The sequence below is a fragment of the Sturnira hondurensis genome, unplaced genomic scaffold (assembly GCF_014824575.4).
Source record: "Sturnira hondurensis isolate 20B ecotype Veracruz unplaced genomic scaffold, ASM1482457v3 Scaffold0018728, whole genome shotgun sequence".
Classification (NCBI taxonomy): domain Eukaryota; kingdom Metazoa; phylum Chordata; class Mammalia; order Chiroptera; family Phyllostomidae; genus Sturnira; species Sturnira hondurensis.
The window spans coordinates 1,846,561-1,977,938 of NW_028091359.1; the positions used below are offsets into that span (position 1 = coordinate 1,846,561).

General features: G+C 47.6%; 6 protein-coding genes, 1 long non-coding RNA gene and 1 pseudogene across 20 annotated transcripts; 2 read left to right on the plus strand and 6 right to left on the minus strand.

Annotated features, from left to right (window-relative positions):
* Positions 1-17,179: 17,179 nt before the first annotated feature.
* On the minus strand, positions 17,180-22,168 carry MRM1 (mitochondrial rRNA methyltransferase 1). The gene is made up of 5 exons (XM_037070152.1): positions 21,305-22,168; positions 21,005-21,098; positions 18,298-18,430; positions 18,078-18,197; positions 17,180-17,869 (listed from the first exon to the last, which is right to left on the minus strand). The coding sequence occupies exons 1-5, from the start codon at positions 21,883-21,885 to the stop codon at positions 17,697-17,699; spliced, it is 1,101 nt and encodes a 366-aa protein (XP_036926047.1). The 5' UTR covers positions 21,886-22,168; the 3' UTR covers positions 17,180-17,696.
* A 736-nt stretch (positions 22,169-22,904) lies between these two features.
* Positions 22,905-30,876, minus strand: DHRS11 (dehydrogenase/reductase 11). Of its 2 annotated transcripts, XM_037070041.1 has the most exons (7): positions 30,573-30,872; positions 27,565-27,774; positions 25,715-25,809; positions 24,920-25,049; positions 23,978-24,070; positions 23,702-23,767; positions 22,905-23,576 (listed from the first exon to the last, which is right to left on the minus strand). In XM_037070041.1, exons 1-7 carry the CDS (start codon positions 30,717-30,719, stop codon positions 23,535-23,537), a joined length of 783 nt encoding a protein of 260 aa, XP_036925936.1. In that variant the 5' UTR covers positions 30,720-30,872; the 3' UTR covers positions 22,905-23,534. The 2 variants fall into 2 exon arrangements, with proteins under 2 accessions (XP_036925936.1, XP_036925935.1); XM_037070040.1 differs by lacking the exon at positions 22,905-23,576 and having other exon boundaries at positions 23,596-23,767; positions 30,573-30,876.
* Positions 30,877-33,073: 2,197 nt separating this feature from the next.
* On the minus strand, positions 33,074-68,849 carry GGNBP2 (gametogenetin binding protein 2). Of its 4 annotated transcripts, none has more exons than XM_037069801.1 (14): positions 68,656-68,849; positions 67,953-68,154; positions 61,006-61,086; positions 59,242-59,495; positions 55,621-55,719; positions 49,391-49,504; positions 41,554-41,757; positions 40,360-40,534; positions 38,897-39,091; positions 36,650-36,797; positions 36,167-36,292; positions 35,936-36,084; positions 35,185-35,433; positions 33,074-33,717 (listed from the first exon to the last, which is right to left on the minus strand). In XM_037069801.1, the coding sequence occupies exons 2-14, from the start codon at positions 68,043-68,045 to the stop codon at positions 33,514-33,516; spliced, it is 2,091 nt and encodes a 696-aa protein (XP_036925696.1). In that variant the 5' UTR covers positions 68,046-68,154; positions 68,656-68,849; the 3' UTR covers positions 33,074-33,513. The 4 variants fall into 4 exon arrangements, with proteins under 4 accessions (XP_036925696.1, XP_036925697.1, XP_036925694.1 ...); XM_037069802.1 differs by having other exon boundaries at positions 38,912-39,091; positions 41,548-41,757; XM_037069799.1 differs by having other exon boundaries at positions 41,548-41,757.
* On the plus strand, positions 38,411-48,478 carry LOC119003451 (uncharacterized). Its single transcript, XR_005069966.1, has 2 exons — positions 38,411-38,443; positions 48,283-48,478. It is a non-coding gene; the product is annotated as an uncharacterized LOC119003451 (long non-coding RNA).
* LOC119003450 (GTP-binding nuclear protein Ran-like) lies at positions 46,955-48,030 on the minus strand (annotated as a pseudogene).
* A 5,597-nt stretch (positions 68,850-74,446) lies between the features above and the next one.
* Positions 74,447-78,899, minus strand: PIGW (phosphatidylinositol glycan anchor biosynthesis class W). 7 transcript variants are annotated; one of them, XM_037070432.1, is made up of 3 exons: positions 78,269-78,361; positions 77,541-77,626; positions 74,447-76,925 (listed from the first exon to the last, which is right to left on the minus strand). In XM_037070432.1, the coding sequence occupies exon 3, from the start codon at positions 76,911-76,913 to the stop codon at positions 75,405-75,407; it is 1,509 nt and encodes a 502-aa protein (XP_036926327.1). In that variant the 5' UTR covers positions 76,914-76,925; positions 77,541-77,626; positions 78,269-78,361; the 3' UTR covers positions 74,447-75,404. The 7 variants fall into 7 exon arrangements, with proteins under 7 accessions (XP_036926327.1, XP_036926329.1, XP_036926324.1 ...); XM_037070434.1 differs by lacking the exons at positions 77,541-77,626; positions 78,269-78,361 and adding an exon at positions 78,808-78,899; XM_037070429.1 differs by lacking the exon at positions 78,269-78,361 and adding an exon at positions 78,808-78,854 and having other exon boundaries at positions 74,447-77,626.
* Positions 78,428-111,041, plus strand: MYO19 (myosin XIX). 4 transcript variants are annotated; one of them, XM_037070425.1, is made up of 26 exons: positions 78,429-78,580; positions 79,276-79,449; positions 83,006-83,157; positions 86,802-86,928; positions 87,270-87,418; positions 89,203-89,316; positions 93,962-94,094; positions 94,482-94,551; positions 95,102-95,204; positions 95,720-95,816; positions 95,937-96,013; positions 97,485-97,575; positions 98,017-98,188; positions 99,627-99,700; positions 100,418-100,539; positions 100,713-100,826; positions 101,091-101,267; positions 101,616-101,768; positions 102,912-103,019; positions 103,878-103,948; positions 105,600-105,703; positions 107,262-107,428; positions 107,553-107,682; positions 108,517-108,602; positions 109,054-109,356; positions 110,476-111,041. In XM_037070425.1, exons 3-26 carry the CDS (start codon positions 83,146-83,148, stop codon positions 110,602-110,604), a joined length of 2,883 nt encoding a protein of 960 aa, XP_036926320.1. In that variant the 5' UTR covers positions 78,429-78,580; positions 79,276-79,449; positions 83,006-83,145; the 3' UTR covers positions 110,605-111,041. The 4 variants fall into 4 exon arrangements, with proteins under 4 accessions (XP_036926322.1, XP_036926320.1, XP_036926321.1 ...); XM_037070426.1 differs by having other exon boundaries at positions 79,293-79,449; XM_037070424.1 differs by having other exon boundaries at positions 79,311-79,449.
* A 26-nt stretch (positions 111,042-111,067) lies between these two features.
* On the minus strand, positions 111,068-118,717 carry ZNHIT3 (zinc finger HIT-type containing 3). The gene is made up of 5 exons (XM_037070435.1): positions 118,566-118,717; positions 118,402-118,433; positions 114,407-114,493; positions 113,326-113,409; positions 111,068-111,632 (listed from the first exon to the last, which is right to left on the minus strand). Exons 1-5 carry the CDS (start codon positions 118,649-118,651, stop codon positions 111,451-111,453), a joined length of 471 nt encoding a protein of 156 aa, XP_036926330.1. The 5' UTR covers positions 118,652-118,717; the 3' UTR covers positions 111,068-111,450.
* Between the last annotated feature and the right edge of the window lie 12,661 nt (positions 118,718-131,378).

The window sequence follows — 131,378 nt, forward strand, 5'->3', positions numbered from 1 at the left end:
GCAGATATAAGGGCTGTAGGCAAGCAGACTACTGGAAAAGAGGTCTGCCCTCTGCCTCCTTCTTCCCCAAGAGGATGCTTCAGTCCTTCCTTCTCTCTAGATCCAGTAGAGCCCAGACATACACAGAGGGCCTGCAGTGGGTAAGACACAGAGAGGTGTGCAGTGTGCTCAGGCCTGGCTCCCAGGTGTGTTTTTCCAAACAGGAAAACCGCTGAAGTCTGAGGGCGGGGCTGTCTCCTGGGCACCGTCCCCTGTAGGGTAAGGTTTTGAAGGCCCCTTTGGAACACTGCCAACAAGAGCTGCCTCCACCCCCACCCCCAGTCAATCAGCCAACTGCACTAAGAAGTTACAGGGCCTGCATGCAGGAAAGAGATACAGGTGCCACTTCCACAAACAGAACAAGAGACACGCCTCATGCCAGGCACACTGACTGCCTCTGTGTGCCTGATCTCATTTAAGCTTCCAGGCAACTCTGAGAATTATCACCATTTCACAGAGAGCAAAGCAGAGGCCTGAGTGACTTACCCAGAGTCACATGGCTAAGACATAGTTAAACAGAGACAAGAATCCATGGCCTTGGGTCCTGTGCCCGCCTCTTGCCTTTAGAGCAAAGCTGTTCCCACACTGATGCATTACACATACTTCCCCTTCCCCGGCCTCTTGCCTGCCCCAGAGTACAAGGACAGGTAAGTGGGCAAGCCCCACCTCCCGGTGGTGCCTGGGTTTAGAACCCTGAGCTTTAATGGTCAAGGAGAAGACAGCCTTCCCAAGCCCGCACCTGGCTCAGCGTCAGCCACACACCGCTGGGCTACCCTGCCCTTGCTGCCGCACCTCCACCCAACACAGCAACACAGCTCTTCTGGTGGCTCTGCCCTTCAGACCGCTACAGTGTCAGCCCCCACTGCTTGGGGCCCCATGGATGACCAGGAGTCATGAGTGGGAGGCACAGTGCTCCTGACCCTCAGCCTGACTCCTGACCTCTCCAGTGCCCCACCGGCTTAGCCCTAGCCCCAGGTGTCATGTCCACTGAGACCAGCTTCCCCTCAAAGTCACTTACACCCAACCCTCCAGCCAATGCACAACCTGGTGCTCAGAGGATTGAGCAATATCAGAGCGCCACCTAGTGTGCCTGGCGGGCATGCCAACCCCTGCCTGCCCCTGCTGGGTCCAGTCACTTTGTCTGGGCAGAGCCTCTCTCGTGGGGGGATGAGTGGAAGACAAGCTAGGGTCTCTAGCCTGGGACTCCTATCTACAAAGGGCCTCAAATCCAGACTGCTGATGTTATGTCCCAATCACACTGTTCCTCCAGGCACAGGGTGACCCCAGAATCCAGTGAGGACCATCCTTCACAATTTGAAAGATTTGTCCTGTCGCAAAATAGTACCACCCACAGAACCCAACCTAATAATTATTTGCAAAGCTTAAAATGGACTTTCAGCCCTGGCTCGTGCAGCTCAGTGGATTGAGTGCTGGCCTGAGAACCAAAGAGTCACCAGTTCAATTCCCAGTTAGGGTACATGCCTGGGCTGTAGGCCAGGTCCCCATTTGGGGGCACGTGAGAGGCAACTACACATTGATGTTTCTTTTCCAATTTCTCTCTCCCTCCCCCTCTCCAAAAATAAAGACAATGTTTTACAAATAAAAATAATAAAATGGGCTTTCAAAAAGCCTATTCACATTGCATTATTTTGTGTTCATTGGTAAAAATTAAATTTCTCAAATTAGCCACAATTTTGGTAACCTCTCTTTGGCAAGGTTGCTTTTAACAAGAGCCTCAAATGATGAAACGTGGCTAAGGTGTAGTTAGAGCTTCCAGAGGCCCCACCCTGTGACGGAGCCTGCACTCCTGTTTTGTGGTTCTCTCTCTCTCTCTCTTCCTCTCCATCCATGACCCGGGAGGCAGCCTGATAAAGTCAAACACACACTGAGCCTGGGCAGGGATGTCAGATTCAAATCTGGTTTGAATCCTTGCTTTGTACCAGTTGCATGACCTAGGAAAATTCACCTCAGCTTTCCGAGCCTTACTCTTCTCGTCTGTAAAATGGGGTTGTGATGAGCATCTCAAGGTAGCACATGAGGCACTCCACAAAGCGTCAGTCTCATCCTCCTTGTCCGCCTTATGGTGGGGTCTGCTTCCACAGAACCTCCAGCTGGGTCTCCATCGTTTTCTTGGTCTCAGAGCACTGATTCCACCGCATCTTCCATGTCTGTTGCCTGAGGACATGTCCATCATCTCCCCCCAACCTGGGGCCCAGCCTGGTGCCAAGCCAACGGCCAGAGTACTGCTGCACTAAACTGGAGATCTCGGGTGCAGCGGCCACACCCTGTGGGGAGAGCCCGTTCTCCAGGCCAGGGGCTGGGCCGCCCCAGGCTTCCAGCCCCATCAAAACTCATTCTCAGCCCTGGCTGGTGTAGCTCAGTGGATTGAGCACAGGCCTGCGAACCAAAGGATCGCGCTTCAATTCCCAGTCAGGACACATGCCTGGGTCGCAGGCCGGTTCCCAGCAGGGGACTCATGAGAGGCAACCATACATTGATATTTCCCTCCCTCTCTGTTTCCCTTCCCCTCTAAAGATAAATAAATAAAATCTTAAAAAACAACAACTCATTCTCTCTCAGAGCCTCAGTCTCCTACTCTGTAGAGAGACAACGCTCCTAACTTGCACAGTTGTCTTAGGGATTAAAGAGAGGACATTTTTGAAGACCCTTTGTGAAGGGTGCAACACACAGCAGGCCCTCAATGAATAGAATTTATTAGTATGGAAGCTTAGGAAGCCTGGTGGATGCTCAAAGCCATGTCAAAAGAAGACAGGAAGAGCAGTATTATCGCAATTGTGCACCTTTGACATTGGGGCAGGGGGACAGCGGGGGTGGGGGAGGGGGGTTAAAACAGGAAAAAATTAAAACCCATTCAGGGTCTCAGTCAACAACTTGTTTAAGAGTAAGGCGTCCCAGGGGCCAGGGGTATCTGGGGGCGGGGAACATCTCTTTTCTCAGAGGCAGGGATGGAGAACAGGCCAAGCGAGTGGGGGATGAGGGACCCATGGGCAGCCTCTTTATTAACACAATTATTTTATTTGCCGAAAGGTAATCATCCTAAGTGAGGTCAACGGCACTGGCACGAAAGGCCCTGCAGGTGGCCTGCCCGCGTTGCCATGGAGACGGAGGATCACTTCCAGCAGCAGCAAGGGCTGGAGGCTCCAGAGGAAGGAGACCCCCAGATGCTCTTCATCACCCAGTGGTGTTTGTGCTCCCCCTCCCGGCTCTAGGTAACAGACCAAGAGCCCAAGGGACCCCAGCCCAAGTTCACAGGGGGTCCATTGTAGGCGAGAGGACTAAGCATCTGCTGACTGTTTACAGGGAGCTGTGGCTCAGAGAGGCTGGTGATCTGTCAGCAGACACACTGCCCTGGAGCACTTGAGGGCTGCAGTCTGGGGCCTCAGGCACCGTTTGCAGCCACCTCAGAGCCAGGGGCTGTGGCAATGACAGGGAGGGACTAGACCCGCATATTGGTGTGGAGGGAAAAATGGCTAACCTAGAAGTCAGAGAGGCCGGGGTGTGAGGCCCAGCTTCCCTCAGCAAGTCTCACCACCCTCAGCTAATTTGCTCCAAACCTCGGAATGGCCAGTGCATTCTGCACCAGTGGCTTCCCAGTCTCTGCAAGATTAGGCAGTGACCAAGACAGCTTCTCCACTTGTAAAAGGAGCCAACCAAGCCTCACCCCAAAACCCAAGACACCGATGGCGACTGGTCAACTTGCTGCACTTTACAGATGAAAGAAGCTAGCTCTGTAATTTTTACCCAAATCTCAAAAGGTGTTAGTTCTGCAGAAAGGGGAACAAAGCACCCCTTGACCCCAAACCCTCCAACCCCGAAGTCCAGAACACTGTATAGTAGAGGAGGGCCCAAGGAGGGGTACAGCCCATGCTTGAGGGGGTGGGGGAGGCCCTTCAGCTTGTGCCCACAGCATCTATTGCCCTCTGGTGGGGGAGTGTGGCATAGCCACAAGGGACAACTACGCAACAGGCGGGAATTCAGGTGGGGCTGGGGAGGGAGGACAGAGGCAGCTAGAAGCACGGAGGGAGGCTGTGGGAGGCAATGAGATCTAAACTAAGCTGGGTCTCCCAGAAGGAGGATTTGGGGATGGAAGCAGAGAGAAGGCATTTTAAATGATGGGAACTGCCTCAGGAAAAGCCTTCAGACGGCCCCAGGGGTGAGGGAGGGGTAGGGGACTGGTAGCAAAAGGACTTCAAGAGGCCCAGGAGGAAGCAGGAACCAGACTGGGGAAAACCGCAGATAACTTTGACCAGAGGCTGAAAAGTGTGCGCTTTATCCTGGAGGTGAGGGGAGCCACTTCACTGAGGGCTTCCCAGCAGGGGCAGGACATGATCTGATTTGCACGTTGGGCATGTTGTCTGTAGAGAAGGTGGAGGTGTGAAGGCTGTTGGAGCCACCTCCGCCCTGCACACTGTTTCTTAACAATAGCGACACCTCGAGGCCTGATTAGAGACCTCACAGGCCCTTCTAGCCACTGCACACCAGGCCTGGATTCCTGGGGTGATTCCCTGAGGCCGGGGGTGGGGAGGGAGAACCTCCCAACTCTGCTTCTCACCCCAACCCCCTTCCAGTCAGGGCCCTGGCACTGACTGAAAAGGTATGCAAGTGCCCCGAAAGGGGATGGGGGCCTAGAAAGGAGGGGAAGAGGGAGAGAGAGGAAGCTCCCTACACTGAGGGCCTGCTCAGCCCCTGGCCCTTCAGGAGGTCCTGGGGACACTGCCGGCAGGCCACCTTGAAGTAATTCTCCCTGTTCCACGAGAAGGAAACCAGCCCAGGAGATTCTGGCCCCTAAGAAGCTCAGGCCACAAGCAGGAAGAGAAACTGAGGCCTCGAGGAAGTAAAGCCACCTTCTCCAGCAGGTGAACCACTCTGGTTCAGTCTCCACCTGAGGCCTTCTGGAGGCCCCGCCCCCTCCTGCAGCCCCTCCCAGCTGTCCTCTGGACCAGCTGCATCCCGGGCCCAGCCTCCTGCCACACACACACACACACACACACACACACACACACACACACACACACATATATACCTGTGCTTCAAGAGCTCCACTGTCTCTAAGACATTCACAATAAAGCAGGCCATCTGACTTACCATTTTAGACCTCCCAACCTCCTGTGAGGCTGCCAATCAGTCTCTGTGTCTGTTCCAGGTGACACTGAGCAAAGGCAAGAGATAGCAGGGGGCGGCTCAGGATGCGGTCCATGCCCCACTGCCCTAGGCAACCCCAGGTGGGGGGCTGGTCAGTCAGGAGAACTTCTGAGGAGAGCTGCGCTGGAGGGGAGAATGCTTAAGGGGTCACTCGCCCTTCTTGGTTAGTTACACAGTGGCCCCTCCCAGGGCGGACTCCTCAAGGATGCCAAGGGCAGCAGGTCTGAGGAAGGCTCCCAGGGCAGAGACAGAGAGAGGACGGGATGGTTGTAGTTGTGCAGCTGGGCCTGGCAAGCAACGCCCAGGGTGCTGGCCACACACCATCCAGGTAACAGCACCAACTAAGGCCTAAACTTCAGTCAGTGGAGCTAAGGCTTGGCCACAGTCAGCAGCAAGGAAGATTAGCAGAGGCCTGGGAGGGAAGGAGGAGGGGTGCCTGGCCAAGGACAGGAGTGCATGGGACCCACCCCGGGTCAGAACAGGGGCTGTCAGAGCCCCTTCCCTCGAGGCGTGGAGGTGGGAGTCAGACTGAACCGCATCGCAGCCGAGGAACCCATCTGACCCACTGAGACCCAGCAAGACCCTAAGACTCAGCCCCCAGTCTCCTCTCCCCCAATCCCAACAAGCCTCAAGTGAGACACCAAGAAGAACTTACCAACCAGTGAGACCCCAGGATGCCTGAGCAGGGGCAGCTCAAGGTGTGTGCCTCATCTTGAGCTGGGGAGAGTCTCAGCATAGCAGCTGTGGTGCCCCCACCCCTCTTCAGACCAGGCTGCACAGAGGGAGGGACCCAGTGGGTCCTATCCTCACCCCCAAGTACTCTGGAGGAGGGTGGAGGAGGAGGGGACAAATACTATCAGCTGCCCAGCATAACTTATTAGCATCCAGGCGAGATTAATCAAGCCCAGAAACCTCGAGCAGACCCCTAATTAGCTGCTGCTGATAACTATATTTGTCATGCTCTCCAATTATTCCACTGTAAATTTCAGAGTTTAATTGCACCTTGTTCTTCATTGAAGTGTCACTGTTTGCACACGCTCCCCTAATTCTTTAGCAAATTTGACAAAATTCAGCATTAAATATAGATTATCTTTAGATTTCCATAATTAACACAACCAAACTGTCTCAGGCCTAAATATTTCTCCCAGTGCCATAAATCTGGCCCGTCCCTGGAACCCAGAGAGCTGCTCCTACCTCCCCAGCAGGGGCTGCAGGGAGAACATGTATGCACATCCATGAACTTACATGACACGCCTGTGTAGGGCTGGGGCGGGGGTAGCAGGAGAGGCTCCATCGAGGCCACATACCCAGAGCCCATCCCCCCCCATGTACAGAGAAGGCTCCACCAAGACTGCTCCCTGCGCACCAGAGCCTCAGCAGCCAGTGCAGCACCCAGGCTGCCCTCCAGTCCTGGAAGGTGGGCTAGAGGCAAGTGGTCTGACCTACAGCCAGGCCACAAGCCACTTCACCCCACAAAGGACAGAGGGCCCCTGTCCGTGACTTTTCTCCCCACTAAGGCTCATCTTCATGTATGACATTAGGCCAAGGGCAGGCTCAGGCAGAGGGGAATGTCCTCCCCCCAGGCCACAGCCCCCCAACCCCCACCCTCACTGCTCAGTCTTCCCTCCCAACCTGCTCTCTGCAGACTCAGGTGACAGTACGTCCTCTCAACCCTAAGCACAGTCACCTGGGGATGTCCGTTCAGACTGCAGGCAGGGGAGGAGTTCATGCCCTCTCACCCCAACATCAGGTTGCAAATTTTTCTGCCAGTCCCCCAAACCCCAAATCTAACAGCCCCCAAAAGTCAGCAAGATGTCCTTCTTCACGATAACAAAGGGGCAGCAGGTGGGGATGGGAGAGGGCAGAGGACCTGGGCTCCTCCAGTGCCAGGCCTGACCCTCAGCCCTTTGGAAGAGAACCACGTCTTGGGTTTATCCCAAATCAAACCCTTCCAGAGTTCACCTGCAAGCCAAGCGCCACCCCCTGCATTCATGCAAACGCACACACACACACACACACTCACTCACTCACACACATACACACAGAGGCAATAGACAGAGATGCACAGAGACAGACCACTGACACCCCCGACGCACAGACACTCGCAATCAAATGCTGACACGCAAAGATGGGAGCAACGGGGCAGGGACGTGCTCGTTCCCCAGAAACCAGAAACCCAGAAACCTAGAAACCCTGAAATGTCAAGACTCTGGTGGCGCAACCAGAGTCTTGCCACCGGGAAGGGCCAGAGCAGGATGGGGGCTCCGGCAGACAGCTCCCGTGCCCATCCCACCCCACCCCACCCCCGCCGCTGATGGCCAGCCTCATGCCCCTGTGTTTCCCTGGCGAAGTTATGACAGTGGCTGAGGGACTGAAGTTTGGAACAGGCAGCGGCACCGTGGAGTCTCAAACTATGCTTGCAGCAAATGTGGAGGAAAATGGACTGACATTTAATGACATCTGTTTTTTCTTCGTGATGAGCTGGACTGGGGGTTATATTGGGAGCCTTTGTGTTAAACGGGTTGCAGTGCTGGGAGCTACTGGGCGACCAGGAGTGGGGAAGCTCCAGCGCCAGCAGGGCCAGGCAGAGACAAAGAACAGACAGGCAGGCAGGGTATCAGGCCCACCTGCCAGGCCCAGAGAGGGCCACTGGGCTGGCTTGGGTGTCGGCCGTGGTCCAGCTGAGATTTTGATTCAGGAGCCTGGATCCCCAGCCCACAGAAGGAATAGGGGCTGAGGTCCAGCCAGGTCAGAGGGGCTGGCTGGGGTCAAGCACAGTGGGAAGTAGTCATTGGAGGGAGGGGCTGTGCGGCCCACTCAGGGTCATGGCCTTCAGAGGATGATGAGAGGTGGTGAGTTAACCCTGATCACTGCAATTCAGTGAGCACCCGGGATTGTCCTTCTGCAGAAAACTCTGCAAGAAAGGAGCCAGTCCCTCATTCTGATGAGGAAAATGAGGATCAGAGAAGTTAAGCAATTGCCCAAAGCCGGCCGGCCGGCTGATGAGGGCCCCAGACGGTACCTGAGCCAAGGCCTGCCAGGCTCCGAGTCTGCATTTCCTCCATTCTCCTCATAAATCATTATGATACAGGGTTACTGTCCAGGATATAAAAGAGCTCCTACAACTCAACACCAACCACCAACAAACAACAAGTCGCCAGAGTAAGAACTGGGTGGAGGACTTGAACAGACTTCTCCACAAGGGTGACACGTGACGGCCCAGGAGCACACAAACAGGCGAAACATGACGGGTCACAAGGGAAATGCCCATCAAAGCCACAGCGAGGCAACACCTCACCCCCAGCAAGACAGCTACCGTTAAACAACAAAACAAAACAAAACAGAAACCCACACATGTTGGTGAGAATGTGGACAAATTAGAATGCTTATGTACTGCTGCTGGGATTGCACAGTGCAATCACACTGTGGCAAACAGGATGGCAGTCCCTCCAAAAAATTAAAATACGGTGCCGCAATCACACGTCTAGCACATACCCAACATAATCGAGAAGAGGACCCTGGAGACATCTGCACGCCCGTGGTCGGTGCAGCACCGTTTACACTAGCCAAGGGAAGGAGGCGACCCAAGTGCCCACTGGCCCGCAAGTGGTTAAACAGAATGTGTGCACGGCATTGCTCTGTCTTAGGAAGAGGAAGCGGAGCCTACAATGGGGGTGGGCCTTGAAGAGACCGGGCTAAATGAAACAAGGCCGTTGTAAAAGCACAAACACCACAGGATTCCACCTGTAGGAGCAGCTAAAGTGGTCGACTTCCTAGACACAGAGCACAGAACGGGGGCTGTCTGGGCCTGGGAGGGAGAGACGGAGCTGGCGCTCTGTGCGCACACAGTTTCAGTTTTGTGAGGTGGCAGAGGTCTGTGGGTCTGCTGCACGGCAAGGCGACTGTACTCAACTACTGGACTGCACTTAAAAACGGTCAAGAGGGCGAAGCAAAAGGCAGAAGCAATGGTTTTGGAGTCAGACAGAACCAGGTCTGAGTCCTGGGGGCCAGCACCTCTGGGACTCGGGCTCCCCACCTCTGTAGCAGGGTGAGGACAGGCGCGGACTCACAGGGTTGCTGTGAGCAGGCGCTCCCTGACTTCTGCTGCCTTGTTCACTGCTGTAGCCCCAGCCGGCACAGACTGGGGCTCGATTACTACTTGTTAGACGACACCACGAGCTAAGTCTTGACTTCAGTCCTCAGAGGCCCTCTGGCCCACCCCGACCTGCATCCCTGGCAGGGTCCACTCTCAGGTCCTGACAGCGGGGGGAGCCCCACTTCCCTGTTAGCCCCAGGCTCCCCAGCTGCCACTCCATCCGGTCTGGGCACCAATTCTGTCCATCGATACCGGCCTCTGGCAGCCACACTTGAATGCCCACCCCGATCGATAACCAGCGGCTGCCATCGATCGGCCCCTGGGGTATCAGGAGCCAGGGGAGAGGCAAGGAGAGAGACAGACAGGGTGTAGAGACATAGCCTCAGAAAGGGAGCAGCCACCAAGAGCCCCCAGTGACCCAGCCACAGCAGGCAGGCAGGACAGAGAAAATCAGAAAACGGAGGTGGGATGGAGAGGGAGAGGAGGCACCAGCCCGGAGCTGGGAAGGGCCAAGAGGCAGCAGACACAGAAGAGGCAGGCACTTGAGAAACAGAGAAGGAAGAGGCAGACACAACTCTGGGAGAAAGAGGTTTCTGGCACCATTTTACAGGAAGAAACTCAGCTCAGAGGTTAAGAAACTTGATCAAGGCCTGAGAACTCTGACATGGGAGCAGAGCCAGGGTTTAAACCCGAGTCTCATGTCTGAGAGGCGAGACTTTTCGCTGGGTCTCGCAGCCCCAAGCTGTTGTCCCTCTGGCCTCCCCACTCGGGCCTTCCACCCACAGCTGAGTGGGGAGTGGGTGCCAGTGCCCCCCACGCTGGGATGCCCCACCGAGAGCTTGTCAAGACGCTTTAGGAGAACAGTGGGGAGATGGAGGTGGGAGGCAGTGCCTGGGGAGGGCGTCTGCGTGCAGAGCTGGCTTGGCCGGCTCAGCAGCAGGCCTCCCAGCTGATGCTTGGACCAGAGGTTCCCTCCTTCCCAACCCCACTCCCCACCCTCTCTTCCACACCTGCCCCCCACCCCAAACCCTTCTGGTTGCCACAGCAAGACCTTGGGCAAGTTACTGCACCCTTCAGAGCCCAGGTTCCTATTCCTAAACCAAAGGTAATAACAGTGCCTACCCCAAAGCATCACGGGAATTAGACCAGTCGAGGCACGTACCACTGTTAGCACATGGTAAGTACGTAGTCAATGGCAGTGCCATCATCATCATCGCCGTCATCACCCTGTTCTAAGCACACAGCTCCTGGGTCCCCCACCCTCCACAGAAAGACTGCTGGTGTGGGTGTCGGTTCCGGGGCTCTGCTTTCAACCAGATCCAGTGCCTTGCAGTGCCCTGCCTGGCCCGTCCCCCCATCGCTGGGAGAGGCATCTGCGCGTGGCCTGGATGCAGATGGGCCTCAGCAGGGTGAGGGCTGCGGGTTCCACGGAGCAGCCCCTCAGCCCTCCATCAGCTCCTTTGTTTCAGAGATTCGAGAGCAGCTGTGGCTGGGGCAGCATTTGCGTCCTGCCTCCTCAGAAAGCTGAAGGTCAGGGCCAGCTGGAAATGTGCTGAGACTCGCCCCTCCAACCGCCCCCCCCCCCGAGGGAAGAGGAGGGGGAGGCGACTGGTCTCCAACCTCAGGACCCATCTCTCTGCGCTGTTCATTCACCCTGTTTAAACACTCAGGATGAGCCTGGTGCTGCGCTGGGTCCTGGGATGTAAACCGAGGGGAGCCGGTCCCGTCCTGATAGGGATGGGGCTTAGGTGCCCGCAGAGGCCTGTGGGGGTCACGGGGAAGCTGTAGGAGGCCGGGGCGGGGGGGGGGGCGGCAGTAAAGCTACTGGCAGGAAGGGACCCAACCCCCGACCACCCCGTCCGACCTCCTCCCTCATCTGTTCATTTCTGCCTTGGTTTCTTCTTTCTAAAGAAAACTGTTTAGCCCACTGGTATTTTTTTGAGTTGCATGTAAACCACAGAAGGTGCTGCTTTTCACAAGAGTGTCCCCTTCTTATGCCCACAAACTTCAGCCAAAAAGCTGGGAGCCTGAGACAGAGAGGGGTGCAGAGGTGGTGGGAGGGAGCAGAGGGGGCCAAGTCTAGGCGGCTGAACCAGTTGGGGTGGGAGGGGCCTGGGCCCAGCGCCTCCTCCCCACCCCGCCACAGCTGGTGAAGGGTGTCCTCTGAAATAGAATATTTTGACCGAGCGAGCGTGGGGAGGAGGCGTGAAGAGCAGGCACTTCCATGAGGATCCTTCTCGAAGTGTCGTGCACCCTCTGCCAAGCCCCAAGTACAAATCTCCCAGTCCTGATTCAACACCCAGCCCCACTCCTCTCCCCAGACTGGGGAGTAAGCCGGGACAATTAATGGAGACAGAGCTCTCACCCTTTCCTGCTCTTTCTGAACATGCGCCTGGTGCTGGGCTCTGGCCCTGGACACCACCCCCCACCCGCCCCAGACCAGTTGGTGAAACAAGGTTCTTTCTGAGATTTAAAAAGGTAATTCTGAGAGCACTTGTCTCTATACAACAAGAGCAAGGGCCGCCCTGATGGAGTTTACAGTTCACCAGGCATTGTGCTATGCTGCTTAGGTGCAGTGCCGCCATTCATGGAAGAGGCAGCTGAATGTCCTAGAGGATAAGTGACTTGCCTTAGGTCACCAGGTAGGAGGTGGTGGGTCAGATTAGAGCCCTCTGATTTGAAAGGAAGGATGAAGTGGCCTGGTTGGGAAGCAGTGGGGATAGGGACCAGAACCTCTGGATGAGAGGTCGATGCGGGATGGGAGGCCAGGAGTAGCCCCAGGTGCAATGCCTCCTGACCAGGCCTCCAGGACCCTGGGGAAGGGGACAGTGACATCCTCCTGGCCATAGCTCCCCCCATAAAACCCTCTGTGGGCATTCTGAGCACAAACCCAGGAGACGCACTGAGCTCTGGGCTGGTAAGGTGGTGGTTAGAACTCTCTGGAGCACCTCCCCCAGCAGGAAGAGCTGAAGACCACCAGGGAGGTGTTAATGAAACAGGGAAGCTGCAAACAGACCCAGGAGTGATTCCAATCTGACACCTCTACCCCTGCCCGCCAGTAATGAGCTGGGACCTGCCTTCCTCCCCAGAGAGGGGAGCGTGGGAGGAGGGGAGAGCCCTGGGCGTCTTTGTAGCTCCAATGGCTCTTTTCCTCAACATCATCACAATCATCGTTTTCACAGCGATAAAAAACTCACGTTTATGGAGTGCCTACTCTGTCCCCAGCACTGTGCTAAGTCCTCTTATTTCCATTTTACAGATGAAGAAACTGAGGCTCAGTCAGGTTAGGTGACCGGCCTGAAGTAGAACCAACATTTGGACTCGGACTGTCCAGCTCAGAAGTCTGTGTTCTTCGTGCTTTTGCTTCTGTGCCTCTGACAGGGACCCACGGAAATCCTCAGCAGGGAATTGGGTTGGGTGGAAATGTCCGCACCTGGAGGCACCAGGCAGGCGTGTCTATGTGTCTACGCGTGTGTGTGTGTATGTGTGTGTGTGTGTGTGAGAGAGAGAGAGAGAGAGAGAGACCCAGGCTGCCCCCGGCGTGGTGAATAAAGGAAGCACGCCCAGCCTACGGTGGAAAGAACAGCAGGGTCCTAACACTGGCACCAGACTCGCTGTGTGTACTTTCCACGCAGGAGCAGTGAGTGGGGCGGGGGCCTCCAGGGAGGAGCTCCCACTGCCTGGGAGGGGGATGGAGGGGTACTGGCTGGGGCAGACTGGAGTAGTGTGTGTGTGGGGAGGGGAAGACCCCAGCCTGAGCAGCTCTGTGAGTGCAGCCCCGTGTTTGTAAACATCATTAATCAGGGATTAGCAGATGGGCATGCTAATTGCACCTGTGGAAGACCGAGACCTCAGGGTTGATTACATTTACAAACTGGGAGGCCCCCCTGGTGCCTGAGCCTGCAGGAGTGTGTGTGTGTAGTGGGGGAGGGAGGGGGTGTCTGGTTTAGAACCCCAGCCTGGGGCTGGAAGCTGGCAATGTGGCCTCTTCCCCAAAATGATTCCAGCCCTGGAAGAAAGCAGGGGCACTGGCCACAATTCAGCTGCTCTGGAAATACCAAGGCAGCCACTGACCCTTCTGAGACCCTTCCACTCCTGGCTGTGGAGGCCCCACAAAAGAGGGCGCTGCACATGTTATTTCCACCCCCTTCCCTCCCCAGCTCCCTCCAGCGGCTCTCCCAGGTGAATCATTCATTGCATGTGGCCGCTGAAAGGGGCCCTAGAGACCCCGGAGGAGTTGAGGCCGGGTTGGCAGGAGAGCGGAGCCCAGTGCCCTGACCCCTCAGTCAGTCCCGGGTGCAGTGAGAATGAACAGCTGCCACCCTCCGGCACCAGCTGAGGCCTTCACATGCGCAATCTCACTTAATCTGCACCATGATCCCGGGAAGTGGACACTATGGTCATCCCATTTTATTTATTTATTTATCTATTTATTGACTGATTTCCTCACCTGAGGACTTGTTTTTTCCCCACTGCTTTTCCGAGAGAGGAAAGGAGAAACATCAATGGGAAAGAGAAGCACTGACTGGTTGCCTCCCATACATACCCAGACCGGGGACCATGCCGGAATCCTAGCTATACTCCCTGACCGGGAATCGAACCCACCACCCTTCATCTACGAGTTGTGCTCCATCTACACCGGCCAGTACGGTTATCCCCACTTTGTAGATGAGGAAAATAAGACTTGGGAAAGTTAGGGGACGTGTTCCCATTTACACCAACAGCAGGCACAGAGCCGCAACTCAAAGCAAATTGCCTGCCAGCCAAGGCCACGCTCTTCACTGTGCTCTTCACCACCACTGCTCCTGCCTTTTGGCTTTGCCCCGACCCTGCCCCACAGGGCAAGGAGCCCCACTCAGCATCCTCACACCCTCAGTCACAGCCACCGGAGCTCCATGTGTTCAACCACAGCAGCGAACAGTGTCTGTGCGTCAGGCACCAGAGGCCACTCCAAGGAGAGTCAGGCCTCATCCTGGGCACCAGGTGCTGTCTGTCTTGGGAATGCCTGGTTTGCATGGTGTAGCCGCATGCCGGTGAGTGCACGGCAGGTCATCGCAGCCTCGGTTCCCTGTGGTTCAGGCGGACCGGTCTTCCCAGAGGCCAGCGGCTGCCCAGGGGGTGAAGCAGGGAGGGGCCGCCTGTGCCTGGCTCTTAGCCCAGGAGAGTGACCCCTGCACATGGCCCAGACCACAGGGGCCCATGAGGCTGATGAATAGCGTGCCCACAGCAGGTCAGACAGGGCTCCAGATACTGCAGAGGAGTCCCTGGGCAGCAGAGGGGTTCTGGACCCTGAGACCCTCAACCCCAATTTCTAGTTTCCATGCTGGGTTTGATACTAGAGAGCCAAGCTCGATTCCCTGCTCCTATGTGGAAGGGGCTCCAGGACACTGGAGTTTATTTTCATCAAGTCTGTTCATCTGGGTTCTCCAGAGAAACAGAACCAATAGGAGAGAGACACACACACACATATAAACCCAGATACTTACCTACTTGCTTATGTATCTGTTATGGAGAACTGGCCCGTGTGATTATGGAGGCTGGCGCCCCAAGGGCCACAGGCTGCGTGTGCATGCGGGCGGCTGATGATATCATTCCCATCTGAAACCCAGCAGGCTCAAGCCCCACAAAAGCCCACGTTTCCATTCCAAAAGACGGGAAGAATTCTCTCGTACTTGCGAGAGGGTCAGGCTTGTTGTTCTATATAGACCTTCAACTGATTGAATGAGGCCCACCCGCATTAGGGAGGGCCATCTACTTTGCTCACTCTACCAATTTAAATGTTCACCTCACCCCAAATCACCCTCACAGACACAGCCAGAATGTGTCACCAAATATCGGGGCTCCAGCGCCCAGTCCCCCTGACACAGAAGTTGGACAGTCACAACAGGTTTGTCACTGCATGCTGGTCCTGGGTGCACCGTTTTTCAGTTTACAGAACACTGTGCACTGACACTCTGTCACCTCACTTTCCAACATCTCTCTTGGGGAGGGGGTAGCTGGAGCAGGTACCGATGGCACTGTCCCCGTTTTAGAGGGGTGGAGACTGGGAAGTCATCTAGCAGGAAGCCCATGGAGCCAGGGCTGGAGCCAGCACCTGCTAAAGGGACAGGTGAACGGTTGCTTGGCAAGTGCTTTCAGACATGCAGTCGAAGTGTGGGTGTGACTTGGAAGGTTTCTTGGACGTGAGTGGGTGGCTGGAAGGCCAGTGATTCTCAAATGAGGCCGCGCACGGCATCGATGGGAGCTGTGAGAAATGCTCCTGCCTCAGAGATTCTGATTCCACCAGCCGGGGGCTTCCAGGCATCTGGGATATTAAAAGCTATCCCCACTCCCTGACCATGACTCTAGGGTGCAGCCAGGGTTCAAACCCACATTGGGCTCTTGGCCAAGAATGCAGCACGGATGGGGAAAGAGGGGTGGTATGCCCAAGGCTGACACAGGCCAGCCGGGGTCAGACCCTGTGTACCAGGTGGGGACAGACAGTGCAAGGGGAGGTGCGCAATGAGTGGCGGCCTAGAGTCAGTGAAGGGGTTTCTTCCTCTCCTGAGAGGATGAACTCTGACTTTAAAGCAATCCTGGGACCTTTCTAAGCAAATTCAAATGTCTTTCTAAATTGGCATTGGCATTAGGATTCCCAGTCTGGTCTGCAGAGAGAGAGAGAGAGCAGTGCTACTCACTGGGCACCTGCCATAGGTGCGGCACAGAGCTCTCAGCATCCTCTGTACCCCCACCCCCACCCCGCGCTCCCGAAAGGTAGGATTTCCCCCTTCATGGAGGAGGGGCCTGAGGCTCAGGCATGTAAGGATCTTGCCCAAGGCCACACAGCAATCGGGATTTGAACTTGGGGTTGCTATTCTCCAGATCCACACTCCAGAGCAGTGGGGTTCACCTAGGGGTGATTTTGTCGCCCCCTGGGGACATCTGGCAATGTCTAGAGAGATTTTTGGTTGTCACAATGAGGGGAAGAGGGTGCTACCAGCTTCCAGGGGTAGAGGCCAGGGATGCTGATAAACATCCTACAATGCACAGGATGGCCCCCATGACAGAGAATGATCTGGCCCACAATGTTAATACCACCAAGACCAACAGACCCTGCTCCAGTGGTTCTCAGCCTGGGCTGCACATGGGAACCACGGGGGCCTTGGCCAGAGTTACAAATCCTGATGCGCAGGCTGCACCCAGGCCAATTACCTCAGACTCTGGGGGTGGGTCCCAGTGTGGGCTGCTTCCTAAAGCCTGCTGGAGGGTTCCCGTGTGCAGCCCAGCCTGCTCTAAACTACTGCACTGGTGGCCTCCACTCCATTGTGGGACCCTGGGGAGCATCACCTTGGTCTGGATGATACAATAACCAGCAACCCTGGCTTGCCCCTCCTGGGGCGAAAGGCCAGGTTTCACTGGTTCCTTGCAAGTAGGTCACCTGACTGACGACTCACCAGCCAGGGGGACTGGAGGGCCAGTGGGGGGGGGAGTGTTTGCTAATCTTTCCCTTGCCTCTTGGGGGCCACAGCCTGGAAGGTGGACAGCTGGCTGCCAGAGCATCCCGAAGAGGCTGTGGACCAGAGAGTGAGGCTGCCACCTCTTGGAGGAATCGAAGAGAACAGCCCGCTGGTTGAGTGCCTGCCGGATACCAGGTGATGCTTTTTTGTTTTGCTTTGTTTTTCAGATTTTATTTATTTATTTTTAGAGAGAGGGGAAGGGAGGGAGAAAGAGAGAATGAGAAACATTGATGTGCGAGGCAAACGTCCATCAATGGGTTGCCTCTCCTTGTGCCCCTACTGGGGACGGGACCTGCGACCCAGGAAATGTGCCCTGACAACAGGGAATTGGACCAGTGACCTTTCACTTTGTGGGACAGCGCTCCAACGAACTGAGCCACACCAGTCTGGGCACCAGATGTTTTATTTGAGCCTCACAACAGCCTGGAGAGGGAGGTGCCAGCAAAGGCCCCAAGGCACACGGAAATGAAGCCACGTGCCCGAGGCCCCACTGTGGGGCAGGGTCTGGGCCTGGATCTGCACCTGTCTGGCCCATGAGAGGCCCCGGCCCCCCTCTCCATTCTCACACTGGCTCAAGGGGAATAGATAGGGTCCCTGGACAGAGCTGCCCGATTCCCTTCTGATGCTTCAACTTCCCTTGATGCCCAGGCAGGACCTGGGTGGAAACAGACCCTCTGAACTAGCACATCCTAGAAATTACTGGGCTACCATCTCCAACTGCAAGTCCAAACTCAAAACAGGAAACTGAACTTCCTCTGGTCTCCACCACAAAAACCCCTGCTTCACAAGGTGGAGATTAATAAACAGAGCCTGGCTGCGCACCAGGCAAGAGATTCGGCACCTTTGAAGGCACGGCAGTGCACCCCCGCCCTCCAGGACACACACATTCCCATCGTTCCAAGTCAGCCCCCATCTTGCCTCACTTTTTCTGAACCTGAGGACTGTCCTGGATCCTGAGCTACTCTGGGCCCTTCGGCCATAGCTGAGGACTCTCGGGGGCCTTGGAGAAGTTGCCCTCTCTTCCTTTCTTCAGGAATACCCTTCCTCTGGCTGCAAATGGAGTGAAGAAGAATTCCTGCAAAGACAGAATGACATGGGGAAGAGAACTGAGGAGACAAAGGATCCTGTGCCAGTCACTCCCTCACTTAGTCCTCAAAAGGATGCATTTTCTGCATTTGGCAAAGAAAGCAACAGAGACACAGAATGACCGAGAAACTTGTTTAGGATGAAATAGCTACACAAGTGTGATCGGAAGGAGGGAAGTACGGGGAGAGTAGACCCACCTGCAGCCACGGAGACATTCAAGGACTCCAGTCCGGGAGGCAGCTGCCGGCCGGGCAGGATGGTGAGGAGGAGCTGGCAGGAGGCCTGCACCTCCGGGGACAGGCCAGAGCCCTCATTCCCTGCAGGACACGGGCCAGAGGATTAGGGACACCATGGCTGGACATGTAGGCGCTCAGGAAGTGCACATCTGAACACAGAAAAGCAGGGACATCTACCTACCCAGCACTAGCAGAGTAGGCCGGTCCCAGAGGAACTCCAGGCAGCTGGTGATGGGGACCTCAGAGGACGGGGAAATCTGGGGCCCAGGGCAGCCCACCGTGCCAGCCACGAGCCAGCCCTGCCGGGCTTTGGCCTGAGAGGGGAAAAGAAGAACTCATACTCCAGCTCACCAAACCTTCACCAGAGCCCTGGCTGAGACAGGCCCACTGTTGCCCATATGCATGTGGGGCAAAAGCAGGTTTACAGTTGTGAGACCACAAAACACAGAGTTTATTCTTGTGTTATTATTCATTATTATTATTACTTCCTATATGAATAACTGTAAGCCTACTTTTGCTGGACCCTGTGTTCATTCCCTCCCTGAGCCATTGGATTCAGTCAAGTTATTAAGCACCTAGAATGGACGGGTTCTGTTCTAGGCACTAAAGACAAGGCAGTGAACAAAAGAGGCCCAAATTGCAGCCTGGTGGAAGGGTGGCCATGAGTGCAGCCCAGAAGGAGGTGAGGACGTATTGTGTGGACAGCTGCGGGAAGAATATTCTAGGCTGGGATCAGTAAGTGCAAAGGCTAAGAGGTGGCTGCTTACCTGGTACTGTGAGGAACAGAAGGACACGTGACCAGTGGCAAGGGGGCCACTGAGACAGGAGAGGGAACAGAGGGTTACTGAAGGGAGAAGCTCAAAGGGCACTGGGAGGACTTTGGCTTATACTCTGAGATAAATGCAAAGGCTTTGAGAGGTTCTGAGCAAAGAAGTAATAGGGTCTCCGTCTGCCTGCTGTGTTGAGAACAAATCACAGAAGCAAGACCAGTTAGCAGGTTTCCACAATAATACAGGCAAGAGATGATGGTGGCTTGGACCACAGTGGTAGCAGGAGAGACAGTAAGAAATGGTGACAGCCCTGGCTGGTGTGGCTCAGTGGATTGAGCCACACCAGCTGGTTACAGGTTCAATTCCCAGTCAGGGCACACGCAGATGGGTTGCAGATTGGGTCCCCAGTAGGGGGCGCATGAGAAGCAGCCAATATTGATGCTCTTTCCTTTTCTCCCCCCTCCCTTTCCCTCTGTCTCAAAATAAATAAATAAAATCTTTAAAAATACGAAACAGTGAGAATATGGAAACAACTTTATGGTAAAACCGAAAGGATGTACTGACAGCTGGGAGTGGGTGTGAGAGCAGGAAGAATCAAGGAAGAACCAAGGTTTCTGGCCTAACCAACTGAAAGGACAGAACTGCCACAGATTGAGCTGGGTCTGCAGAAGGAACAGGTGCTTGGCTATGCAAATGTTCAGTTCAGTTTGAAATGTCCAGCCAAAGAGAGCTTTTAAAAAAAACAAAAACCATTTGAGATGCTTTTATTTTTTCATACTGGCATAACTCTGGGTTGAGGACATTTAGCATCTTTGTAAAATCCCATCAACTATAATTGACCTTACTTTTTTTGACAACAGTGTTGCTAGGTTTGGGGTTTTTTAAAAAGATTTTATTTATTTACTTTAGAGAGAGGAGAAGAGAGGGAGAAAGAGAGAGAAACATCAGTGTCTGAGAGATACATGATTGGTTGCCTCTCGCACACCCCCAACTAGGGACCTGGCCTGCAACCCAGGCATATGCTCTGACTGGGAATCGAACCAGCAGCGTTTATGGTGGCAGGCCAGAGCTCAATCCACCGACCCACACCAGGAAGGGCCAATGTTGCTAGTTGTTTTAAAAGAAAACTGTTGAAAAGGGAACTAGATGTGTAAATCTGGGGTTTAGGAACAAGATCTAGGCTAGAATATACATCTGGGAGGTATTCAAATATAGATGCTACTTAAAACCATGAGAGTGGATGAGATCCCCCACCTCCCCCTCAAAAAAAAAAAATATATATATATATTCAGAAAAGAGATCCAAGGACTGAAACTTGGGAGACAGGCAGGGGAGCTGCCAAATGCAGGGCAGTACTGCCCTCTTGTGTCCAGCAAGAGAAGCACAGCGGAGGGGGTTTTCTACTAAGGTTTGACCCCCAAATTTGTTTTTCTTTTTGGGGGGGGGCGGGGCGTTGTTTTGTGTGTATAAGAGAGAAGAAGGGAAAGGCACAGACTAGTCCTTATTCAAAGAGCCTTTCAAGCTGAGCCCCTACTGGAGGAACCCAGAACACCTGTCCAGCAGCTCCTCCCANAGGGGAGCTGCCAAATGCAGGGCAGTACTGCCCTCTTGTGTCCCGCAAGAGAAGCACAGCGGAGGCGGTTTTCTACTAAGGTTTGACCCCCAAATTTGTTTTTCTTTTTGGGGGGGGGCGGGGCGTTGTTTTGTGTGTATAAGAGAGAAGAAGGGAAAGGCACAGACTAGTCCTTATTCAAAGAGCCTTTCAAGCTGAGCCCCTACTGGAGGAACCCAGAACACCTGTCCAGCAGCTCCTCCCAGCTAAGCATTTACTGAAGACCTACTTGGTGGGCAACGAGGCACCGTGGTAGACTTGCAGCAGGGGCAACGAGGTATGCTTGGGGGAGGAGTACGGTAAGGGGGTGGTGCTAGGAGTCTCTGACTTCAGATTCCGCTCCACTTGTGCCTTCTCTCTTCCCAAAGGGATTTAGAGAGACAGAAAGTGATGTCAACATGCTCTCTTCCCTTCCCTCCCTCAGATGCAGTCTAAGTGCCCTGAAAGGATGAGCTTGGCTCATTTCTGCTCCTTTAAGCACCCCGCACCGGCACCCCAGATCTTACCTGTAAAAAGCCGTCCAGGTCATCAGTGAAGAAGATGTCCATCACTTCCATAGCCCCCGCGCTGGCCTTGCTGACTACCGGAGTGAGCGGGCAGCTGCAAAATTACCCCATGCCCCATACAAAGCTGTGTAATCTCAAACCCAGTGCCCTCCCCTCCGCTGGCCCCTCAGGGTTAGGGATGAGAATTCTGGTGATAGGGAGGCCTGACTGAGGGATCACCAAAGGGTCAAGGAACTCGACCCTTAGGAACACGGTTGCGTCTCGAAATGGGGGCACATGGGAAATAAGGAATGTCCGTGCCTGTTTCTCCGGCTGGTGATGACCTTATCCACGCCAAGGAAATGAGCAGAGCGCAGCACCGCCCCAAGGTTCCGAGGATCCTGGAGCTCCTGGAGCACGAGCCACAGCTGCTGGGGGTCATCTCCTGGCCTGGCCTCCCCAGCCTCCGTCCAGGGCCGGGGCCACAGCGGGCTCACCTCCATGCAGACGCCCTGGTGGACCTGGTGGCGGCATAGGGCATCCAGCTTCTGCCGTCTGGGCCGCAGAACTGGAATGTCCCGTGCTTCAGCCACGCGGAGCAGCTCGGCACGCTCTCCTTGCAGCCCGGACCTTCCGGCCTGGAGCAAGAGCCGGGACACCCGGCGGCGGGCGGCCCGCAGAGCCAGAAGACACGGGGACACGCCAAACAGAAGTTCCAGGCCGCTGGCGGACCTCGGAGTAGGCGCCAGATCATCCAGCAGCAGACGCCTTAGTTCCTCTCCACCTGGCCGCTCCCCACGCCAAGCCGTTTGGGAGAAATGACGTGCGAGGTGACTGGAGCAACGCCAGGTCGCGCCCCCGAGCGCTGACAGCAGCGCCGTGGTCCACGACCCCTGCCGCATTCTCAGGAGCTGTCTGTCACTCCAGACCAGGCCTGCTGCCAGACCCCGAACAAGGTTAAGGGACCTCCATGGCTGCACCTACGCCGCCTCCTCAGACAGAGAAACGAACAACCCAGCCTCCTAGCTCGAAAATTGTCCAAAACCAGGTAGCCCAACCATGACAGCTCCCTTCCCTATCCCCACGTGGGGTACTCCGCTTCCGGGTTCGTGAGACACCGCCCCCTGCCCAGTGACGCACTGCGCATGCTCGGCCACCCGGCCGTCCCAACAGCACCGCCCTCAGGGCGGGTTAAGCAGCTACCGGTGGAAGGCAATGATCAACACGAAGCTGACCACGCTACAGGCTTCATTCTGCGCCCTTGGAGGTCCTGGGAGGCTGAAGCGTGGCATTTATCCAGGCACCGGCAAAGAACATTGGAAGGGGATGTGTTCCACCAGGTCAGTCGTGCTTTCCTCCCCAATGGATGCCGGTGGTTTTCCTCAGAAGCTTCTCCTGCATCCAGGCCCTCCTCTGCACTTCCACTGCCTTCTCAAATCCTCAACACCAGTTATCAGAACCCAGCAATAACTTCCTATCCTGTGGTGGCTAGTTCTCTAAGTGACAGCTCTGTGCCTGTCCTTCGCCCGCTGCAGCTCTGTGCCTGTCCTGCGCCCAGGATGCCCTTGGCCCACAGGTAATGGCCAGACTCCCTGTTCAGCACTCAGACTCCTAGGGATCCAGGCTTCCCAGCTCCACCTCGCTCCTGCACCAAGTTCTGTTCCCACAGAACTGTTCCCACAACACTGCATGCTCTTTCAGGCCTCTGGGCCTTGCACATCTCGTCTCCTTTTCTAGCTGGCAAACTCCTACCCATTTTTAAGACTCAACCCAAAACCACACCTGTTACCTAAGGTAATCCACACTCCAGGAGTGAGTGTCTAAATTCACCCACTTTCCACTCACTTGGAAGAAATTGAGACACAACCACCCCTGATCACAGAGAAAGAGGAAGAACTGAAAGACACCCATGAAGCCAAGGTCGGTTGTTGCAGTTTTTCTTTTTTAATTATCATACTGAAATCCACTTGGGAGGCAGGTCCTGGTATTGTGCTGCAGCAGAGTAGAGTGATGACACCCTCACCCCCAGGGGCCAAGAAGCCACAGTTGGGCTGGAGAACTGGGACAGGGAAGGGAAGGAATGGAGGAGGGCAGTGGGGTAGGGAGGGGAGGAAGCTGGAGCCTCAATAACCGCTCAGATAAAAGGAGAGGGGTTTTCTCTGCCACCTCATCCCTGAGAGACAGAAGGTGGAGTGCAAGAAGAGAGGGGGAAGCCACCCTTTTGGCCCAAGTCCCTTGCCCAGGTCAAAGAGAAAAAAGACCATGGACAGCAAACAAAGGCCAAGGAGCCCAGGAAGGGGACCAAGAATCAGTGAACAGGTAAAACAGTTAGGGACACCACCTCCTCTCCCCAGCCCACTTTTCATATTTGTGGTGGGAACAATTTGACAAGATAAAAAGACCTCAAATTTTCAAATCCCTGGTCAGGATGGAGAGAGAAAGTTGAATCCAGGAATCCAGGAATCCAGGAATCCAGAAATGAACACCTATAATCCAGAGGCCGGAACCAAGGGCGAGGGTCGGGAGGGAAGGAGGAGATCTCCACAGGAAACTAGGTCAACTGCTCTGTGGGCCTCATCTGGATGTCTCCGATCTGCAGAAGGCACAAAGGCTTGAGGCAGCCAGGACACGCTGCCCGGCCCCTTAAGGATTCCCTGCTCCCCTCCTCTGGGGATGGCTGGGCTTCTCCATGGGGTAGACAGCCAAGGCCAGACTTACCTGGACATGTGGGGGGGTGCTAAGGACATAGAGGACAGCCTCGGCCACATCTTCGGGTTTGAGACACTGAGAGCACCAGGGGAAGGGGAGTTGAGATGAGGACAGAATGGATGCAAGCTCCCTCCCACCACTGAGGTCCTCTCCAGCATCCACATCCCCCCCCAACCCCCCAGGAAGGGCGATGGGCTAGAGAGAAGGATGGGGTCTGAAGGCCAGGGTTCCCTTCCTTCTGCCTTCACTTAGAGTGCCTCCGCCGAGCCCAGAGGGAAGCCCCACCTTTATGTGTTCATAGGTGGCAGCTGCCTTCTCAGGGTCCTTGTCATGGAGTCTGAAGGCGAACTGAGTCTCCACCAATCCTGGAGAGATGCACTGGGCCGACAGAGAGGGCTTAGGAGCTGAGCTTTGCCTCCCGCCCCCCTAATCAGATGTCAGGCCTTGGGGAGGTTGGAGGGAAAGGATGGAAGCCACTGGGACCCAGCTTCACAGGGATGGCCGCCCCATGTCCAGCAGCTGCCTCCTCTCTCCAAAGCTGCCACTGGCGATGATCACAATGATATTTACCATCTACAGAGCCCTTACTAGGAGCCAGATAAATGTTTTACAAAATGTTGTCTCTTAAAAAACCTTATGCCCTGGCTGGTGTAGCTCAGTGGATTGAGCGCAGGCCTACGAACCACACGATCGCGGTTCGATTCCCAGTCAGGGCGCATGCCTGGGTTGCAGGCCAGTTCCCAGCAGGGGACTCACAAGAGGCAACCATACATTGATATTTCTCTCCTTCTCTCCTTCCCTTCCCCTCTAAAGATAAATAAATAAAATCTTTAAAAAACTCATAACCTGATAGATTATCATGATCTCTGTTTTACAAATGAGAAGACTGAGGCTTGGAGTGGTTGAGTAAGCTGCCCAAGGTCATTTGGCCTTTAATGGAAGAGCCCAGAGTTCTGGTTTCCAGCCACTGTGCACCCAGTTTCCCACAATCCCTTGCTTTCCCTCAGGCCCATCCTCCTGAATTCCATTCAAATCAGTGAAAGGGGGAAACTCAAGCACAGAGTGGGGCTATGCAAGTAGCAGCAGAGCTCAGAAGCTCTGTGCCCAGCATTCTTGCAGGGGTTCTAAGCTGCACACCCTGGATATATGCCCCCTGGCCATTATGTGTGGGGGGTGGAGAGGGCCTGTGCCTATCCCATCCCCACCAGGGCCAGGCCACACCCTCACCGTGGCGCGGATGTGGGTCTGGGCCTCCCGAAGCTCTTGCCTTAGTCCCTCTGTCAGTGCAGTGACGGCATACTTGGTGGCACTATAGAAATGGGTCACAGACTGGGGTACCACTCGGTGGCCAGACATGCTGGGTAGAGGGAGGGAAGGGGAAAGAAGAGAGTGACGCTCCTGAGAGACCAGCAGTGCCCCCTGGTGTCCCAGTCAACCCCACCACCTGGATGCTGCAGGGAAGCCTTCTAAAGGGGGCCTCTGGGGCCATCCTTGTGGCTCACTAATCTAGCTTCGATTATTCAAGCGGCTCCTGAGACCCCACTCTTCTAGAAGTCTTCCCCACGCTGACCCCAGAATCCACTCTCTTGGTCATGCAACTGTCAAAAATCTCTCCATTTCATCTGCGCATTCACTGATGCGGTTCTACTGGAAGATCTCTGGGGGCAGAGGCCAGGTCTCCCCGCTCAGAGTGGGGCTCCCCATTGATGCTGTGTAGTCTTTGCACCATGAGGTGGGATTCACTCCAGGGCCCGAGGAATGGTGAACTTCAGTACTGGAAGCGCCCCCAGGCTTCAGCTGGAAGACAAGGGGCTGAGCTACCCATTCCAGCCAAGTAGGACCTGGTACTTGATGTACACAACTTCTTCCCTCGCTATAACCATACTAATGAGTGTTAACTGAATATTAAATCCCCGTGTTATCCAAAAAACAGGTCCAAGGAGGTCAAATGAGCTGTAGCAGATCGCCCAGTTTGGAGGGCGAGCGGTGATCTTCACTCTAGCCCTCAGCCACCGGTCTCACCTGTTAATGTTAATGATGTGCCCATCGTCCACCTTCCGTTCCTGCATGGACTGGTAGGCTTCCCGCGTGCAGATGCTGAGGGCCAGCACGTTCACCTGCAAGCCAGGGAGGGCAATGGGGTGTCTCCAGCTTGGGCCCCCCTGAGCAGGTGATGGAGCCAGAGAACACCTGGGGGATTCCAAAACTGGGTCTAGGTCCTACCAGAAACCAAGAGTGGGCCCAGGGTACCTTGCCTTAGGTATCTCTCCCCTAAAGCCACCAGCCCCAGCTGAAAGCAGAGGTAGTAGCTTCTCTCCCTGGGTGACTCCCAAGTTCCTGCAAACTGGAAAGGAAATCCCAAGCCCCACCCACGACCCAGGAACCCTCTGGCTGGCTCCTCTCGACACAGCAGAACCTCTACCTTAGGGAACCACCTCCTTTTCTTCCCCTAATACCCTACTCTTCTCTGGGATGTGCCCCTGGTCCAGCTTTCTCCTAAACGGCCTAAAACGGCTTTTAAAATCTCCCTCCTCAAGCAGATGGTAGCCCCTCCCCACCTCATCCAGCTATTCTCCTCTCCTTTTTTGCGCCCCCCCCCTTGAGACTACCAGTGAAGAAGGCCTGACCCCCTTCCCTTTAACCTCAGTTCCATCTATAGGACTAGGCACAGAGACTCTTAAGAGGGTGGGGTAACTTGTCACAGGAAGGCAGGGGACCTCCCAAGGGCACAGGGGCCTCCTGCCTTCCTTGGTCCCTTCCTGCCCCCTCCAGCGGAGGTGACCGCAAGTACCCACCCTTCATGGAACAGAGGCCTGAAGAAGTATCTCCGCTCAAGAGCTCCTGCCCAGCCCCACCCCTTGGCTTTATGCAGGGGGAAAAGCAGAGATAAAGCCTTCAGCAGGTCCTCCTGTCTCGCCTCTCCAGAAGAGAGGGACCCAGCTGGGAGATTAGATGCTTCTTTATCAGGTGTCAGAGCCAGGCACCAGGACAGAACACTCTCGGCGTGAGCCTGCCTCGGCCGTCACAGCAGGAGGACACGGGAGGCTTTCAGCCCTGTTTCTGGCCCTCTTAGCAGAGTGGGTTGGCGGGGCAGAGAGCTCCGCTGCGGAGGACAGGAGGAGTCGGAGGGACAGATCCCTGGGGTCAGGGGAGTCCGTCTCCTATTGCTGGGTGGTTAGGGGGAGTGGAGAAGGTGCCTCAAGGATGATCCTAATGGAATTACCAGCTGAAAGGGGCCTTAGGGTTTAATACAAGTCCCTCGCTTTATAGATAGGCAAGTTGAGAGCCTACTGCAGGTGAGGATCACAACTCCCATCTCCCAGAAGGCTGTGTGAGGGCAGGAAGAGGGCTTCACTTCCGCTTTCATTGTTTCAATGTTCACTGTTCATTTTCGGCCCCAAGCGCCTTGTAGGTACTAAGGCTACCGTGAGCAGATATGAAAAGAATTGTAAGGGGGGAAGACACATCCCATTTACGCACTGCTGACAACTTCTCAGAATACTTCCATACCCCAACATGCCCCCTAATTAAGAGTACAGAAGTTGAAAACCCATGTCCTGCAGGCTGTGTTTGGGTCACATGTAGTTTTAAAGCATTTTAAATTCATTTCCAACATGTATTGAAACATGTAAAGCCAAGGCTTTCAGAACTACACCCAGGGGCTCCAAGGAAAGAAGAATGGAAAAGATATGGCCATTCACCCACTCACTATCCCTCCAGTAGGGAAAGAGGCAAGGATTCAGTCACAGTGCCCCAGGTAGGAACCCAAAGCTCCCTCTTGCCAGATGTCCTATCCAGAGCAGTGCTCTGGTCCATGAACCCCTGGCCCCCTGCTGTCCTCCCAACCTCCACGCCAGGTCCTCAGCCCTTACATTGAACATGTCCTTCCAACCACTGGTGCTGCCTGAGAGCAGGGGGTCAGGCCGGGCCAGGCCAGCGTTGTTGATGCAGATGTCCACACCGTTGTGCTGAGAGCGGACAGCCGAGAACATGGAGAGGATGTCCTCTTCATTTGACAGGTCACATCTGTAGGGGATCAAAGTCCCGGGGTAGCCTGCACTCTTACATTCAGCAGCCAGCTCCTATGAAACCCAACAGGGATCTAACTGGGGTGAGCTGCTCACTCCCACACACCCCCAGCCAGAGACAACCTCCCTCTGCTGTCACCGCTTATGGAGCTCCCTCCTTTGGGGGTCACCTTTTGATCACACTGATGTTGGGACTGCCCCATCCCCGAAGCTTGTTTTCTTTGGTCAAAGTCCAGGGGATGAGAGCACCCGCTGAGTGAGGGAGGGGAAAGCCGAGGTTATCAATGGAGGAACCTCACTGATGAACAATAAAGGGGAGTCTTCAGTTCTAAGGAGAAAGAAGGGCTGGAGCTCTGAGGGGGCCAAAGAAGGGGGTCGGGGATCCTGGGAATGGAGTAAGATTTCTTGTCTGCCTCTCCCTCCACAGGAAAACCTCCTCTGCTCATAGGTCAGATACACCTTTCATCCCACCCCATCCTTCTGACAGTGCCTAGAGCCACTGAGCTGGTGACGCCAGGGCTTCGGTCTCTTCTCTCCCATCACCTCAACCAGAAGGGCTTATATCTGAACCGTCACCTCCCCTCCACAAATTGCAGCCAGTGGCTCAGAGTTCTCACACACACACTTTTCAGTCGAGCCCAATTGCCAATTTCCCTTTGCCCTACCTACAGGAAGGGTCAGGAAGTCAGGACAGATTCTTTCTCTGTCCCATGGGGCATCACCCTCCACCCCAAAGTGTCTCTGGAGACTATGAGGCAGGTGGCAGGTGACATTAGCACCCCTGTGCACTGCCAGGCCCCTCAACACACTGAGAAGCCGTGAGAGAGAGGAAGATGTGAGAAAGCAGAGCCGCTGAGAGATGGCTATGAGGAAAGCTGACATTCAGAAGCAGGAAGAAACAAGCCAGGTGGCCTTGGAGGCCAGTGACTGAGCACCTGAGTCTCGTGAAGGTGATTATGTACAAGTGTGAGAGGGAGGGGGAGTACCCTAGAGGGAAGCCAGCTTGGCCAGCTGCCCTGGCCTGCAGTGTCCCTCCCCTCGAACCAAGCTGGGAATAAATGGCTAGATCGGGTGAGCTAGGAAGTTCTTTTCTGCTTTAACTTTCCAAGTCTAAAACGTATAGTCCTCTGGGACTCAGAAGCTCCCCTTTCAACCAGTTTTACCTACTCACGACCACCTTAGGAAACAGGGCTTCTCTCTACAGGAGGCCAGAACTCAGAGCTGTTTTACTATCAACTAGTCCATCAATAAAAGCACACTGTGGGCAAGGAAACCTGGAATTCGCCCCACATGGCCGACAACTTTTCCCTTCCCCCTCCAGATTCAGAGCCCCCATAGGAAAGCCAGAACAGAGGGCCTGAGAGTATATTTCTCCCTGTCACTGCCTTCTCATTGCCTCACCCATCCTCCTCATCTGTCCTCAAAAATGCCCTCACATCATGTCAGTCCCCTCATAGCGAAGGCATTCTCCCCTCATTAAAGGAGTTATCAGGTGGCTAAGTGATCAGCTTGGAAATTCTCCTTGGAGCTCAGGGACCCCCTTTCCTGGCTAGTTTGGGGCCGGGGAGTAGGAAGAGAAGGTGAGAGTAGCTTTAGAATTAGGGAACCCAACCTTCTCATCCCTGACCTAATCCTCTAGGCACCAAGGCTCCTGAACTTCAGGAGAAAGGGAGGGGCAGAGTGGGGCAGGTGACCTTGAGACTCTCTAGGAGGCAATAAAGTACACCTTCGGTCAGCAGCAGGGGAGGGGACAGCCTCCTTCCTGTACACCTTCTCCCTCTGCCCCTACACAAGGCCTCTTTACCCCTTCCCTGACAGGGGTATTGAGCAAGTGGAGATAACGCTGGGCAGCTAGGCACTGGCTCAACCAATCTTGCTCAGGGATTTGCTGAGCAAGATCCCTCATCCCAAGAGAGGGATCTTGCTCAGCAAATCCAATGAACCATGAGTGAAATTTCTCCTCTCCTTCATCCATGCTCCAACATGGCCAGTTTCGTTTCATTGGCCTCCTAGCTCCTGCTGTTTACAACTCTGCTCCCAACCCCACCTCCTTTAACAGAAAAACCAGGAGTTCCAATTGCTCTGTCCCCTCAAGGGTTCACAAGATCAGTGCCTACTTCACCTACTCAGCCCCACTCGGGACAGTGCAGCTGGAGAAAGGACTACCTGTGAATATCCCACTGTCAGTCCTTTATGTCCATTCGGTAGAGAGTGAAATCTCAGGTTTGGGGGAGGAAGGTGGCCACCCCCCCCCCCCCCCCCCCCCCCCCCCCCCCCNCCCCCCCCCCCCCCCGCAGAAAGCTCTACTCCCGCCTCAACCCCAACCTCAGACCAGGGTGAAAAATGATCATCAAAACCTCTAGCTCCTGCTCATCTCGCTGGCCAGCAACTTTGCTCGACTTTGTTGACTGTCTGGAGTCCAGAGGAAGCAATCCAGTAGCTAACAGCCACTGAGATCAGAAAGCTTTCTTTCCCTCTCCCTGGCTGCCTAGCCAGCTCCCGATCTCTGGTTCCCCTTTCCTCAGCCTATCTGAGCAAGCAGGTAGGAGAGAGGGAGAAAGAGGCCAGAGACTTGGTACAATGAGGTAGGGGTTGTCAAGAGAAAAGGCTCCTTAAAAGACGAGACTTAAAAAAGCGAAGGTAGTGGCCTGCCCTTAGGGATCCAAGAAGCCTCCCTACTAATGCATTCACACCTCCGGTCTCTAATCCCTTTGTAAATGGCCCTGGGGTGGCCAGTTAGGGAGGGCTGCGTCGCAGCGAGACTCAGGCCACTCCCCCTTCCTCACCTGGCCCCTACCCCGGTGTGAACGCCTCCCGCCTCTCAGAGCGGCTGGCTCCCGGCCAGGCCTTACCTCGATGTTGTCCACGGTGCGGGCACAACCCACCACCTTCAGTCCCTGCTGGACTAGGGCCCGAGCCACAGCCGCACCGATGCCCCCCGAGGCTCCAGTCACGAGAGCCAGCCGATCACGCCACCGCTCCATGCCGGCTCTGGCCATGGTCCCGAGCCGCCCGACCGCCTCGCTCCGCGAGCTGGGCACTAGGATAGCGGAGCTCCGCCCCAGGTCGCAGGGGCTTGGCCGCTCTCTCACGGCCCCGGCAGCCTCCGCCGCTCGGCCCCCTTCGGTGCCGCGCCTGGGCCCACCTCCAATCTGGCCGGCCTGCGGCCGAGACTCCACCCTCCTATCCTCGGTGACCCGCCACATCCTGCCGGAGGGCGGTGGCAGCCAGGCGTCCCGCCCACTGCGTGTAGATGCCCCGCCCCTTCCGGCTCCGCCTCACCCCTGGCGCGGGGAAGCTGTTACTTCAGTGCTGTAGGACAGTGCGGGAGGGTCTTAGGAACTTGGGGTTTTTCCGTGGTAAGCTGGTCTCCTTGGGGCAGGGAACTCGATGTTTAGCAGGGGTTTGTTCCACGGCCGCGGTTGTACGTACCTTCGCCTCTTGCCCAGTAGCCCTTTCCTGTTCCTGACCCAAGGCCAAGAAGGGAAATTAAGGGCACTTAAGGTGACTCCAATGCCCTACTAAACCTACCGGTGGCTGACGGGAATGATTCAGCCCAAAGACGGGTGACCTTGGGACCAAAGGTAGAGATCTGCCCTACTAGGCATCCACAACTTCCTGCCCTTACCAAGAAGTAGTGGTTAAAAATTGAGACACCTCCAAGTACACGTGTAGTGGGAGGGTTCTATTCCAATGTACCGCCTCCAACTGCACTAGAGCCTCTGGCTCTCATTGCAGCACATATATCACGATGTATATACCAAAGATGAAAGCAATAGCTAACATTTATTGAGCACTTACAGCGTGACAGGCACTTTTAAGCACTTTAAGTATATTAATATGTAGAACAGTTCTGTGAAACAGTACCCATTAATACTTCATTTTATAGATAACTAAGAAAGGGTTTGTAAAGCATGGTTTGGACCACAGGGAATTCAGTCTCAGGTCAGGGGATGTGCTCCTAAAATGCCTTCACTCCATTCTCCCTTTTGTCTCTGCATGGGTTGTTGGTTTTGCTCACTTTTCTCTGACCACTTAGGATATATTTCATCGAAGCACTGAAACCTCGCCCTAACTGGTGTAGTTCAGTGGATTGAGCACAGGCCTGCGAACCACATGATCGCGGTTCGATTCCCAGTCAGGGCACATGCCTGGGGTGCAGGCCAGTTCCCAGCAAGGGACTCACAAGAGGCAACCGTACATTGATATTTCTCTCCTTCTCTCCTTCCCTTCCCCCCTAAAAATAAATAAATTAAATATTTTTTTAAAAAGCACTGAAATCTTCCTTCCTTCGGCATTCTTAGTGTAGCCATCTTTCCAAAGAAACAGTATCTCTGTATAACTACTGGAATCCTTCCAATGCAAGAAACAGAATAAGCAGTAAATGTGGCTGGCTTATTCATTCGACAAACACTCAAGTTTGGCCCTAAAGGCAAAGATAAAAACAAAACCAGCCCTTGCTTTCAGGGATTTCAAGAGAAAACTTGACTGCAACAGGTGGTGGAGAGGGGCCTGAACTCCAACAAGGCCCTTGGTCAATTTTTATGGATTCCAAGATGAAAGCAACAACAGTAGAGAGGAATCCCTATACAACACTTAAGATTTAAAAAGACAACTTAAGAAATGGATCAAAGAAATGCCACCAACTACATAAATTAAATCTCACTAAGCTTCAGATGTTGTCCACTTAAAGTCTGGTTAGGCCCATAAAATTCACATCTTCACTTGTACCGAGGTACTGACAGCTCCACCACATGTCTGCTGCCCACCAAGTATTATCAACATGCAGACACAAAGCTCTAAGCATATGTTTATCGAACTGTTGACTCAACCACTTAAATGGCAGCCCAATGCTACCCCTAGAGGATTCTCTCGTTCAGTCTTCACACACAGTAAACTGGAATGCCATAGTGACTTTATTGTTGGAAAGCAGGTAAGAACATGCCCTTCCCCAGACCCGTGTGGTAAGCTCTCAGTGCAGCCTTCTGATTCCAGTTCTACCCGCTAATTACTTATCAGGCAACCCTTGAAACTCTGCCAACTTCTGTTTTCACTCTTCTAGTTCAACACGAACCTCTCAGTTTAAAGAACTTTCAATAATAGCAATTAAATGAGAAAGATGCTAACCAGTATTTAATGGTATTGCAGCAAATTTATTCTATCAAACCAAAAGACCAGAAACTTTTCTTGATTGTCAATTATGATCAAGGTAAGATTTTTGTCTTCAACAATCTGTATCTGCATCCTTATTTGCTCTTCATCCTCTTGAACATCAACACTGACCAAGTACCAAGCCCACAAGTGCCATATATTAAAATACTGCCATACATGAAGTAGAAACATGTACACCAAATTTTACTGTGCGTATTAATAAATATTCTTTATTTAAATTTTGCACATTGCGCTTTTAACATTACATCCAAACATTTCGCAAGTGGATGTCTACTTCGTAAAACCATATATTCAGCTCATTGTCATTTCTGTACAGAAGTATAAGTACAACATTACTTTTTGCCACTAAGTTGCTTTAGTAAGTCTCACAGGAAGAGAAACATTTACTGAAAAGAGATGGCTTAAATCATATGGCAGGCCTGCGTAGCCACGCAACTAAAGACACAAGCCTGAAGAACGAACAAACTAATGAGGTTACCTCCACCATCTCCCAAAACAAGAAAGAATCACATTGATTTAAGATAAAAATTTGCCGTAAGTCACTAAATTAAGAGGTTTTTTGAAATAGAAGGCGCAGTAGTCATCTCGAGTGTTTCATTGAAAGACAGCTATTTTATTTACTTAATTTGCTCCAGCTGTTGTCAACCAGCCACTACAAATGGGCCTCTTGTGATCATTTAAGCGGCAGTATTTATTAAATTTCTCCTTCAGATGCTGTCGGTATTGTTCTCTATTGCTGTAGAAAGACTGGTTATTAGCCATAAATGACTGTATTTCATCTTGTGAGATAAAGATTTCCTCATCTGAAGTACATTCAGACTCATCCTGCAAATTAAAGCAGAAGTTAAGACTACGACTTAAATTAAGAATGGAAAATGCTATGCTGATTGAGGACAGCTAAATATTAAGGCAGTCTAGCTTTTTAATTTCAATTCAGTAAAATAAAGCCTTTAATTGAAACGTTTACAGAGAACGCATAATATCATCCTGTATTAGAAAGTACTAAATGAGAATAAAATCCAGCTCAACTCGGAATGAAACTATGGATCTATCATTTGTCCCAGAAGCTTTTGAGCCTAGCTGATGCTAACATACCTTCTTTCTGCCTTAAAAGATGAAGAACTGGAGATGGTTACAACTAATTACTAAATTTTAGATAACCAGACTTATCTCTGGCTGATCCCCAGTTGAAACTTTTATTTCTACAAGTAAAATATAACCTTTTTTAACTTATAAGTTACACAACATCATTTATAACCATATAAAAAAGACTAGTATTCTAAAGAATGTGGTTCTAGTAGGATCTTCATTACTATAAAAGAGATACCATCCTTCTTCCTTCCCCCTTCTCCAAACCTCACACCAACAATGCACTGGGTCACTTAGAATCGGGTATATACACTTCATCTCCAGGATCAACAACTGGAATCAGCTATGAAAGGTTTTCCGAGTTCAGTTACACTTTTATCCTACATGACACCTAAAGGAAGTAACCTAGAAAGTGGGCTCCAGTTCAGATTCTGTATTTTTGCCTTCTCTGGAAGGGTGGCTACTGTGAACTGCCACTCAGAGAGGCAATTTGTGCTGGCCTTGTGGCTCAGTTCTTTGGGGCATCGTCCTGATATGCCAAGGTTGTGGGTTCAATCTCCGGTTGGGGCACACATAAGAAGCAACCAATGAATGTATAAATAAGTAGAACAACAAACTGATGTTTCTCTCTCTCTCTCAAATCAATACATTTTTTAAAAAAGATTTTATTTATTTACTCTTAGAGAGAGAGGAAGGGAGGGAGAAAGAGAAGGAAAGAAACAGCAATGTGTGAGAAATACACTGATCAGTTGCCTCTCGCATGTCCCCATCCAGAGACCTGGCTCACAACCTAGGCATGTGCCCTGACTAGGAATCAAACTGAGGACCTTTGGGTTTGCAGGCTGGCACTCGGTCCACTGAGCCACACCAGCCAGGGCTAAAATCTATAAATAAATATTAAAAAAGAAAGGTGGTTTACTTACAATAACCTCCTCTTTAAGGAGGCAGATTCCTAGACATAATGCTAATTCTACCCCATCTCCTAACTAATTTCTTCTATCTTTGAGACAAAAGAGGACAAAATGTACCCTAGAGTAGCTGCAAAAACAGAATGGAGTCACCAAAAAAATAATAAAACAATGCCCTTAATTTCTTAAGAGCCTTCTCCTACTCCTAACTTAAAACCCTCAAAATTACTGTCCCCTTCCACATCTAGCCCATGAGCAATCAGTTATCCACAATAAGACATCATGGCTTACTTACAAGAAGTTCAACTAAGCTCTTGGCACCTTTTCCAGAATCAGGACCAAATGATATTTCTGTAGGTTCTGCAAACTGTGGTACATTTTTCCTATGCTCAAACCAAGGCAGTGGCTGCCCACTCTTTTCAGAGCTACAACAGCTTTCAGGATGTGCATCTTTGGTCTTATCGCGGTGAAACACTGTGTGCACGGTATTTCCTGAGGTCTCTCGAGTACCTGGATCTGTAATACAGCTTCCCAGCTTTTGGATCTGAAACCATAGCAAAGGATTTTCCAGGTAAAAAGGCAGGAATTAAAAAATGCTGACAGTATATTAATTTTTTTAAAAGAATGCTAAATTGTTTTTATTCAGCTACTGTTTTTGTAGCTGAAATGTATTAGACACTACATACCAGATGCTATGCTAACCCATCAAGATAATCTCATTTCATCTTCACAGAACCTAATCTGTAGGGACATTTATCTTCATTTTACAGATGGGAAAACTAAGACCAAGCTAACTGCTTAATACATATCAAAGAATTACAAAAAGAATGAATTGATTTATGATTCTCATGGACTGTGGACAAATGACCACATCAGACACACAGACAAATCACAAGATGAGCAACCAATGGAACTGCATAAGGTGCTCATTCTTCAAAAAAATAAATAAACCCTAGCAGCTAAACTGCACACTTGCCATTCTAAGTAAAATGGGTTCTTCTTCCCTCTACAGCAAAGGCTTAAGAATTGCAAATTATGACACTTACATGTTCATCACATTTCAACATCTTGCTTTTCTTTTTCTTCTTTTTATTTTTTCCTTTGGTGGTGTTCTCTTCAGAATTTGCCCAACATTCAACACAACTATCACCATCATCCTCTTTGTCTTCACAATGATGAACACAGGAGTCATCACCTGCAGGAATCAATAATCTCTTATTTATGTGCTCAAACCAGCCAAGTAGCAGAAACGATCAGGAAGCTTAATCTGAACCTACCGTGTTCGTCATGATTACAAATGCCTTCAGTGCAGGCGACATCTGAACCCTCCCGAGAGCCTGTTTCACTGCCTTCCATGCTAGATGAATATCCACAGTCACTGCCGTTACAGTGTGGAGATAAGCCTGAGAATAAATTAGGTGACAGTTACAATTAACGTACCAATAAATATGTTAAGACAAGAGTGAACCAACTAAAAACCACAGAAAAAATTTCAAATTAAAAAAAAAATTTTAATTGATGTTTATGAAGCATAGAAAATAAATAATGCAAATATGATTAGGGATTTACAGTTTCTTTGTTTTTATCAAATACTAACAAATCAAACATCATTAAAAAAGGAAATATTAAGTGTCTGACTAAATGATATCCTAGGTGCTATAAAGTAATTCCTAAATTCTAGATTACAGCATCTTTAAAGTTCCACATTTAAAGAAAAAAAGCTTAAGAGTTCATTTTAAAAAGAAACAGTATTTACTTACCTTTCTTTATTTTAGGGGACCCCAAAAGACTGCCACTGGTGGGACAGGTACACGATGTATTCTCATTGGTAACAATTACTTCTACACAATTATTACCATCTTCAGTGCCGCCACAGGCTTTGCAGCTGTTTTCTATGAAGTCTGTTTCCTTTAAGCATCAATGTTAAGAGACAGTTTTTAGAAAGCTTTATCTCCATAATGGCTTCACTCTAATTTCTTTAACATTAACCAATTAAATATGAGTTATGAGGTTAACAATCAAAAAAACTATTCTCATGAAAAATTATTAATTCACTTCAGGACTATGAACCAACTAAAAGTAAGTTAAGAGTTAATTGTATCAGGTAAGTCTAGGATAGCAATTCTCCAAGTGTGGTCTGTTGACCCTGGGGGTTCCTTAAATCCAAACTATTTTTAATCATAATACTAACATGTGACTTGCGCCTTTTTCACTGTACTGACACTTACACTAATGGTACAAAAGCAACAGTGGAAAAAGTTCCATGTGCTTTAGCACAAATCAAGGTAGTGGCAATCAAAGTGTACTAATAATCACTACAGTGTTCACTTGTCAAGCACTCTCAGGAGATAGATGGATGATAGATATTTCACTAATATGAATTTACTTTGTAAATTAGTAACTTACTAATACTTTTTACTTTGTAAAAAGTAATTTACTAATACTTTTACTTTGAAAAAGTAAAAGTATTAATTTTATTAAAAGTCAACCCATGAGCAGATGCCTTTTTAACAGCCTATGTGACAAACAGGAAGTATGCTTAAAGCACTTTTGCTGAATACCAAAGAACAATCATGGTCTTAAGGAAAAGTACTGGTGCAACTGTGAGTTGCAAGCTGAACTACCTGCTATTTTCCCTGGAACATCAATTTCACTTAAAAGAAAGAATAAGAGACTGGATATTTAAAAGACATTTTCTCAAAAATGAATGAAGCCAGCCTATCAACTCAAAGAAAGCAATGGACGGTATTGGTTGTCAATGATAAAATTCAATCTCTCAAACTATAATCACAATTTTGAAAACTTGTCTATGTACCACGACGAGTTTGAAGCTTCCCAATATTTAAAAACCTTCCTGATGAGATCAATAGTTGTTTTAACCTGATTATCTGATATTATATAATAAAATGTCAATACCTAGGAAGATACTCAGTGAACCAAAATCTTTCAAATAACCTATGCATTATGTTACCAAATCATACTTGAATGAAAGATCTATTCAAGTGCAAGGCAGACCGATGGATTTTAAATAACAGAGTATGAAAAGGTCACTAATGAGGTGTCAGGGTCCACACTGCAAATAATCTTTAAGAAACTACCATTTGTTGAGTTATAATCCCAGAGAAGAATACCCGACAACTATCTGAAAAAGTTTGTATTAGAATACTCATCCCTCATCCTACCACTTATATTTGTGAGGCTTTCTTCATGCTTCAACCAAGCAAAAGCAACATCGGAAAACAGACTGAATGCAGAGGCAGATATGAGAATCCACCTGATTCCTTTTAAGCCAAATATTAAAGAGATTAACAAAAATATAAAATAATACCACCCATCTCACCTTTTCTTCTGAAAATACCTTTTTAACCCTGGCTGGTGTGACTCAGTGGACTGAGTGCCTGCCTGTGAACCACAGGGTAGCCAGTTTGATTCCCAGTCATGGCCCATGACTGGTTTGCGTGCCAGGTCCCAGCAGGGGACGTACAAGAGGCAACCACACACTGATATTTCTCTACCTCTCTCCTTCCCTTCCCATCTCTCTAAAAATAAATAAAGTCTAAAAAAAAGAAAACAGCTTTTAAAAAAAGTTAGACATGTTAATATATATAACAAGACTATTATTTTTAAAAGAATACTTGCACACTTGCAAGTATTAATTTCTAATACATTTTAATTTCTAATACACTAAATGTTGACAAGTATTAATCTACATAAACAAAAGCTCATGGGCACCTTAATTTTTAAGAACACAAAGGGGTCCTGAGACCAAAATGTTGAGAACTTCCCACATTTAGATTTTGGTCTAACAGCATATTGAGGTCAGGGAAAAGGTAACTATCCAACATTGTCTTTATAAAACAAACACATGACAATAAAACTTTTAGCTTATACAGATTATAGTAGGAAAAAAGGCAGGAGCCCACATTCTGGAAAAGGCACAGTAAAAATGACAAAATCTAGCAAACAACAGTACTATCTATCCATGAGTCAGTATTAAAGAAAACTACCTTCTCCTGGCTTACTTCCTTCTCATCTGCTGTTTGCAGGGGAGTAGGAATGTCACATACACATTTATTTTTTCGTCTATTCTTCCGTTTTTGGCGTTTCTTTTCTTGCTTGAGTTCTCGTACTCGTTCTTCCTCTGAAAATTCTTCACATAGTTGTTCCAATCGGCTAATACCTTGTACTTTTTCCACAGTCATCTATTACAGAAACAAAGTTGAGAGTGAATTAGTCAAAACTTCCTTTACTTTCCATAAAAATTCTCATTTTTAATTTTAATTAAACCACAAACACAGAAACAGGTATTTCATGCTGCAATTCTAATAGTCCCCACAAAGAATCTCAAATTTTCATACCTTAAGTGATTAACAGTCTTAAAATCTACTCAGAAAGTGAATATACAACTAATCCACGTGGAAAAGCAGACTTATATACACTCCTCCAGCATACTCTAATTTGAAAATTTCAGAATTTCAGCAGAGCAAAGTAAACATTCATTTCTTCACACAAAGAAACTATTTAACCTGACTAAATGATGTAGTTTCTGAAAAGAGAAACATACAAGGAGAAAAGGGATAGGAAATCTGTTCAGCAAGAACTAGTACAAATCTCAGACTCCCCAGAACAGTGTTTTAAGTTCATGATAGGCTTCTGGGGGGGAAAAAAGGTTTGTAGCTTTCACACCATTCTCAGAAAGGACTGGCGAACAAGGTAAAGGATTACAACCATGTCCTAGAATATAACAAAATATTCACTGGCCAAGAATTTATGTTGTACAGGGTGTAACTGAAAAAAAAAAAGGTTACCAAATCACAAACATTGAACCCAGCACCAACATTATTATAGAAAGCCTTCAGTGTCCTTGTAAGTTCTTTTTTAAAAAACTGTATTTATTGATTTGAGGAGAAGAGGGAGAAAAGGAGGGAAAGAGAGAAAGAAACATCAATTTGTTGTTCCATTTGTTTATGCATTCATTGGTTGATTCTTGTATGTGCCCTGACAGGAAATTGAACCCGCAACCTTGGCATATTGGGATGATGTTCTAACCAACTGAGTTACCTGGCCAGGGCAAGAGTAGTTCTAACATTGTGGCATTTTGACAGCATTTACTTTGCATTATTGGACATCAGCAAGCAAACTGGGGCTGATTACCAGTTCCTAATTTTGTTGCTTATTTTTAACTTTTCATTAGTTATGTTTCATCGCAGCATCGTGTTAAATAATCACCAACTTCAATTTTCTGAAAGTCTAAAAAGCCAAGACTCTACTCTATAGAGTAATATGACAAAAAAAAAATCCACAAACTACTTCTAAGTTCTAGTTCTCCACAAAACTCTTCCCCAATCTCCCCAAAAGTCATGACACTGTATCCGTGGATTGCAGCCCTTGAGACTGGTAGTTTATATAAAGATTCAGTCCAGTAATTTGACTAGCAATCTTGGACACCAAAGGAGCCCACTGTCCTTACCTCGAAACTCTTACGTAAAGCATCAACACCAAGATAGAAAAGCATCTGCCACGTCTGCTCCTCTGCTCGTAGTTTTTGCCAGATCCGATGCAGTCTTTCATAAAGATGAATTCCCAAGCAGGTCAGAACCTCTTCTTGAGCTATATCTATTGTCTTAGCATGCCGTTCTCTTCGCCTATAAAGAAGAATAAATCACACAAAATTCCTAATAACCTTAAATGGAACAGTAAAAAATGGATAACACAATCTTCATACTTATTAACAACCTAATAACAAGACAGTTACACATTCAAACTCAATTAATGTATAGATAAATACATAAGCACACATGTTTATAACCAATGAGAAATACACATGCAAGTAGAACTCAGTTCTAATATTGTTAAAAATAAGGTAATTCAGGAACTGGCCCTAAACAGATGTTTTTTGAGTACAGAAGTCACCCACAAATGTCCAGCTCACAGTTAGCACAACAGTTCCTTTAACCTTCCAATTACAGCAAATGCCTACTTGGTTTTTGTTTCTTTTTTTTTAGGGTAAATGGAGAAAGGCAACACCAAACTGACTCAATCATGGGCAAAAGCCCTCTAGGCCACTCTTTAGACCTGTTCACAGAACTTCAGGAATAAAATAAATCTTAGTATTCTGAATGCCCAAAGTAGGCACTCAAATGAGAGCTGGTATACAAAACACAAAGGGAAGTGGGTTCGATTTATTCTATAAACAACTTTTTCTTGCATTTTCACAACAAAGCCAGAGATAAAATTTTAGGTTCCTAATTTAATAATATATGCAGTTCATGAATTACATTAATAAAGTATATAACCCACTTCCTATGCAGAAACCATCATTATGAACAAAATTTGAATATGGAAATGGATGAATGGAGGAGGAAAAAAATTCTTTCTAATCATTTTCAAATGAAAATGATAATCTGTAATAATGAAAACCAAAAAAGCCTTCCTACTTCAAGCAACAAGGAGCAGAGGACTGAACCAAACACCACAGAACACTTTCTCCCTGTTTTTATTTAGTCAATTAAGAAATGCAAATTTTAAAGAAAGCAAAAATTTTACAGGCACACTTTGATTTGTACATATCATATGAACTGATGCAGGTGATGGAAATAAACTTTTAGTAATAAAATGAAGCAAAGCGCTAGATAGCCCATTCTAGCAAATTACATACTCATACCCTCCTGCGAACTCTGGCTCAGCACGACCCAAAAGATGTGCAATGAAGTCTGTTTCACAGCAAACATGTATGTGTCGTTCGTGTGGGCAGCACCGTAAGCCTTCATAAAGTGCAGCACAGTAGCCCTTCTCTTTGCTGCAATCGAGTTCACCAATAAGGATGTTGTATGCTCGAAGGACTTTATTTTTGCAGTCAGTGCAAAACCTGTTGAAAAGAAAAACCACAAAATTAAAAACTGGCTGCGTAATTATTTCATGACGGATATAAGGGTGTACTAGACAATGAGACTGGCCTCCCATATACAGCCTTAAAAAAAAGCCTCCATACACAATGGAAAGCATAAACAAGGTAAAGTAAATACAAATTTAGAGACTATGTGACTATAGATAAATCTCCACTTGCAAATTTTAAACTTGAGAAGCACAGGGGTCAAAAGAATGAGGCAGTTATATACTTGTTAGTTCACAGAATGCATGCCCAGAAAATATTAGTTGCCAAAGACTAGTGTGCCTCCACTTCAAAGGCTATTTGCACAGGTCAGAAATGAAACAACAGAGGCTCCAAGCCAATGACTTGTAGGACCCTTTTCTTTTCGCCCTCTGAAAACAATTAATATCTTCAACAGTAAACCCTGATTCAGGTTTTTACTACATTTTATTTTAGTTCATCACTAGTTAAGCATTTGGGGATGGGAGCAACAATACAGTTATAGACAACATTTACATAGAAATGTGCTTTAAACTTAAGTGTATATAATGTAGCGAAAGTGCAGAAGAGCATGTGAATGTAGAGGATGACAAAATCTTAATAAACCAAACATTACTCAACCAGTAAGATACACCACCTGGCTGGTGTGGCTCAGTGGACTGAGTGACAGCCTATGAACCAAGAGGTCGCTGGTTCAATTCCCAGTCCGGGCACACGCCTGGGTTGTGGGTCCAGTTGGGGCATTCAAGAGGCAACCAACAATGTTTCTCTCTCACAATGATGTTTCTATCCCTCTCTTTCTCCCTCCCTTCTCCAATCAATCAACCAAAATATACTTTAAAAGTCTTTAAAAAAAAAGAAAAAGAAAAGAATAGAAGCCTGGCTCATAATATAAATAACTGCTTTTCTTCAGCTGTGGTAAAACCAGGAAATTTTTTTAAATCCTCACCCAAGGATATGTTCATTGATTTTAGAAAAGGAGGAAGGGAAAGAGCATAAAAGAAAAAAAAAATGTGAAAGAAACATTGATCAGTTGCCATCCATATATGCCCAGAACAGTGATTGAACCTGCAACCTAGATATGTGTCCTGACCAGGCATCAAACCCACAATCTTTTGGTGCACAGGACGATGCTCCAACCAACTGACCCACCCCACCCAACCAGGGCTGGAACAAGGGCTGGAAATTTTGATCTCTTTGATTTAAATTCATTACTAGATGAGCTCATCTGTTCTCGAGAACCAGACAACATGTCTGTTTCTCAACTCTACAGCTCTGTTCAAGTCCCTGCCTGCCCTTGCCTAGGGGCCACACCCATACTGAAAAACGAGAAACATCACAGACATCCAATAGCCAACGTGTTAAACTTACTGTCCAAAACCAAAAGGTAACACTGTTCCCTCCCTATGCCCCCTTCCATTCCTGTAAAGAACACCACACACCAATCACCCAGGATGAAAACCTCAGTTAATTCCAGTTTCTCCTTAGGTCCCCCACTGAGGGGTAGAGCCAATTGGTATCAATTCTTTCTTACTTCTGTGTAGTTCCCTTCTTTCAACTCTCTCTTTTATTTTAAATTGCCTAAAACAATTTTTTAAAAAGGTTCTTAACTGCTTTCTGTTACCACTTTTCTAGCCCTAATGCATCTCTAATACCAAAATGATTTTTAAATATAAATCTTATTATCTCACTCTCAGCTTAACCTCCTGTCTACAAATAAAACTCAAACTTTTTTAAAAAAGATTTTATTTATTTATCCTTAGAGGGGAAGGGAAGGAGAGAAAGAGAGAAACATCAATGTATGGTTGCCTCTCTGAGTCCCCTGCTGGGAACTAGCCTGCAACCCAGGCATGTGTCCTGATTGGGAATCGAATCGTGATTGTGTGGTTCGGACGGAGGCCCGTGCGTGCTCAATCCACTGAGCTACACCAGCCAGGGCGCAAAATTCAAACTTTTTAAGACATTCAGTGACTACTTCTTTTACCCAATCCACTATTTCTAGCCATACTTCCCAAGGCTCACCTCCCCCTTCATGATCCCACCCACTCTACCCTGTCTTGCACACATGCCATATATATAATGGACTACTCTGCATAAAATTCAGGGGTCTCTACCCCCAAGTCTTTTTTCTTCTGCTTCCTTCCCACACCTCTCCACATCCTTTATCATTTGCTTAAAATCATGTCCATCCTTAAAGAAGCCTTCTGCAATTTCCATAACTAAAATTCAACCTTTTTCTGTATTCCACTTACTAGCTTACAGTTCTTACTATGTTATTTACCCTTATGCTGCCACATATTAGTTTGATACATCATCTTTCTGGCCCAACAATAGATAACTGTGTTTCTTGAAATAAATGTATACTAAATTAGAGGCTCCAAGCCCACTTGGTAAACAGGGGCAATAATGTTGACAAATAAAATTTTAAAACTAACTCAAAATGGGTTAAAGACTTAAACATGAAGACATGAAACTCTAGAACTCCTAGAAAAAAGGAAAACACAGGGCAGAAAAACTTCACGACCCTGGAAGAGGTGATAATTTCTTAGCTATAACATCAGAAGCACAGGGAACTGCCCTGGCTTGTGTGGCTCAGTGGTTGAGTGCCAACCTGCGAACCAAAGGGTTGCCAGTTCGATTCCTGGTCTAGGGGGCATGTGAGAGGCAACCACACATTGATGTTTCTCTCCCTTTCTCTGTCCCTCCCTTCCCTTTTCTCTAAAAATAAATATCTTTTTTAAAAAGGAACGAAAGAATAAACAAACAAAACAACATCAATCTTAAAAACTTCTGTATGGCAAAGGAAACAATCAACACAATGAAAAGCCACCTAAGGAAGACTTGCAAATGGGTAAGAGGTTAATATACAGAATATATAAAGAACTACAACTCACTAACAAAAACATCCAATTAAAAGGTAGGCAAAGGACATAAACAGATATTTCTCCAAAGATATACAAATGGCTAACAAGCACATGAAAAGATGCTTAATATCACCAGTCATCAAAGAAACACAAATCGAAACCATACAGTATCAGCTCACACATGTCAGTTCGGCCACTACGAAAACAAACAAACAAAAAAAAAGTGTTGGCAAGAATGTGAAGAAATTAAAACCTTTGTGGGATTGTAAAATGGTATGGCAAATGTGGGATTTCCTAAAAAAATTAAAAACAGAACTACCGTTATGATCCAGCAATCCACTTCTGGGTACATATCCTAAAGAACTGAAAATAGGATCTCAAAGAGATATTTGCACACTCATGTTCACTGCTGGATTTTTCACAACAGTTAAGGATGTGGGAACAACCTTAATGTCCACTGATAGGTGAACGTAGTCTATACACACAATGGAATACTATTCAGCTGTAAAAATTAAGGAAATTCTGCCATGTTACAACATGGATAAACCTTGAGGACATTATGCTAAGGAAAATAAGCCAGTCACAAAAAAGACCAATATAGTACTGCATGATTTCACCTATATTAAATTACCTAATCAAACTCATAGTAATGGAAAAGAGAATGGTAGCTGCCAGGGAATGCGGGCAAGGGTAAAAAGGGGAGGTATTCATTGGGTATAATTTCAGCCATGCAAGATGAAAAAAAATTCTAGCATTCTGTTGTATAACAATATGCATTGCATATAGTTAACAACACTGTAATATATACTTGAAAACTGTTAAGAGGATTAATTTATATTACGTGGTTTTCTTTTACCACAATTTTTTTTAAAAGTCCTTCCCTTACAGGGAGACATGAACATGGACACAGAATTAACAAGTCCTACCATGTTTTCAGGTTATAAATAGTTAAGTTTTTATTTTCCAATAAATGGTTAAATATCATATAGTACCAATGATAAAACTTGAAATATTTCCCCAATATTGTACTGCTTTAAATCCTCAGAGTAGTTTAATATGTTTGATTGTACATAATCATAAGTAACATAAGCGTAAGTAAACAGTGATTTAAAAATGCAACAGCCATACAAATGAAAGTGATTTTTTTTCAGAAATAACCTCGCACATAAACTTTAAAAACATTTTAAGATTTCATTTATTTATTTTTTTAGAGGGGGAAGGGAGAAAGAGAGGGAGAGAAACATCAATTTGTGGTTGCTTCTTGCGTGTGCCCCCTAGCAGGGACCTGGCATGTGCCCTAGACCAGGAATCAAACAGGCAACCTTTTGGTTCACAGGCGGCACTGAGCCACACCAGCCAGGGCTAAAGACATATTTATAGGCAGAGATTTCAGACTCCTAAGACCTCAGTTTTAATACAGTAATGTACTACCTTACTACTTAACTGGCTAAATAGTGTCACCAAATTTTTATTATAAAGTGCTCAAAAAAGTCCACTAACAAAAGAAGTGACAAAAAGGTACATTACTTAGACATTTAAAAATCACTTTCAACTGACTGCACTTCAAAAACTCAAACCTACCTAAAACAAGAACTAGATACACAGGAATAACAAAGACTTGCAGATCTGACATACAAACGTTGAGTAATGTGCTTACTATGTGCCAGATATGTTCTAAGTAAGCTTTACTATGTATTACCAGTCTACGACAAATTCATCCCACAGTAAGTCCTGTAAGATCACTACCATCATTATTTTTGTCTTGGAAAGAGGCACAGAAAAGTCAAATAAGTATCAAAATATAATCAGCAAAACATAAATTCAAGGCAATCTTTTTTTTAGATATTTGAAATACTTTATTCTAATTCGAAACAAAAGGGAATGAGGATTAACAAGCAAGGTTTCATCACTGAATACTGTGATATAATTGTAGCAGTCTGTATTTGAAACTCAGTAAGGAAACAACTGTATTCCAAAATAGCTAAAATATGCAGGTCTAGCAAATAAATGCATTTTTTAACTGCTACATTCACTCCAAAGCCCATTCTTCTTCTCCTTCAGCACCCCAAAGATCAAGCACATGTTCTGCTCAGCTTTACAATAAAGTGGGAAACACACTGTACCACTGACATCACAGGACAGTTGCCTGTAAAATAAGACTTCTGCCCTGCTGCTGTGGCTCAGTGGATTGAATGCCAGAACGAGAACCAAAGGGTCACCAGTTTGATTCCCAGTCAGGGCACATGCCTTGGTTGCAGGCCAGGTCAAATCCCAGGTAGGAGGCACACCAGAGGCAACTACACACTGATATTTCTCTCCCTCTCTTTCTCTCTCCCTTCCCCTCTGTCTAAAATAGATAAATAAAATCTTTTAAAAAAATTTTTAAAATAGACTTCTAACACTGGGCTCCAGGCACCCTTTCTCACAGGTTGTCAATCCTCATCCGAGAGAACAGTGGTCTGAGCAACCTTTTTTTAGACCACGCTCATATTGTTCTGCCGAAGCTAGGTTGTGACAACCTCTGGTGGAGTAAGAGCAGACAGGGCCACAAACTCCAAGTTAGGGTCTCCATTTAGTTTTCTAGCCAGCCTGAGGAAGGGCATTTCAAGTTGTAGATACTTCTGGCAGAAATGTCATAGTACTGAAGATTCTTCTTCTGGTGGAAGACAACTGATTTTGCCTTAACTTTCCTGTCCTTAATCTCCACTCGTTACCACATATCACAATGGGAATGTCTTCACATACTCCTACCAGATCTCTATGCCAGTTAGGCACACTCTTGTAAGTAACTCTCAAAGTTACATCAAACATTGTAATGGCACACCAGACTTGGATATAATGGCTGTCTCTGAATCCCCTGAACTTCTCTTGGCCAGCTGTACCCCACATATCGAACTTAATAGGTTCTCTGTTGGTGTGGAACATGAGGGGATGGATCTCAGCATCCAAGATGGCTAAATACTTCTCAAATTCACCAGTCAGATGATATTTCATGAAGGTACTCTTCCCAGTCCCACCATCACCAACCAATATAAGCTTGAACTGAACGTGGGGTTCTCCTTGGGCAGCCATGACATTAGTTCCAGAAGCGTCCCTTGAGCCCAGCTGATTCCAGTGAAATTTCTCTTACTCCCTTCTCTTAATCACACTGCTTCCTACCCTTAAGATATTTACAAAATAGACGCCACCTTCTTATAAATAAAAAATACTGTCCCCCAAATACATAAAATATTTACAATTATTATAGAAAACTCCAAAATACTAGCTCTAGTAACTGGTAATTTTGGGGATGATCACCCAAAAAAGCTATCTTTTGATGGACCAATTCATACTGAATATAAACATCAATTAACACTGAAAGAGGAAGAAATCTATAAGTGGATTCCAAATAATCAATACATTTTGTACTGTCGTAGGTATAATAAACCAAGTTTGTAATTGAAAAAAAGAAAAACACAGCCCTGGATGGTGTGGCCCAGTAGACTGAGTGCTGGCCTGTGAACTGAAAGGTCGCCAGTTCAATTCCTAGTCAGAACAAATGCCTGGGTTACAGGCCAGGTCCCCAGATGGGGTGTGCAAGAGGAAACTGATAAATATTTGTCTCTCACATCAACATTTCTTTTCCTCTCTTTTCCCTTCCTTCCCATCTCTCTAAAAGTAAAATCTTTATATATATTAGAAAACACCTAATAAACACCTAATGAAAAACACCTAATAAACTTAGTATGGAGGGTGCAGGGTTAGGTCATTCAGGTCATTGCCATATACACACCAATCTTGATAATGCCAGTTTTTATCATTAACATGTGTTTTCTAGAAGCGTCTCCAAAGTAATTGTACATATTTATCCCAAAATCAAAGAACACGCAACCAAAAATCCAACATGCGACAAATTCGTATTAAAACAGTACAACTCCTGGCCCTGGCTGGTGTAGCTCAGTGGATTGAGCGCGGGCCTGCAAACCACACGATCGAGGTTCGATTCCCAGTCAGGGCACGTGCCTGGGTTGCAGGCCAGTTCCCGACAGGGGACACACAATACATTGTGTGTCCTCGGCAGAGGCAACCGTACCTTGATATTTCTCTCCCTCCCTCCTTCCCTTCCCCTCCAAAGATAAATAAATAAAATATTAAAAAAAACCAGTACAACTCCCCACAAGAACGGCATCCCTAGATGGCTCCCTCACCAGTTTCCTAACCTACTGCACTCTTCCTTCCCTATGCATTTCCAAATGTAAGTGACACTTAGGAAATTCCTTTGTAAAGTAGTATTCTAAAAATCTGAAGTTACTTTTATAGTACATAAAACATACAAATCCCAACTCTATTTTAGGTTTTGACCCCAAAAATTAGAGAAGACATGTTATTACTATATGGAAGAAAAAATTCAAAATATTACTAAGTGAAAGCTGCTAATTTAACTTCAATTTTGAAAATAACACCATGAAATGCTTCTATCATAATAACAAAGAGCACTAGAGTTTCCAAAATTAAGTACACTTTACTCAATTTAGTCATTCTGTTTCTTGAAAGGCTAATATACAAACCAACAGATAAAGATTTTGAGAAAGAGAGAGAGATGCTGGCTCAACACAAAGGCTCCCACTGAGAGTCATCCCATACAGGAACTACCTACCTAACATTACACTCGGCTTAGTGTCAAGTATTAACGGAAAGCCTGTCGCTGAAGGTCGTCAGTATGGGTTATTCTGGATAACCTATAGCTAAGTACCTTTCTATTACACTGTGACAACCTTTACACTTACCTGTGTTTTCGCAGATATGTTTCTAGTGTTTCTAAAAGACAACTAGAGTCAATTAAAACGACTTCATCCCTGCATTCTTGGGACATTAATTCCCATACATCCATCCAACAACCTCTGCAGAAAGAAGAAAGATTAGTAAGGAGGAGGAATACATAAGGGTAAAAACATTTAAAAAGTGGAGTAAAGGATTGCTTGATTTTACCTGGCTGGTCCCTGGAAAGGTCCATAATGCAAAATGATCCTACACTTGCTGTCCTTCCTGCGGTCTTCACTACTTCTCTTATCTGTACTTAACTTCTCTGAACTGACACTGCTACTGCTCCCTTCACTGTAGTACAGTACAGTACAAAGCTTAGTGACACGGAGGTTAGCTGAAGAAATAATTTCTATAATCTATATTAAATTCATGAACTTTAATAAATTAAAATATTAGCAGGATAAGTTAGCAAATTTGTATGCATATAATTACACATTCACTTCAAGCATATTAAAATGTTATTTAAACGTGCTCATCTATTTATATAAAAACTTCTGCTCAATTATTAATTTTACCTCATACAACTGAACAGCATTTATATTTATCAAGATAGCAACTGGTTAATATAAGCTCATAAGCATTTTATGAGCAAATGTACTTGGAATGTTCTAAAGTCAAAAGGGCTGAAAAAATTTATTTTCACCCACAAATGTGACTCAATATTCCAAAAATTGAAAATTATAACAACTTTGATCTACTCAATGTGACCTTATAGCTAGTCCATGGCCACAAAATTCATCTATGCCTTTATATTCACAAGCAGCTGGGAAAGTCACAGGTTAATCTTATAATAAATAAATTTTCATATATACTAAAATAGAAATAGCATACTAAGATGAATACTTTACATAGCCTAAATTAGTAGTAAGTACTATACAAATAATTTTTTAAAAACTTACTAAAAACTTCCCAGGCCCTCCCCTGCCCTCAAGTTTCAATGTGGCACCTGTCATGCATTTTGTTTTATTGAAGTGTGCACTCCAAGAGAAATCAGTGACAGTCTTCTTAATTTTGCACAATTCTGAACAACTGGCTACTGCCTGTTCTTCTGCAGGTCTCATTACAGTACTAGAAATTCACTACCTCGATGTGTGAAATGGAAAAAACCTCTGAATCTTTACTTAATCTACTCTATATAGTTATGTATTTCTCAACTTCCTGCCCACCATATAAGGTCATTCATACACACACACACACACACACACACACACATTTATTTATTTCAGTTCCCTATTCCCTCTAATAAGGGCTCAGGTCAAGAATCAGCACTCTTTATTTTTTGAAACAAAACCTCAACTCCTGCTCTGCCTTCCATGTTATATCCTTCTTTCAACTCTCATATTTCTTTTGCTAATTATGTTTGAGTGATCTATAATCCCCTAAAACTCAAATTCAAATCTCTCAAACTCAAATTCTCATAACTGAGACAAAGGTTTATGAAATCGGAGCTGGGGAATGATTATTCCACATCAAGATGTAAAAGCACTATCCTAAAAAAAGGTTTTAAAAATATATTCTACAATTCAAATCAAGATCTTATCCATAATCTCTCTACATCAAATGTTTTTATATTACTCCTTCAAGATGAGACTTTTTGAAAAAGAAATCTCTCCACTTCCTTGTTCTACTCCCATACTTTCCACTCACAGCTTAATCCATTACAACATTACACTGCATTCACCTATCCATTCTGATCTGGATTCAGCTTCCACTCAACCCGCAGAGCTGTTCATCAAGATCACCAGCTGTGTCTTTGCTAAGGGACACTTTAGGTCATTGCTAACCCAAGCAGTAGTCAACACTGCTGACCAGACCCTCCTAAAAATACTCTTTTCCCTTGAACTCTCTGGCCACTCTTTCTCAAGTTTCTTTACTGAGTTCTACTCTTATGCCATTAAACTGAATCCCTTGGCATTCTCTCTTACTCTACTCTTCCTCTTGGTGATCTTATGTATCATTCTCTAAGGTAATCTTGAACCATCAGCTACTGGTCTAGACTTTCTTTCAAATCTCAAACTTACTCCCAGACCAAAACAAAACTTGGGTTTAGTTGCATGGACATAAGAATACTCTCAGGAATTGCTGCAATTGGTTAGGCTGAAACCTAATCAATTGGATTATACTTTCCCTGGATAAAGTCTAAACAGAAAAAGGGGGAGCATAGGAAACATATCAAGTAGAGAATCACAGTAGCATACAATGACAGTGACTATCCAAAGTGGGAGAGGGAGCCTTGGCTACCCAATTGTACTCCCTGGTCTGTTCTCCATACAGCATATGGGAATAACCAGAGCTACCTTAGGAGACACTGCTTAAAATTAACTAACTCCATTCATACTATTTCATAACTCAGCAACAACCTTCTAAAACCTTTACACTCCATGTGGTAGCGCTGTAGCTGCAGAAAGATATGAAGTCTGTGAAGGTTTGTCTAGTTTTAAGCTGAGACATATAAAAACAGAACTGTATGTCGATTTAATGAAAGTAGAAAACTAACGGTGCAAAGTCATTGAGAATGAGGGGGACACAGAATCCAGAGCAAAATTGGAAGAACTGTTGTTTGAGCAAGGGGGGCAATGAACACATATGTGTAAAATGCCTGTTGCTTTTTAGTTCCTCGATGAAGAATATACACAACAGAAACACAGAAGGCAGGCTTTTTATTGTACCATACTATTCTTTTTTAAAAATATTTTATTGATTATGCTATTACAGTTGTCCCATTTCCCCCCCTTCACTCCCCTCCACCCTGCACACCCCCTCCCACCCACATTCCCACCCTTTAGTTCATGTCCATGTGTCCCAAGTTCTTTAGCTTCTACATTTCCCATATCATTCTTACCATCCCCTATTTTCTACCTACCATCTATGCTACTTATTCTCTGTACCTTTCCCCCTCTCCCCCTGCCACTCTGATGACCCTCTATATGATCTCCATTTCTATGGTTCTGTTCCTGTTCTAGTTGTTTGCTTAGTTTTTGTTATTTTAGGTGTGGCTGTTAATAACTGAGTTTGCTGTCATTTTACTGTTCTTATTTTTATCTTCTTTTTCTTAAATAAACCCCTCTAACATTTCATATAAGGGCTGGGTAATGATGAACTCCTTTAACTTGATCTTATCTGGGAAGCACCTTATCTGCCCTTTCATTCTAAATTAAAGCTTTGCTGGATAGAGCAATCTTGGATATAGGTCCTTGCCTTTCATGACTTGGAATACTTCTTTCCAGCCCCTTGTTGCCTGTAAGGTCTCTTTTGAGAAATCAGCTGACAGTCTGATGGGAACTCCATTGTAGGTAACTGTCTCCTTTTCTCTTGCTGCTTTTAAGAGTCTTTCCTTAGCTTTAATCTTGGCTAATGTAATTATGATGTGCCTCGGTATGTTCCTTCTCAGGTCCAACTTGTTTGGGACTCTCTGAGCTTCCTAGACTTCCTGGAAGTCTATTTCCTTTGCCAGACTGGGGAAGTTCTCCTTTGTTATTTGTTCAAATAACTTTTCCACTTATTACTCTTCCTCTTCTCCTTCTGGCACTCCTATAATTTGAACGTTGGAACGTTTAAAGATGTCCTGGAGGTTCCTAAGCCTCTCGTTTTTTGAATTGTTTCTTCATTCTTTTCTGCTTGGTGGTTTCTTTCTTCCTTCTGGTCCACTCCACTGATTTGAGTTCCAGTTTCCTTCTCATCACTATTGGTTCCCTGCACATTTTCCTTCATTTCACTTAGCGTAGCCTTCATTTTTTCATCTAATTTGCAACCAATTTCAACCAATTCTGTGAGCATCCTGATTATGTGTTTTGAACTATGTATCTGATAGGCTGGTTATCTCTTCTTCGCTTAGTTGTATTTTTTCTGGTGTTTTGATCTGCTCGTTTGGACCTTTTTTTTTTTTTGTCTTGTAGCGCCTGTTACGTAGTAAGGGGTGGGGCTTAGGTGTTCACCTGGGCAGGGCAACCCAGTTGCTGTGTTGTGATGCTGTATGTGGGGGTAGAGTCCGAGAGGGAATAGTGACACTAGCTCCATCCTCTGCCAGATTTCAGTCGTTTCCGCTGCTTCTCCCAAGCAAATTGAGCCCTTCTGGTGCTGATTCCTGGGTGGGTAGGTTTGTATATGTTCCAGGACCCTGTGGTTCTTTCCAATGAACTCTCCTGTGAGGCTGTGAGTCTCTCACGGCACCTCATCCCCCACAAGTATTTTCAGTTAGTGTTTTGAGGCTTTATTTCCCCATGCTAAGACCCTGGCTTGTACGGTCTGTCTTGCTCCCCAGTTTTGCCTGGTTTATCTGCATACAAATGTGGGATTGCCCAGTTCCGCAAGCCAAGCCGTTCCACGATCCACCGCCTCGCTGGGTCTGCCCGCTGCCATCCCGTAAGTCTGGGGTCCACCAGCCACTGCTCTTTATTTTGCCTCAACCACCCTCTGCCTGTCCACTCCACTCTGCCCCTCTTATCCATCGGGATGAATGTGTCTACTTTAACTCCTTCCTTGGTTATCAGACTTCCATATAGTTCAATTTTCTGTAAGTACTCATTGCTATTTTGTTTCTAAATTGTTGTTGTCCTTATTTTGGTTGTGCGAGGAGGCACAGGGTGTCTACCTATGCCTCCATCTTGGCCAGAAGTTGTACCATACTATTCTGTAGGTTTAGCTAATAGGTTAGTAAAGGTTACTGTCTTATGAGAAAATCAGGCTAGACTTTCAATTCACAAAGTCAGGAATTCTCTAAAGATGCTTAATACTAAATCAAGTAGTATGTGAAATAATCATTATCCTTAGATAACCACTTTGGGTTATGTAGAGCTTTTACTGGGTTCAGAGTGCTCTCACATTTAGAAACCATGTAATGGGTGATTTTTTTTGGATTCTAATTCTAACAAATCAATGTAAAAAGACACTTTATGAGACAGTTGAAAAAATTTGACTACAAACTGGGTACTGGATTATTATAGTTAATTCTGTGAGATGTTATAATGGCACTGTTGTTATGAAAGAAAATGTCCATATATTTAGAGATACATGTGGAAACATGCAAGAATAAAGCATGATGCCCAAGACTTGCTGGAAAATGCTGCAGCAAACAAAGAGTGGATAAGCAAAACAAACATGCCAAATCTCAGTAACTACTACTGAATCTGGGCAAAGGTATCTGGGGGAGAGGGATCCTTGTATATTCTACTTTTCTATGTGCTTAACAGTTTTTATAATAATACTTTTAAAAAATGTTTGCTTCCGGTTACAGAAAAAAATAAACCTTGTTAATAGATTACTAACACACAACCACCCGGTCGTCAAGGTCTTTTTATCAGGGAGGAAAATGTCTTTACATACAACAATGGTGTCAACATTTTCAAGGAGATAAGGAAAACTGACTTTTGAAACTAATTCGTAAGTATAATTTTTCATGATCCAATTCTCTCCAAAATGAGTTACTTCTTAGAAACTCCCTTCAAATTCCATGGCTTCTCCTTACCACCCACAACCCCAAGCAACTCTGAGGGGCAACTGATATATTGTGCTGGGAGATGAGGGCAGAAGCAACCTTGGGCACTGTAGCACCTAACCAAGAAGAAAACTTCGAATTAGTTACATAAACAAACACTGCTATAACTGATTCAAGCCTTTTCTTAATCTTTGATAAATTATTAGGAAGACCTACAGATAAGACAAGAAATATAAGCTATATATTAATATGATTAGTAATATGTAAATAGCTATATTAACATATCATTTAATGTATGTTAATATATTTAACATATTAATATAGTTTGATGAGTTATTAGCTATAGATATTCAAATATTCAACAATGAAGTGTGAATATTTACTCATAATTGTCTGTAATTATTATATTAATATATTGTATATATTAATACATTGTTAATATATAAATATTAAGTAAATCAAAAATGATATTACTACGAAAACCTTATATTGGCTACATAAATTTTCACAAACATCTCTACTTCTTTCCTCTGAAATACATTTCATATAAGAAACCTTTTTTAAAAACTTAAACCTATATGGAGAATTGGTGTAGTATCAGAAAAGCTTACATAAGTAGGACACATTTATTTTGACCTTTGTTATAATGTAACCAATTAAAGAAATAATACTACCAGTGTTTTTATTCTTTTTACTAAACATAATCAACATTTGTAATTTTAACAATGACAAAGTATCTTGGTAGTCAATTCTACTTACCCCAAAGGTTTTGGTTTGTGGGTATCTAAGGAGTGCAACTGACATCTCTTGTTCTTTTTACTTTTTGGAATAGCATCTATCATGTCATTTAATTTGGACCTAATTAAAAATAAACCATTAAAGATTTGATTAATATTTATTTTTCTTTAAAATTTTCAAAATATTTACTGCCTTTTAGTGAGAAGTATATTTTAAGTATTAGAGACACTGCACTTACTTTGAAAATTTCTCAGCAAATTCTAACCCAAAAGAGACTATACATTAGTCTTCCCATTCCATTCGCACTCTGTCAAACTGTTAAGAGACCTGCTCTATTCAATATACTCTTTCCCCCAGACTGCATCTGTTTCATTCATCGCTGCATCTGCACTTAATCTAGCACTGTGCCTAGTACTATATGACTGATTACTACCTGCTCTTAGCCACCTTACCTTCTCCAAATATTATCGAAACACACTATATCCTTGATGAGGAGTCATCAACAGAAATTTTATGCAAATACAGAAATATGTACAGCTAATATCCACAACCTATATCCAACTAATCAAGAAAGCCTATAAACTCTTTTATGTATATCCAGAAACAAATCACTTCTCATCACACCCACCACAACCACCTTTGCTCTATTCTCTTCAGCTTAGTAAACTGCAACAGCTGGCTTCCCAAATGGTCTCCTTGCTTCCACCCTTTGTCTTATTCCAAGGTTTCACTTAGCAGCTGGAGTGGTCTTTTCAAAATAAAAATCCCATTATGTTTTTCTCTGTTAAAAACCCTCTAAAGCTTCTTTTCTCAGGCAGAATAAAAATCCAAAGTCTCTACCATCACATCTAAGTAGGAAAGCCCCAGGATTTGGTCTTCAGACCTCTTCTCTTTTCCTGTATACACACTCTTTGATGACTATATCTCACCTCATGCGCTTAAATGTTACATGTGTGTGTATATATATAGTATTCTATATGTATTTACGTATAATATGTGTAGTTTAAAGACTATATACAAGAGGGGAACCAAAACAACAAAATTTACTTATAAAAACTGTGCATTCTTACACGTTTAAACTTCAGTCACCTTCAAAGTACTCTCCATTTGATACAATACACCTATCAAGACATTTTTTTTCCACTGCTCAAAACAGTTTTTGAACTCGCCAATTCTGATACCTTTTAGTGCTTCTGTTTCGCCTCTTCCACACTAGAAAAATTTTGCCCTTTGAAAATTTTTTCATCCGGCGAAGCAAAAAAAAAAGGTTGCTTGGGGCAAGATTAGGTGAATAGGAAGGGTGGGGATCGTGCTGTTTCGGTCAAAAACTGCTGAACACTCAGCGTGGTGTGGGCAGGTGCATTCATAAACCACCCATTATGAAGTGGGCAAACGTGCTCAAAGAGTGTTTGAAAAAAGGTCACTGAGGCCGAATGCAGCCTCTCATAACAAAGCCAGCTGGCACACTGATATAGATGAGTTGCTCCAATACTCACCTTGAGGTGGAAGCCTGTATTACCAAAGGACCACGCTCCAGAAGATAACTAGAGTTTTTCTGGGGGGGTCCCCTCATATATGTGTGTGTCTGTATATGTAGTATGTATATACACAGGGGCCACATCCACATAACATATGGAATATTATACACCCAAATACATACACATTTAAACCCATGAGGTGAGAGAAAAAAACGTCTTGATAGGTGTACTGCATCAAATGGAGAGTACTTTGAAGGTGACTGAAGTTTAAACATGTAAGAATACATAATTTTTATAAATGAATTGTTTTTTGGTTCCCTCCTCATATATATAAACCATAAATGTAATATTTAAACTACATATAGTGTGTGTATATATATATATATATATATATACACACACACACACACACACACAAAACTTAAACCCATTAGGTGAGATATAGTCATCAAAGAGTGTGTATACAGGAAAAGAGAAGAGGTCTGAAGACCAAATCCTGGGGCTTTCTTACTTAGAGGTGATGGTAGGGTCTGGCACAAATAACACCCCTTGTTTATTATAAACTCTTTTATGACAAAATCAAAAGCATGTAGCCCTGGCTAGTGTAGCTCAGTGGATTGAGCGCGGGCCTGCGAACCACACCATCGCGGTTTCGATTCCCAGTCAAAGCACATGCCTGGGTTGCAGGCCAGTTCCCAGCAGGGGACTCATGAGAGGCAACCATACATTGATACTTCTCTCCTTCCCTTCCCCTCTAAAGATAAATAAATAAAATCTTAAAAAAAAAAAAAGCATGTAATTCTGTAACATAATAGTATCCCACTTGAACACACCATTTGACATTTTAGGTAAAATGTTCAAACTTCTGTCCATCTCATGCGAGACATTCACGTACCCTGCCAGCCACACTCAAGCAAGCCTTACTTCTGCCAGACCCTGTATATTGAAGTGTGTATGTGTGCACGCGTGCACACGCATGTATGCATGCTGACAAACACTTTACATCTCTAGGCCAAAGCTGTCTGAACTCTACTTGGATGTCCAATTACTATTGCAAACTTAACATGTCTAAAAGGGAACTCTGCAAAATTATTCTTCCCACTCTTTTCCATCTCAGTAAAAGAAAACCATTTGTCCTACTCTTTAGACCCCAAATCTGAAAACCATCCTTGATGTCTTCCTCCATATCCAATCTATCCAAAAGTCCTGTTGGCTCATTCCTCAAATTATATCCAGGACCTTCTTCTTTTTTTTAAAGATTTTATTTACTTTTAGAGAGAAGGGAAGGAAGGGAGAAAGGGAAACACTGATGTAGGAGAGATACATCAGTGGGTTGCCTCTCTCACACCCCCAACTGGGGACCTGGCCTGCAACCCAGGCCCATGTGCCCTGAGAAACTGGCGACCCTTCGTTTCACAGGCCAGCCGGCACTCAATATACTGGGCCACACCACGCAAGGCAATCTATTTCTCATTATTTCTGTGGCCACCATACTGTTATATCTCACATGGATTATTAAACAGCCTGTTTCTCTGATCTTCCTCCATCCTTTAATTTATTCCCAACAGAGGTCAAAGTAAACCAAACTTCAAGTCAGACCATGTCACTATGGTCAAAACCCTCCCAAATCTTCCCATGTCACTCAGAGTTTTAAAAAAAAAAACCCTCAGGATGGCACTCCATAATTGGGCTTTTCATTATTCCTCTGACCTTATTTTTTTATTACTCTTCCCTTCATCCACCTGACTCCAGCCACAGTGGCTTCCTTGCTGTTCTTCAAATGTGTCAGGAAAACTCCAACACCTGAAGCCTTACATTGCTGCTCCTTCTCTGCCTTCCCTCAGCTATCCATATGGTTCACTCCGTTCAAGTCCATACTCAATCTTATTTTATCAGAGGCCTTCCCTAACCATCCTTCATATTAATTCTACCTACTCATTCTCTATCTTCCTTACTGATTTTCTCTGTAATATCATACCTGACAAATTACTTATGTGCTTATATCCTGCTTCTCCCCATAGGAAAACAGAAATTTTTAGTCATGGACACATACAAAATTACTGAACGTGAAATCAAGCTTTGTCCCAACCAAATTTAGAATAAAATCTCTGTCACCAAGTTTAAAAATTTAACAAACCATTTTCTCCTCTTTGATTATACTTACCCATGTACATAAAATAATGTATAAAGCTTCTTGGCATCAGTCATACAGCTTCGAGTTACAGATAAGACTCCCTTGGGCCCTATTGTCAAGGGTTCAAGGGCAGGATTTCCAGATTCTACAAGCTGGGAAAAGAGGCGCTCCACACTGCGACGACAACCAACACATGGGACAAGCTGAGAAAGTGCACTCAAGACTTCACGTGATGTCACCACCATGGCAATACTTAGATCTTGTTGCTTAAGCATACTATGTCGCTGAGAGAAAGAGAGAAAGAAAAATAAAGAAGAGTCCTTAAGGAATACATAAAATTATTCTTCCACTACTACTTCTGGTTCCTATCCTTGTGCATTTACTACAACCTAGAAAAGGCTTGCCATCACTATCTGCAACTGAGTCAGAAAGGCAATGGAGATGGCCTTGTCCACGCTGTACTGAGTTTGCTGCAGAAATCCCATTCTACACTTTAGGGTATAAAAAGCTCTATTTAGGATGTGCCTCAGCACAGAATAAAGAAGCCCTGCATCTGGAAATTTAGTGCTTATTCAGTGCATATGAAACTTAGTACTCCTGCTTAAAATTAAAAAAAATAAAAATTAATAAAGACACAACACAGATTTGCCATGTCTTCTGAACTTTTAACAACACACTATGTTTAACTACAGGAGTCAACTTAGGATGGTGATCAAGTAGAGCAGCAAATTCTCAACCTGGAGGTATGGACAGGCGTGCTATGGATTAGTAGGCAGGAACAATGTCTATCTTACCTATGTAGGAAAAGCCTGCAATGAGTAACTATCTCTAATATGCTGGTGCACATGAATGCTATCTGTTGGTTATGACAAGGTAGAAAAATGACTGAGAACCACAGCTGTAGAGACATGGGCAAAACTCTAGTAAATAATTTCTACCTGGATGGTGTTATAGTTACATTACAAATAATGCCCCCAGCTTTACTAAAAACAGATATCACCCAAAATAGATTTTTCTCGTATTTATTATTAACCATCCATTGAAAGTTTTCTCCAAAAGTAAAAACAGAATTCTGAAATAACAATTTATCCTCCATTATCTTAATTATATATAGTATATTATAAAGTACCATATACAAAAATCAAAAAGATCCCAATGCAGGATTAGTGTTTTTTTTTTACTTGAATAAAACAATTATTACAGAAGAAAACCAACAAGTTCTCAATGAAAAGTTGTATACCTTATCTTTGAAAAATAGAAAAGAGCCCTGGCTAGTGTGGCTCAGTGGATTAAGCACCAGCCTGTGAACCAAAGGGTTGCTGGCCAGGTCCCCAGTACGAGGAGCAAGAGGAAACCACACATGACATTTCTCTCCTCCTCTCTCTCTACCTTCCCCTCTCTAAAAATAAATAAATAAAATCTTTTAAAATAATAGGAAAGATGACTTGGTGAAATTAAAAATCCTACAGACATACAAAATGATAACACGTAACAACCAAATCTCTTTCACATAACAGATAAATAAATATATTCACAGTAGCAACAATAAAAGAAAGCAACTTCAGTGTAATCTTAAGACCTAGAGAGGGGGTGTGCAGGGTGAAGGGGAATGAAGGGGGAATAGAACAACTGTAATGGTATAATCAATAAAATATATTTAAAAAAAGAAAAAAAAGACCTAGAGAGCCCTAGGCAAAACAAAATGAATACTAACGGCTAAAATTTTCAATGACCCTTTCAAACACACACACATGAACACACACAATTTAAAATACTGCGTTTTAAAACTATTACCTGAATGAACTGCTTCAGTTGTGTACCATTATTTTGATGCCCATCGAGATTTAACACATTGTCAGGAAATTCCATCACCATCTTAATATGCAAAAGAATAAAAATCAATTATTTTATCTTATTTGAACACACACTACAGACTATGTTACAAATACTTAGGACAGAAATAGACCCCCAAAGCCAGATTCTCCCACTTGCCAAAAAAAATTAAAAAAAAAAAAAATCCAAGCCACACAAGTTTCTAAAGCCAGAAGCAGTATAGACATAAGGGACAAGAAAACTGAAGGTAGGCAGACATGAGTTCAAGTCCCAGCTCTGTCACTTACAATCTGTCATCTGATTCTCAGCTTCTTCATTTATAAAATGAGATCACACCCTGTCCAGGTGGCTCACTTGGTTAGAGCATTGTCTTAGTAAAATGAGATCACATAATAATTTTTGGTATTACTCACAAGGTAGGTTGTGAGGATTAAATGATATTTAAAAGTATTTGTTGCAGTGGCCAATAGTAGCATTTACTAAACAAAATAACCTGATACTTTACAGTAAATACGATGGCATTTTAAATTATTCTTCCTGACTATGGAATACAGTATATCTTAAAGTGCAAATCACTATATATATGATATACATCACATACAAATGAGAAGTACTCAGATCAGTACTTGGCACATAGTAAATGTCTGCTGTAATTATAAACTAAAAGGATACACTGAGATATTTATTCAGTTACCAAAATTCACTACCAGAAGAAGAGAAATATAAAAAAACTTAAGGATGTTTCAGGATGTCAGATAATGGGGAACTAGTAATTAACACATTTCACAGCACTGGTATTAAGAAGTACCATAGTTATGCACCACTAGGAAAGACCTATTATAACTAGGATATCACCAAATGAAAGCAGCAACTTCGGAGATGTTAAAAATAAGAAAAAAGTTTCCCTTCAAAACAATGAAATAAAGTAACACATTTGTATCTCAACTAACACACTGTTAAAGGTCTCAAACACACTGTGCTAGAACAAACTTCTACTTCCCGATAACAAGGTCCACAAACTTCTACACATCCAAAGAGTGCTGTCAGGTTTAAAGAGACCCATTTGAGGCAAAAACAAAACACTAAAAAGCCCACTTGAATGTGATCTTAAAAAGATTCCTTCCTTCACCAACCAGCACCACAAAGAACTGATTCTTTAATGGAGCTGACCATTCTTTTCCCTCCACATTAGAAAAGAGCCTTAAAAATTGCTTGTTCTAACAATAAACTGAGTGCTGAACAACTAAGACAAGTATAAGCAATACACATAATATCTTTTCTTGATTTGATAAGGTGGAAATACTGGATAGTGAAGTAGAGAAACAAAGCTGATGCTAAGGATGGACAATGACGCAGATAATCCAGAGGACTCTGTTCTAATTTCAAAGAGCCAGAATGCATGTATAATATGATCCAAATGTTTATATATGTTTATTTTCTTACAGGAAAAAAGCAAATAAGTAATATATTAAATGTGACTATCTCTAGGCAGTGAGAAGGTAGATGATTTTTTTATGTGTTCACATCTTTCTGAAACTTAATACAATGCACATATACTGCAATACTCACTATCCAAGGGGAAAGTTAAGTGTTCCTTGCTCCCAATTCTATATACATTATACCACGTTGAAAGACATGCTTTCATCTCAATAGCTTTTACTATTCTGGAAGTCTCCTCTTCCATACATACAAGCTATCCGTTCAAATCTCAATTTAAAATCAATTTCCAATTTTCAGGTTTATCAACTTCTCTGTAGTTTTCCCTCTCATAGTTTTCTTATAAATATTTTCAAAGAGTGATGATAATAATAAAGATACTTAATGTAGCTTCATATATACAAGGCATTGTTCTAAGTATTTTCATGTATTAACTTTATCGGCAGTACAAAGTAAAACTGGTCACTAGTCCACTTTAATAATGTAGCTCTAACCCTGCCCGGTGTAGTTCAGTGGATTGAGAGCGGGCCTGCGAACCACACACACGATCGTGGTTCAATTCCCAGTCAGGGCACATGCCTGGGTTACAGGCCAGTTCCCAGCAGGGGACTCACGAGAGGCAACCATACACTGATATTTCTCTCCTTCTCTTTCCCTCTAAAGATAAATAAATAAAATCTTTAAAAAAAAATAATGTAGCTCTAGGTGAATTGGTGAGGATGACTGAAATAAATGGGCAAAGTGTCTAATGATCCATACTGCCCATGGTGATTACCATACTTAACTCGAATTTTAAAAAAACAACAGAGTAATTCTGGTAAAACCTGATTTGGGTGAAATCCTAAATTCTGACTCTATATAAGTGAACAACTATGTTTCACTTTTTCAACAATTAAAGCCAAAGTCAAAGAACATACCTATCACATCGAGACCTGCTAGTTGACCTTTAAAATATGTATTTATATTTTAGCTCTTTGGTTTCGGCAGCGGCCAAAGAGAGATGTCAAAGGGGACACAGACATCACTGTTCAGCAAGCACCACATACACTGTGCCACCTTTGTGGTTTGAAGGCCTACCACCTTCAGAAGTCCACCTGCAGCAAGTGGAGATACCCTGTCAAGCAGAAGAGGAAGTCTAACAGGAGTGCCAAGGCTAACCAATGAAACACCCCCAAGACCGGTGGTACGAGGCACCTAAAAACTGTACACCACAGATTCAGGCATGATTACGTGAAGGACCACCACCTAAACCCAAGAGGGTAGCTGTTGCAGTGTCTCATTCATCTTGAGGATTTCAATGATTAAGTCATTCAATAAAATAAAATAAAATACAAAATGTATTTATATGTGTACACACACACACACAACATAGTGAATAATGCCTGCTTTAGGAATCCTTGTTAAATAATCAACAAGGGTTAAAATTTTTAAAAAAGAAAACCCTCATTTCAGACCATTTCATTTTCACCTAACTAATATTGACAGATGTCAAAATCAAGTCTCTTACTGTGTCTTTCCCCAGTTTTCACTGGCATAAATAATATTAAATTTTCTCTTGTACTTACTCTGCATTCACAATAAATACTCTGTCCCTGCTTTTCAAACATTTAGGACGATAGATTTTTTTACCTTGCAGTTTGCTGGCCAATCACTATATGCGCAACACTGAGAGATGACAATAAGGAAAAGGAACTAAAGGGAAACAAAGAAAATAGGTATACTACTTTTTTCACCATTCTTTAAAACCACTTCCTTGACTTAACCTTCATGTACAAAAAACAGTCATGCACAGTATTTCAGGGATGGTTTCCCAGAGGATCCCTTAGTGTCAGGCTTCATGATGAGGCTGCCTATCCTCACCTAGCCAAAAATACATGGAACGAGTCACTGTCCTGCAATTATTGCTTTATAAACTTAACTGAATCCATTACCCACTTTCACTCTGAAGTATCTGTCCTGGTTTCTCCTGACCACAGATAATCTGTTTTTTTAGAGCACTCTCATAAGTTGTAACCAACAATATCAAGTTTGTATTTATTAAAAATCATTGCCACTTTAGTTTTTACTTCTTTGTCCTCACAGCTATTTGTAATATCACCTTTAGTAAATTTTACAATCAAGAGTTGAAAGAGAACACTAAATACTAAACTTAAATGCTAAACACCTAATCCCCAGGTGGACATGCTACTATTTATCACTTTTTACAGTCTCGGTTAAAAATGCTTATGAGAGTTTCTAGTTCATTCATATCGATGTGAGTAAGGAGGGTAATCTACATTCCACGAGTATTGTAGCAATTTGACAGCATGTGTTGAGAACGTTTAAAAAGGTTCTCATTCTTTGATTCAATAGTTGTACTTATAGAAACCCGAGAAAAATAACACAAAGGTTTACACATTATTTATATTCTTATATTATTTACAGAATAAACTAGAGCTACCCCTATGTCCAACAAGGAATGATTAAATTATGGCACCTGACAACAAAGTATTACATGGCCATTAAAGTTGTTTAACAAGAGAAAAACGTTTTCAATGTTACATTTAGTGAAAAAAAGCAAGATACAAAGTGTTGAGAACAGATCTCAACCTTGAATCTCTGTTGTGTGTCTATGACTGGAATTACATCAAATGCTGCTGCTATATCCTTAGTTATCTGATTAAAAAATTTTTTTCTTTGTTGTTTCTTAATCTTTAAAGATTATCATATAAAGAATATTTTTTACTTTATTATTTTTTAAAGAACCTAAAATTGTCATTAAAGGTATCTCTAAACTAGTTATGTTTCCATCCACCTGCTACTTTATAATTCTATTAACACAGAAAAGAATTTGGCCATACAGCATGACACTTTCCTAAATATTCCTCCAGCTTACTTATTTGGGGTTTTCTCAAATACACCTACATAAGCATTGTACTCAAGTATTCAAACCCACTAAACTACCACGAGTCTTAAATGTGGACACAACATATCACATAAAGGAGAGGGCCACTTCCTCACATATGAGCTTCTTAATTGCATTTTACAAATACAATTTAAAATAACCAGTCTTAAGGGGAAAAAAATTAAAAAGTAAAAAACCACCCCAAAACATAAAATAGCCACTTTAAGGCTAGAGGTTTCAGCTTCTCTTAGAACGATAAACATTTGTAACTAACTAAACATAACTAGACTTAACACCTAGGAGCTAACAAGATTCTAAAACTACTAGAAATAAAGATAACAATGTTTTCTCCATGCCTTACCTATGGACCCTAGGAACAAAGACCAAACCAAATGCTAACTTTAGGGATACACTGCTGTCAAACTACCAATGGACCAAGAGAGCAAAACCTCTATTTCTCCTTTGCTCTTGTCCAACAGGTGCTTGCTTTGCATTCTTCCTTTAAGTAGTATTTGGCAGAATGGTTCTGAAAGAAACTTGTTTCCCTAAATATAATGCATCGATGACAAGAATTTTCACTAACCAGCATACAATGATGTGCAGAAGTTCCAAGACAAAGCAATAAAAAACGGCTTTTCCTAAATAAAATGCTATTTTAAGATATTTAAATTAAGTAAACCTAAATTTTATTTGCCTTGGTCAGAAACCCACAATGCAATAAAAGCAAAGCTCAAAACACCAAATTCAGTCCAATCCCAACTTCTCTGAAGAGGTAAGTACAATAACACATCACAGTGTAAGAACAGATCTTTTTCTATAGGAAATTTTGGAAACGAGTATCATTGTACAGAGAGTACAGTATAAAAACACTCCCCAAAGTTGGCTATTTTAATGTACTATGTAACAGAAACATCCATGCTGCATTAAAGATGGCTATGTGGTCATAAGGAGAGAAGTTAGTGTTTATTAAAATTTTGTGAATACTCAAATTTATGTGGATTTCCTCTACACTTTGATATTATACACTCAATGGTAATCTTATGTCCAAACCCAAAGAATTAAAAAAAAACTTCGAAGGCATTCTGGGACAATAAACATAAAAGGTTGATATGGGCTCCAAAAGTGTGTTGGAGGGGGAGAGAAGGAAACTGTGGACAGATGAACTTATATAAGGTGTTTTCAAATTGAGAAATGCACCATTTAATTTGATCTGAGTGCTAATTTTTTAACTACTTAAAACACAAGTCCAATATACTTTTAATGCAAAATGTACAAATATCATAACCAAGGTATACAAGTATCTTCTAGTGCTTCAATACAAATTTTTACCTTACTTATGAGGCCAAAACATTCCACCTTTTTCCAAGAAAAAAATTATCTTAAATTATTATAGATGCTTTCACTTTAAAAAGTTCTAACAAATGAAGTCATTCAATAGCTCTTCCAATCCTTTTAAAAGTACTGCAGCTCAATTAAGTCTTAATTGAGACTGGTAGACAGAAAGGCATAGACTGGCATCTCTACAATGACTTGCATTTTATATAAAATTTGGAATAAAGTAGATATTTGCAAAAAATAATTCAGGAACAAAACAGATCAGCTGCCTTAAGAAAGCCAAAAAGGAGAAAATGAAGAGACTTAGTTACACCTTTTCAAAATAGGCAAATAGGCTTCAGCACCATCAAAACAGATTTCAAAAGATATTATGAATAGATTCATTTCATTTCTTAGGAAATAGTGGCAACAACTGCACTCATTTCCTGTTCAGATTCGATTCAAATTTCTGCCATTTCCTTTTAAAGGAAATACTACAGCAACACAGAGCAGAGGGTCTGTAATGCTGTAGCACCACCAAATCTAAAAAGGAAAACTACCAAGAATTGGGTTTTGACATTCAAGATGAACAATCAGCTTTTTATAATGCTCTAACATTCAATAATTTTGCTTCCTTAAAAAAATGTCTACCAGTGAACTAAAGAACAACTAATGCCAAGAAAGCACATTTTGAAGAGTCATGGCCTAGCAGTAAAATCATTCCTAAGAGTTTTAATGTACTAGACAATACGAGACTATTTACAACGAAATCAAATCATTTTAGTGGAATTTTAACTCTGCAAGAGTATGTCACTGTGCCCTCAATAATGTAGTGGGAGCTGTAGTGAGAGCTGTAGTATTAAGATAGACAATATACAGATAGCAGTGTAGCTGCGACACTTCCAGATAATTAAGGCTCCCTGAGGGTAGGTGGTTTCTGTAAGGTATAGGCCCCAAACACCCAAGATCCTTCCACCCTTCCGAAGCGCGTGCTTTGGCAAGAGCAGCGTCCCCTAAAGGGAAAGGGTAAAGGGAAAACGGTTCAAAAAGGAAGGATAGCTTAGGGAGAGGGGCTCGAAGTGCGCACGGAGCGCCAGGGGCCCTGCAGAGGTTACCGAGCGACCCACTGCAAAGGCGAGTTTGTGGGGCCTGCCGGAGAAAAGGCCTCGCCTAGGAGTTGCAACACACTCTTTCTCCAGTACGCAGCGCTCGGCCTGGGGGAGGGGGAGGAGGGAAACAGCTGCCAGGGGAGCGGCGAACCCGGCCCTCTCACCGTGAGGGTGTCGTCTATGAAGAGGGGAATCTGCCTCTTCTCGAAGGGGAACTCCTCTTCCCCGTCCCTGCACACTGCCACCAGTCGCGCCATCGTCCCCGACGCTGCCGTTGCCACCGTCACCACCTCCTCCCAGCTGCTGCTGCTGCTGCTGCCGCCGCCGCTGCTCCTGCTGCTGCTGCCGCCTCCTCCCAACTCCTGCCTGCAACAGCCAAACGCCGCGAGCTTCAGCACCCGCCGCCGCACAGCACATTCGCCACGGGGGGGAGGGAGAGAAGCAGGAGGGTATCCGAGAGTCGAGCTGCGTTTCCCATCACCCGATTCCACACGCGCTCAGCCAATCAGCGCCGAGCGGTGACGGGACCCGCCCCCTCGCGCCGCTTTCCCTCCCCACCCCCCTCCGCGGCCGGTGTCCACTCAGGGTCCAGAGAGGCGGAAGAGACTCGGCGGCCCCAGGGCTTCCCTAGCCCGTCCCTGGAGTCCCGGCTCCAGGACCTCACCTCAGGCCTCAGCTCCACAACCCACTGCCCGCTTCCCGCCGCCGGGGACCCCAGAGCTGACCCCTTTCTCCCCCTTTCTTGGAGCGCCCCGCCCAGTCAGTCCCTTGGGCTGCAGTTGCTCAGCGCGACCCCGCCCCTGGGAGGGGTCGACCCCGCCTCGGCTCTGCGGAGGCCAAGTGGGGAGGCTCAGACCCTTTCCTCACCGTTCTCAAGGAGACCTCTGGGCTCTAACCTCCGCTTTCGTGGTCGCCTCCGTGACCCCCACCTTTGCTCCCCGTTACCGGCTGACGAGGCCCGCGTCAGGACCGGCCAGGGCGGGAGAGCGGCGCCGAATGCCGTTTCCTCTCCGGGATCAGCCGCTCGCGCCACGGGGAGTGGGGGAGGGAGGGCGGTGGACTTGGGGAGGGTGGGGCAGGGAGGGGCGGAGAACGTCGGGCGGGGCTCCGCCTCCTCTCGCGAGACTGTAGAACACCCCTGCCAAGTCGCTTTCAAAACTGTAGCGGTGGGGGTAGTCCCCCCCCCCCACGTTCCCTGGAGCCGGGTGAGGAGTATAGCTACTCGAATAAATTAAAAACAGGGCTGCTGAGAATGACTGGGTAGACCTAAACCTCAGGCCCCCAACGCGCGTGCCTGGAAGCCGCTCTCCCAAGGGCCGAGAGGCGAAGGGAGCCAAGCCGAGCTGAGTCAGGAACCACCCGAGGTTTGAGGCCCAGTGAGGACCTGGGTAAGTGGGAAGGAGCTGAGGCTTTCAAAGTCAATGACAGCCAAAGGCGGGAATAAGGGAAAGGGAGACGGGCATCTGCAGGGTAAGAAACAAACTCTGGGCTTGGTTTCCAGGTACTGGACGTCGCTTTCCGAGACACTCCGATTAACGAGGAGCCAGCTGTGTCACTGCTTCCCAGACTGAGACTGCGTTGAGATACCGCCAAGGAGGCAATTCTTAAGTGCTGAATTTTGTTGTTGTTGTTACACTTAGAGGCAAGACTATGTGTAGAGTGGCTTGCGTATGCGCCCTAACCAGCGAACCTTCCTGAGCCGGGTTAATGTTAACTTAGGAAATCAGATAGGACACTAGTTCCCTTGGGCAAAGTACTGGTACTGGCCAAAGGCCCTCCCCTTTCACCCTCTTCTAAGAAGCGGAGCCGGTGTAAAGACGATTCACTTATACTCGCGTGCCACCATGTACTCAGTTCCTACCTTGAAGGCTTTGAAAGCCTGTTGTAAAGCCAAAATAATTGTCAGGAAATATTTTGCCTAGGGAAAGAATGCCGATTTTAAGGATAAATCCATTCGCTGCTCTAATCCTGATAATGGATCTGTATTTCCTGGGGGAATAGGCTAGAGTTGTGATACTGACCTTTCAAAAATATTTTGGTTGCCCAGGCCAGGTCGCTAAGTTGCTTAGAGCGTCGACCCTATGTTCCAGGGTTGCGGATTCGATCTCCGATCAGGGCACATGTAGAAAACAACCAATGATAGGTCGATGTTCCTTCTCTCCCTCTCCCTCCTTCTCCCGCCCTCTCCCCCTTCCTCCCTCTAAAAAAATTTTTAATTAAAAATATTTTGGACATCACATACAGTCTTAAGAGATTCACATAGTGCATCCTTAGCCAATGTTGACTTAAGATATTGTGTGGTCACTGTTAGGGTGGAAGAACCATTGTTAAGTCCCAAAGTGCGATTATCTAGTAAGTATTTATGTCTTGTGACCATGTTGGTAGAGCTAAACAGTGTGGTCGGCTTGAATCCAGTGAGCATCTAGGATGTGCATGCAGTTTCTGACAGGTTAGACTACATGGCCAAAGCTTGGACATTTTTAGGGAATCATGTGTTTATGTAAAAACATTCCTAAGGAAAAAAGAATAATGTGGTTTTTAAGATCTAAAGGTGCTCCTATAAAGACTTGATTAATGTGACTGCTTTATACCTTTACGTTTTTTATTGATTGATTTTAGAGAGAGAAACATCGATTTGTTCTTCCACTTATTTGTGCACTCATTGGTTGTTTCTTGTATGTGCCCTGACCCAGAATGAAAGCTGCAACCTTGCCATATTGGGATGACCCTCTAACCAACTTGAAACCCAGCCAAGGCTACCTTTTAAACTTTCTTTGGACTATGGTTAGTAAAGGACATTGAAAGTAGCAAGCTCAATATATAGGTGCTAATTTTAATAACTTTTGTGACTGAGTACATACCAGTACTAGCAAAGAACAGAGGAAGTAAATGGGGATTTAAGTCTAACTTATAAAAGCCTTTAAAATTCAAATATAAAACATAAGGAAACCACAATTTCTTTCTAAGTTTACTATACCTGACTTGGATATGTTTTTTGTCTACTGACATAAAAATGCTTACCGACCACCATGTTTACTATCTTTGGACAATGTTTCACATACTATAGGTATTCAATAAATACTTATAAAGCTAAAAAGGTGGTTAATTTGTCAGATTACTTGCTCTTAAGAGGTTAAGGAGATAGCCTAGGTGCTACAAATATGATTAAATCATATTATAAAATTATATTGAGGAAAAATGTCTAGAAAATTATTTCATTGCAAAACAATTCCTAGAAGTTTTAACTATATATCTTACTTTTACAATATATCTTAGTTTTACAAAATTTTTTTAAAGATTTTATTTATTTTTAGAGACGAGAAGAGAGGGAGAGAAATATCAACTGGTTGTGTCTTGCTCGCCCCCAACCTGGGACGTGGCCTACAACCCAGGCATGTGTCCTGACTGGGGATTGAGCTGTAACCGTTTGGTTCACAGGCCAATGCTCAGCCCACTGAGCCACACTAGTCAGGGCTAATTTTTATTAAAATCTTCACTGTTTGTCTGTCTTCAGCTATAAGCAGTAGTGCTGCAGCAGATACTACATGACTAAATATGTACCTGCCTTTAGAGAGTTTGCCTCTAATTGACAAAATAAGTCATTACTATATAAAAAAGCCAGTTGTTGCCTATTTTTGGCATTGTGAAGGTCAAGGTGGAAGGATTTGAAATGTCAGGAAGGAGAATGTAATCAACGGTGGAGGACATTTTGCTGTTACCTAATAAAGAACACTTGAAGTGATTGAGATGTGATAAATTATCCGCAAAAATGCAATTTTTCTTCTTATACAGGTCCCCAGTATGTGAGAGCCAGGTACAAAAATCAGGTATAAATGACATGACTATTTTCCAAGCTACCTAGGTTTAAAAGAAATGAAGAGTACTGATTTATTCCTTATTATTTATCTTCATAGACTATACATAAACTGCTAGGGAGCAAAGTATGTTTTTGTGTGATTTATACAACATTGGTGTAGAATAAAAATAAAACTGGTTGTCATCTTCTAAACACAAAGCTATTCATGTATATGAGGTAGATATCACTTGTTTATAATTGTGTAAAATGAAAGTCACTTTCAGAAGCTTGTAGGATAAGGTCTTAGACCAGATTAAATGTAATCTTTTTTCTTCTCTTTACCTCTCCCTTCTCTGTCCTCAAATATTGATACTTGAAAAGAAAACTGAGTTAATTGTAATTGTCACTATACTAACCATGTTGTTTTACATGGTAAAATTAACAACAGAGTCCCTGGCTGGTGAAGCTCAGTGAATTGAGAACCGGCCTGCAAACCAAAGGGTCGCTGGTTTGATTCCCAGTCAGGGACATGCCTGGGTTGCAGGCTAGGTCCCTAGTTAGGGGTGCATCAGAGGCAACTACACAGTGATATTTTTCTCCCTCTCTTTCTTTCTCCCTTCCTTCTCCTTTCTCTAAAAATAAAATTTTTTAAAATATTAACAGAATGCTATTTAAATTACCATGGTTGTCCAAATCTGTAAATTGAGTTTTCTTTTTCATGAGTTAACAGTGGGAAACTGTCTATCAAAAAGAGACACATTTTCCCCACTTAGATTTTTTGTGAAAGGTTTTATTTATTCTTAGAGGGAAAGGAAGGGAAAAATAGGAGAGAAATATGGATATGACAGAGATACACCGGTTGCCTCTTATATGCCCCCAAATGGGGACCCAGCCCACAGCCCCGGCATGTGTTCTGCCTGGGAATCGAACTGATAACCCTTCGGTTCTCAGGTGGGCACTCAGTCCACTGAGCCACACCAGCCAGGGACCCACTTACATTTTTTTAGAGAGAAAATAATGTCCACAAGTTAAAATGTAAGCCCTTGAAGGTAGGGCCTTTGTCTTACTTTCTGTTGTTTCCCTGGACCTACGTGTACCTGGCACATTGGAGCTCAATAAATCCTTGTTGCATGGTCTCTTTCTCTTCTGAAGGTAGAATCAAGTCAGAAGGATCTTTTTTACTAATTCTGGTTATGAATGCTATTTCATTAGCTTTCTCTTACATAAATATCATAATTGGAGGTGGAAAACACATAATTCACTTTGTTCTTTTAAGTTATGGTTCAGTATGTGTAATTGTGAGGCATAAACTTCCTGAGATATTTATGACCTAGAAAAGGATGAGGGAGCGGTTACTGACAAGCAGCAATAAGACCACATATTCATTAAGTCATCAAATTACCTACTTTAAATTACATTTATGTAAATTACCTACTTTAAATTACCTTTATTTAAAGGAGGGCTGAGAATATAGAGGGCCTCACAGCCCTCTGAAGGCTTTGAACAGATCAATTGTGGGGGATTAGCACTACAACATAGCAGAAAGACCAATCACCTTTCCTAGTCTTGCTTGGTTCATATGCTTTTATTAAATCTCAAAAGTCTTTTCATTGAAAATAAAATCTAATTTTTGTTCTTATAACTATATAGCCATTCAATATACTGATTTGAGGGGAAATTTCTTTCATTAATAGATTACCTCCAAATATAATGTATTGTAGTTAGCAAATATAAAATGGCACATAAATACTAGAATAGTCATCTAACAAATCAGGGAATAAAATTAATTTTGAACTAATTTAGAGGCAACTAAAACTAATGGAAAATCTACAATTTAATGTTAGAGGAGGTTCTTCCTAGGAACAGTCCAGACTGTTTACCAAATATAAAATTACCTCTAACATCTTATCCTTGTCACTGCAATAATCAGATTTTTACTTGAAAACAGAATGGACTATAGAAAAGCAGATTTTAATTTTTTTCATTTTCTTTTTAATTTTTTCAATTACAGTTTACATTTAGTATTATTTTGTATTAGTTTCAGGTATACAGCATAGTTTGACTTTTTTTCACCCACTTGAAACAATATACAAGGAACAGTAGAACTGGAAACAGAAATTTTTGTTTAGCCCTGGCCAGGTAGCTCAGTTTGTTTGAGCATCATCCCGATACCCCAAGGCTGCCAGTTTGACCCCTGGTCATGGCAGCAGGAATTAGTGAGTGCATTACTAAATGGAACAACACATCAATGTTTCTCTCCCTAAAATCAATCAATATTTATTTTAATTTATGGGGGGGGTTGTTCATTGCTTTTTTAAAAATATTTTATTTATTTTTAGAGAAGGGAAGGAGAGGGAGAGAAATATTAATGTATAGTTGCTTCTCATGCATCCCCTTCTGGGAACTGGCCTGCAACCCGGGCATGTGCCCTGACTGGGAATCGAACCACGATCCTTTGGTTCACAGGCCCACACTCAATCCACTGAGCCACACCAACCACATCTAATTTGTCTTTTAAATCTTAGATTTCAAACAGCAGCTTCAAAGTTCTGCTTAAGAGTTTTTAAAAGACTCAAGCTCTGGAGGATAACTTCCTATAGCTATGGTTTTTTTAAGAATTTTTTATTTTCTTGATTTTGCAGAGATAGAGGAAGGGGAGAGAAACATCAATTGGTTGTTTCACTTATTTATGCATTCATCAGTTGATTCTTGTATGTGCCCTGACCAGGGATTGAACCCACAACCTGGTGTACCAGGACAATGTTTCAACCAATGGAGCTACCAGTCTAGGGCCTATATAGCTATAGTTTTGTTGTTGGGCTAGGTACTTGATGATTTTCTCACTGTTTTTTCCCCCCTAACATGTAGATAAGGCATGCCTGATTTGGCCCATGCCTGCCTCCCTAGCTCATTACTCCTTTTCTGGGCTCATGCCTTCTTTAATTTCCACCATGTGCGAGGTGCCCTCCTAACTCAGGACCTTTGCTGAGGGATTCATACTCCTAAATCACCATTACCCCTCCTCTTACCAGCACTTGGCCCCCCCCCACCCCCTAGACGCACAAACAGCAATTCATCCTACCCATCAGCTGTGGCTCAAAATAAACACCATCTCTGGGGAAAATATTCTTGACTCTGCCAGTTCAGTTCTTGATTTGCCACTTGACAAGCTGTATTTCATGACAACACAATGTATAAAAGTTGTTTAATGTGTTTCTCCCACAAGATTGCAAGCTTCAAAATACCAGGAGCTTTAGTATTTAATAGGCTAAAAAGAAAAAAAAATGAATTAGCCCCAAGTTAACCATGTTAACTGCATCACATAATTCTGTCCACTCTTTGAAGCACTTTACTGTTCCCTAACTTTGATAATATATGTGTATTTGATTTTAAACATTTGCTTTCTCATATTTAGGCTTTTTTAAAAGATTAAAATTGAGCAGTAAAGAATTGTTGACATTTCCACAATTCAGTTTTAATACAAATATTATAAAATACATACATTAAAAAACATAGAGTGGTATAAGGTAGAGCAAAAAACCTTTCTTCCACCCTCCAATCTTCCAGTATCACAACTACAAACACAATTCCTTTAAAACATTGAAATTTAACATTCTAACAAGACACAATACTTTATTTCTTCTCAATTAGCTTGTTTTACATACTGCAGCTGTATTAAGCCTCATTATTATTATTATAGAGGATCGAAACAGTTTAATAAAATATAGTTAACACTGGATTGCCAGAAACCCCTTTCTTCACATTTAATATTTACCCTTCCTTATTAATAGCTCAAACACACACATCCACTGTCTTTTGATCACCAAAATTTTATAGTCTTATCTTGCAAGTGTAGCATATATATAACTAAACAGTTGGTAAACATATAGAGGCAGAGCACAAAGAAGCCCCACAAGGTACTGCTGTGCAGTGTGTCTACCAACAGGTTGATTAGGCCAGTTGTTATATTTGACAGCAAGAAAAAAATCAATTGGTTTCTGTTTATAGCTGTGATTAAACAAAGACTGGGTTTCTTTCTTTCGGCTTCAGAGACTAGAGCTTCTAAATGCTTTTTATTTGTAGTTGGAGACTGGATAAGTTTCCAAGAACATGGTACTACAGACCCTTGAATTAGAAATTTGGCAAAACTCAAAATTATATCACCCAGTAATAAACTACTAAGAAGGATTAGGCTAGAAGCAACTATCCAAATACAAAAGGCTAAATTGGCCATTCTTCGAGATACTTTTTCTACATTCACCTGAATTATGTAAAGAGATACAAAGAGGCCGACAGCTGTCAGTAGAATACAACATGCTACTTTTATCCAGTCTTTGATGTGTGACCTTTTTTTAAACACGTATGACCCTGTTTGCACACCAGCCATGTGTATCGCCACATACCCCAGGGTAGACATTATTCCTTCCCGGTTGGCATTGAAGAAACCAACCCTTGTGCCTCTGCCGTCAGTGCCATACAAAATTACCCTTTTCAAAGGGGTTAAGTGGAGGGCTAGCTGGTATAATACAGTGACACTGACAGCCACAGCCCAAGATTTATTTGGGGGGAAGAAAGTCAAAAGCAGTGATGTTACCAATTTCACAACTATTAAGGTAAAGAAAAAGTTCCAGTGAACTCCATACTCAGTTAAATGTTCCTGGTAGCCTATGGATTTTATCATGATTAATCGTCCCACTCCTAGGAAGACCAACGGCCAAACAGAGTACAATGACTTTGTAAAATAATAAAATTTGAACCCTTCCATACATTTTTTCCTAATCTCTGGACAAACCATTGCAGTCCCAAAAACAAAGCCTCCTACACCAAAATCCATCGCTCCTGTGCCATAGAGCTCAGCTTTGGCAAATCTTCTGGGGAAAAGAGGGAAGTCCACAGCCAAAATGGCAACAGCAGTAAATGCGCTGTTAATTACACGGAAGCAGGAGATGGCTGGAATGTATTCTGATTCTAGACTCGTTTTTAAGAACTTTTCAAGGATTTTCTGGACAGGCATTCTGGCATAGCAAGTTCTCCGGCAGTATATTTGGTAGAATAGCCCTACCCCAAAGATAATTACAGTGAGGTGCTCAAGGTAGATAAATGAAGAGAAAATGGTCAGAGTGGTCACCAGGGGAACTATGAGGAAAAGGAAGTCAGTGAAGAACCGAGCTCCCCAGGTATGTGAAGAATGGGAGAGCTGGGAGAGGGTGATCAGGAGCCCTCTGCACAGGATGCAGAGCACAGGCACGCACAAGCCCTGAGTAACTTCTAGCACGCTGGTTCCATTGTGGTTACTGACAAAAGCTTCCTTCATCTGCTTTTGAGACATTTTTTCTTCTTCCTGTGGAAATGAGAGCAAAGAAATACATTTGTGGGAAGCAATGTTCTTGTGGATTTGGCATATACCTGACTTAATTTTACTCTTACTCTTAGATTTTAGAGTAGCACCTAGGACTTGGGGGAAGAAGCCTAACACTAACCCATGAGGATAAGAATGTCACACTAACAGCATGAAGGTATTGGTTGAAAAGTTTTAGCTATTTTCAGGACATGTAAGGCAGATACACAAAGAAAGTGCATTTGGGATATAAACACTGAGAATGGAATCACAGCCTCATAGAAACTCCTATTACAGCACAGTATGTCATTAAGATCATTCAATGAAAATTGAATACACATAAACTAATGACCTTTAAGTGAAACCTGAAAGATGGGAAGAGGGACAGGAGCAGAGAAGGTATCCAAGCACCATTGGAGTTGGGGCCTTGGTTTCAGTTCAGAGATTCTGAAACTACTGCCTCTAGTACAATAATTTGAGTCCTGCTGTGACCTCCCGAGCCCCAGGCTGCTTCTTGCATTTACAGAGAGCCAAATTTCATGTTAGGTATAGGTAGGAAGAATGGATAAGAATTGGGGCGGGGGGGGGGGGGCGGGTAGGGGAGTGTATAGCGCATACTAGTGTTAGTTGTTAATTTCAAAGTATATAAAATGCCTCTCTGCCACATATCAATGTCTGGAAAGTAGCACACATGAAAAACACATCTGTTGACCAAACAAGAAGTACGTTGAACAAATGAATGCATGGATGACCTGTCTGGGCCAAAAAACAATACTTCACGGTAACAAATTGATCGGCTGGCCTTTTAATCAAAACCCTTTTCCACCACCGCGTTGGCGCCTTTATACCTCCCATGCACTGGCTGGTCTCTGCGCCCTGGTGGTCTGCTTCGGTCGGGCCGCCCGGCTTACACCGACCGGCCGGGCGACGCGGGAGCAAGCAGCTTCCGCCTCCCAAGATGCGCTTCCGGCCAACGCGGGCGGCCTGCGCTTCCGGGCCGGCGGATTCCGCGCAGCCGACCCAGGGTGTTGCTGGTTTCCCACGCCCCGTCGGCTCCCCACGCTATCTCTAACATGGGGCTCCTCAGCCCAGGTCCTCCTGGGTCGTGGCCGTGGGCAGGCCCATGAGAGGAGCCAGGAGTGGAAAAGGCGCGACACGTGCAGTACCACTGCTCAGACCTCAGGGCCAGGCCCATCTGAGGGATGGGGTCAGAGAGCCCGGGGCGAGACTTGGCCCTGGGGGCCCCTACTGAAAGACTCCACAGCCCAGTAAATGGCCGAGGAAACACTGCCTTCTGTGCCTCTCCCACCGGAATACCCGGGGCCTCCTTTGCACTCCCATCTTACCCCAGGCTCTCAAAATTTTGTCCCGAGTGGAGCCCCCAACTTGGGATCCCCTCATCCCAGGCAGACCACGTGCGCCGCGCGCCGGGTACGCTGGCACCGCCCTGGGGGAGGAGCCGGCCGGCCCCGCCACTTAGCTTGGAGCGGCTGCGGCCGGGTGCGAGCCCACAGTCTCCGCTTTCTCGCCAGGGTTCGCTCCTGCCCCTCCTCTTCCCTCTGCTCCACGGGCTCTTCCCGCCGCCCCACCCGGCTCGCCCGTCTTTCCAGTCCGGTCCCGGGAGGGCCTCACGCTTGGCGGCTCAGGTGGTGGGATCGGTGAGTGCCATCCTCAGCCCCGATCCGAAGCCCTTCAGTGACCCCAAAGGGGCAGCAGAGGCCGGTTTGCCTCCGGAGCGCTGGGGGAAAAGTGGGCATTTCCCCTGCCCTTTCTCTCTTTCTCTCTCTCTCTCTCTCTCTCTCTCTCTCTCTCTCTCTCTTTCTGTCTCTCTCTTTATCCTCCTAGCCCAGAACGAGGTAGCCTGGTTCCTAGCCCTTACCAGGACCTTTTATGAACAAGGACCTTTCACGGTCACCCTCCACCTTTCCACCTTGCCTGCAGCTGGCGACCCGCAGTTGGGGGAAAGTCCCGGTTGGACGAATGGGTCCCCGCCCCTGGTCCTCTCCTGGCCCTACCGAGGGACCAGTGAGGGGGCAGCTGGCTCTGGGAGGGGTCAGGGAAGCTGCGCCCTTGGCTGGGGTCACGTCCACCTTCCCGGGAAGGACATACTCTCCCCGTGCCAGGTGCTTCAAGGAGCGGCATCCCAGCCCTGGCTTCGGCGGGCACTTCACCAACACCTGGAGTCCCCGGTTCCTGCCTAGAGCTCTGGACGGAGCCAGCTAGGCTTACCTGGACCCTTACCCGGCTCTTCTCATCTTCCCTCCCACTGTCCTCCGAGGCTGGGGAGGAGGAGCTGGTGATCAGGTTGGCGCTTGTCTTGCCTTGACTTGGTGTTTCATCTATTCATTACCAGCTCCCTCCTGCCCACAGTGGTCACACCCTTTCCAGAACTCCTTGGCTGGTAACCGGGAAGCCCACTGGGAGCAAGAGCTGGGAGGACTGGAGAAAACCTGCTCTAACTTGACTTGACTCTGGCTGGGAGCTGACGTTTCATATTATAACCAACGTTTGCAAGTAGCTCTCACAGGTACTATGGGCCCATTTGATCGTGAACACTGCCCTGTGAGGTCTGGATATTAGTGTTCTTTTTTTGCAGACTGCAGGGGTTTGGGGTGGGGCTGCACATCTGGTTCTGTGTGATGTGGAGGATGAAGACCCTGGGAGACAGAGAAGCCTAATGCTCCATCCTCTCCACTAGACAGAAACATCCTCTTTTAGGATAGCCAGTAGTTGCTGGGGTGGGGGGCTAAAGACAACTAGATGCTTCAGGAAAAGAAAGCACAGCCCAGCCGTTCACAGGTAAGTCACGTCACCTTCCTGGCCCAGTTTGATTCCTCGTCTTGCAAATGGGGGTGCTAAAATCGACCTCACAAGGAGTAGTAGTGAAGGTTGAAAATGAGGAGATAAAGCTTAAGGAGCTCTAGTGATCTGCATCCAAGGGGGCATGGGCTTTGGGTTCTAACCTCACAAGCTCTTGTGCTTCGTCTTTGGTCCTCTCTAAGATGAGCGTCCAGGTGAGGGAGTTTTGTTCCTGAGTTTTCTGGAGCCCTTTGCATAGCAGTCCCTTGGACGAGGTGCAGTCAGTGTTCAGGGTGAATGTGTCCAGCACAGTCCTGATTCCCTTCTCTGCCCAAATTATTCATTTTCCAGTTTCCATGAAAGTTCCTGTTCCTAAGTTGTTTCAAAGACTAGATGGATTTAGAGCCTCAAGAAAGTCTCCACCACCCTGGCTGGTGTGGCTCAGTGGATTGAGTGCCAGCCTGTGAACCAAAAGGTTGCCAGTTTGATTCCCAGTCAAGGCACATGCCTGGTTTGTGGGCCAGGTCCCCAGCTAGGGTCATGCGAGATACCTCTCGCACATCGGTTTGTCTCCCTCTCTTTCTCCCTTCTTTCCCCTCTAAAAATAAATTTTTTAAAATCTTTTTTAAAAATGTTTTAAAAAAAGAAAGTCTCCACCAAGGTTAATCCATTGCAGACTCCCCTCAACCCACCTTATTGGGGCAGCATGTAGCCTGGGAAACTCTGAGCCTGAGGGTCACTTACAGTTTTTCAGAGATTGACCTACCCCCAGCCTCACAACACCCCCTCTCTCAGATGGATTTCCCTCCTCTGAAATCCTCACCTTTTTTTAAAAATATATTTTATTGATTATACCATTACAGTTGTTCTATTCCCCCCTCTTCATTCCCCTCCACCCTGCACACCCCTCCTCCACCATTCCCCCCTTTAGTTTATGACCACGTGTCTCAAGTTCTTTAGATTCTATATTTCCCCTACTATTCTTGCCCTCCCCCCTGTCTATTTTCTACCTACCGCCTATGCTACTTATTCTCTATACCTTCTCCCCCCTTCTCCTCCTCCCACTCCCCTGTTGCTAACCCTCCATGTGTTCTTCGTTTCTATGGTTCCGCTCCTGATCTAGCTGTCCTCTTAGTTTGCTTTTGTTTTAGGTGCGGTTGTTAATAACTGTGAGTTTGCTGTCCTTTCACTGTTCATATTTTTATCTTCTTTTTCTTAGATAAGTCCCTTTAACATTTCATATAATCAGGGCTTGGTGATGATGAACTCCTTGAATTTGACCTTGTCTGAGAAGCACTTTATCTGTCCTTCCATTCTAAATGAAAGTTTTGCTGGATAAAGCAATCTTGGTTGTAGGTCTTTGGATTTCATGATTTGGAATACTTCTTTCCAGCCCCTTCTTGCCTGTAAGGTCTCTTTTGAGAAATCTGCTGACAGTCTGATGGGAAGTCCTTTGTAGGTGACTGTCTCCTTATCTCTTGCTGCTTCTAGGATTCTCTCCTTCATTTAAATCTTGGCTAATGTAATGATGATGTGACTTGGTGTGTTCCTTCTTGGGTCCAACTTCTTTGAGACTCTGAGCTTCCTGGATTTCCTGGAAGTCTATTTCCTTTTCCAGACTGGGGAATTTCTCCTTTATTATTTGTTCAAATAAGTTTTCCACTTGTGGCTGTTTCTTTTCCCCTTCTGGTACCCCTATAATCCGGATGTTGGAACGTTTAAAGATGTCCTGGAGGTTCCTAAGCCTCTCCTCATTTTTTTGAATTCTTGTTTCTTCATATTTTTCTGTTTGGTCATTTTTTTCTTCCTTCTGGTCCACTCCCTTGATTTGAGTCCCAGTTTCCTTTCCATCACTATTTGTTTCCTGTGCATTTCCCTTCATTTCAGTTAGTTTAGCCTTCATTTGTTTCCCTAATTTGTGACTAAAATCAACTAGTTTTGTGAGCATCCTGATCACCAGTGTTTTGAACTGTGCATCTGATAGGTTGGCCATTTCTTGGTCACTTAGAGTTATTGGCTCTGGGGCTTTGAGTTCTTCTTGAGCCATGTTTTGGACTGTTTGTGCCTGTTATGTATGAGGAGCAGAGCCCTAGGTGTTCACCAGGGCAGGGCCACTCAGTCTCTGAGTTGTGATGCTGTATGTGGGGGCGGGGTCAGAGAGGGGCAATGGCAGTCTCCTCTGCTGCCTCCCACCGCTTAGGCCTGCGCGATCCATCCCACTGCTCTCAAATGTGCGACCGTGGTCAGCCCACCGCCTTGTGCCCTCACTGGATTCACCACCAGGGCCTTCGCAATCCATCTCACTGCTCACTCCTCTGCTGGTTTATCTGTGCGCGAATGTGTGACTGTGGTCAGCCTGCTGCCCTGCGCCCTCACTGCTACCCCAGCTGCCTGGGCGCCTGAAGCTGGGGGATCCTTCCTGCCCGACCCCACTCCGCTGCTGGCTCTGCCCCTCTTACCGGTTCGTTTGAACGGTTCGTTGTTGTCGGACTTCCGTGTAGTTCAATTTTCTGTTCTTTGGCTGCGTTTTTGTTTACTAAAACTTTGTTGTATTCAAACTTGGTTGTGGGAGAAGGCACAGTGTTTCCACCTATGCCTCCATCTTGGCGGAAGTCCAAATCCTCATCTTAAAGTTGACACTGGAGTGTTCCACCTGACCAGTGCCCCCAAGTATTATTAATTGTAATAACAGTATTCTCCCTCTGAGTAAATATTCAGATTTGTACTTTGTACAGTGCTTTCAATCCATGACCTCACTGACTTTCGCAGCAACAACAGTGAGGTAGATTTTACCTCCATGTGCAAGATGAGTAATCAAAGAAGGCCAGGAAGGGGACGTGACTTACCTGTGAAAGACTGAGCTGTGCTTTCTTTTCCTGGAACACCTAGTTACCTTCAGCCCCTCGCCCCAGCAATCCTAAAATAGGATGTTTTACTGGCTATCCTAAAATAGGATGTTTCTGTCTCGTGGGGAGAATAGGGCACCAGGCTTCTCTGTCTCCTGGTATCTTCATCCTCCGCATCACACTGGCCCAGAAGATTTGCAGCCCCATCCCAAACCCCTGTAGTAAAACTGGCCCTGGAGGAGCCCAGGGAACCTCCGGGAGCTCTTGTAAGAGTTTCCACTGTTACCTGATTGGCAGGAAACAGAAAAGACTCTCCTGTCTGCCCAGTCTCACTCTGGTTCTCATTTTAGTCCCTGTGCTTAGTGACAGGAGTGGGAGTGAGTCACCTGGAGAAGCCCTCACCTGTGTGTGGCCCTTGTCTTCTCTCTCGCGTCATAGGCTCTGGAGTGACTCATCTGAGATTCCTCCAGAACTGAGCCCTTTGCTGGACCCATGTCCCAGTCTGTGTCCTCATGACTAGGTGGATAACACTCCTCGTGCCTGCGACCCAGAACCCTGGCTGACCGCACTGAAGCAGGATGCTCCAGCAGGTAAAACCTCACCCTTTGATAACCCAGACCCTAAAGCACCTTCCCATCTTCCCCCTTTCTGAATGAAGTTTCAGTGCCCTGACCAGCAGGTAGGAAAAGACCCCTGAAAGGTCTTTTTTCTTTTCTCTCTTCAAATAGTTATTCCAGTGCCTTTCACCCGGTGTTAAGAGGTTCTTCCTGATACCTGATCTGAATTCCTCCTGTTGTAGTTTTTTGCTCTTTTCTATGGGGGGTTAAGGGAATTCTGAGGATGCTCTGATGACCTTAGGAGTGAACTGGTGAGGAAGTCCAGAGAGACTCACTGCAGGCGTCCATTGATGAGGCACAGTGGAAGCCTGGGGCATCCCAGAGGAGGTGACAGTGAGAGGTGTCCTGGAAAGTGTCTGCTTGAAGCTGAGCCTTAAAGAATAAGTAGGAATTAGCCAAGTGGGGCAGGAAAATAAGCAGCCTGGACAAAGGTCAGTCTGCAAAAATGTGGGAGAAGATGACCAATGTGGAAATACAGAAGGATTCTGATGAATACATCGCAGGGTGCATGAGGGTTGGGTAGCTGTTGGGACATGAAACCGGCTGGATTCCACCTCACCCTTCACTGTGGAGCCTCAACTCACACCCAGAGCATCCTTCACATACAGCTCTTGGTCCAGAGGGAACACCTGTAGATAATTGCTGAATTTTTATTTACTAAGTGGTGCCAGGCAGTAGACTGAGGAAGATGTTAAAAAAGATGATATCTGCCCCCAAGAAGCCCATGGTCTAATGGAGCCCTAGGCAGGGAAGTGCCCGAGACTCAGCACAATGACTGCGTATGAGGCCAGCTAGCCTTAAGGGAGCCTTGGTGGACATTGCCTCTTGACCTCCCAGCCTTTTGGCTCATGAAATAGGCTTGAAGGCTGGAGAGAAGCAGGCAGGACAGCTGTCTTCCTTGCACTAAGGTTTATAAAGTTTGTTATAACCTTAGTAGCAGCTACACTGCATTGAGCCCTAGCTGTGTAGTAGGCACAATGATAAGGAGTTTACACGTACAATTTTGTTTAGTCCTCAAGAAAGATACAGTATGCACAGTGCTATCATGTCCTTATTTTGGGTATAAGGCTAGAGATATTAAGTGACTTATTCAAGGTCACATTTGTTATAAGCAATGTGGAATGTGTAGATAAGCAAAGAGAACATTAAAATTACCCATAGTTATACTATCCAGAGATAACCAACATTTTAGAGAATATCCTAGATTTTTTCACCTAAATATATTTTTTCAAAACATTTAAAGGTATCATATATTTTGTGACCTTTATTCCATTGTAAGGATATACTATAAACTACTATTTGGAAATTTGGGTTGTTTTCAATTTTTAGAGTTGTGAGTGGCTCATATATATACTGAACATTCTTATGGCCTTTTATATAGAATCACTTTCTACAAACAGAATTGCAAGCTCAAGGCACATATGTAGTTTTAAGGCCCTTGATATATTATTGCCCAATTAGAAGAAGTGCTTTTAGAAGAATAATTCTAGCTAATTGGGGGTGGGGCATATACCTGGTGCCTTTTTAAAATACTTTATGTGCTTATTAGTATCTATAATAAGATACTAATTATAGTGGGTTCTACCACCATTCCCATTTTACAGATGAGAATTGAGATGCAAACAGATAAAGAAATTTACATAAGATTTTGCAACAAGTAAATGGTGGAATCAGCATTCAAACCCAGAGATCAGAGCTGTTCAGAAACTGTGGCTGGGTTTACAAGTGAGTTTTACCACCTAAAGCAGGGGGATTTACGTGGACCTAGCCATGCTTGGACCTCAGCACTTACTCTGGAGGCCAGCACTCTGCCTTGTGCATCGGGGTGGGCCCAAGTCCAGAGCAGAGGCAACATCTCTGGAAAGAAACTTGTTACTGGGTCTCTCCAATGACGCCTGCCACCTGGACTTCAGGAGTTTGAACTTGTAGGGTTCACTAGTCTCATTGGAAACCCACACATCTTATCATAGACCCCTTCCTCTAAAAGCAGATTTCAGCCAAGTTACTGTGTTCACCCACTCTCCACCTGACTTTCCCCAGGGAAACAAGAGGAGAAATGGGGAGAAGAAGCACGTGGGGAGTGTTGGCATCATGCATGAGCAGGGGAGAAGGAGAAAGGGCCTGTTCCTCCTGGTGCCTATTCTTGACCTCATCTGACTTCTGAGCCTCTTAAGTAGACCCAGGGCAGAGAAAACTAATTACATAATTAGCCAGACTAAATTTAAGTCCCAAGAGGCAGGTAATGAAGTTATGAGGCTACCTTACAGCTAACTTTTTATGTTAAGTTGGGCGGGGGTTTTTTTTCCTTCAAAAAGCCCAAAACATGGTTTTTTTCCTTTGTGATACTCCTGTAGCTGGCCTCCACCAGGTCCCCACCCCTGCTGGACCCAGTAAGACTAGTAGCTGGTCGGCCTGGAAGCTGGAGCTCATGGCATAGGAGAGGAAATAGCTTTTGTTGATTTACTGGCTGTATACTGTGTGCCAAGGACTGCGTGCTTTGTGTAGCACTTATTATTTTTCTTCCCAAGAAACCGTGACGCGTGCACTGGCCTGCAGTGCCTGTAGCCTTATGGATGGGAAATCAAGACAAATTCACACGGACTACCAAGTCCTGTGGAGGAAAAGGGACAGCACAGCTACTCCCTCGAGGGGGGAGCGCCTCGAGGGCCTGGCTACCCTCTCAAGGGGAGAGCGCGCTGACCCTTGCCTAGACAGGCTCTTACTGGGTTTTTCGCACAGGAGTTGAGGTACAACTTATTAATCATTGTCAGGCAGTGAACAGTAGATAGCATACAAAAAACTATTAGGGCTTCTTCTGAGTCAGGGTCTATCAGCTAAAAGGATACAAAATTTGGGGGGAAAAACTCATTTTCTGCTCGGGCCTTTATCATTTAACTAAGAGCATTCTTAGCAAAGCAGGTTTCTTAGGATTTCACATATTCTTTCAGCCCTAATTACCCGGGGAGCCCGCCATTTCCAGCACAGGGCTGCACCACCCTCAGTCATTGTTTTCAGGCTTAAGTCAGGCAGAGAAGGCAGATAGCCAAGGAATTCTCAGAGACTTCTTGCAGACAGACTGAGGACTCAGGCTTCATCAAAGCCAGGGGGTGAGGTCCATCACCCCCTTTTTGCTGCAGCCCCCCAAGTCCTTCCATGAGGGACTCCCAAGTGATTGTGTCTGGCTTAGGTTGCCCCCGTCTGAGGGGTCATACCCATCATTGACTAACCAACCAAGCCTTGGGGGCCAGAGATGGACGAAGCAGAAGCAGCATTCCTGCCAGGAAGACAAGCTTTGTCTCCTTAGTGGCTTAAGGTCCAAAGGTCACTCACTCAGCCTTAGCCATGGGGGGTTTACAGCTCCTGAAACCAGGCAGGGCGGTTCCCAACAAACCTGTGCACTGGTTTTATTTTCTTTTATTTGCAAATAAAATGTGGCTCAGAGAGGTTAAGTAAGTTACCCAGGCTCACAAGCCTAAGAAGTGGCAGGACTGAAATTTGAATCCAGCCAGACTGGGATACTGGAGGCCAGTTCTCTCACCACTGTACAGGCCTTCACTCCTACAGAGCCGCCAGCTGGTCTGGGTCCCAGCTCTCTTGGCCCTGTTATTCCCTCGCAGGGGGATGACCACAGTTCAGGCCCTGATGCCCGTGGCAGAGAAGACCTGCAGGAGTTCCTGGGCCAGGAGGCCCCACTGCACCTGCTGGATGACCTCACCAAGGTGAATCCTGTGACGCTAGAGACAGGTATGGCCCTCCCTTTCCTCCCAAGTGCCATCTCCAAGAGGGAGGAGGTTTGGTGTGAGCATTCGGCACCGCTTCCCCTGACCAGCCTGAGGCAGGCAGCACTCCTGATCCAGAGCCACATAAGCTGCTTCAGACCTGCCTGGCAGCTGCACCTGGGCTCCCCAGCACAGACTTTGCTCCAGATTTGGCACTCACCTTAATTAGATCTTGTACCTATTCATCGGGGAGCTGTTGGGATCCGATGGCTCTTGGCTAATTGTAGAGGGGGCCCCGTTAGGTGGATGTCTGTGTGTGCTCGTGTCTGTGTTTGAGCCAGTTTGCTGAAAGCATGTCTGCCTCAGTCCTGAGGTGTCTGCAGGCCCGGTACATGGCAGACACCTTCTACACCAATGCTGGCTGTACCCTGGTGGCTCTGAACCCGTTCAAGCCCATCCCTCAGCTCTACTCGCCAGAGCTAATGCAGGAGTACCACGCTGCTCCTCAGCCCCAGGTAAGACTCAGCCCCTTCCCAGGCCTCAGGGCTCCCCTCCCCCTTAGGCCTCCTTGCAGCTCCCCTGTCCTCGTCCATCTATTCACCAGCCATGCAGTCATTTCAGGTCTGCTGGTGCCTCAACGCTGCCCACCAGGAGCTCAGGGAAGTTTGGACACGTGACAGTAGTGTAAACTGGGTGACAAACACTTGTTTACTGAGTCTGGATCATAAAACAGACATAAGGCAAAGCATTCTTTTCTTGTGTGTGAATTTCTTAACAGGAAAGGATTTACAAAGGTGTATTTGTGTATTTGAACACACCACTATTTAGAAAAAGGGAAAAAATTATATACGATAAGGATTTGCCCTGGAAAATTCAGCACCAGTTCATCTTTACCATCTTTACTGAGAGGAATAAATTCATGTGGGGTTAGGGGTGGGGCAGCGCAGGCAGAGAACAGATGAGTTGGTGTTAAAGTGCACCGTGTGTTCAGGGAGAGGCGAGAACAGACTTGCTGGCAGGAAGAGGCTGTGGGGGAGAAGCAGCAGATGAGGTCAGGAGAGAGGCCGTCCGAGAGGCTGGCGGTGAGGGGTCTGAGGCCCCACAGCAGGCAGAGAGCGTGCACAAAGCTGCTTTCTCAGTAGTGGAGGTGGGGCTGAGCGGAGCCCACCATGGGGATAATTTCCCTGGACGTTGGGGGAGTTGTGTTGAAGAAGGCGAGACAGAAGGCAGGGAGAACAGTTGGAGACTTTGTAAATAGTCCAGGTGAGAAGTGACTGGGGCAAGAATGGGAGAAAGGGACAGCTCTGACCCCATCTAGAGCTGTGCCTTCTCCCTTCAGGAAGCTCTGGGTAGGTGAACATCGTGGGGTGGGCAATGCTGAGCAGCTAGGCATTGCACAGGTGTGCTGGCCTCCAGAAACTCATGCGTGGTTAAGTGTCCAAGTGGAATCCTTGTGAAGTCTGTCCTGAGAACCCATATGTCACACTCTCTCTGCCTCCTCAAAGGTAAAAGCCATGTCACAGCCCCCTCTGTTCCCCTAGTGCCCACCTGGATACTTAGCACATTGAAGACAGTTAATATTTAGTGATAAGGGGGAGAACAGTGGCTTGGGGTGCAATCAGGTGGTCGCATTCACTTGCTGAGTTGCCTTGGAAAGGTTATTTAACCTCCTGAATGTCCAGTTTCTCATCTATGAAATAGGGTTAGCTATCCAACTAATGCAGACTCCTTTGGTGGTAACTTAAATTTTTTGCAAAGTACAGTAACAAATACTAAAGAGCACGAGACTATTAAAATAAAATGGGGGCCCTGACTGGGCCAGTGTGGCTCAGTGGTTTGGGCATTGTCCTGCCAACCCAAAGGTCACTGGTTCAATTCCCAGCCAGGGCATGTACCTGAGTTGTGGGCCAGGTCCCCAGTTGGGGGCGTGTGAGAAGCATCCAACCAATGTTTCTCTTGCACATTGCTGTTTCTCTCCCTCACTTTTTCCCTCCCTCCCCACCGATTAAATTTTTTTTTTAAAAGATAAAATGGGAGAAAAAAAGGAAAATTACTCTTTAAAAAAATGGGAGGATGAAATGTTCAAGGCTAGCACTGCCTCCAGACTGAGAGAAGGTGAGTGGGTAAAGCCACCCCGGGGGCCCACAATTGGGCCTGACCCTGGTGCAGCCAGGAAATCATTTCCGGGGAAGTCTCTTGGCCCTGCTGTTGGCAAGCTCCTCGTTGCAGCCATCACTGGATCAGCGTTCCTCGAAGACAGGCCTTCTCTAACATGACCTTTCACCCCTTGATGTTTCAGAAACTGAAGCCCCACATCTTCACTGTGGGTGAGCAGACCTACAGGAATGTCAAGAGCCTGATTGAGCCAGTCAACCAGTCTATCATCATCAGTGGAGAGAGTGGTGCCGGAAAGGTAGGAGGACCTTTTTCCCCACCTGCCAGCTTCATGACAGTCTGGATGGGCAGGGAGGTGGGCATCCTTCCCCGTGGAGAGTTTGCTGCCACGTCACTCCCAGACAGGCTGGCTTAAGCAGGGGGGCAGTGCATAGTGCAGGCAAGCCGGGAAGGAAATTAGGAGACAGGACTCTAGGCCAGGCTCTTCCCCCAGCTCTGATGTAACTCTGGGTGTGATCCCTCTCCCGCACGCCTTTGTTTTCTCATTGTGGGTCTCCCAGCTCTGTCACTGGTAGAGAAAAAAGTCAGCCATTGGGGACTCCAGCATAGGGTTCAGGGAGCATCAAAAAGGGATTTAACTTCTGCACACCTCAGCTCTTTCACCTCTAAAGTGGCAAGGTGGGGAAGACCAACCTCTGATTCATGGGACTTCCGTGAGAGTTCAGTGACCCAGTGCGCACAGACACCAAAGGGAGCTGGGGATCCTCGCGGGAAAGGGCTTGTGGAGTAGGCCACCTGCATCCTCTGTGTTGCCCAAGATGGCAGGGGCAGTGCCTTGGGCCCGAAGGGTGTGGTCGTGGGGCCCCCTGGGTGGCAGAAGCACTCGAGGTGAGACCAAAGGTTGCACAAGGATGGGCGAGGAGTTGCACGGCTGGTTGAAGAGGCTGCTGGCCCAGGCCTTGCTACCTCCTTGCCAAGTCTCACCCAGCCACCCCGCCCTTCCCACAAAACTCACCTTCACAAGGGATTCTGTGGACCATGAACCCCCTCTGTCTACCCTCACATATGAGAAAATTGCTGAGCTCAGAGCACCTGCAAGATTCTAGGCCCTGGGCTAGCTACTGGGGAGCAGGGGGCTCTTAGTCCACTGGGAATGAGACAAGGACACAGATGAAGACAGTAAGCTGCAGAGATGAGGACTTGAACTTGGGTGCAGAGGGGATCTTCAGAGCTATATCAAGGTGGCCAGTGTGGTGGCAGATGAGTCTCCAGCTCCTGTGCAAAGCCTATGGTCCCTCTGGGGGGCTGAGGCTGACCTGGCTCAAGACTCATGCAGGCAGAGTGCAGAAACCCGTTTCTGAGCAGCCGCTGTGGTCATGGGCTGGGCCTGGTGTGCTTTTTAAATTTATGTTTAACCAATAGCATAGTTGCATAGTTCAAAGCTAAGCAATACTACAAGGCTTACAAAGAACCAAAGGCTTATTACAAAACAACCCTGCCCCATATCTGTCAACCCTCTCTGGCTACTTTCACGTTCTTATATTTCTAAATGACATGCTTATATTCTTAGTCACTGATGTTTCTTCAGTTTTGGACCTAATCTTTTCATTTCCTACTTTGATGAGGATTTAGTCCTATCTCCCTACCCTCAAACATGTATGTAATTTTATCGTGGCTTCAGGTAAACTTAATATGCAATGTTTGTATTATAATAATGTATGTTATTGATCACAGCAGAATCACGTAATCTGTATTTCCTTTCTTGTGTAGTTTTTACTTTCCCTCACTTAATTACCCCATTTTTTCACTGATTTAGTTTCTGTATGTTTATTATTAAATTATTACCAAACCCTTTAGCAGGGCTTTTCCAGCCTAGTCAACCAGCGAGTTCACCAGGCTCTTAGTTCCCTTCGCCGTGCCCTTCCCAGCGCTCCTAGATCTGCTCCCCTCCGCACTGGTGGCTGCCCAGGGCTCCTGCCTCGAAGCTCTCCCCGCGAGCTCTGACTCCCTCTGGGGGTCCAGAGCGGCCTCTGTGCGGTGGTGAATCCCCTGCCGCTGAAATTCGGGGCTTCCCTCCTTCCTTACTGCCTTGTTTTTATGGAGAACATTCTTTAGTAGCTTCCTAAAAATGTGGTTAAGTGGACAACAAATTTTTGAGTTGTTGCCCATCTGAAAATGTTTATTCTGCCTCAAACTGGATATGTTGGCTGGGTTTTATTAATTTAGGTTAGGAATCATTTTCTTTTCAAATTTAGAAGGGTTTTTTCTCTTATATATTTTTTGGAGTGTTACTTTGGAGAATCCTGATCATAAATGGTGATTTGTTTTGTTCTTTCCAAAAGTGTTTAGGATCTTTTCTTTTATCCATGGGTATTAAAACTCCCAGTGGTGGTATCTCGGCGTGTTTATTTTTTTATTAACTTTCTATGCTGGATACTTTATGTGGGTCTTTCTAACTTAGGAATTTATGATTTTTGTTTTGGAAAATATTTTTGTAGTATATATAATAATTTACTCCCCTCTATTAGTAAATTTATTAATTGCCTAATATTCTTTTTCTTACCTATTCTTCATTCTCTTAACATTTTGTTTTATCTTCTGAAAGATATTCCCTACTTTACCTTTCTAATTTTTTTTCTTTTTCAAAATACTTCTGAACTCTTTTGAATTCTGACTTTTTGTTAAACATTTTAGCTCTGAGGATGCTCTCTTGTTCTCTGAATGTTACTTTCCCCCCAGTATCCTGGTCGTACTTCATAGGTTTAGCATCTTCCCCTGTCACTGAGGCTATGACATGATTTTACTTGTTTTCTCACAGTGACTCTGTTTCCTTCTCATTCCTTTTATATCCGTTTCTTGTTATATTTGTCATTCATGTAAAAGAATTCTGTCAAATAGTTCATGATCCTTGGATTTCTGTTCATACTTCAGAAGAAAGCATGAAGCACCTGATTAAAATCCCTCTGTTCACGAACAGGAGGCCTCACTATAGGCAGCTTCCTAAACTCATGGGAACACGGTGTTTATCATTTTGCTCATGGGCCTGTCTCTGTCTCCAGAAAAGAGTTTTCTTATCTCTTCATCAGGGAGATGGAAACTATAAAGAGTTCCTAGGAAATGATAAAAATGTGAAACATGATGAACAGTTTCTTTATGCTTATCAGCAGATATGCAAAAGAATACACCAGTGAACTTGACAGTAGGTCAGTAGAAATGATCCAAACTGAAAAACCAAAAGGCATGTCCAAGAGCTGTGACATGATACCAGGTAGTTTACCACACTTGTAATTGGTGTCTCAGGAGAAGAGGACATGAGCCAGAATTCCTTACAAAATTAACAAAAGGTGGCAAGCACAGGTCCTAGAAGTTCAGGAAACACTAAGTGGGATGAAAGAACGAAATCACACCCGGACATTTTATAGTCAATTGCTACAAACTGAGCATAAGGAGAAAATTTAAAGGAAACCAGGAAAATAAATGTTACATAAAGAAGAACAAAGAATGAAAAACAGGCATCTTGTCAGAAACTGCAAGCCCAAAGATAATAGAATGACATCTTCAAAACTGATGAAAGAAAATACCCGTCAATGTAGAATTCTATTACTTGCAAAAATATCTTTCAAAAATGAAAGTGAAATAAAGACTTTGCCAGGCAAATAAGCTCAGGAAGTTCATTGCCGGTGGATCTGTACCACATGAAATATTAAAGGATGTTCTTTAGGCCATAGGAATATGAATCCAGGTGAAAATTTGGATTGATACAATAAAGAACATTGGAGATGTGACATCTTATTATTTCTCTTTAAAAGATACATTACTCTAAGGCAAAAATAGAAACAGTTTATTGTGGAGATACAGTAGAATCATAAAATTACTAAATTCAGTGGTAAGCAATAAAAGAAGAAAAAAGTAATGAAGATCACGTAGAACAAATTGAAAAGAAATACCAAGATGGTGGATATCAAACCCAACCATGGTGATTATTAAATTAAGTGTAATGGACTGAACACTCCAGTTAAAAGACAGCAAATGTCAGATTGGATGTTTTTGAAGCAGGACTCAAATTACATGATTTCTTCAAGAAATCCAATATAATCATAAAGACATAGATTTAAAGTAAAAATATGAGAAGATATACCATTCCGACAGTAATCACCGGAAAGCTACGGTAGTCATATTAGTATGAAAATCTAACATTATAAAATCTAATTAGATTTTAAAACAAGGAATGTTACTAAAGATGAGACATTTCACAACGATAAATTGGTGAATTCATCAGTAAGAGAAAATAACATGCAGCATTTCTGAACCACAAAACAAATCTCAGTTTGAAAAGCTTAAAATCGTACAAACTGTGTTCTCTGTCCTGAGTAGAACTGGACTAGAAATAAAAACAAAGACACCTGGAAAATCCCAACGCATCTGGAAATTAAAAGCATCCTTCTAAATGTAGTTTGGGTCAAAGGTGAAATCACAGGGGTATTAGAAAATACTTTAAACTGAATGAAAATGAAAGCACAACATGTGAAAATTCATCCTTTTTAAAAAATAGCAGTGCCTAGAGGGGAATTTGAAGCATTAAATGTTTATCTTAGAAAAGAATAAGCGCAAATCAATGATCTGAGCTTCTGAAGTCCCCTTAGCTCAGAGTAATCAATTAGCTGTGAGTCCTCAGAGACACAGTAGCATGCTGAGGTCAGGGTTGGTTGTCGCATCTCTGTCCCAGGCCTCCTCATTTATTAAATGCATCCTCTGGAGTGAGGAGAGTTCCCTGGCGAGGGGTGGGGGGTGCCTTGCCCAAGAACACAGTTGAACTCAGCATTCACCCATTAGGTTAGCGCCCATATGGTGGTGAAGACTGCTAGTGGGCACTGTCCCCTGAGGCGGGCTCCGAAGTGGGCGGGAACTTGGGCCCAGCCGCCACAGGGCTGTTTCCGCTGCAGACATGGACGTCCCGTTGCCTGATGAAGTTCTACGCTGGGGTGGCCGCCTCCCCTACATCCTGGGGGAGCCACAAGATTGCAGAGAGGGTCGAGCAGCGGGTCTTGAACTCCAACCCTGTCATGGAAGCTTTTGGTGAGCTCAGTGTTTTCTGCACCGTGCCTCAGGCCCATTTCCTCAGCGGTTTGCCACCTTCCAGGGAGAGGAGCAGGGAGGCCCTCTCTGGGGGCTGGAGGATGAGTGTATCAGTCACTGCCTTCACCTCCCAGGTCCCTTAGCCCCTTTCCAGCAGAGGCACCATCCTTCCGCCACCACCCCTCTAGCCTAACTTCTGAGTTCCAAATCACACTTGCTGAAATCCAAGTACCCTTTCCTTCGTCCTGTCCCCTGTGGCACAGAAACCAAAAAGGGGCTTTTAGATGACTGGAGGGTAGAAATAGGTCCCCAGCAGCCGGGCAGCCAGCTGGGCCCATTCGGACTCTAAACGTGAGGGAGCTGTGTAACCAGAGGTGTGACCTGCAGGGAACGCATGCACGCTGAGGAATAACAACAGCAGTCGCTTCGGGAAGTTCATCCAGCTCCAGCTGAACAGGTAATCGTGCTGCCACTTGGCTAATGCAGGGATTGGGGCAGGGAGTTTGCAAGGGGCTGGAGCAGTCTGTAGCCTGGGCTGCCCTATGGGCAGAACTGTGCTCCTCCTGGATTCATTAGTCAGTGAAACCTAAGGGTGACCTTTGATTCTAGAGAACTATAGCTACTCTGGTTCTAGGGACCCTGGGGCATTGTGCTTATCACAGCCTATATGTTCCTTCTGGCTTCTACCCTTGCTTGGGGACTTCTAGTTAAACAGCCACCTGTGTGGGCCCCACCCCTGAGCCTGAAGCTGGGGCATCTGCTCCTGCCTCAGGATGGGGCGTGATGACTGACAGAGGCCTTGGCCCTGGCTGCCTCGGCACTGGTTGCAGGAGGAGGCCCCTCCCAGACCACTGGAGGACCTGCTGAGTAGTCCCTCCTGTTCATGGCCACCGTTAGCTAGGTGGACAGGCTTGAGGGCGAGGGGGGTCGCAAGGTTGCAGTCTGGCATACAGTAAACACCTATGGAATGAATGGGCAGCTAATGGGCACTGACCATGCTTGCCCAGGGCCCAGCAGATGACCGGAGCTGCAGTCCAGACCTACCTCCTAGAGAAAACTCGAGTGGCCTACCAGGCTTCCAGCGAGAGGAACTTCCACATCTTCTACCAGGTCTGTGCCAGGCCAGCCCACAGCTGCCCAGACACAGGGTGGGGATGGGCCTGTGACTCTAACTCCACCCTGCCCTGTGCCTGCCTCTTCACCTGCTCTCAGCAACGCCCACTCGCTCCAGCAAACTTTCTGCAGCATTGCCTCCCACTGGGCCTTGGCTCCCAGGATGGTTTCAGCATGGGGATGTGTGTTTCCTCCTCTGTCAGACCAGAAGGTGCTGCGGACTCCCCGGAGCTGTGCCTCTTTCATCAGACGGGTGGTCCCCCAGAGCACAGATAGTGTGCTGCCCTGCTCAGACTGCAGGCCTGCGAGGCAGGGTGTCCCGCACTGGGTTGGAGATGTGCACGACTGTTTGCTGCTGCTTTTGCCCCTCGACTGCCCTGGGTGCTCTACAGCGACCTCTCAGTCTTGTGATGTCACTGCCACTTCTCATTTCTTTCATCTCAGCCCCAGGTCTCTGCAGGCCTGGGCTTCCCTCGCACCCCCAGCTCAGCCACCTGTCCCCCCTCCCACAGATCTGCAAAGGAGCCAGTGCAGACGAGAGGCGCCAGTGGCACCTCCCTGAGGGAGCCACCTTCTGCTGGCTGCCCAACCCGGAGAGGACCTTGGAAGGTAAGGGGAGCCTTACCCAGCACCCACCCACCCTCTGCTCACAGCCTGCCTCCCTCACCCCTCACGGCTCCTGCTGACCTCTGGTCCTGACACTGGGCTGTGACTTGGATTTCTTTTCAGAGGATTGTTTCGAGGTGACCAGAAAGGCCATGCTTCATCTAGGCATCGATACCCCCACCCAGAACAACATCTTTAAGGTCAGAAGAAAAGCCATTGCACTTATATTTGACAGGGGTAACACACAGCCCCTTCTCTGAACTTAGGAGTCTCCCCTTGAGGATCAGAGACTTTGGGCCCCGTTGGGCAGTATCCCAGAAGCCCACCACTCGTCCATGCCACTGAGCCTGGACACAGCGTGTCAGGGCAGAAAGGGCAAGGAGCACACAGGTCTGGGGTAGAAAGCGGCACAGGATGGACAGATCTCAGGGGACGAGGAGCCAGGCTCAGCCATTACCGCAATGATCAGAGTAAGGAAATGTTGCTGCCACACGTTTGTCTAGTGTGTAGGAATTTTAAAATCACATTTACACCTCTTACTTAGCTCACTTGGTTTTTCAACAGTCCTGTGTATATGGAAATGAGTCCTATTTCATGCTTGAGAAAACTAGAGGGGTAACGTGACCTGCCCAAGGCAGACACCACTGATACAGGTAGAGCTTGTGCCAGGCATAGCAGCAATCCCAGCTTCCCGCTTCCTTCCCCTCCTCCTGGGCCATGCTGACCCAGGTGAGCCGGGCTCCTCTCCTTGCCACTGGTGGTCTCCCTTCTCCCATCTGTCTTTGCTGACAGGGCCAACTACCTCCCCACCCCTCATCTCCTCATCCCCCAGAGCAGTGATAGGCAGTCGACTGGATTGGCTGGCAGCCGAGACAGGGAAGCCACTGCAGGGAGATGGCAGTGCAGTGGGAAGTGACCTTCACCTCCAGATGGGGGCTGTTCAGTCAGGAAGTGGGTCATGGCAAGTGTGGGCACCGCCAGGCAAGTGCTTGGCCAGAGGGACAGTGGGAGTAGGCAACACTAGGAGTCTGGGTAGGAGTGCTGGCTGGAGGTGGCATGACCCTCTGCCCCAGCCACACGGCCCATCCCGCACCACAGCCTTCTCCTGACAGCCCATGGGGGCTCATCTCCCGGGATCACTGAGTGTAAAGGCAGGAGGGCCCCACTGCAGAGAGAGCAAAGTCACAGATCCTCCCCAGGTCGGGCGAGCAGGAGCCCAGCGGCTGAGAAGGGGTGAAAGGGAATCTAAGCTAAGCCCTGCCAGCCACACAGAAGTAAGCCTGCTCCAGACGTAACAGAGCAGTGTCCCACACAGTGTGCTCCTGGGGAAGTAGGGGACAGAGGGACAGACTATGGGTGCCAGAGGAGCCCCACTGGCTGCCCTGGAGGCTTCTGAAGTCAGACTTCCAGGGTTCTCACTTAACCACCTCCCTTCTCTCCTCTGTCATGGGCATTGTTTCAGTGTTTGTCTCACTGACGCTGAAATGCTAGCCGAGATGACACCTGTAATGTGCAGAGTCGTGTCTAGCAGAGCCGTGTAGTAAGTGGGCAGTACTTGAGAGCTGCTGTTACTCTGTTAGGATTATATTCAGCAGAACACAGGCCCTTCCCAGGCAAGGCTCCAGCCCCCGACAAGGTGCCCACTTCGTGTCTCCTTCTGCTGCCCCTCAGGTCCTAGCTGGACTACTGCACCTCGGCAACGTCCGGTTTGCCGACTCCGAGGATGAAGCCCAGCCCTGCCAGCTGATGGACGGTGCCCAGTGTGAGAGCAGGGGTGGAGGGGGGCTGTGCCTCAGGCTTTGGTCACATACCCAGGGAGCCAGGCAGGTCCTGCCCAGAAAAGAGCCAGTCTTGGTGGGATCAGGTAGGAGGTCAGAGAGTGGTGCCCTTGATTAACCCGCCAGCTGTAGGGCCCTGCCCTGGATGAGTTGCTCCTCACCCCATCTCTGAAGCAGGTGGCACTGCCTCCATTTTACAGATGAGCAAACGAGAGTCAGAGGGTGTATATAGTCATTTGTCCCACACATGGCAGTGTGGACTGGGGCACAGAGGTTCTGGGTTCAAATCCTGCCTCTGCCTTCAGCAGGTCTCTTCGCCCACCAGAGAGGTTTCCTCCATTCCCTTGGTGGGGGCATGGTTCCACTGCAGTGGCTTCGCTGCCTTATGAAGAGGGCTGTTTGGACGGAAGGTTTGTCCCTTCCAGGCTCTGTCAGGACATCGGCCTCCCTGCTGTGGCTCCCAGAAGACCCGCTGCTGGAGACACTGAGGATTAGAACCATCAGGGCAGGGAGGCAGCAGCAGGTGTTCCTCAAGCCCTGCTCCCGGGCCGAGTGCGACACCCGCAGAGACTGTCTGGCCAAACTGGTCTACGCACGGTGAGCACTCTGGGCCCTGGCCTCCGCCCAGGTTCTCCCCGTCTGGACTTGAACCAGACACTGCCGTGCAATAGGCCCAGGCCCAGGGGGAGGGCTGCCAGACAAAGCAGTCGGGTGTCTCTCCCTGCTCCCCCAATCCTTGGGGACAGCAGTGAGTGGCTCCTGGGACTTTCCTGAGCAAGGCCCTTGGCCTCAATTTCGGAGTACTCTGTGCAGGGAAGTTGCCACAGCCTGGCCTAGATTCAGCTCATTATTACGTACAGCAGCCTGCCTCGACCTTGGCAGTAGGTGAGGAGAGCGTGCCTCACTCTCCACTGGCAGGCAGGCCCCAGAGGTGATTGGGGGCCCTCACAGTTCCAGGTGCAGACCGTGGCTGAATAGGCTCCTTTTTTTCCACAGGCCCATTTGTTTAAGCTCTTTGTAGTCACCTGGGGAATTTGGTAGATGTGGCAGAGCCAGAAGCTCAGGCCAGAGGCTTGGGCAACATGATGAGCAGCAACTGGGAGCCCAGAGCAGGGTAGGGTGGGGGTCCTAGCTGTTCCTAGCGGTTTATGTGGGCATATCCACCACACTCTGGTCGTGTGGTTAAGGGTAGTTTCTCACTCTGGGTTTTTGAGAGCTTTTGGGGTGCCATGTATGGGCGTCAAGGGGCCCAGAACCCTTTGAAATTAGGGGACAGAACGTTTGTATGTGCATGTGCACGTGCTGTGGGAACTCGGGTGTCTGGGGAGAGGGTCCGCCTGCTTTTACAAACTTCCCAAAGAACCAAGAGTCAGAAGCACTGCTGAGGGAGTGAGACCCTCTGCACTGAAAACGGCCGGGGCAGCTGGGCCCAGCCTGCACCCGGTCCACAGGAGACTCCATTCCACTGCCACCAAGCCAATTTCGTGTCACATTTTGAGGCCAAAGACTTTTAAAACCTTTGCTTCAAGTGACTGCAAAATGAGCAAATAAAGGACGGCCCCCTTGTGGGGGACCGAGTGGGCGGACGCGACAGGGCCCTGAGCTCTGGGCTCCACAGGTCGAGTTTTGCGGGGGAGCCCGGTTAACTCGCTTCGTTACGAACCCCACCCAGGCCTGCTCCTCAGCCCCTTCTAGTCAAGACACCAGCTGGGTGTCGAGACGACACTGAGGTAGCCCACGCCCTGCCTAGCCACTGAGTCTAGTTGGTCCTGGACTCAGTCTTGCTGGGAGGATGGTCAGCTTTGTGTGCACCTGGAAATGTGCATGACTGCAGACAGCTTTTGTCGTCGTTGGTCAAGACAGGCTGGGTGGGAAATTCAGAGAGAGTTAGCTCTCAGCCTGTCGGGCTTAGAACACAGGCGCCCCAGGGTGTGGCACCTGGCTGGAGGACTGACTTTGCCACCCCTCGGGCCCCACCTGAGTCTCTCTCACCAGAACATGCCTTTTCCCCCCTCACCCTGCCTCCCCATAACAGGCTGTTTGACTGGCTGGTATCAGTGATCAACAGCAGCATCTGTGCAGATCCCGACTCCTGGACCACTTTCATAGGTAGTAGTGTCCCTGCTCCTCACCCACTGGGAGCAGGCATTCAAAAATAGAACAGGGGTGCTCTGGGCCCACTGTGCTAACTCTGGGCAGCTCCTTTCCCATCCCTGCATCCCTGCATCCCTGTCTCCTCATCCGTCCACCAGCGTTTGGGTGAGGACACCTCAGCACACCCCAGGGCCCGCATCTGACTTGTTCTAGCTTGCCAGGTAGGCTCAGAGGGCAGGCACTTCATCTCCCCAGAGACCCAGCTGCACTCTCAGGAGAGGCAGGGATGGGAAAGGAGCCAGGATGAGTAAAGGATGGCAGTGGTGGAGCCAGGGTAGGACAGTCAGGCAGGGGATGAAGTAAAGCTCAGAGGCTCCAGTAAAGTTTACAGCATGATGGAATTCCAGACACCCGCTGGGCTGGGGAGGCCTGGGCCCCCACACTGCATTGGGTGCAAAAAACCTTCCCTGGGGCCTCGGATCCCTCACAGGAAGGGCCTATTATCCGTGCCCTGGCCTGCCCCTCACCCCTCCCTCGGCTTCTCTTCCTGCTCTGAGTTCAGTGGGGGTGTGTGGCAGAAATGGGAACTCTGGGGTGGGGCAGGGTGCTCTGCTCACTCCGCCTCATCCCCAAGCTGCCAAGGATGTGGCTTCTGCCTGAGCCACCCTGGGCTCCTGTAGTCCCCTCCTCTGCCTTGCAGTGGCCCCACGCGTTCTCCCCTCGTCCTCCCAGGCCTGCTGGATGTGTACGGATTTGAGTCGTTTCCTGACAACAGCCTAGAACAGCTGTGCATCAATTACGCCAATGAGAAGCTGCAGCAGCACTTTGTGGCTCACTACCTAAGGGCTCAGCAGGTGAGGGTGTGACCACAGGGCAGGCCTAGTCTTCCTGGCCCCCAGGACCCAACCTTTAGTTACCCCTTTGATGCCGTTCTGGAGTATGTGGTGTTGCTGACCCAGCCACAGAGTGGTCCTTCTGGCCTCTGACCATAGCTGCCTTCTTCTGCCCCCGCCTCCCTGCCCCCTAGGAGGAATATGCAGCTGAGGGCCTGGCGTGGTCATTTGTCAACTACCAGGACAACCAGACCTGTTTGGATCTCATCGAGGGGAGCCCCATCAGCATCTGCTCCCTCATAAATGAGGTGGGGAGTGTCAGCTAGTGTGCTGAGCACCAGAGTTGGGCTTTGGGCCTTTCTGAGGCCTTGAAGGCTATTCTGTGCCCTCTCTGTGACTCTGTCTCCCCATCTGCCAAATGGGTTTGCAAATCCCTATACTCCTTTACTCTCAGGGTCACTTTGATGTCTGTGTGACAACTCGGCTACCGGCAGGGTGGCAGGGTGGGGACTGTCAGGGTGTGGTGAGCCCCTCTCACTTTCGTGGCCAACCACCTGTCCCACCCCACGCAGGAATGCCGCCTTAACCGGCCGAGCAGTGCGGCCCAGCTCCAGACACGCATCGAGGGTGCCCTGGCAGGCAGCCCCTGCCTGGGCCTCGACAGGCTCAGCCGGGAGCCCAGCTTCATGGTGCTGCACTACGCGGGGCCTGTGCAGTACCACACCGCAGGCCTGGTGGAGAAGAATAAGGTGAGGCCGGGCTGCGGCCCGTGGGGCCTGCGTAAGACAACCTGCGGAACCAATGCTGCCCACACGTGGCCGCTTCCTGTTGTGTATCCTCCCTCTTGAACACCTTCCCAGAATCCAGGGTCACCTCTTGGGTCTTCTGCCTGAGGTCTCTGCTAATCAGGCATGACCTGCCCAGAAGTGACCCCGGCCCCACTGGGTCTGCTGGTTCATAGGCGACCAGCTTGCATCTCAGACTCGGGGCCTGCCTTCCCCTGGAAGCTCTTTTTCTGGGGCCGGGTGAGCAGGCTGGCAGGCCCTGGGACAGTCCTCTGCCTGCCCTCACCCGCTGCCCTTGTCCTTTCCCAACAGGACCCTGTCCCCACTGAGCTGACCATGCTCCTGCAGCAATCCCAGGACCCCCTGCTCAGGCTGTTGTTTCCCACTGACCCAGAAGAGAAGTCCCAGGAGGAGCCCTCTGGCCAGAGCAGGGCCCCTGTGTTGACCGTAGTGTCCAAGTTCAAGGTGAGTTTGGCAGTGCTGATGTGATGTGCTTCGTTCATTTCTCAATCTCACATGTTTACTGAGTACTTCCCAGGATTGGTGCTCTGTACTGGGGAGTATTGATGAGTCAAGTAAAGGAGGTCTGCATCTGTACAGAGTTGACAGTCCTGTGTGGAAGACACAGACAGGAAACGGGCAAATAGACTGTCGAGGTAACCAACATGATGGGAGGCCTGAGGGCCTTTGGGCGGCACAGTGGGGTCTCTCACCCACTGCTCATGGAAGATTGTGGAAGAGCAGTAACTACATGAATCTCTGTGACCTGGCCCATTCCCAGTTCTCCAGCTTCCTGCTCAGACTTTGTCCTTGGCTAGAGCAGATTTGTCACCTTTTGTAACTTATGCTTTCTACTGTCTCTGGGCACATTCTGCTCCTCATTGTAGACCCTTCAACTCCACCCTCCATGTCTCTTTAGTTTATTCCTTCTCTTCACACCTCTGCATTATCGTCACCTCCTTGAGAAGGCACCCAGGGAGCCCAGGTTTGATTAGCACTCTCCTGTGCAGCCTCAGACACACCACAGAGGGTGCCTGTCCAGTGTCCGAGTGGCTCATAAGACCCTGAGCTCCGGCAGCAGCACAAACTTCAGTGTCCTGCACAAGGCATTTGGCTTGATCACAGCTGTTGCCTGAATGAATGGCAGGGGGTTCTGAGATTGTTCTCTTTTGGGAAGATTGCTGTGGGGGGTGGGAGATGGTGGCTGAGACCGTTGCAGATAGACCAACCAGGTGGAGGGTCACAGGTCATGAAAGGTGCCTGAAGGCAGAGGGGAGGAGCAGGGGGAGGGGAGGAGCAGGGGGAGGGGGGGAGGAGGGGGAGGGGAGTAGNCCCACTTCTGAGAAAAGGGCAAGGTCAGATGGAACCGTTCTGTTAGTGATCGGAGGGGAGGGGAGGGGAGGGGAGGGGAGGGGAGGGGAGGGGAGCGCTTTGGGCACAGCCAGTGAGAGCATCCAATAGTCAACCCAGGGCGAGTGAGGATCCTGGTCTCTGCTCTCCAGGCTGGGAGGGCTGCTGGAGGTGTTTGATGTAGTCTCTCACCAGGCCCAGCTGATGCCCTGGGGCTGCTCCAGGCTCTGCCTGACCCAGTGGTCCTCCCCTCTGCAGGCCTCCCTGGAGCAGCTCCTGCAGGTCCTGCACAGCACTACACCCCACTACATCCGCTGCATCAAGCCCAACAGCCAGGGCCGGGCGCAGACCTTCCTCCGGGAGGAGGTAATTCACACGGGGCCAGAGGGCTTTGCAGAGAGCTCCACGTGGACAAGGCCCTGGGGGGCTAAAGGACAGGACATTTGCTCCAAATGGAGTGACCAGAGGGGACCTCTCAGGCTGGGCCTGATGTTCGGCAGGGCTTGTCTCCCGGTTCTGGCAGGGTGGTCATATGTGGTGCACGGCTCGGTGCCCCGCACAGTGATCTAGCCCAGGAAGGAAGTAGGAGCTCTAGTGCCTCTCGTTGTCTTCTCACCAGCCACGTGCCCTGATGAGAGATGAGCCACCCAGAGGAACAGGCGGTTTTTGTGATTAACTGAAAGTCAGTCTCACCTTACAGTCTAGATTTTTTTTTAATTTGCACAAAAGCTGTGGCAAACAATTGCCCTTTGCTCAGGGTACCAGTGCCAAGAGGTGGGGATGAGGTGTGAGTGCTGGAGAGAGTCCCACAGTCATCTGGTAGATGTGACCTCAGGACTTACACCAGGATCCTCTGCTCTGTGATAAAGACTTAGTTCAGAAGACTTGGCACAGAATAACCACCCATGCCTATCCGCTATGACCCCCTTGACTGCCTACAAAGAATGAAATAAAAACAGAAACTGGGTTGGGCAGCGTGGGTGGCAGAGAGCCTCTGCACTGCTGGGGATGGCAAGGCCGAGCCAGGACCAGCACCTGCCTCAGCTGCATCCAAAGCCCTGCATCACACAGGGAACCTGGGGCCAGCAGGACCCTTTCTAGCAGGGATGTACTTAATTTCTCACTGCCCCTGAGACTGTGCCTCTACCAGGGGAGCCTCAGGAGGCCGGTGTCCGGCCTGCTTGCCCCACGCTGCAGGCACCACCCTGTCTCCCACCCTTGCAGGTGCTGAGCCAACTACAGGCTTGTGGCCTCGTGGAGACCATCCACATCAGTGCTGCTGGCTTCCCCATCCGGTGAGTGGGCCCATCACTGCAGAGGGCTGGGCCAATGTCAGTGTGGATCTCAGGCTCAGGCCCCACAAGAGCCTACCCAGCCCTGAGCAGGATACGGAGATGGGGAGAGGGGCAGGTCTGCAGGTGTCAACCTGGAACTCAAGGGGCTGTATCCATCATGTATCCATCCCCTTTCTGCGCATGAGTTTGCACTAGCACTGTTTCTGGTAAGTGTATCAATGAATAGGGAGGGGGGAGTTTGCCCTGGGGCATACACCCCTGTGGAAACAGGGATAAGAAGTATAGAGTTAATTGGTGCTAGGGAAGAAACAAAAAATGCTATTTGGTAGACTAACGGGGAAGGGGATCTTTCAGCTGGTCAAGGAGGGGCCCTCTGAAGCAGCCTGGGCCTATGGGAAGGAAAAGGCCAGCCAGGGAAGACTTTGAGGGTAGGTGGAGAACATTCCGGACTGAGTGAACAGCAACCACAGAGTTCCCAGGTTCCCAACTGAAAGATGCTAAAGTGACCAGAGCACAGACAACTGGGAGGCGGCGCAGGAGCCAGACCTGAAGGGCCAGGCCAGGGAAGGGCTTGGCAGCATGTGCTGAGTGCAGCAGAAGCCGCTGGGTGTCATGAGGAAGGCAAGCTCTGCTCTCATTCATAACCCCAGGGCTGCCATGGGGAGGTGGGATATAGGGTCAGGAGGGAAGGGAGGAGATGAGTGAAAGGCTGCTGCAGGTGTACAGGCAAGATGGTGTCCCCAATGAGGGTGGCAACAGTGAAAAATGGCGAGAAGTGGGTAAACTTGGGAGTATGGCTTGGGGTAGAAAGAGGGCTGTGGATTGATTGGCTGTGGGGTATTGGGCAGGGGAGTAGTCAACTTCCAGGCTGTAGAAGCAAATTCCAGGCTTCCATCGGAGGCAGATGGACATCGGGGCACAATTCCCCAGGACTGGATAGTTTGAGGGAGGCCCAGATTGGAGGGTGGGAGGGTCAGGTTTGAAGTGGCTGTGAGACAGGCTGGGGCCCAGCAGAGCTCTAAGAACTGGAGGAAATCCTGGGTAGAGAGAAGGGGTCGGGGTCATCCCCCGAGGAACACTCACATTCTCTGAGAAACCAACAACAACTCGGAAGGAGGAAGCCAGGATCATGCCACTGACCACAGGGTTTGGTGGCATTGTGTTGCTGATGACTGTGACAAGAGCCACCTGGGTGCAGTATGGGGGTCAGAAGCCAAACTCAGAGGAGTACAGATATCAGATGTCACCAGTTGTTTAGAGAAGTGTCACCATGAGGAGAGGCAATGAAATCAGGAAGAGGTGGAGGCAGCTAGGGGTCAGAGAGGACAGGTGGGAGACACAGCCCAGCATGAGTGCGAGGTGTCCGTGATCCAGTCATGGGGGAGGCCTGTGCACTCCTTTGGAAGGAGACAAGCAGCTAATCCTCTAGTGACAGGGCACACGCAGCTCACAATGGTGTCTGTGGGCTTCCTGCTGAGTGACCCTAGTGACCTCTCCAGAACCACAGCCTCATCCATCCAGTGGGGCAGTTAAAGCAGCACCCCGCTGGGCCATTGGGCGGTCAAGTACAGTAACTCCAGCTGTACCCTGAGTGCGTGCCTGGTTCACAGATGAAGTCACTTCATTCTCTCCTGCCCACTTTGGCTTCCAGGGTCTCTCACCGGAACTTTGTGGAACGATATGAATTACTGAGAAGGCTCCTTCCCCGCACAGCCCCTGGCCTCCAGAGCCCATCTCCTAGTGAGGGGCCCCCAGGTGAGTGGAGCCCATTTGTTAGTCATTTGTTCCACTGAGCTCCTACCCTGGGTCACCTCAGGACTAGGGGCTGAGGGTTCAGAGACCAGTAAAACTCAGCCTTGCTGCCTTCGGGGTTCTTGGTTCAGTGGGGAAGCAGACCAAAAAAAAAAAAAAAAAAGACAATTTAACAGTTGGAAAAGTGGAATGGCAGAGACAGGATGCTGTTGGGTGGTGATAGGAAGATGTAAATTGGGGGGGGGGGACTTCCTGGAGGAGGTGGTATCTAAGGACAGATGGGATTAACCAGGTGAAAGGCTTTCCACTCGATAGAAGTAATCTGAACAGAGGCCTGCAGGCAGGAGACAGCTGCGTGAGGAACTCCAGGTCATTCAGTGTTGCCCGCTCACAGAGAGCAGAGAATGGTGGGAGGTGAGGCCCAGTCAGAGAAGCTGGGCTTTATTCTCTGGGTAGATGGGAGGCACTTCCAGAGAAGGTAGGGATGTCAGCTTCCTGCTTCCTAGAGACCACTGTGGGTGCCACGTGGCAGGCCCTGGATGTTAAGTTAGCTGGAGTAGAGAGAAGCTAGATATGTGGGCACAGTCAGGAAACGTTGGGAAGAAATTGGTCAGACTGGGCAAGCACTCGACTAGAGGTAGAGGGAGAGGAAAAGAGAAAATTAAAATAATGAACTATGCCTGGCCTTTGGGGAAAGCGATCTGGGGAAGCTGCTGAGCTGCCAAGGAACTCAGCAAACGCTGATCTCAAGGGAAAGGTCAGGCCTGTGACCCTGGTGGGGGTTGTGGGCATGTGGCTATCACGGAGGCTGTGGCCCCTCCCACCCACATAGCCTTACCCGGGAGCCCACCAAGGCCCATTTGGACAGTTCTGCTTTGTTTTTCTGTCTTGGGCACAATTTGTCACTTTCCTTTCACCTTTTCCTCCACCTCTTTCTCATCCTCTCTCCATGGTCTGCTCTACTGCTCTGTCTCTTGCCCAAGTCCCCTGGCCCCTGGTTGATTCTGCTGCTGTTTCTCATCTACGGAGTCTTCTTTGGCAGCCCCTGTCTCCCAAGAGGCACTGGGCAACTAAAGGTGGTCAGAGCCCTCAGGTAAATCCTCCATCTGCAGGAGCAGCCCTGTGACACAGGGGAACCTATGGGCCTCCACAGGCCCAGGATCTGAGGTTTTGCGGGAGAGGGGGTGGCCCAGCTGCACTGTTTGGCCCTCAGCATGTTTGGGGCTAGAGACAAATGTTGGCTAGACAGCCTGGGATTCCAGGTTGGAGTCCAGGCACCAAGTGCCCTTTGCTACCCTGCCCCAAGGGAGCCACAGGAGTGGGGGCTGCAGGCTAGTCCAGGGCACAGCCTCAGCAAGATTCCAAGCCTGCTTAGAATGCCAGGGGCCTGCAGGACAATAGAGGGGCTGCCCCTGGTCTCTCCCCCTAAAAAAGGTAGAAGAGGAGAGGCAAGAACAGACAAGAAGCCTGTGACGTGGTGGCAAGACCAGCCCCAGTTTCTCAGGGCCACAGGAGTGTGTAGATGACGCAGCATTGATGGAACCTGTCTCCCATCCCTTAGAGTGGCTTCCACACGCCGAGGAGGCCCCGCCACACCGTCTACTCAGGGATATCCTCTGCACTCTGCCGGCTCTAACTCGGGCAGTGGCCACACCCGGTGACCCAGCTGAGGCCACTCCAGCCCCAATACACTGTGGCAGGACCAAGGTGTTCATGACTGATGCCACGGTAAGCCGTTCCAGAGGAGGAGCAGAGATCACACAGACCAGCTGTGTGCTGTCCACAGGATGGGCTGGGCCCTCCACAGGGCAGGGGGGAGGCTGAGGACCTCAGTGGATGCCCCTTCTCCCAGCTGGAGCTCCTGGAGTGCGGGCGTGCCCAGGTGCTGGAGCAGTGTGCCCGCTGCATCCAGGGCGGCTGGAGGCGACACCGGCGCCGCAAGCAAGCGAGGCAGAGGCGGGCTGCTGTGCTCATCCAGGCAGGTAGGACCGGGGCCCTGGGCACACAATCTGGCTCCGGGCCCATAGATGGGTCCAGGTGCTGCTGTCCTCGGGGATTGCACACAGGCTCCAGGTGACACCCATTTCCTTTGAAACGCTGCTCCTTGAGTCCCCACATACCAAAGCTAACGGCCTCAAGACATTCATGGCATATCCCCATGGTGCACTGGGATTCTGATTCCCTGTCCACCTCACCCAGGGCATCTTTCTAGTTCAGTAGAAACCAGGTCACACCACCGATAAAGGGTGCTTTATACGTAGTAGGGGCTAAGACTTTTGTCGTTCATTCCCTTCTCCCAGACCTAGATAGCTGTTTATACCATCTTTCCCTTTATGACAACTCAAACCATTACCTGCTGGGCTCCAGGGCTTTCAATGAGTTTAAGAAGGTAAAAACGTGACAAGATTTGATTCACCAAAGGAAGAAATGTACCAACCATGTTACTGCCTTTACCAGCATGTGGTGTATGATGGTGTCATCCATTCATAAAGCAAGCAAGCTAAACATAAGGGTCTCAGAAATGAACACAAGTAATTCTAAAAGATGCAGGCAGTTCAGACCTTCTAACACCCTGGGCATTGTCCCGGGCTGAGCCTGAGGCGGGGTGACCCTGCTCTCAACTGTTCCTTCAAGGGACAGACAGCACCAAGCCTGTGGGCAGTCTGTGGGCCAGCTTCCAACCTCGCCTCAAGTGGTGCACAGGTGGCCACTGACCAGAAATCACCTGTATCGGGCTTTTTGAGCAGCTGCACAGCCAGGCCACCCACAGCTGGGATGACCATTTTACCCTTCCCTGTTTCTGGGCCACCCCTTAGCCACACGTTCCTGGTTGACTCGGAGACGCATCCAGAGGCTGCACATGGCTGCCACAGTCATCAAGCGCGTGTGGCGGCGGTGGAGAGTGAGTATCCGGCTCAGGCAGTCGGCTGGTGGCGGGTACTGTGGTGCCAGGTGGAGCCGGGTTGGTGCCAGGTGGAGCCGGGTTGGAGTGCGGGCCCCGCCACTGGAACACCGGTGGCCCGTGCTCTTCATGCGTGAAGTGGGCCCGACACCACCGACCCTGCAGGGTGGCTGTGATGGCCAAGAGTGGCGTAAGCAACTGGGAACATGCTAAAAACCACAGAATTGTATACTTTAAACAGGTGAATTTTGTATCAATTAGATCTCCCCGGGCTGTCCTTTAAAGTGGCATGTGTAAGGCCTAAGCCCAGGTGCCTTGGGTATGAAGTTCTGCCTGCCACACAGCCAGGATGGCGGGGGGCCCTTCAGTGCGCCTTGACCAGCCAAGTTAATAAAGAGTTTTGGTTTCCGTTTTCCATTTAGAGCTACTAAATCGGTATTCTTTTTTTAAGGTCAGAATGGCCTTCCTTGCTTCCAAAGAGCTGGATGGTGTAGAAGAAAAACACTTGTTTCAAGCTCCCCGTTCCCCAGGCTCCTTCCCGCTGCCCCAGACACAGACCTGGCTCCTGGGGGCAATAATCCGCCTCTGGCCCCTGGGACTGGTCCTGGCCAATGCGACCATGGGTGTCCGCGGCTTTCAGAGGAAACTGGTGGTCTGGGCCTGCCTGCAGCTCCCCTCCGCCAGCCCTAGTAGCGCCCCCGTCCGGACAGCACACGAACAGGATGGGGTCACGTCCATCCGAGCGCTGCCTCAGGTAAAGTGGTGAAGGGAAGGTGATGGGACCGATGGCAGCTCACCAGCTGTGGCAGCGTGGCGGTCCTGCCCACAACAGCTCGGGCCCCTCCCATCTCACTGTAGAAGGCAAGAGGCAAGACCTGGAACCTTCTGTGGGAGCAGGCAGGAGGCCAGGAGGACAGCTGTCCTACCCCTGCAGGGGTGGGGGGTGGGGGGAACCAGAGCCTAAGCTTCTCAGCTGGCTGCACTTACACCTTGGGCTTTTCCAGAGCTTTCCCATCACTTTAAAAGACTACCAGTAAGTGTCCCAGCATCTCCTTTTTAAAAAAAAGTAATAACTTATTTATCTTTAGAGAGGGGAAGGGAGAAAGAGGAGGGGAGGAACAGCAATGTGTGGTTGCTTCTCACATGCCCCCCAATGGGGACCTGGCCCACAACCCAGGCATGTGCCCTGACTGGGAATCGAACCAGCGACTCTTTGGTTCGCAGGCCAGCACTCAATCCACTGAACCACACCAGCCAGGGCAAAGCATCTCCTTTTAATTAGTCCCACTTGCAAAAAACTTGGGTTGTGAGGACAGCTTGCTCCCTCCAGTGGCACTGGATTCGGCACCATGTTTTCCCCAACTGATGTTGCTTGGTGTAGCTCATTTCCTAGCCAGGGAAGCAACAAGCAGGCAAGTCAGTGGTCCAAGTGCTCAATGTTTATATGGGCAGCCAGGGAAAAAGCCAGCCAGCATATCAAATAGGCTAACACACAAGGGTTAAGTGATACTGACAAGGCAGAAGGAAGGGAAGCATGAATTGCCATTCCAGAGGAATCCCTGTACGCCAGAACCTGGTAAAATCCCCCTTGACAACGTTAGGCATTCTTAGGGCTGTGACGATTGTCTTGGGAGGGGAGAGCTCTCTTCTACTATTTCCTCATCTGTCTCTACTGAAGGGATGTGAGCTTTGACATTTTAACACTGCTCTAGACTTTGCCACTCTTATAGCAAAAGGAGGAAAAAAACACTGTAACTCCCATGCCAGAGCTTGCTTGTCCACACTCCCTGTGTTTCCAGCACATGCTCTGAGCTACCTTTAGGCGGTGGCTCCCCTGGGGACCGCGGTAACCTGCATCTCTCTCCCTCCCTAGGGCTCGATAAAGTTTCACTGCAGAAAGTCTCCACTGCGCTATGCTGACATCTGCCCTGAACCTTCGTCCTACGGTGTTACTGGCTTTAATCAGATTCTGCTGGAAAGACAAAGGCCGGGCCACGTGTGAGCTCTGCTCACCTTCTCTCCTCACCTGGCTGGGCGATCTGCGTGCCTTTGTTTCTACAATGCCTTTTCCTGCCAGCTGCCTTGCCAAAGACATTTAATCAACAGAAAGCTGCCAAACGGCTTCCACAGTGACTCCAAGGCCTGTGAGAGAGAACCAGGGCTGCTGCAGCCTGTCCACCAGACAAGCCTGGGGCTCCAGCCGCTGTCTCGGGCACTGACAGGTGTCAGGGTTAGCAGTCACCAAATCCAGGTCAAAAACCATCAGGGCCACAGAGAAGCTCACACTTTCACCACCTTCACGGGTCCAGCTCCAATCAGACAAGAATGAGAGTTGCCTGTCACTACACTGGCACACCCCCGACACTGATTCCCCAAGAACAGAACAGGCAGCTTGATATCAGCTCTAAAATTTTGGCTGGGGAAATTCTGCATTTAGTTTCTTAAAGAGGAACAAAACCTTACTATTTAATGTGCTGTTGACTTATTTAATTTCAAGCAATCAGATCACAAACCAGGGATGATGAACAGTGCAATGTGCCACAGAACCACATCTTGATTTTACTTAGTAACACTAAGTTGTCACTCAAATGAGTGTAAAACTTGATAAATTATCATTTACGACATCCACCTTAACTGTACCAAAAATAAATAACTTGAAAACAACCACTTGAGTGTCTGCCCCTGGACCACCCCCATCCGCCGGACGCCCAAGCCCACAGCACTAGAAGCGAAGACTTGCAGGACCTACCCCAGGTCAGCTGGCCTGTGTGCTGGAAACCACTGCCCTTGCTCTGGGCCCAGGTAGCTGGTCTCCTGCGAGAGGGAGCAAGCAGCACGACAGTCCATTTTAAGAGTCCTTATTCTGGGATGGTTCCACAATCCTTAAACAGCAGTCAGCAAACTCCACAAACAAGGGCTCCTGCATGTAGGCTCTCATGAGCTTGGCCTTGTCTTCCCCCTGGTTGAGGCTGACCATCAACTCTCTCAGGTGTGGGTTGAGCAGTAAGCTGCTTAATTCTGCAGACTCCCCTTAAAAATGAAGGAAAGCCAATCTGAGTTGAAGTGGCAACAGGTGGAGAAGGTTGAAAGCTAAATGCTTTAAATGTAATATATATTGCATGCCCTTAACCTTTAAATCCACAAATGAACCCCAACACGTTACATAAACAAGGTGAAAGCATATCAAGTGATCTCCAAGTTAAATGCTGTCACAGATTATTGTTCTTGGTATCTTTGTAAATACTTTAACTTTATGCCCCTTGGGCTAAGAAAAAATACTACCACAAATGCAAAGCACAGCATTAACTTGTTGGCAAGGACCATTATACCAAATGCTCTGAATGATACTTAAGCAGGCGCTTCAGCAGAAACAGGAACAGCAGCAGTGAACTGGCTCTAGCATCCGTTGGGGCCTTACAGAGCACAGGACTGTTCACACCTACCCACAGCTGGCTCCAACCTCAGTCTAATCACTGCCGTGGGGGCGGGTGCAAAGCAGCACCTGTTAGGCCGGCTCTGTGAAATGGGAATGAAAATAACGCCCACCTGTAGGAACTATCCTGGTCCTTTAATTATATAGGTAACAGAATTGCTATGGGAACTGGATGAGCAGCCCTAAAAAATACTAGGCATTATTAACACCTGCATCCCTCTAAAAAAATCAAGTCCTGGGATTACCCAGCCTGCACGAACTGCTGGACTGCAAATGGAGCACTAGGAACATGGGAATAAATGCAGGTCTCTCCCCACAGACTGGTGTGAGACAAATTACCCTGAAAGCCAGTGAGTGGTGTATTATAAAGAATCACAGGCCTGGCTGGTGTAGCTCAGTGGATTGAGCAAGGGCCTGCGATCCACACAATCGCGGTTCGATTCCCAGTCAGGGCACATGCCTGGGTTGCAGGCCAGTTCCCAGCAGGGGACTCACAAGAGGCAACCATACGTTGATATCTCTCTCCTTCCCTTCCTCTCTAAAGATAAATAAATAAAATCTTAAGAATCGCCGGAAGATGAAAAAGTGTCTAGTTCTGATGGAATCAAAAGGTCAAGTTTAAGCAAGGACAGAACATTTGAACAAAGCACGAAAGCGGGGCACAGAACTCTGTCCACCCACAAAGCCAGTGTGACTCCAGGCCAAGGGAAGGGTCTTGTAGACAGGCTGGGAAGTACAGAAGCCCTGTGCTAATGTTTTTACATTGATTTTAGAGAGAGGAGCACGCGGGGAGAGAGAAACATTGATTTGTTGTTCCCCTATTTATGTGTTCACTGGTTGCTTCTGTAGGTGCCCTAACCGGGAACTGAAACACACAACTTTGGCAAATTAGGATGATGCTCTAACCAACTGAGCTACCCAGCCAGGGCCAGTCTTGTATTGCTTATGGAACTGTGGCTGGATGAAGGGCTCTGCATGCCATGCTAAAGTATGTAATTACTAAGAAACACATTCTATCCCTGGCTGGTGTGGCTCAGAGGATTGAGTGCCAACCTGTGAACCAAGAGGTGTGCAGTCATGGCACATGCCTGGACTGCGGGCCAGCTCCCCAGCTGGGGGCCTGTGAAAGGCAACCAACTGATGTTTCTCTTGCACATTGATGTTTCTCTGGCTCTCCTCCCTCCCTACCCCTCCCTCCAAAAATAAATAATTAAATAATCACATTCTATACAACAGAGTAAATGTATCTCAATGACTGACAAAGAATAAGTAAGTACAGCACAGACTTACCTAACTTTTTTAAATTCTGCAAAGAAACCCTGTCCTCCTCCTCATCGCTATTGAGAAAATCAGCTACAGAGTCGTCATCGTCATCTAAGGAATACAGAACACAATCAATACTTAGGACTATAAAGGAACCCCAGGTGCCAGACCTTAACAACTTTCCCAATAGACTAAAAAAAGTACGTGCACACACGTGACAGTAATGCGTATGCAAGCAGGTACAGACAAAGCAAACCAAACCCCTTCTCTGGAACTGGTGACTATACCAACACTCCTCTTTTAGGAAAGGGAAGGAAAATGAAAAAACCGGATGCTTTAATAAATGCATCCTAGTGTGCACACACATAGCCCACCATGTGTTTCCCTGTGGCCGTTACGTGTGGAGGCTGATTTTCCAATTCTTATCACCCCACCTCGCCTCGCCCTGGCTCCAGCCCGATGATGAGCTAATAAACTAGGTGTGCTCCATAAAAACCTGCTAAGGTGAATCCCCTCAGGAGCAGGAGTTGCCGGCACTGCCTGAACCCAACAAGGAAGTTTCTCCAAGGGCAGAAATGGGCAATCCCCTTGTGAATGTTCATTACGTCTTTGGTGGCACCAGAAGAGGCTGCTTTCAGAGCCTGGAATGGTGCATGACACCCAGAAGGTATTAAAGACTGGCTGGCTGGGATGACAGCCCGCCACCACTGTAAGCTGTGAGAAGCCCCCCATGGCAGCAGGGTGTCCTAAACCAAAGGCAGCCTCCCACCTACGCCCAGGAGAACTGACAGCCCCAGCCAGGTCCATGAAGGAAGACTGAAGCCTTTACTACAGAAGGCTCCCACCAGCAGGGCCCACCCTGCACCCCAAAACCACACCTCTGGTCTTTCTCCCCTCTGCCTCTTGCTCCCATCTGTCTTGTCCTGAACGATGCCTTCAAGCTGCTCTGTATTACCTGTGCCCTGACTCCTAGTGCTCTGGGCTAAGAGAGCTGCTTCTCCACAAAGAAGACAGGGTTCTTGACTCCCCTGCCCCAGCCCAGGTCTCCTCTTTCAACTTATTCTCTCTGAACTCTCATTCTAGGTTTGTATGAAGTCAACTAACCCACCTTTGTTTTCCACAGGCTTTGTAGTTTTTTCAGTAACAGCTGATCTTAGTTTTTTCTCAATAGGACGAGTTTCAGGATTGCACTGCTCTGGAAAAGACACAAATCTCAGGAGCACATCACCTCCATTTTAGTGACATGGCTGCACCTTCCCGCCAAGCCAGCATCTAGGTGGGAAGCATGTGCATGGAGTAAGGGATGTGGGTGAGGTGGAGATGGATGCAGAGGGAGTAAGAGATCAAATAAGGGGCAGTACAATGAAAACAAGCAACCCTGAACCTGGGAGAAGCCCTCACAGACCCCTAGGACCTGTCCAGGTCAGCTCTCCCCTTGCCTAATCTCACGGGACTTTCATTATGATTAAGTGGCACACTGACTTCAACCAGCATCAAACTACTGGATCTGGCACAAATAAGTCCCCTTTTTATTACACAATCTTTTATTACAAAATCATGAGCATATAATTCTGTAACATAACAATATCACGCTCAAGCACACCACAAAACATTTCAAACTAAAACTATAAATCATTCAACCTGGACTTCCGCCAAGATGGAGGCATAGGTGGAAACACTGTGCCTCCTCTCACAACCAAGTTTAAAGCCAACAAAGTTTTAGTAACAAAAACGCAGCCAAAACACAGAAAATTGAACCATACGGAAGTCCGAAAACAACGAACTGTTCAACCAGACCGGTAAGAGGGAGGTAAGAAGGGGGTAAGAGGGGGATAAAAGGGGCGGAGCCAGCAGCAGAGCGGGGTTGGGCAGGAAAGATCTCCCCACCCAGGCACCCAGGCGCCCAGGCAGCCCTGGGTGGATCCCAGGTGTGGGGTAGCAACAGGTGGACCCAGTGAGGGTGCAAGGGTGCAAGGCTGCTGGCTGATCACGGTCACACATTTGCGCGCAGATAAACCAGCGAAGGAGTGAGCAGTGAGACAGACCACGCAGGCCCCAGCAGCTTTCGGGAAGCATCAGAGGGGACCACCAATGCCCCTCTCTGACCTTGCCCACACATACAGCATCACAACCCAGTGACTGAGTTGCCCTGCCCTGGTGAACACCTAGGGCTCCGCTCTTCGTATGTAACAGTCCAAAACATGACTCAAGAAGAACTCAAAGCCCCAGAGCCAATAACTCTAAGTGACCAAGAAATGGCCAACCTATCAGATGCACAGTTCAAAACACTGGTGATCAGGATGCTCACAAAACTGATTGATTTTACTCACAAATTAGAGAAACAAATGAAGGCTAAACTAATTGAAATGAAGGGAAATGCACAGGAAACAAATAGTGATGGAAAGGAAACTGGGACTCAAATCAAGGGAGTGGACCAGAAGGAAGAAAAAAATGACCAAACAGAAAAATATGAAGAAACAAGAATTCAAAAAAATGAGAGGCTTAGGAACCTCCAGGACATCTTTAAACGTTCCAACATCCGGATTATAGGGGTACCAGAAGGGGAAAAGAAACAGCCACAAGTGGAAAACCTATCTGAACAAATGATAAAGGAGAACTTCCCCAATCTGGCAAAGGAAATAGACTTCCAGGAAGTCCAGGAAGCTCAGAGAGTCTCAAAGAAGTTGGACCCAAGAAGGAACACACCAAGTCACATCATCATTACATTAGCCAAGATTAAAATGAAGGAGAGAATCCTAGAAGCAGCAAGAGATAAGGGGACAGTCACCTACAAAAGAGTTCCCATCAGACTGTCAGCAGATTTCTCAAAAGAGACCTTACAGGCAAAAAGGGGCTGGAAAGAAGTATTCCAAATCATGAAATCCAAAGACCTACAACCAAGATTGCTCTATCTAGTAAAGCTTTCATTTAGAATGGAAGGACAGATAAAGTGCTTCTCAGACAAGGTCAAATTCAAGGAGTTCATCATCACCAAGCCCTGATTATATGAAATGTTAAAGGGACTTATCTAAGAAAAAGAAGATAAAAAATATGAACAGTGAAAGGACAGCAAACTCACAGTTATTAACAACCACACCTAAAACAAAAGCAAACTAAGAGGACAGCTAGATCAGGAGCGGAACCAGAGAAATGAAGATCACATGGAGGGTTAGCAACAGGGGAGTGGGAGGAGGAGAAGCGGGGAGAAGGTACAGAAAATAAGTAGCATAGATGGTAGGTAGAAAATAGGAAGGGGGAGGGCGAGAATAGTAAATACAGAATCTAAAGAACTAGAGACATGTGAACATAAACTAAAGGGGGGGATCGTGGTGGGGTGGGTGTACAGGGTGGAGGGGAATGAAGGGGGGAAATGGGACATCTGTAATGGCATAATCAATAAAATATATTTTAAAAAATTATTCCACCAGTATTATTACCCCACCAACTACCCTCAAGCAGGTGTTACTTCTGCATTTCCTCAGGAGTTTCAGATACTGAATTTGCAAGTGCACATGCCACTGGGCATACACAGATGGCAGTTACCAGGTCCACCCCAGAGGGATTTAATCTTAAGGTCAACAATTAAAGAGATGGGCAAGAGGCAAAGGGTCTGCTGATCTAAGTCACCTGAGAAAGCTGGGAGACGAGACCAAGAGGAGTCTGGAGGGACAGCTGTTGCCAGGTTAAAGAGCATTTCTGGCACAGGAAAGATCTATGGCTAGACCTGACCCTTAAAGTAGGGTTAGGTAGGAGAGATGGTGATGAGCAAATGCCACACACAAGCCATTTGTGGCTGGGGCACAGGTGGAGAAAGCAGGAGCAAAAGAATGCCACACACAAGCCATTTGCCTTTCTTCCTAAGGCAGGTGTCCCTCAGCAAGGGTACTGCTGTGTGTGCTGTAAGGTACACACTGCACGATGTTTATTAGAATCAATACCAATTACCAGAAATAACAACAATCCCTCCTCAGCTACTGTAACAAAAACATTGTTATGAGTTATCTTCCTAGGGAGAGCAATACCCAGGTTAAGAATACTGACCTCCCCTGGCTGATGTGGCTCAGTAGATTGAGCACTGACCTGCCAACCAAAAGGTCACTGGTTTGATTCCCAGCTGGGGCACATACCTGGATTGCAGGCCAGCTCCCCAGCTGGGGGTGTGCAAGAGGCAACTGACCCATGTTTCTCACACACATTGATGTTTCTCTTTCCCTTTCTCCCTCCCTTCCCCTGATTCTCTAAAAATAAATCATTTTTTAAACAAACAAGAGAGTGAATTGCTCAAATTTATATTTCAGAAAATTCAGCCCAGTAGCAACACAGTTAAGAGCTCCTGATTAGGTTCTTAGTGGGGCCTCACAGGGATGCAGGGCCAGAAGGAGGTGTTCCAGACTCAGCCCTCCAAACCTATGTCCAGCAAAGCAGTTGTTCTTCTCTTCTGTGTATCTTTAGCTGAAAGGTTTCTTTTTAAATGCTCCAGAGATATTAGAAAGAAAGAGAAGGTTGAGGGGAATGGCTTGAAACACACTGCTTTGTAAACCAGATCCTGGAGGAGATGAAAGGAGAGGCAAACTAAGAGGAGCTTAAATAGAAGAGTCAACCAATGAGGAGATCCTGGGAAAGGGTCCCTGAGAGCTGAGAAGACGCGCAGGACTGGGGAAGAGTTAAAATGTAGACTTAACATTAACAGCCGAGGACATCGCTCCTGGTTGTAAACAAATCTACCTCATTGTTTCTAGCAATGAATTACTTAAAAGAAAGAAAGGTTCTTGTTAATGTCAGCCAGCGCAGCTTCTGCCAAACGATAAGCGGCGCTGCGTCGGAATACTAAGATGAAATAGCTAGGGTAGACTTTTCCGACCAGAGCCCAATTAACGGATGACACGTAGGAGAAGAGGTAGAGCAGAAGAAAGGGTCTGACTGTTCAAAATCCGGAGACGCATTCACAGGCAGAAGTTCCCCAGGGGATCCGACAGGATCGCTCGCGACAGGGCCCGGAGTGAGCGCATCCTGAGGTGTCCGTGTCCCCAACACCGCGGCGGGAGGTGGGAGCTGCCCAGCACGAGGGAGGCCGGGGCTGAGGCGGGGACGCAGGGGCCTTACCTTTATGCTTCCGGGAACAGGTCAAGGAGCAGCTGTAACAACAGAACCCACCGGGCGCTTCAGCGGAGGGCTGCGCAGACCCTCCCTCAGGCCCAGCACCCGCCCCGCCACCCCTGCCCGGCCCAATACTCGCGCTCCCCTCCCCCTCGAACTCCGGCGCTTACTAGGGCACTCGGCAGGTGGGGCAGCGATATTTGGGTTTCTCCAAACAGATCACACAGACCACAGTGCTACCCTTGAGCGACGCCATGACAAGTCGGAGAACTACCTCCTACTCCAGGCGTGCGCAGCTCCCCCACCGGTCCCACGTGCACGCCATTCCTTCCTCCTCCTTAACCAGAACCAATCAGCGAGCTGCACTTAGGGGCGGTCGTAAGCAATGAATTGCTCCTGCTCACTGTTCCAGGCCTGACAAGTAGATAGTCGATATATTCGATGTGCACTCAGTAACTGCAGGTTCGATTGGTCTCCCACACACGTTATTTGCTCACCTCTAGTAAATGAGAAGTCCAGCCACTAGACTTCTTCATTACGGCTAAATTCTAAAGTCAGCACAAAAGTCAGAAATTGCTTTTTCAAACAACCCTCAAACTACCTATAACTTGGAGAAACACCTGCACTTCCAAGAGGCAGCAGGAGCTGAGACTGCCTGACGGCCCACCAGCCTCAACTTCCACCCCAGGCTCAGTCCAAGACACTCACCCAGGGAACAGAGGGGGCCTGGTTTGCCTATACCTTTTTAAAGCTTTTTTTCCCTGTCTCTCCCTCCCCTTCTTTCTTATTTCTTCTTTATTTCACTTTCGTTTCAGAGCCCTGAGCTGAATGTGTGCACAACTTCTGGTCGCTGCAGCTGGGAGCAGAAAAGCTTCATGGAAGACCAGCCCCGCACAATTCCCTGAGCCTGTAGTCCGACGGTACACCGCGAGGAGGCAAAGAAAGGGCGGCTTTGGCGGCAGGAATCCAGCATCCTTGAAGACCGCGTCAGTCCGAGTTCTGGACAAGGCAGATCGGCGCCGCAGGCTGGGTCCTGTGACACACGACTCCCAGCGCCACCAGCCTTACTTGGTGCAAGAACCTGCCCTCCCGCCCTGCTTTCCAGCCCAGACCATCCTCGCTGAGGAAAGAAAAACGAAGCTTGTCCCCTGACAAATAGTTAGGGAGCTGCTTTTACCGTGTGCCCAGCACTGAGCAGCGTCGGGGCCACGAAGGAAAACCGATCCTGTGCCTTTCCCGGGGATGGAGGTGGGGAGACTGAGCAGGGCCGAGACCAGCGACCTGCAGAGTGACCACTGCACAAGGGAGTGGGGCCCAGAATAAGTGTCGCCGAGCCAGGTAGACCCAGCTTAAGAGGTACTGGATCTAGGAGTCCTGAGGCGTGGACTAGTCAGAGGTAAATTCCGGCAAGTGTGTTGTGACATGTCTTGAGGGGCCAGAGTCAGGAGATGGGGCGTTACATACATACAGACCGCGTCTCACTTTAACGCAACCCTGCTCCTCATCCCGGCCCCATAGGAGATCCCAACTTGTAAGGACTCTGGCGGCAAGTGCTCTCGCACTCTCAGAGCTACAAATAGCCGCGGTCTCGAAAAGCGGCGGAATTCTAGCGGAAAGGAGAGGAGCCGCCCACCTGCCCCAGAGGCGCTGTCCAGCCCGCGGTGCTGAAGCATCCTAGACCCCGCCGCCAGAGAACACAGCGCGGTCCTCGCCTGCAGCTGCCATTCCCAACCCAGGCATCATCCAGACTAGCCTAATAATATCCAGGAATGCTTGTCTGGCTCAGCAGGTATAAACTGGAGTTGCCTCGGAGATCCGAGCTTCCCTGAGGAGGCCCAGGGAATGCCAATGTTTGCCCAGGGGCCACAAGGCTCTGGAGAGTGGACAGTACTCAATTCCTGTGCTCCATTCTGGAAGTAGTAGACAGTCACACACTATGGGCATCTCCAATGCCCTCTCCAGACTTGTCCTATGAGTTGTGTGGGGAAACTGGTGGAGAAAGTCCATTCACTTTCCAGGAACTCGATTCTTCCCACCCGCATCCCAACCAGCAGGCCCAGCTACCTGAAGGAGAATTGAGACAGTCCCTGGGATTCCTCCCATACATATTCCTCCCAATAAGGATGCTTCTTCCTCCACTCTGGATGAGCCCCAATTTCCATGAATGCCCAAAACTGCAGCCCTCAACCAATGTCCAGGCAGGCAGGGGAGATAAGGTGTCCCCAGTGAAGGGCTCTGCTACTTGGGAGTCTAGGATCTTGCCCTTGATCCTAGACTGTAAATGGCACAGTTGCCCAGTGAGTTGGTTGATCATAATCGTGATGTCAGTGATGCTGAGCAGCATAAAGAAGCTGGGTATAGCCCCGGGTGCAGAAACTAGTCCAGAAAAGAGGGGCTGGTAGGACACTAGAAGGAGCAGCTGGATGGCTGCACCAGTGCCCAGGACCAAGCCCACACTGGATTTGCCACGTTTTGGCTCCCCCAGAACCTCACTGGTGACAATCCTGGCAGCCCAGGGCCCACGCATACCTCCTTAGCATCAGTCAAACTCAGTTCAGATTGGGACAGAGATGAGGTACTAGGGGAGGCAAAAAGGGTGCGTAGTGACTCTTGAGGCCTGCCCCTACTCCTTATCCAGGGTGCTTGCCAGTATTCCCTGGCTGAGTGTCTGAAAATGGGCAGTGCTGTTCAGCCTGTGAAAGGGACATACCTCTGTGGGACAGGTGTGTGCAGTGGTGGCCAGATGAAAAGGTCTAGCCCCACCCCACCCCACCAGATGAGCCCCATACTGTGGACCCCATGGCCATAGATTTATAACTAGAGTCACCCTGGGCATCATAGTGACCCCAAGAGGCAAAGTGGATATTGGCAAACTCATTAGGCAGATGGGAAATCAGAGGGTCAGAGAAGGATAGGAAAGTCACTGAGGCCCAGAGAAAGCCCAAAGACCAACTTCTGGTGTGCAGCTCACTCCAGCATCCTCCTTCCCATTCCTTGTTTCCCACTCCATTCATCAAGGAGCTGGTGCTCACTGAAGTCCCTTCTGTCAGACCCAAAGAGCTGATACCATGGTAATTAACAAACAGTCATTCCGGGGTCCTCAACAACATAATCCCCCTGAAAGGATGCAGAGGAGGGTAATTCTGATGCTAGGGAGGACACGGCCCCCTTTGGCTGGCCTGACAGCCATTGCAAGCACATGAAAAACACCCAGTAAGAAAAGACTGCCCTTTAGACCCTGGGGAAGGGTGGGGGCCTGTAGGAAGTGCAGGGACCTCCCAAACCTGCTGGGCCTTCAGGCAGCGAGCCAGAAGTGCTGCTTCCGCTTCTCATCACAGAGTTTAGCTACACCTGTTCCTCGGGAAGAATGTGAACCCAAACACACCCAGCAGGGCTGGCAGAATGAGGGAAAACTGAGGGGCCACTGCAGGGGCCACCGGGAGCAGGCCCAGGTAGGAGCCCTCTCACCACATTGAAAGATTGGTGGCCTGCGTGTCTAAATATGAACCAGAAGAAACCCACCAGTGGGGCACCTGGCGATAAGGTAGGGGAACATGAGCCCTGACAGCCTCCCCTCCATACACATACCCAGGTGGTCCCATCCCCTCCTCTGTACACAGAGCAGGCAGGAAGGCCTGATGATGAATGGGGACAGCCCAGGGCACCAAGGCCCATCCAAAGGCAGAGATATGAGACGCACCAATACACCAATAGGTGTAACTAACCTCAAGGGACTGTGGGTTATGCACAGCGAGGGCCCCTTGCCCACTGCTGGCAGAGTGGTCATTGGGGTGTGCCCGTTATGAGGACCCCCGTGATCTGGCCCGTGCCCACCCTCTCAGTTGCCTCCTGGAACTCTACCCTGAGCCAGAATCATTTGTGACTTTCTCCAATATCCCACACCCTCTCCTTCTCTCTGAGCCTTTCTGGGCACGTGCTGTTCATCTTCTGGAAGGCTCTTCAGTCACTGCCCCCACCTCTACCCTCAGTGCCATCCTCCACATCACTTTCTTAGTCCGTCCTTTCTCCTTCTTCTAACCTCAGCTTCATCATCAGCTGCCACAGCAGGACCTCTCAGGACTCGGAGGCTCACTCGGCTAGTGCCCTGGCTGTGCTCCAGCATCGGTCCCGGTCGCACCCACGGTGGCCCGTTGGACTCTGCGGGAGCAGGGATGGCTTCTGTTTCACCCTGACACAGCTTCTGGCACACAGAATGGACTCATTGGCAATAACTGGTGCCCGAAGGAAGAGCGGGACCTCTGGATGTGGCCAGGTCAGAGGTGTCAGGACTGGGACATTTCAGACCAGAGCACGTCGCGGAAGTCTGACTGGGAAGGACGTGCCTGACAGGTGGAATCTGAGGGAACCGAGATGGGCAGGAAGTGGAATCCACAGGGACTGCCTATGGACTGGCCACAGCCAGGGATGAGCTGCACAGGTCGGGTGTGATGGGCCATGGATGTGAGCTTAAGAGATGATGTGTTGCCCTAGCTATGAACCAAAAGGTCGATGGTTCGATTCCCAGTCAGGGCACATAGCTGGGTTGTGGGCCAGGTCCCCAGTGGGGGGCATGCAAGAGACAAACAGACGTATCTCTCACACGTTGATGTTTTTCTCCCTCTCTTTCTCCCTCCCCTCTCTTCTCTCTGAAAATGAATGAATGAATAAATAAAGAGATGAGGGGTCGCATATAGATAGAGTCATGTTTAATGGGAGCCCTAGGCCCATCCTGTCCCAGGGTAGGGGGTGGGGACCTGCCCAGGGTTCCCAGAACCCCTGCAATAGCCCTCCCAGGGGCCATGAATTGCTACCCACCTCAGGTGCCCCCTTCTGCTTTTGACTACTCAGCCCCACCCCACCGGGAACCTCCATCCCCTGTCTCACTGCAACAGGGAAGGCCCACCACCCACCACAGAGGTGCTGGGGAGGGCAGCTGAGGGGAGGCCCTGGCTGGGAGGTGGCTGCATTCCCAGGAGGCACGTAGTCTGAACTACAGACTACAAAGGGCCATTCACACACCCCGGTTCCTGGAAACAGTCCATAATTTCCCTTACTGCCACCAGGTCAGTGCGGTGGAACCATTCTGCCTCCCTCCCCTGAAACAGGCCTCCTCACCTCCATCTCCTCTCAGAGGCGCCCTTCCCTCTCCTCGTCAACCGGGGCGGGAGGTGGAGGCTGCAGCCTGGGCCTGCGGCGCCCCCGGATCTGTCGGAAGGAGCCTGGGACCCAGCGTCTGCATCGCATCGAATTCCAGGGAAACCGGAAAGAGGTTCCAGGGCCAGACCCGGACTCCGTCTTCGGCCCCACCCCCACCACACCCTTCCTCGCAGCGGGGCACTAGCCTCCCCAGACCAGCTCCGTGGCTCCAGCTCCCTCCCTCCCCACCCCCCCATCCATGAACTCAAACTCTGCAGATTCCCTGAACATGGGCCCCAAGCCCCAAATAGCCTCAGGGAGTGCGGGGGGTGGGGGGGAGGCCCGCCAGGAGCTCACTGCCCGAACTGCCCCTTCGCCTTGCTTTCCTGTATAGGTGGCAGGGTGGGGCTGTCACCGTCCCTCCTGGGCTTGCCAGCACCTCAGGTGCAGCCCATCTCATGATGCTGAAGCTCCACTCGACCTCCGCCCCGAGGAACAGCCGAGTCCCACCCCCCCACCGCCCCCCACCCCACCCCCATTGAACCCGGCCTGCAGCCTCCACTCAGGAACCCATCTGAACTCCCGGGCACGTTCACACTGGCCCAACAACCCGCATGGGTCATTGTCTATTTCAACATTCCAGGCCATGGCTGGTTTGAACTGGAAGCATGCAGGAGGTCTGAGCTTGCCTGAGGAGGCACAGAGACCATCCGTGACCTGCTGGGGCCCAGGGGCCGTGGGAGAGGAGGGCAAAACCTGAATCTCACGCTCTATCCTGGCGCGGGCAGGAGCTCACACATTACGGACGTAGTCCCTGCCCACTCCAGACCGGTCCTATGAACTGTGTGGGGAGACTGGGAAGATTTCCCTCAGTTTCCAGGGACTCAACCCCCTTGTGGCATCCAAGCTGTGCAACACTGCTACCTGTGAACCAGGAGAGAAAAATCCCTAGAATTCCTCCCATGCAGAAAAGACGCCCTCCTTCGACATGGGGTGACCCCCCAGCTCATATGGATGTCCCAGTCCTGGTCCTGTGCTCCCCAGAGTCTTGGCATGGAGTAGGGTGCCAGGTGTGTCCGATGCAGAATAGCGGTGCAACTCCAGGTCCCGGTTTTTGTCCCTGATGGTGCAGCTGAAGAGGTTGCCCAATGAATTGCATGTGATTGTCATGTGATGATGCTGGGAAGCATGAAGAAGCCAGATACAGCTCCTCACAGCAGAGACTGATCCAGAAAAGAGGGCCATTGAACAGCTCAAAGGCCACACGTGTGTGCCTCCCCGAGCCCACTTGCTGCATCTCTGCTCCTGCTCTGCCCCTGCACATTCTTCCAGGGCCACCACCCAGGGCCTCCTCCTGCCTTCTTATCTTAACCCCAAGGCACAGTGTGAGGCCCAGAAGAAGACCAGAGAGTAGAGGCAGAAGTCTGCAGAGTAGGGCTGGCAGGTGCCCCCTGGCCTGTTCCAGGTGAACTGAGCTTGCAGCGAGTGCCCAGTTGCCAGCTCCCAGCACTGCCAGACAAGACTCCCAGCCCAGGCCGGCCCAGGTGGCAACAGCACTTGGGCTGAACCAGGTGCACAGCCCCCAGGGCCTCGGTAGCCCTTGTGCCAAAGAGCTGGCTTTCAGGCAGTTCTGCAAGGGGAGGCCTTGGGGGGCAGGGGAGGGAGCAGTGCAGTGCCCTAGGTTTCAAGCAAGGGAGAGTTTCCTGTGAGAAAGCAGAACCTGAGCCAGCCCAGTGCTCTACAAGGGGCTGCAGGGTCTCAGGTTGTTCTCAGGATCCCCACTGCCTGGCCCTGGGAGGGTGGACAGCCAGCCAGAAGACTGCACTTTGCATGCTCACCCCATACTGGCTACAAGATGAAAAAGCAAGGTCCTTTGTTCAAAAATTGTTAAGTATTTCAAGACAGCAACACCAGAACATTAACCCAAGTGCAGCCCCTCTGAGACTGCACAAGTTCTACACCATGAAGCCCACGGAATCCCATATAGGCCCCATTGAACTCTGACTATCAAACGTTCAGGCTTAACTCCAGGGTCACTTACTATGGCAGAGCCACTGCCCCCACTTCCTGGTTTGCCAAAACGGGAGGGAGAATTGACATTACCACCCACAGGACCTGCGGTGGCGGAAGTGAGCCATTTATGCGGACTTGCCAAATCTCAGTTTCTTTCTGCAGCTCTGACACCTTCATCCGTCCCAGGGCATGGAGGAGCCAGGGTCACACCTGAAAGAAATAGGTGGGGTCATTGGAGGTCACATGTAGTAGCATCGGGAAGTCTGGGGAAGCATGCTAACGTTCTGGGTATCAGGCATGCGGTGGATCTAAGGAGCGGTTCTTCAATTCTCTGAATGTTGTTTTGTTGTCATTAAATGGTGCCCTCTCCACAACTGAAACACTAGGGATGGACAGACAGGGGCAAGGACTTCCAAACTGTAAAAGGTGCTGAATTGTTGGGAAAGCAGGGACAGCAGAGGGCGCCATTGTGCAAAGACAACTGTGGGAGGAGAGCCCACAGGCGCTCACTTTTCTCACAACTCTCTGAGCAAGTCAGTAAGCCAGGAGGAGGGAAATAGGGAAACTGAAGCAGGCACTTAAAGGGCCAAGCAGTTTACAGACATCTAGTAAACAGCAAAATCTTGTCTTCCCTAAGGATACTTAAGAGTAAACAGTTTACACTTCTCCCCAACCAGAGGGCAAAAAGCTTAAATCATCCTACTCAGGGAAATAGGAAGCAGAAATCCAATTAGTTTAATTTGTGCCAACCAAACCCCAGGACAGATAAACTCATGGGGATCATCTCATGTTGCTTCATCAGCATAAACCTGATGAATATTCCATTGAGATCCTCCCCTAAGACCTCCCCTAAAATTCCCGCCTTTGAAAAGAGTTAAGCACACTCCAGACAAGGCCCAGGAAGGGCTCTATCTGGAGCACAGCCAAGCCTTTCTTGCCCCTCAGATGCCCATCATTACTTTTCTCTCTCACACTCTAAGGGTCCCCAGGAGACTTGCAACCAGGGAAGCAACAGGCAGCAACATCTCATCCCAGGATTGCCCCTGACTGTCTCCAAGGCCCCCTCTGCTCTGCCTTTTCAGTGAGCTGTCAGCAGTCCCACCGTGGCTCACTTTTTTCCCATAACATTTCTAGGAAGCCAAGGCAGAGCACTGCCTAGGCTCCCTCCTGTTGCTTCTTCTATCCCAGCCACCCAGCCTCGGCTTACTTCTTTCACTGTGACTTCTACTTCTCAGTGAGTCCATGCAGCCCAGCGTGGCCCACTTCTTTCTTATAATGTTTATAAAAAGCCAAAGCAGAGCACCACCAAAGCTCTCTTCTGGTGCTTCTTCCACCCTAAGCCCTTCCTTTGTTTCACTGTCCCCAACCTTCAAAAACATACTCTCAAATTCACCTGGGCTTGGGGTGTGAAATCTTCTCCTGCATGAAGTCAAGAACCCACACACTAATGGCCACCCTGAGGCAGACCCACTCCTGGATGAGTCCCTTTCTCGTAACATCTCTGCCCTGCAAATCTACACAGAAACACCATCCTCATCCACTCCCCACCCTCACCTCCTCCCCGCCCCCACACATCCCCTGTTTTACAGGCACATCGGATGTCAAAGAGAACTCCAGGCTTAGATTCTCCAACTGGCCTCTGAGGGCTCCCTGGAGGGGGGTGCCTCACAAATCTTTTGCCTTAATCCTTATCCTACCTCCAAAGTATCTTCATGAACTGATGGTAGTTTTGCTTTGTGAGGAGCTGGGGAATGAAACTGGGACCCCATTTTCCCTCCCCAGACTGTGGTCCTGCCCTTCCAGTGGGAAGATGTTCCCTGCAGTGTTATTTACCTTGACCAGTAAGCTGATGACACAAGAAAGAAAGAAAGAGAGAGAGAGAGAAAGAAAAGAAGGAAGGAAAGGAATGAGGCAAAGAGGGTGCGTTTTCCCTCCTTCAAAGAGGGAGGGAAGGAGGAAAGGAAGAAGGCAAAATGGAGTCACTTTTGTTTAGCCATATCATTATAGCCAAAGCTTAAAAACTAACCTGATTCAGGGTCAGCCTCTCCCAGGAGTAGAATTTTAAACCAGTCTGGAATTTCCTGGTCAGACCCCAAATAATCCACTCTTAACTTCTTTGTCCCACTCCTTTCTGTCTACAAAAACCTTTCATTCTGAATCAACAAAACAAACAAGGGAGCAAAATACAACCAGAGATGAGGAAATAAAGAACAAACTGACAGAGACCAGAGCAGGGCGGGGTGGGGGAGATTAAGAGAGAAAGAAGGGGACGGGTCAGGGAACACATGCAGAGGACCCAGGGACAAAAACAACAGAGCAGGCAGTGGGTGGGGAGGACTGAATGTGGGAGAGGGGGTGGGGAGGGGAGGGGAGAGTAATGGGGGGAGAATGGGGACAACTGTAATTGAATGACAATACAAAAATAAATAAATAAAGCGATGTTAACAAATAAAAACCTTCTATTTTGTACCACTCGTTGAAGTGCCTTTCTGTTTTCTACTGGCTAGGTGGGATACTGCCTGCTAAGGAGAAAACCAAAGGCCCAAATGCCGTCACTTATGCTAAAAGCCCATGGTAACCATACCTAGATTTATTTATTTATTTATATGAAAAATTCTTTCTTTTATTCGACTTAAAATTTTGACCCTGGCTGGTGTGGCTCAGTGAATCGAGCGCCAGCCTGTGAACCAATAGGTCACTGGTTTGATTCCCAGTCAGGGCATCTGACTGGGTTGCAGGCCAGGTCCCTGGTTGGGAGTGTGTGAGAGGCAACCGACTGAAGTTTCTCTCGTGCATTGATGTTTCTCTCCCTCTCTTTCTCCCCTCCTTCTCTATGAAAAATAAATAAATAAAATCTTTTTAAAAAATAAAATAAATAAAATTTTTTTTAGATTCCCTGGCTTGTGTGGTGCAGTAACTGAGCACTGCTAGCCTGTGTGTCATGGGTTCAATTCCCTGTCAGGGCACTTGCCTGGGTTGCGGGCTGGGTCCCCATTTGGGGGCAAACAAGAGGCAACCAACTGATGTTTCTGTCACACATCGATGTTTTCCTCCCTTCTCCTCTCTCTGAAAATAAATAAAATATTTAAATATTTTTTGTTTCTTAACAATTGTAAGAAAGGCATATGTGTAACTAATGTGAATCATAAAGCTTAGGTTTAAGTCAAGTGAAAATAATACTTCACTCTAATTAAATATAAAATATTACAGGATGTATTCACTTTTCTTTTTTTGTTAAAGATTTTATTTATTTCTTTTTAGACAGAGAGGAAGGGAGGGAGAGAAACGTCAGTGTGCGGTTGTCTCACACACATTCCCCACTGGGGAACCCAGCCGGCAACCCAGGCATGTGCCCTGACTGGGAAGGCAACCAGAGACCCCTTGGTTCGCAGGCCAGTGCTCAGAACACTGAGCCTCAGCAGCCAGGGCCGATCTGTACGTCTCAGTTCCTCATTTTTTCACCCATCCCCTGGCTCCCTCCCATCTGGCAACCATCAAAAGGTCTCTGTATCTATGATTCTGTTTCTATTCTGCGTTTGCTTATTTTGAATTTTAGAATCAATTGTTGATAGATAATATTTATCTCCGTTTTACTATTCATATTTTTATCTTCCTTCTGCCTTTCAGTTGTGTTTTTGCCTTTCTTGAAATAATAAAGCATAATATGCCAAAAATGACACTTATTTCCTTCCATCTTTAATATTAAAATGGCTACACAAAATTCACCAGTTTTGAAAAGTTTTTTTTTTTTAACACACGCTGAAATGGCAGCTGTCACAATACAATCTAACAAAATTGTTTCAAATGGAGTTAAGGACACCTAATCATTGCCAGAGCCATTTTACAGAACTTTTGGGCCAGCCCAGTATATACAGTGGGGTAAAGACAGCCTCTTTAGCAACTGGTATTGGCAAAACTGGACAGACACATGCAAAACAAAAAAATGAAATTGATCTCTTGCTTATACCATATACACATATGAATTCAAAAAAAGTATTAAAGACTTAAATGTTAAGACCTGAAACTGTAAAACAGCTAGAAGAAAACATAGGCAGTAAACTCTTTGACATTTCTCTTAGTATTATCTTTTGGATATATCTCCTTGACCAAGGGGAACAAAAGAACAAGTAAACAAATGGGACCACATCAATCTAAAAACTTTTCATACCGCAAAGGAAACAAAACAAAAAGACTGCCTACTGAATGGGACAAGATATTCACAAGTGATACAACTGATAAGGGGTTAACATCCAACTATATATAGAATTCATACAATTTAACACCCCCCAAAATCAACAAAAACAACCCGATTAAAAAATGGGCAGAGGACCTCAATAGGCATTTCTTCCAAAAGGACATACAGATGGCCAACAGACATGTGAAAAGATGACGAAGGTCACTAGCCACCAGGAAAATGAAAATTGAAACCACAATGAGATCTTATGTCACACTGTTTGAATGACTAGCATCAGTAAATCAAGTAACAAGTGCTGGCGAGGACATGGAGAAAAGGGGACCCTTCTAATCTGTGAGTGGGTGTGTAAGTTACTGTAGCCACTGTGGATAACAATAGAGGGATTCCTCAGAAATTTAAAAATAGAACTACCATACAACCCAGAAATTATTATTTTGGGTATTTATCCAAAGAAGAGAACATTAATTTGGAAAGGTATGCATACCCCTAAGTTCACTGCAGCATTACTAGTGCTAGGGAAGCAACCTAGATGTCCATCACTAGATGAATAGGCAAAGAAGAGGTTGCATGTATAAGGATATACGATGGAATATTATTCAACAATAAAAAAGAATGAATCCTTGCCATTTGTGACAACATGGATGGATCTAAAGGGTATGATGCCAAGTGAAATAAGTCAGACAGAGAAAGACAAATACTGTACGATCTCACTTATATGTAGAATCTAAAAAAAAAATGAATAGCAGAACAAAAACAGACCCATACATAGAGAACAAGCTCATGGTTGCCGTGGGGGATGGGAATTTTTTTAAAAGCCCAGTCCATGAATTGCTTAATACAGCCAATCTGATCTTCAAATTCACTCTGTTCAATTTTGGTTTTCCTATTTTTTTATTTTTGCTTTTTAACACTGTTTACCTTGTGAAGCCACAAGACAACAATTGTGAAGGCTGTGAGGTTAACGCCTACTCATGTTCACAGTAAACTGTCAAGGTCAAAAAGCAGGACACTCCCTGACTGGCGTAGCTCAGTTGGTTCGGCATCCGTAGTCCAGCAGACCCAAACGTCACTGGTTCAAGCCCCCTGATAGATGTTCCCTTTGCGCATCAATGTTTCTCTCCCTTTCTCCCTCCCCTCCTCTCTCTCTAAAAGCAGATAAAATCTTTTAAAAATACAGGTGCTAAGTTGTTGGCTATGTCAATAGTGTTTTGCATGTAAAGAGTAAAACGGAAGATGGAAAAGTCAAACAGATGGATTAAAGTGGGGTGGTTATTTTCTTTAAATTATTTTTCTTCTTTTTAAGATTCTATTTATTTATTTTTACAGGGAAGAGAGGGAGAGAAACATTAATGTGTGGTTGCCTCTCATGCTCCCCCTATTGGGGACCTGGCCTGAAACCCAGGCATGGGTCCTGACTGGGAATTGAACCAGTGACCCTTTGGTTCACAGGCCAGTGCTCAGTCCACTGAGTCACACCAGGGCTAATTTTTTTCTTAAAAATAAGTCAATTTATAAAATGGTTTCTTTTAGAAGATAAGGTTATTGGTGACTTTTTCCCCCTGCTTCTTTCCAAATATTCTACATTGAGTAGGTACTATCTGAATAATCAAAGGAAAAAGAAATCACAGCACCCCCACCC

Bases quoted from the DNA above. Each gene is read 5' to 3' on its own strand.
- MRM1 (XM_037070152.1), bottom strand. From the start codon at position 21,885: ATGCGGCAGGGGTCGTGGACCACGGCGCTGCTGTCAGCGCTCGGGGGC. The intron at 21,099-21,304 runs GCACGGACATTC...GTAATTTTGCAG, and splicing joins ATCACCAGCCGGAGAAACAG to CTGCCCGCTCACTCCGGTAG. The intron at 18,198-18,297 runs GTAGGTAGATGT...CGTGTCCTGCAG, and splicing joins GCCTACTCTGCTAGTGCTGG to GGAATGAGGGCTCTGGCCTG.
- DHRS11 (XM_037070040.1), bottom strand. From the start codon at position 30,719: ATGGCCAGAGCCGGCATGGAGCGGTGGCGTGATCGGCTGGCTCTCGTG. The intron at 27,775-30,572 runs GTAAGGCCTGGC...TGGGTTTCATAG, and splicing joins GCACCGTGGACAACATCGAG to GAGCTGGCTGCTGAATGTAA. The intron at 23,768-23,977 runs GTGGGGCTTCCC...TGGTGCTCTCAG, and splicing joins CCACCTATGAACACATAAAG to TGTCTCAAACCCGAAGATGT.
- GGNBP2 (XM_037069799.1), bottom strand. From the start codon at position 68,045: ATGGCGCGACTGGTGGCAGTGTGCAGGGACGGGGAAGAGGAGTTCCCC. The intron at 55,720-59,241 runs GTAAGTATAATC...ATTTTTAATTAG, and splicing joins ACATTATTTTATGTACATGG to GTCCAAATTAAATGACATGA. The intron at 33,718-35,184 runs GTAAGTAAGCCA...TTTAATTTGCAG, and splicing joins AGAGCTTAGTTGAACTTCTT to GATGAGTCTGAATGTACTTC.
- PIGW (XM_037070434.1), bottom strand. From the start codon at position 76,913: ATGTCTCAAAAGCAGATGAAGGAAGCTTTTGTCAGTAACCACAATGGA.
- MYO19 (XM_037070425.1), top strand. The intron at 86,929-87,269 runs GTATGGCCCTCC...TGTCTGCCTCAG, and splicing joins TCCTGTGACGCTAGAGACAG to TCCTGAGGTGTCTGCAGGCC. The intron at 109,357-110,475 runs GTAAAGTGGTGA...CTCCCTCCCTAG, and splicing joins CCATCCGAGCGCTGCCTCAG to GGCTCGATAAAGTTTCACTG.
- ZNHIT3 (XM_037070435.1), bottom strand. From the start codon at position 118,651: ATGGCGTCGCTCAAGGGTAGCACTGTGGTCTGTGTGATCTGTTTGGAG. The intron at 114,494-118,401 runs GTAAGGCCCCTG...TGTCTTTTCCAG, and splicing joins CTGTTCCCGGAAGCATAAAG to AGCAGTGCAATCCTGAAACT. The intron at 111,633-113,325 runs GTAAGTCTGTGC...TTCATTTTTAAG, and splicing joins GCAGAATTTAAAAAAGTTAG to GGGAGTCTGCAGAATTAAGC.